General features: G+C 40.2%; 2 protein-coding genes and 1 pseudogene across 4 annotated transcripts; 2 read left to right on the forward strand and 1 right to left on the reverse strand.

The window, feature by feature from the left end:
- Positions 1 to 8,647: 8,647 nt before the first annotated feature.
- LOC308625585 (antigen WC1.1-like) lies at positions 8,648 to 63,109 on the forward strand. The gene is made up of 14 exons (XM_081249965.1): positions 8,648 to 8,748; positions 26,225 to 26,548; positions 38,335 to 38,643; positions 38,737 to 39,045; positions 46,954 to 47,049; positions 47,128 to 47,442; positions 48,526 to 48,840; positions 51,645 to 51,686; positions 51,778 to 52,092; positions 52,699 to 52,731; positions 53,358 to 53,495; positions 53,914 to 54,006; positions 54,904 to 55,050; positions 62,818 to 63,109. The coding sequence occupies exons 1-14, from the start codon at positions 8,676 to 8,678 to the stop codon at positions 62,961 to 62,963; spliced, it is 2,655 nt and encodes an 884-aa protein (XP_081106091.1). The 5' UTR covers positions 8,648 to 8,675; the 3' UTR covers positions 62,964 to 63,109.
- LOC308625151 (pre-B-cell leukemia transcription factor 2-like) lies at positions 18,944 to 19,976 on the forward strand (annotated as a pseudogene). The gene is made up of 2 exons: positions 18,944 to 19,560; positions 19,659 to 19,976. The product of its transcript is annotated as a pre-B-cell leukemia transcription factor 2-like (transcript).
- Positions 63,110 to 82,372: 19,263 nt separating the features above from the next.
- CD163 (CD163 molecule) lies at positions 82,373 to 118,907 on the reverse strand. 2 transcript variants are annotated; one of them, XM_081249178.1, is made up of 17 exons: positions 118,811 to 118,907; positions 117,583 to 117,669; positions 116,601 to 116,921; positions 113,360 to 113,680; positions 111,111 to 111,431; positions 110,272 to 110,592; positions 100,264 to 100,578; positions 99,853 to 100,167; positions 99,249 to 99,341; positions 98,856 to 99,170; positions 97,417 to 97,737; positions 88,807 to 89,115; positions 88,414 to 88,449; positions 88,103 to 88,210; positions 86,766 to 86,861; positions 85,409 to 85,461; positions 82,373 to 82,585 (listed from the first exon to the last, which is right to left on the reverse strand). In XM_081249178.1, exons 1-16 carry the CDS (start codon positions 118,854 to 118,856, stop codon positions 85,439 to 85,441), a joined length of 3,348 nt encoding a protein of 1,115 aa, XP_081105304.1. In that variant the 5' UTR covers positions 118,857 to 118,907; the 3' UTR covers positions 82,373 to 82,585; positions 85,409 to 85,438. The 2 variants fall into 2 exon arrangements, with proteins under 2 accessions (XP_081105304.1, XP_081105305.1); XM_081249179.1 differs by having other exon boundaries at positions 82,573 to 82,585; positions 85,409 to 85,545.
- Positions 118,908 to 144,179: the final 25,272 nt, after the last annotated feature.

Here is a 144,179-nt window from a genome sequence, read left to right on the forward strand (position 1 = left end):
CCTGCATTTGTTTTTATTTATTTATTTATTTATTTATTGCGGTACACGGGCCACTCACTGTTGCGGCCTCTCCTGTTGCGGAGCTCAGCGGCTATGGCTCACGGGCCCAGCCGCTCTGTGGCATGTGGGATCTTCCCGGACCAGGGCACGAACCCGTGTCCCCTGCATCGGCAGGCGGACTCCCAACCACTGCGCCACCAGGGAGGCCCCCAAACTTCCTATATTTGATCATAAGCATCTGTGAAATCCAGAGGATGGAGCAAATCAATTATTAACTTTTCTATAAGGTTGCCTTTGTCTCTGCAGTCTTACTTGGGTGGATGCCTAAAGCCCCTGTTTCTTGGTCCTCTTTCATACTTTCTTTTGATTTCTTTTCTTCCCCTCTCACAGTTAAGGCTACGTCCTGCTACTCTACCTGAGCTAATGTAGTAACATGTTTGTGGATGACAATTTAATGTCATTTTTGTTGTTGTTGTTGTTGTACGTGGGCCTCTCACCGTCGTGGCCTCTCCCGTTGCAGAGCACAGGCTCAGTGGCCATGGCTCACGGGCCCAGCCGCTCCGCGGCATGTGGGATCCTCCCAGACCAGGGCACGAACCCGCGTCCCCTGCATCGGCAGGCGGACTCTCAACCACTGCGCCACCAGGGAAGCCCTAATGTCATTTTTAATGACTAATTTCTTTCTACTTTGGGACAGCAGCTATAACTTACAAATCAGTGAGGACCAGACTTCTTGGGTCACTGAGTCTCCTGGGAACATCCTCCTAGCAATCTGTTAGGACAAACATACCCTGCCTCTGCATCCTGACCCTCCTGCTTTTTTTCTAACTGTTGTGCAGAACCGTTAAGTTGCCCGGGTTCTACAGCATCCTTCGAGATCTGCTTGAGAGGACTCTCCTTTCATAAAGTGAAAGACAAATTAAGCTTTTTTTTTTTTTAAAGCAAAAGAACTCTTTCTGCTCATCTCCTTATGTCATAGCGATGGTGCAGCTGTACTTTTTTAATCGCAAATTTTCTTCCTGTTATATTCCTGTGTGGTTATAATTGAAAGGCTGCCAAATGATAAATCATATATAAATATCCTGTCTCCTCTGTCAGGTCTGATTAAGACTTAATAAGAAGGCTCGTGGCCTCCACCTGTTAGTATGTTGTGGTTTGTCTTCTGTATCTTTTGAGACAGAGATTTGTCGTGTTTGTTGTGACACATTTGTTGGTGATAAGCTGCTTGTTTTTGAAAATCAAAATTGCCTTGTTAATTGCTGAAATCTTATGCCTTTGAAATGAAAATATCAATTGCCTAAATAATGTTCTCAAAAATATTTCTTCTTACTTAAGAGAATTTCTCTTAAATGTCTAGTTCAGTACCACTCAGCCATTCAATAAACATTAGTTGGGCATCTATTAAGTTATAGACAGTGGAAATAGAGACAGTATCCTCAAAACCTAGTCTAGGAGATCGTGTGGCATATATAGAGAGAAATGAGTTTACAATTTCAGGCACTCTGGTAGCAGTATCTGGGAGGTAAAATGGGGTATTAAAGGAGTTATGTCAAGTATAGGCATTATGCCAATCTTGGGCCCTAGCAGGGCCTCAGCAGATGCCTGCAGCCTGCAGGGGCCTTAGTTGGCATACCCAGATGGGGAAAGATTCACTTATAAGGAAAAGAGAAACTGTTCACAGATTTTTTAACTGTTAAAGGCAAGAACAAATTTATTTGTGTTATCAGTGCTCTTTAGGCTGGTCTGCAGGCGGGACTCAGCTGCTACAAAGTTCCAGGTGCAACACACACCAATGTGGGAGCATCAGGCTTTGAACTCTGAGTGTCACTGCAGTGGCACTAACGTTGAGTTTAAATGGTTTAAGAATCACCACCTACAAGAACTCAATAGCTCTGGAGTTGTTAATTACATGAACTCTGAGCAGAGGTGGATTAATCATGACACGAATGAAGCGTCATCTGCATGGCCTCTCATTGCACCAGCCCCTTCCAAGGCCTGAGAGCCTAGCGCTGTGCTCACAAGAGCACAGGTTTTGAATATGTCATTGTCTCGTATTGAAGAAAAGAAGCAATTCAGTGAAATTATTTCTTATCCAATGGCCAAGAAGTTAATTAAGTGCATGGAGCACTAAATCCAGGAATCAGATTTGTTCAGGAAATCAGGAAGAATCTGAAGAGGTTTAGAAAGCACATGCTGCCTTTTCATTAGTACAGGGTTGGTGGAAGGTAAAAATAAATTCAAACACGATGGACTGACTAACCCAGAGGAAAGGAGAGCTGTTTAAGGATGAAAGTCAAGATGCTAAGAGACAAAAGCGGGTAAATGGGAGCATGACCGTCAGCACAGACTGACATAAAGGGAAAAGGAGATGCACCAGGTGCAGGTGCTCTTAAACAGGGCTCTGGATCTAGTTGTTGGCAAATCAGAAATGGTGACTGGGAACCAGCCAAGCGCAACAGAGGAAATAAGGTGAGATCTGAGGGAGCAGCTTGGGATGAAGACACAGAAGGAAGATGAGATCCAGGAAAATATTGCGAAGCACTTTCTTCATGTGACAGATTCTGTCTTCTTTCCAAGTCTTCTTTCTCCTTTGTATCAGTCAGAATAGACTTTGTTCTGCTGCTGAACAGGTGAATCCCCAAATCTCAGTGGTCACACACACACACACAAGCATTTATCATTAACCTACAAATGTACTGTTGTCAGTGGGGGGTTCTGCTCCACATAGTAACTCAGGACCCAGGCTGACTGGGGCTCCACCAGCTTGTACATACACTATTTGGAACATGCAGTTTCTGGGGCAAGAAAGAGAGAGACTAGAGAATCACACCTGGGCTTTTCAGTGCCCCCACTCGGAAGTGACAGAGGTGACACCCACCCACATTTCATTGGCCAGAACTAGTCACTGGGGACTAGAAAAACAAATATTTGATGAGTACTGCTGTCTATGCCACATCCTTCAATAAAATTGTTGATAGCAGTGCTGTGAGTTTTTTCTTGCCTTGGAGAAGCTTCTGAGTTACAGCTTTGTGCAGAAATTAAATGTGATCTGACCCTCCCTAGAGTGGGATTTGAAGGCATTTTCTATTTGATTCCTTTGGCTGGTGTGTCTCTGACTCCTTACATTCACTTTAGCCTGTGCAGAGTGTGATTAGTCAAATTTGTGTGTCCCCTGTCCCCACCTCCCTCCTCCCACCCCTGTACTCACTAACTGCAGGGTTATTTTCAGCCTTTGTTCATGCATTCATTTTTTTAAAATTATCCAATATTGCTTAAGCTCTTACTATGTGCCTTTACTTGGTCCTAAAGAGGTATTGAAGAATAAGACACAATGCTTGCTCTCAAGAAGCTCCCACTTTGGAGACAGTAAGCAAGTTTTTATAGACTAAATAGACACAGCAGTAATTTTGGGCTGGAAGAATCAGAAAGAGAGTCATAGAGGTGACAGGTCTGTGCATTTATAAACATGGGAAAATTTATGAATGATCTATCTGTAGTGGGCTTGAAAATGTGTCCTCTAGAATTCAAGATATGCATAAATGCAGTAGTTTCTGTTTTACAGGCTCCAGTCAAGCTTTGATGTAACAGAGTTTAATTTCACATTCTAGAGTCCTGTGATTCCTGGGATGGGATGGAGAAAGATGCCCTAATAGTACTTCTCTACTACCACTAAGTATTGCCAGTAGCCAGCACTTATCACTTACTAATGCCAACTCACTTAATCCTCACCAAAACTCTGTCATCTAGGCCCCATCATAACCCTCCTTTTATAGACGAGGCAACCAAGATGTAGAGAGTTTAAGAACCCTGTTCAAGGTCACGCACGTGGTATGTGGCTGAGCTGTGAGTCAAGCCAGGGCAGTCTGGCTGCCCAGTCTGTTCTCTTGACCACTGCACTGCACTTTCTCAAGTTCACTATGGGACCCAGCTGGGTTGGTGTCCTCTCTAAAACTTTCTTCCTTTTCAAATCTTTGTTGAGATTGTACACTGATATTTCCTTATGTGGCAAAGACTTACCTTCATCAGAGGATGAGTTGGTCCATGTTGATACTGCACCCCAAGCTCTGGGGTATAGGGTGCTGCTTGGGGAAAGCATGTCAGCTCTGAGTTAGCCCCTCTTTCCAGCCCATCCCTCCCTAGATCAGGGTCTGGAACCCCTAACAGTGTCTTATCTGTGAGATCTCAATCCCGAGGTAAGTGAGACCATGTGTACCTGGTTCTGTAAATGCATCCCTATGTCATCCTGTGGGAAGGGATGACTGGACTCCAGGAAGCACATCCTGTGTTCTAGGTGTCTGGCTAATGGTTTCTGGTGATGGTGTGGAATCCACAGCAGGTAAGGAATATTAAATCTGGGCCACAGAGGGAGTATAGCATCAACTCTAAGTGACTGACCAGACCCTGGTCCTACTCTAGTACCTGAGTTTAAATTCCAGTCCTGATGTTTATAATCAGTGATTATCATTCATGTGTTAAGAGTACAGATATACAAGGAGATGGAGCTCGTGTACATCCATGGGGCTTCAGAGTGAGAGGAACGGATGACAAGTAAGTTATTCTTGTAAAATGAATGGGTGTTAGATTACATATAAGTAATAGATAAGTATATATTACCCTTATACTATAATATATACTTAATTATAGTATAAGGGTAATATATACTTAATTATCTATTAATTATTAATATATAAGTATATTTAGTGAGAGAAATGTATGTGTTCAGTTGTCTTTTCTCCCTTTTCATGTATCCGAGTCTCAAGGAGAAAGAATGGGCATGGCAGGAACAGAGAAGCTGTGTCTGCTCACCTTCATGATGGGGTCCTCTGGTGGGGAACGTGACAGGGCTGTGGACTGACCCGCAGCTGCCCTCAGGGTTGGTCCCACTGAGACCTTCAGGTGTGGGACGGGGAGGGCGTGAACACGTCTCTGAGCTCTGGTGGGGACTCAGGGGCACGTGTGTCACAGAAATCTTCCTTCCCATGTCTGTGTGCTGAAATGTAGAGAGTTAGGGTGAGGGGGCCACAGGGTGGGCTTGTGTGAACTGCAGGGGTGCATCATGGGAACCCTGAGCCTGAGGGGGTGTGAAGAGTGGGGGTAGCATGTTAGTGACCTTGAATTTTGAGGTGAGGGCTCAATCTTGCCTCCCCTACGGCCCCTCTCAGTCTCTCTACTCAACCCAGGGCTACTTTCTGGGGAGCTTCTGTGATCAGTGGAAACCAGAACAAGGCAGCAATGACTAAACCGGGCATAAGTCCCTTCTGCTTTGATCTTTCCCCTCAACCCACCTGGGCTTGCATACCTGCTGCAACCTTTCCTGTTAAATGCAGAACGAAGGAGGAGGGGTCACTGCTGGTTTCAGGCAGCATGTACCCCCATCTCTTTTCTGTTTCTCATGCCTCTTCTTTGTCCCCTTGCCTGCATCCACCCTGTAGCAGAAGACCTTCTATTTCCCCTTTCTGTCTTGGGCAGTTTCCTTAAATTATATTTTGCATCTTCCTTAGTTATGATTTATAATACAATTGTGTTCTAAGTCCTACCAAACCAAACTTTCAGTATATAAAGGGGAAAAATTTGAAGTTTAGAAAAGCTTAGTCTTGGGGCTTCCCTGGTGGCACAGTGGTTGAGAGACCGCCTGCTGATGCAGGGGACACGGGTTCGTGCCCTGGTCCGGGAAGATCCCACATGCCGCGGAGCGGCTGGGCCCGTGAGCCATGGCCGCTGAGCCTGCGCGTCCAGAGCCTGTGCTCCGCAACGGGACAGGCCACAACAGTGAGAGGACTGCGTACCGCAAAAAAAGAAAAAAAAAGAAAAGAAAAGCTTAGTCTTTCAAAACTATTTATTTTCTTCTTGGGATCCGAAAATCCTATTTTGGAGGGCTATAGTTGACTGAGGACTTCCTCCTTCTCTTTATTTCCTGTAACAGCAATCTCTTTCTTTCCTGAAGCCTCATTCGGTGACTAGCTGAAAGGGATATTTCACATAAAATGAAATGCGATAAAGGAAAAGGCGTTTAGTGTGTCTAAAAAGCCCCTTATATATAGCTATTGTGTCTCTGTGTCTATGTATATATCTATCTATCACCATCACCATCATCGTCAATCCATTATCCCATCCATCTAATCTATTTTTTAGTGTCTATTTATATTGCTATTTTAATTAATTTCTTTATAGTCCAAACAATGCCACTCTGGTGTCTTCAACAATAGACCATTCTAAGATGTTTAAATGTGAAAATAACATTCATTGTGATCTTTAAAAAAAAACCAAGCACTTAAATTTGACTTGACTTTAGCTTCCAGGAATTTCTCATTCCCGGCCCTGCCACCTTGTGGCAATCCTATAAACTGCACACCTGCAAAGTGGAACCTGATACTATTAGCCAAGTAGCATCCGTGTAGAAGCTGAAACCTTCATGCGTTGGACAAGTGCACAGATACAGTGAGTGGATTACAATTTGACCTTGGACTTGCACTGTGAAGATCAATCATTTAAATATTTGGAACTCAGAAGTCTAGAACCCATCAGGACTTTGTAAATAGTCCATGTCTACTTGAGCTGAGGGCCGGCAGTAAGACCTGGGAAAGAGCAGGGGTAAAGAGTGGGAGGAATCATCAACACGAAAGTCTCCATTGCCTGGAAACCTCCCCATCCCAGCCACTCCTGGAAGAGATAGTGACCTAGACCTGGAGTGGAATGAGAGAGAGAGGTTTATTGTTTCCTTTTCCTTTTTCAAGAAGGTTGAGTGATTCAGAGGAGAATAGATAGATTTCCAGGTACTATAGAGCAATATGGTAAAAAATTTCTCTCTGATAATGATGGATAAGTTATTACCATTAAGGTAGCTAACTGTTAATATGTTCTTATTTTCAAAAGGATATGAGATGTCTACCGACTGCCACTTTTCATACAACAGTTTAAATTTACATCATAGGAATATGTTTATTAATATACTCTGGGAACTGCAACTGTCAGGTGGGCTGGATATTACCTAAATGTGACCAAAGCATCTTCAAACTGTCCCCTCGGGGAAATCTGAGGCTGGAAGGCGAGGTTAGAGTGTGGCCTTGCGGGGAGAGCCAGCCTGAGGCCTGCCCTCCTCCTCTTCCCATTTCCTCACCTCCCACACAGCCAGGGGCCTGGCCTGTGAGCAGGTGCTGCACCCCAGTCTGGGTGTCTTTGTTCCCTATAAACCGGTACCTTCAAATCTTGATGTGCAGAAGAATACCCTGGGAAGCTTGTGACACACAGAGTCTATTTGCTAGGCCTGGGGTGTGGCCTGAGAACTTTCATTTCTAACAAGCTCCCAGGTCTTGCTGATGCTGCCGGCAGGTGGACCACGCTTTGAGAAGCCCTGGTCTAAACTGCACCCCCATCTCCACAGCAAACAGCAGGCCCCTGGTCACCCTCAGGACCAGGGTTGACCACTCGTTTTCTGCTCTTGGGAGCACGTGTTGGGAAGAGACCCAGGTTGGTTTTGAAGCAGGCTGGGCACCTTTTGGGCAGGGAATTCCTGGTTCTGAGAACCCAGATTGGTCTAGAAGGGGGATGGCATGGACTCCATCTGGCTGTGCATGTCCACTCTGCTCACAGACTCCTCTCCCTCTTGGGGGGCTGGCTGGGGGGCAGCCGGGGCAGTGTCCTGTAAAGTGCAGCATCCAGGGCGGGGCCTCTCTGGACTGAGTCTAAGGGGGGTTCTGCCTGGACACACTCTAATCACTGCACTGAGCCTGTGTTTTGCAGGAAGAAAAATGGTAAAGTGCACCAACCAGGTGGCTCTGTGTCCTGAGCCCCACCCGCCTCTCAGGGCAGGACTGCTGACCCTGGGCAGCTGCCTAGAGTGGAGGAGATCGGGTCTGTAAATATCCTGAAGACCACATCCCCCTCTCATCCTGGAGAAGGGGAATTTAGCCCCAGGTGACCTGTGCCTGCTGGACAGAGTGGACTTAGGGGCTAAGAGAGATCCCTGATGGGGAAACGTTAGGGTCTGTCAAAGCCCCATGTCACTATGAGCCCCTCGGTGCTCCAGGACCCAGTCTCCAGATCATTCTGAGAAGGGGGGAAGACCAACAATCTCAACCCCCCCCAACTTGATGGTTCCTACCTCATGCCTTCCACGTGCACCTGTGAATTCCTGTGCTCCTGGTCCTCATTTTCTGCTGGGCTGATAATTATTCTTGTATTTCAAGCCTCCTTTCAGTTCTCTGCTTTGGCCCTGAGCTCTGTCACAGGGAAGAACAATGCTTGATTCCACCAACGATATTCTCCACGGGCCAACCGATCCCAGCACTCTGACCCTGCGAGATCTCACAGTCTGCAGAGATGAGCTAGGATGATTGGGGGAGAGAAGGCCATTCATGCTTTCTGATGCAACTTTTCTACGCCAGCCCCGGTCATGGGAGCTTGGTTCTCAGGGGCCCACGGAAGCAGGAGGTCAAAGGACCGTGTTGCTTATATAAGGAGATGTTGAAGATTCAGAAGCTAATTGGTGTTTGAGCTTCAGAAAGTGGCAGATGAAGGCTCTGGTAGCATTTGAAATGGTAAAGTGTGTCGCTATTGGCTCTCAGTAGGGAGGATGTCATGAGATGGGTCTATAGAGATCTGTGTTGGTGCCCTGGTGCCTCGTCACAGGGTGATTTTGCAGCTGGGATTGTGACCTTGATGACTTGGGCATCAGGATGGCTCTGAACGGATGCCTCTCCCTTCAGGGACTCAGTTTCCTCCTCCTCAGCACTCTGTTGAGTGGGCAAGGTAAGAGTTGCCCCTCTTTCCTGGGGTCAACAGCAAGGGAGTGGACACCGTGGGAAAGGGAAAGGTCTCTGGAGTTCTGGAGCTGAAGCCTCGGTGTGGACCCTCTGTTTTTGACTAAAAAGGAACCATGCTGACTGTGAATATTGGTTCCTCTCCTGTGGAGGGTCGACTGGCCGTAGCGGCAGGTTTTACAGAGAAATGATGCTTGATCTGGACTGAGGTGGGTCAGCTTCGGTCCCCTCCACTGTCTCCCTTGTTTTCAGGGAGTCTCTATGAGTCCCAGGGGCTCCCAGTGTGTGGAAGATCCAGCGATTGACCTCAGCTGGAACTCTGGGCTGTTCCCCACACACTCCATTTGCCTGCTGTGTAGACACTGCCCCTGGGATTCCCATGTTGTATGCGTTTATGCCCCTTTAGGCTCTGTGCTTGTGTGTGTGTGCTTGTGTGTGTGTGTGTGTGTGTGTGTGGAGAGCGTGAAGCCTGTCTGTGTGAGAGGAACAGGGCTGCTGAGGAGGGATTGAGTCAGTTGGTCTGTGAAGCACACAGGGTGCCCACACGGCTGGGTGTCCTGTCAGCTGCATGTAACCAGATCATAGACACTCGTGCACCTGCCTGCTTCTCTCTGGCGCCTCTCCTCCAGCCCCAGGGCCTCCCCTCCGCTCCTTGCAGTGCTTGCCCAGCACCGGGCTCTGTGAGAGGCTTTGCCTCCTGGCCTCACCTGTTCCCACCAGGTCCCTTGTGAAGCAGAGAAACCTGCAGCCAGGAGCGGGTACCTCTTGTTTATAGAGATGAGCTGATGCACAGCACCAGTTATATAATGTTTCCGAGTCCCTGCCCCAGTCCCTGTGAATTGCCTCCTGCTGTGCTGGGGTCCTGGGATGGTCCTTTCCCCTCCGTAGGATCTGCTGTGAATTCTGTAGGGTGCATTTTCTCTCTCTCATGTCATCTTCTGTCCCTCCCTGGGGGCTGGTTTCCACTGAGTGAGAGGATGACAGGCATCAGGGATGGGCTGCAGAAAATCTAGTCCTCAGCCTGGAGGACGCGGCTCTTTCCGATTTGGGTCTTGGTCTGGCTGAGACTCAGTACAGCCCTGTCTCCTTTCAGTGCTCACTGTTGCCCCCTAGACCTCAGCTTCTAGTCCCACAGCTCTCCGTGGGAAGCCCCCTCCCTCCTAGTCTCTGCTCCTCCAGTGCTGGGCAGATGCTAGTGAAAATTCTCCTCCTGGCGGCTGTGAAGTGCAGACGTGGGTTTTGGTCCTATGAGGGGGAGAGATAATGGATGTTCTGATACAAGGCTCCCTCCGCTTACTAGGAAAACTGTAGGAAACTTCCTCAGTAGTTTTATAAGAAGTAAGAACTTTTCACCAAAGCAAGCACTATTTTCATTTTCCATGAAACAACACTGTTCAGAGTTATCCTACTAAAATTTTATTCTACTTCATACGAGGTTGGACACTTGCTCTTTGTAAAACAGTGGTCTTGGCCTGTGTGAGCATCTGATGATTTCTGAGCTGGGCACACATTACAGCAGTCTCTACCTTGAAATTCATGATGGGCATTGGCATCAAATTATCCCTCAAATGCGATTTATGCCATTATACACAAAAATGTAGACCCTCAAGATTAGATAATTTGGTATATATGATTTTGTAACCTGTTTTTACAATCAATAATATATTTTGGACATTTTTCTATATCATTAACTATGCTTTAACACACTAAAATGTTTTATTGTAGAATTAAAAAGCATAGGATATCACAGGGATAGTACTGATATTTTTAATTGTCTTCAGTTATTTCACTGTATGAATGAAATGCAATATACTCACCTAACCATCAGTATTGGGCATTTAGTTGTTTTCAACGTTTTTGCTATTTTGAAAAAAGTTGTTCTGAACTTCCCTGTATTTAAATGTAAGGATCATCCATGATTGTTTCTCTTAATCACATTTTAAATGTGGAGTTGCTGCTTTATGGGCTATGAGTACCTTTAAGGCTTTGGATACATAGAGACTAATGCCTGCCAGAAATGTTTGCACTGTATTTTAGTTCCACAAATATTGTACGAGAATGTTAGTTTCCACATAGCCTCACCAACTTTGTCTTCTTATGAAGTTTTTAAATCTTAGCCAGTTTTGTAGGCAAAAACTGGCGTATATTAACCACTTTATTCCTTCATTTGTGAATTACTTGCTCATGACATTTGTCCTTTTAAACTTGTGATGTTTGTCATTTTTGTCATGATTTATATTGAAGCTCTTTGTACTACTACTACTTACTATCTACTAAAACTACAGCACCAGATACCTATACTGCATTCACTTATATGAACTCATTTGAGTGCACAGCAATCTTATAAGGAAGAATATATTTTTTACCTCCCAAAACAGATCACTGAGGCAAAGCAAAGTTAAGTCACTTGCCCAAGGTGAGACAGGTGTAAGAAGTAGAGGCAAGAATTGAACCCAAGCAGTTTGGGTGCAAGTCCTTGTCCTTATTGAATTATTCCATTTATAGGCTGAAGATATGTCCTTCAGTTTATTATTTTAATTTTATCTTTCCTTTGTTTTTAGTTTCATGGAAGTTTCTAATAATATTAATTGTCTATTAAAATTTCTCTTTTTTTCTGTTTTTGCTTTCAGAGCCTTAAGAATGTTCTCCACTTCAAGTTTAAATAAATTATTTTATCTTTAATAATTTTATAAATATATTTAAATATATGTCAATATTAAATAACTGTGTAAGTTATTTTATATCCAATATGAAATTCTAATTTTATTTTTTCATATATCATTCTTGTAGCATGTCTTTTTCTTTTCTCACTGATTTGAATGCCACATAAAAAACATGCTAAATTACATCATTTCCATACCTTCTTTTTGGAATTTATGTAGACTTTCATTCCACAATATTTATTGATTTAAAGAGGAGCTTGTGGGGTATGAAATCCATACCCTTTGCAGTTCACCAGATGCTGAGGCACTAATGGTGATGCATGAAGTTCCCTGGCCCATAAAGCTTATAGTCTAGTGAAGCTGGGCACCAGAACAAGAAGTTATAATAAACTCTGATAAGTGCCATCAGTCGGGACACCAGTAGGGTTACTTAATCTGGCTGGGAGAAGCAGAAAACCTGTCCCTAAAGAAATAAATTTTAAGCTGAGACCATGCGTTCTAGAAATGAAGTTATTTAAAGTTTAGAATTTATAGTACTGACAGTAAATCCTAATATATAAACTCTTGTATGCATACATGTCTAGTATATGTCACTTTTATGTAATGTAATTTATTTAAATTGTTTATTTCAAGTATTAAAGCCTGAGAAATATATTCCAAGCTCCCATTACTATTATTCCTCTGTCAGTTTTTCCTTGCATTTGCAAAAGTTTTAGTCTATATACATAGTTTTTTTTTCTAGGTTTATTGGGATATAATTGCCATAAGATATGGTATAAGTGTATGGTGTACAATGTGATGCTTTGAAATACATATATGTATTCTCCAAGGAAGACATACAGATGGCCAAGGAGCACATGAAAAAAATCTAATTATCAACATCACTAATTATCAGAGAAACGCAAATCAAAACTACAATGAGGTAACACCACACATCAGTCAGAATAGCCATCATCAAAAAGTCTACAAACAATAAGTGCTGGAGAGGGTGCGGAGAAAATAGAACCCTCCTATACCGTTGGTGGGAATGTAAATTAGTGCAACCACTATGGAGAACAGTAAGGAGGTTCCTTTAAAAACTAAAATTGGAACTAGCGAATGATCCAGCAATCCCACTCCTGGGCATATATCTGGAGAAAAGCGTAATCTGAAAATATACATGTACCCCAATGTTCATTTCAGCACTATTTACAATAGCCAAGACATGGAAACAACCTTAATGTCCACTGACAGAGGAAAGGATAAAGATATGGTACATATATACAATGGAATATTACTCAGCCATAAAAAAGAATGAAATAATGCCATCTGCAACAACATGGACGGACCTAGAGATTATCATACTAAGTGCAGTAAATCAGACAGATACAGACAAATATCATGTGATATAACTCATATGTGGAATCTAATTCTTAAAGAAAAAGATAAAAATGAACTTATTTACAAAACAGAAACAGACTTACAGATATCAAAAACAAACTTATGGTTACCAACGGGAAAATGTTGGTGGGGGAGGGATAAGTCAGGAGCTTGGGATTAACACACACACACACTGTTATAAATAAGATGGATAACCAACACAGACCTACCGTATAGCACAGGGAACTCTACTCAATATTCTGTGATAACCTATATGAGAAAAGAATCTAAAAAAGAATGAGTATATGTATATGTATAACTGAATCACTTTGCTGTACACCTGAAGCTAACACAACATTGTAAATCAACTATACTCCAACTAAATTAAAATATTAAAAAAGAAATATGTATTATGAAATGATTACCATCATTAAGTCAGTTAACACATATATCACATCACATAGCTACTTTTCATATGTGTGTTATGAGGACTTTTAAGATTGACTTTATTAGTAATGATCAAGTACACAATCCAGTATTATCAACTACAGTCACATGTACATTCCATTCCCAGAGCTTATTCATGTTATAAGTAGAAGTTTGTACCCTTTGACCACCTTCATGCATTCCTCCCACCCCCACCCCTGCCCAGGCAGCCACCAATTTACTCTCTGTTTCTATGAGTTTGGTATTTTAGATTCCACATATAATGAGATCAAACAGTATTTGTTTTTCTCTGTCTTACTTATTTCATTGAGCATAATGTCCTCAAGGTCCATCCATGTTGTCCCAAGAGACAGAATTTCCTACATTTTTATGGCTGAATAATTATTCCACTGTGTGTATCTATATCTACATCCATAATATCTATGCCTGTATGTAGACTTAAACCTACATCTTTATCTATAGATATATCTATAAATCTATGCATCAAATATTTATCACGTTTTCTTTATCCTTATAATTGTCAATGAACACTTAGGCTGTTTCCATGTCTTGGCTCTTGTGAATAATGCTGCAACGTGATAGGAGTGCAGATATCTCTTCAAGATCATGATTTCATTTTTTAAGATAAATACTTGAAGTGGAATTTCTGGATTACATAGTAGCTCTATTTTTAATTTTTTGAGGAACCTCCATATTGTTTTCCATAGAGGTCATACCTATTTAAATTCTCACCAACAGTGTACAAGGTTTCCCTTTTGTCCCCATCTTTGCCAACAATTTTTATCTCTTGTCTTTTTTTGAAATAGCCATTGTAAGCGGTGTGTGTTGATAGCTCATGGTTTTGATTTGCATTTTCTTGATGGTAAGTGATGTTGAGCACCTTTTCATATACTTACTGGTCATCTGTACATCCTCTTTGGAAAAATGTGTATTTACATCCTTTACCCATCTTACAATCATATTGTTTTTGGTTTTTTGTGAGGTTTTTCTTTTGCCATTGATTCATGAGTTTCTCACATATTTTGGATATTAGCCACTTGTCAGATATATGATATGCAAGTATTTTTTCCATTCTGTAGGTTGTCTTTTTATTTTGTGAATTGTTTCTTTTGCTCTACAGGAGCTTTTTAGTTTGATGTAGTCCCACTGTTTATTTTGATTTTGTTGCTTGTGCTTTAGGTGTCATATCCAAAAACTCATTGACAATACCTATGTCAAGGAGCTTCTTTCCTATATTTTTTCCTAGAAGTTTTATGGTTTCAGAGCCTAAAGGAATTTAAGTCTTTAGTGTATTTTGAGTTAATTTTTGTGAGTGGTGTAAGACAGGGGTCTAGTTTCATTCATCTGCATGTAAATATCCAGTTTTCCCAGAGTCATTTATTGGAAAGACTCTCTTTCCCCATTGAGTATTCTTGGCTTCCTAGTCAAACATTAGTTGACTGTATATGCTTGGGTTTATTTCTGAGTTCTCATTCTGCTTTATTGATCTATGTGTCTATTTTCATATCATTTCTCTACGGTTTGGTTACTACAGCTATGTAGTATATTTAGAAATCACAAATCCAGGTCTGTTTTTTTTTTCTTGTTGTTGTTGTTGTTTTTTATTAGTTTCTGCTTTATAACAAAGTGAATCAGTCATACATATACATCTGTTCCCACATCCCTTCCCTCATGCATCTCCCTCCCTCCCACCCTCCCCAGCCCACCCCTCCAGGCGGTCACAAAGCACCGAGCTGATCTCCCTGTGCTCTGCGGCTGCTTCCCACTATCTATCTACCTTACGTTTGGTAGTGTATATATGTCCATGCCTCTCTTTCGCTTTGTCACAGTTTACCCTTCCCCCTCCCCATATCCTCAAGTCCATTCTCAAGTAGGTCTGTGTCTTTATTCCCGTATGCTAACACATATATATGGAATTAAAAAAAAATGTCATGAAGAACCTAGGGGTCTGTTTGTTTTTTCCAAAGATTGCTTTGGCTATTTGAGGTCTTTTGTGGTTTGACACAAATTTTAGTATTTTTTTTTTTCATTACTGTCAAAAATGCCATTGGTCTTGATAGGAATTGACTTGACTCTATAGATAGCTTTGGGTAGTATGGAATTTTAACAGTATTAATTCTTCTAATTCATGGACATTGTAGAGATTTCCATTTATTTGTGTCTTTTTCACTTTCTTTCATCAGTCTTATACTTTTTTTTTTTTTTTTTTTTTTTTTGCGGTATGCGGGCCTCTCACTGTTGTGGCCTCTCCCGTTGCGGAGCACAGGCTCCGGACACGCAGGCTCAGCGGCCACGGCTCACGGGCCCAGCCGCTCCGCGGCATATGGGATCCTCCCAGACCAGGGCACGAACCCGTATCCCCTGCATCGGCAGGCGGACTCTCAACCACTGCGCCACCAGGGAGGCCCCAGTCTTATACTTTTTATAAGATCTTTCACCTCTTTGGTTAAATGTATTCTTAAGTGTTTTATTGTTTTTGATACAATTTTTAAAAATAAATTTATTTACTTATTTTTGGCTGCATTGGGTTTTTGTTGCTGCACACGAGCTTTTCTCTAGTTGTGGTGAGTGGGGGCTAGCTCTTTGTTGTGGTGCATGGGCTTCTCATTGCAGTGGCTTCTCTTGTTGCGGAGCATGGGCCCCCAGGCACACGGGCTTCAGTAGTTGTGGCTCACAGGCTCAGTAGTTGTGGCTTGTGGTCTCTAGAGAGTAGGTTCAGTAGTTGTGGCGCATGGGCTTTGTTGCTCCGCAGCATGTGGAATCTTCCCGGACTGGGGCACAGACCCGTGTCCCCTGCATCTCAACCACTGCGCCACCAGGGAAGCCCTCATTTTTCTTAATGTATGCATTTATCACTATAAATTTCCCTCTTACAACTGCTTTTGCTGCATTCCATACTGTTAGTATGTGTGTTTCCACTTTAGTTTCTCTGAAGATATTTTAAAATTTCTCTTTTGATTTCTCTGTTGATTGATTGGTTGTTCAGTAGCATGTTGTTTAAATTCCACATATTTGTGAATTTTCCAGTTTCTTTCCTGTTGTTTTCTACTTTCCTGTCATTGTGGTCCAAAACATATTTTCACTGGCAGGCGGATTCTCAACCACTGCGCCACCAGGGAAGCCCACCCAAAACATATTTTACATTATTTCTATATTCTTGAATTTGTTGATATGTTTGGTAGTTTAATATATGGTTTATTTTAGAAAATGTGTATTTTTGAGAAATGTGTGTATTTGAGAAAAATTGCTACTCTGTTGCTGTTAGTTGAAAAATTCTGTATATGTCTGTGCAATCAATTTGGTTTACAATGTTGTTCAAATCTGCTGTTTCCTTACTGGTTCCCTGTCTGGATAATGAATCCATTGATCTTAATATATTTAGGCGCTCTGATGTTGGGTACTTATATATTTATAAGTATTATATCCTCTTGATAAATTGACCCCTTAATCAATATTTAATGACCTTTTTTCTCTCTTGCTACAGCTTTTGACTTAAAGTCTACTTTGTCTAATATAATTATAGCGGTCTCTGCTCTCTTTTGGTTTCCAGTTGCCATGGAATATCTTTTTCCATCCTTCACTTTGAGCCTATGTGTGTCCTTCAAGCTGAAGTAGGGCTTCCCTGGTGGCGCAGTGGTTGAGAGTTCACCTGCTGATGCAGGAGACACGGGTTCATGCCCTGGTCTGGGAGGATCCCACATGCCGTGGAGCGGCTAGGCCCGTGAGCCATGGCCGCTGAGCCTGCACGTCCGGAGCCTGTGCTCCGCAATGGGAGAGGCCACAACAGTGAGAGGCCTGCGTACTGCAAAAAAAAAAAAAAAAAAAAATGAAGTGAGTCTCTTGTAGGCAGCTATACTTGGGTCTTGTTTTATTTATCCATGCAGTTAGTCTATGTTTTTTGATTACAGAATTCAATCCATTTACCTTTAGAATAATTATTGATAGGTAAGACTCATTAATGCCATCTTATTAATTGTTTTCTGGCTGTTTTGTACTACTCTTACTCCTTTCTTCTCTCTTGCTGTCTTTACGTATTGCATATTTTCCATTGTGGTATGCTTTGATTCCCTTTTTTTTATTTATTATGGATCTATTGTAGACTTTTGCTTTGTGGTTACCCAGAGTTTTACATAAAACATCATATATATATATATTTCTCAGTGTATTTTATGCTAATACTAATTAACTTTTATTGCATACGAAACTCTACCCTTATCCTCCTCCCCACATACATTTTATGTGTTTGATGTCACAATTTACCTATTTTTGTATTGTGGATTCATTGACAATTGTACCTATAGCTATTTTTAATACTTTTGTCCTTTTACTAGAGTAAAGTATTTAACACACCACTGTATTATAGTATTAGGGGATTCTGAATCTGGCTATATGCTTACCTTTACCTATACCTAGTGTGTGTGTTATATTTTCATATGTTTTATGTTGTAATTAGTTTCCTTTCATTTTGGCTTGGAGACATCTTATCAGAAGTTTTTGTAAAGCAGGTCTAATGGTAATGATCTCCATCAAATTTTGTTTGTTAGGGAAATTCTTTATCTCTCGGTCACTTCTGAATGACAACTTTGTTGAGTAAGGTATTCTTGGTTGGCAGTTTCATTTATTTTTTTCTTTACTTCCCTTCCTTCCTTCCTTCCTTTCTTCACTTTGAATATGTAATCAATCCTCTCCTGGTCTGCAAGGTTTCTTTTGACAAATCTGCTGATCTCCTTATGTGAGTTCTCTTATGTGACAGAATTTTTTTCTTCTCTTTGGACTTTTAAAATCCTCTGTCTTTGATTTTAGACAGTTTATTATGTGTGTCTTGGAGAAGACTTTTGGATTGAAATTTTGGGATGACTTATTAGCCCCATGAACTTGGATGTCCAAATCTTTCCACAGGTTTGGGAAATTCTCAGCCATTACTCCTTTTCTCCCTCACTTCTCCTTCTGTGACTCCATTGCATACATTGTTTCTCTTGATGGTGTCCATCATTCCCACTGGTTTTCTATGTTCCTTTTCATTCTCTTTTCTCTTTTTGCTCCTCTGATTGGATAATTTCAATTGATCTTTATTCTAACTCATTGATTCTTTCTTTTGCTTGGTCAAGTCTGTTGCTGAGCCTCTGTATTGAATTCTTCAGTTCACTCATATTATTCGGCTCCAAAATTTCTGCTTAGCTCTTCTTCTTCTTCTTTTTAAAAAAAATATTTCCTATATCTTTATTGTTCTCATCTTATTTATATTGTTTTCTTGGTATCATTAAATATCTATATATGTTCTCTTGTAGCTCTCTGAGAATCTTTGTTATATTTTTAAATTATTTTGAAATGTTCATACTGTCTCTCTCCACCGCCGGGGGGCTGGGGTCTCCTGTGTTGGGCCCAGATGGTACCCCAGGTCTCCGTTCAGGGCCACGGTGAACCCCGGGGAGAGCCGGGAGGGGGAGGAGACCAGGCAGGGGTTGGGGCGGGGAGAGCAGCAGCCCCAGCGAGTTTGGGGGAGTAGTAACCAGGTGAGGGGGGAGGGGCGGAGCAGGGAGGGGCCTCAGGGCTCCCCCCACCTGTGGACAAGTGGCTGCTGGGGCCGACCCCTCCAGGTGGGGGTTGGGGGGCCTTGGGTTGGGGGGTGGGGAGCCTGGGGGCCCTGCTGAACCTCCCAGTGGCAGAGACCCCAGTGGGGCTGGGGGTGGGGTCCCGGGAGGCTGAGGGAAGCAAGACATGAGGGACATTCTGTAGCAGATAATGACCATCACCGACCAGAGCCTGGATGATGCCCAGGCCAAGAAACATGCCCCAAACCGCCAGCGAATGAAGCCTGCCCTCTTTAGTGTCCTGTGTGAAATCAAGGAGAAAACCGGCCTCAGCACTCGAAGCTCCCAAGAGGAGGAGCCTGTGGACCCACAGCTGATGAGCTTGGACAACATGCTTCTGGCAGAGGGTGAGGCAGGGCCTGAGAAAGGGGGTGGCTCGGCGGCAGCAGCTGCCACCGCTGCAGCCGCCAGGGACGGTGTGTCCCCGACACCTCCATCGAACACTCCGATGATCGCAGCAAAGTTGCCCAGATTTGCCACATTTACCACTCGGAGCTGGACAAGTATCAGCAGGCATGTAACGAATTCACCAGCCACGTCATGAACCTGCTGAGGCAGCGGAGCCGCACGCAGCCCGTGGTACCCAAGGAGGTGGAGCACGCAGTGAGCATCGTCCACCGGAAGTTCAGCGCCATCCCGATGCAACTCAAACAGAGCACCTGCGAGGCCATCAGGATCCTGCGTTCCTGCTTCCTGGAGGCCAGATGAAAAAGCCGTAACTTCAGCAAACAGGCCACTGAGGTCCTGACTGAGTATTTCTACTCCCACCTGAGTAACCCATATCTTAGTGAGGAGGCTAAGGAGGAGCCGCCAAGAAGTACAGAATCACTGTCTCTCAGGTCTCCAACTGGTTTGGCAACAAGCGGATTCGCTATAAGAAAAATATTGGAAAGTTCCAAGAGGAGGCAAACATCTATGCCATCAAGACGGCTGTGTCAGTCACCCAGGGCGGCCACAGCCCCACCAGCTCCCTGACACCCACTTCCTCTGCAGGCTCTGGTGGCTCTTTCAATCTCTCAGGATCCAGTGACATGTTTCTGGGGATGGCGGGCTCACCGGAGATTCCTACCCTGCCTCCCAGGTGGAATCACTTGATGGGGCCGGGGGCTACGGGGATAACCTCGGGGGAGGCCAGATGTATAGCCCTCGGGAAATGAGGGCAAACGGTGGCTGGCCGGAGGCTGTGACCCCATCCTCAATGACATCCCCGACAGAGGGACCAGGGAGCGTTCATTCTGACACTTCCCACTGATCTCGCCCCTCAGGGCCACAGGGGTGGGGGGCTCACAAGGCAACTCTTGAAGAGGACGCAGGCATCCAGAGGACAAAACCCAGACACAGGGGAAGCACAGGATAGAGAAGGGCAAATGGGGTCATCCCCTCCCTGGGCAGACTCTCTCATTGCTGGGGTGGGGGGTGATGACTACATGGCAGGGAAGATGGGGTCCCTTAAGGGGAGAGTGAAGTCTGTCTCCCCTTTTTTCCTTTTTTCATTCTTTTTGTTTCTCCCCCTTTCTCTCTCACACAGAAACACACACACCCAGAATCCTATTTTTCAGATCTTTCCTCTCCTCTCCTTCTCTTTCTCTCATACACACACATACAGCTATTCTGTTTCTTTCTCTCTCTTTCTCTCTCTCTGTCTCTCTCTGGGCTCCTGCACTCGCCCCCGCCACGGCCCCCCCCCCCACTTATATGCTCTGGGATCTGCGGAGATGCCAGCCCTGCCCAACCAGAGATGTCAAAAATGGGGACATGACTTCTGGACAGAGGACATGGGCCACGCCCCCTGTCCCTCCCCAGCCCCTGCCCCTCCACAAGGCTTTATTACCTGATACCAGCTCATCTTAAACCAATAGAATTGTTCTGTGGATGAGAGTGTCTGACTCAGATATCTACCTCAGAGGGAGTTTCTGCTACTTTCGGGAATTGTTGACTGGGCTTTGGGGTTGAAACTTTTTTTTTTTAAGGAAAGAAAAATTAACCCTGGGATCCATCTGTATTTTTAAAATTTTATTTCAGGGTTTTCTGTTGTTCATGGTGGTTCTTAATTTTTAATTTATTTTGGGGAAGTAGATGTTTTTATAAATACGTTGATTTAAAAAAATTTTCTTGTTTTTCCTATATTAGGGGTGATAGCCAAAGGGGTCATGATAAGAGAAAGGGGAACAAATAGAACTGGTGTAGAGGCCTGCTTGGATCCAGTCCTGTCCATCAGGAAGTACATTTAGCAGGGCCCCACGCCTGCCCCCCAAAATCACTTAGGTGCTCTCCTTTGCTAAAGTCACTGAGGTGTTCTTTGCTTGTACAGGCAGCTTTCTGCTGTATTTGGTGTGGAGGGAGTCAGGGCTTGCTCAGCCAGCTTATCCCGCCTCTTCCCACCACCATTGGGCAGGACTAGACTCAATAATTTTGAACAAATGTCACCTTCCCCTGGGAGTGACATGTCTACAATCTTTTTTTTAAACTACCATTTGCAGATTGGAGGGGGAGGAATGGGGAGGGGGTTATTGCCAAATATGTTAAACATGGGTTGGGATGTCTGTGTATGTATCTCCCTCAATCTCCCCAGAAATGATGTATCTGTTAATTTCTCAGTCCAAAATCAAGAAGGTAGGGAGAGAAAGGAGGGAGGCTGCAAAGGGCCAGGTATGAGGGAAGGTAAAATCACCACTGTCCCATCCTCGGCCCTGAATCCTACTGTTTGAACCCCTCAAATATCCTCAGGATTTTACAAGACTGTAATAGTGGGGAACTTCTCCCATCAAAGATCCAGGCAGGACTGGGGAGCAGGTTGGGAGTGTGATGGGTGGGGGTGGGAAGCATGTGCTGGGAGCAGTTCTCTCCTCACTTGTACACTTGTAGTTTCACAGAAAAAAAAAAAAAAGCAGTTTTAAATAAAGAAATTTCTTCCCCCACCCCTGCAAAAAAAGAGGAACAATAGAAATGTGCACACATGTTCAAAACAGCACTGTTTTTCTTTTAATATTTATTTATTTATTTATTCATTTGTTTGGTTGTGTCAAGTCTTTGTTACCATACGTGGGATCTTCCTTGCGGCACTCGGGCTCCTCTAGTTGCAGTGTGCAGGCTTCTCTCTAGTTGTGGCAGGCTGACTCCAGAGTGTTCCGGCTCAGTAGTTGCAGCCCGCGGGCTTAGTTGTCCTGCAGCATGGGGGATCTTAGTTCCCTGACCAGGGATCGAACACACATCCCCTGCATTGAAAGGCGGATTCTTAACCACTGGACCACCAGGGAAGTCCCTGGGAATCTTCAGAAGAGTTATTTTGAATTCTTTGTCAGGCAATTCCTGGACCTCCATTTCTTTGGGGCCAGTTACAGGTGATTTGCTGTATTCCTTTGGTTGAATTTTGTTTCCCTGATTCTTTTTGATATCTTACTCTCTAGTAGATGTCTGCACGTTTAAAGGAGCAGTCACCTCTTCCAGACTCTATGTACTGACTTCAGTAGGGAAAGCCTTTCGCCTCTGGGTAGGGGCACACTGGATTGTACTGCAGGGTGCCAAGTGCAGAGGCATATGGTGGCACTGGGTCTGGGAGGGCATGATGTCTGTTTGGCTCAGGCTGCTGACGTCCACAGCATTGACAACTTTGTGGTCTTTGGCAAGGATTGCAGGGGGTCTGCAGTCACTGGAATGGCTGTTGTTGTCCTCAGCAGTGCCTCTAGTTCCAGTGGCTAGGGACCATAACCGTGAAGCAGGACTTTCATATCATGCTCCCCAAAGGCTAGGGACACTGGTTACTCAGCCTGCTCTCACTATCCTGGTGAGAGGAGCTCTCTTGGCACCCTTGGCATTGAGCAATGCTGGCTTGGAGGATGGAATGATGCCACCACATGACAGTGTCTTGGTGTGATCAAACTTCTTAGAGGACTCCAGATCTTTCCAGAGCTGTTTTTATTCCTGAAAGCTGTCTAATTTTTGGTCTTTGTTGGGGGGATGGCGGCTGCTGTCTCCTACATCAACATTTTGGTGATATCATGTTTGAGGACATTATTCTTTGAGAGAATGGTTTTGAGTATAGAGTTTTAGATTGGCAATTTTTTTCCCTTTTGGCACATCTAAGGGCTTCAGTCTACTCTATACTGGCATCTCTGTTTGTTCTTGGGGACTTAGATGTTGGTATAGATGTTTCTCATTTTTATACACCTGGTCTATATCTTGATATTTTTCTTTTTGTCAGTTTCTGCTGTTTCTTACCATTTTAGGAAGAATAAGCGAAATTATGTTGTAGTACCAAATAACCAAAAGTTTTTCTTACATGACATGTTCTATTCACTTTGGCAGGATTTCTGCTATCATAATTATTCAACTACTCAGGTTGTTGAATGCCCTACCATCTTATTACGCTACCACTTCAACACAAGGCTGCAGTATTTGCTGTGGCAGAAAAATATATTGCCCCCTCTCTCTTTTTTAAAAAATATATTGTCTCCTAAATGCTTCTATGTGGAAGTGACATCATTTGTTCTCACACTTCATTGGATGAGCCAGATCACATGGTTATGCTTCACTTCAAACAGGCAAACAAAGAAGTATTAATATTTCCATGTGCTCAGAAAAAGAGAATTTTAAATGTCATTGAACACTAGTAATGTTTCCATCTATGATGTTTCTACAAATGGATTCCTTTTTATATGTCTTGACTGAGTTCTGTTGGGCTTATTCACTGTAAGGATTGGTATCTTTCATCAGTTCTGGAAAATTCTCACTCAGTATTTTTCAAATATTGCCTCTGCTCAGTACTCTCTCTTTCTGTATTTCTCTGTGTCTGTCTCCCTCTCTTCTTTCCCTTGTTTCATTTTAACTTAATTAAAACCTCACAGTTCCATTTTGTATCTCTGATTTTCTCTTCTGTAATTTTCATCATTTTGTTTCTCTGTGCAGTATTCCAGGTAATTTATTCTAATTATTATTCACCTCACTAATTCACTCTTTACCTGAATTTGATATTATGTAAAAATTTAAATTTCAACAAATATATTTTTCATTCATAGAAGTTAGCTTTAAAATTTTTTGCTATGCATTTAAAAAATTCCTTGCACTTTCTTTAAGAGTGTATTTTTATTTCTTCAAATATAGTACATATGGTAGTTCTATAGCCTGATATCTGATATATCTAATATGAGAAGCCTCTGTGTCTGCTTCAGTAGTTTCTCTTGGTTCTTGTTAATGGAACTTTGTTTCTTTGTGTGTTTGCTTTTTTTTTTTTTTTGAAAACATGCTGGTCACTGTATTTATAAAAATTATTAATAGAGGTAATTTGAACAAGGTACTTTGCTCTAGAAAGGGTTTTATTTTTATTTTTTCATAATTTCCTGCTATTATCAGTAGTGGATCTCCTTAATACAAGTGCAAAAAATGGATACTATCTGGACAGTCTGTACATTTAAACTCTGAATCTAGTTTTATGCAATAGCGTGTCTATTTCAAGTGGTGTCCTGGCTTATTGTGGAGAATGCCTTCTTTTGGATGTCTCATCTGGGTGTGGGTTTGGGATTTGATTTATGGCTCTTCACCATCAAAGGGCAGAAACTCCTCCCCAACCCCAAATAGGCTAATGCCCTCAAGGCAAAAGCACATTCCATGCTCTTGTATCTTAGTGAATTTCCATTTTCCCTTCAGATTTGGCCTTATTTTTTCTTCCTATCTTATCAGGTCTTTAATGCTTTTAAGACAATTTTTAGTAAATTTATTCCACTTTATTTTCAGCAGATGAGATAGCCTCAATAACCAAGCCTACCATCACTGAGATAATCTCTTGGAACTTTTCACAGTACTGAAATCATGTACTTATTTGTTTTGTGTCATCAACTAGGTAAAAGGTACATGAAGGCCTGCTTTCTGCATTTACAGCACTAAGTACAGGACCTGTCTCAAAATAGATAATTTTAGTATTAATAAAAGTAGCTTCCTGTGTGCTTTTAGGATCCCATTTCAATCCTAAAAAGGTCGATGTCAAACTTCTAAAAAAAACCCAAATAAACTTCACAGGATGTCTCACTTCTACTACCTCCTTTGCCTCCTTCCCATTTATCTTTATTTCCTTCCTATAATGAACCCAGGTCTATGGACTGAACTGTGTCCCTCCAAAATTCATATATTAAAGCCTTCACCCCCAGTGTGACTGCATTTGGAGATAGGGTCTTTAGGAGGTAATTAAGGTTAAATAAGGTCACAAGTGTGGAGCCCTAATCCAGTAGGTAGCATTATAAGAAAAGGAAGAGAGGGAGATCTCTCTCTCTTTCTCTCCCTGGGCACGTGCACTAAGGAAAGGCCATGTGAATACCAGGGAGACAGCACTGGCTTGCAGGCCAGGAGAAGAGGTCTCAGAACGAGACCTGCCTTGCTAGCATTGGGATCATCCTGCTGTTTTCTGACGCTGGAGGGAAGCCCTACGTTAGTTATATGTTACTGTGCTACAAATTACTGCCAAACACGGCAGCTTAAAACAACAAACAAACATCTAGCATGACATAATTTCTGTGGGCTAGGAATTGGCATGGTTTACCTGACTCATGATGTCTCACAATATGCAGTCGTCTGAAGCTTCACCCAGGGGTGGGTATCCTTCACACTTACTCACCTGGATGTTGGCAGCATTCAGGCCTTGGTGGACTGTTTAACTGAGAGCCCCAGTCCCTTGCTGGCGGTTGGCTAGAGGCCTTCCTCAGTTCCTTGTCATGAGGCTCTCTCCATAAACAGCTCACAACCTGGTAGCTGGCTTCATCAGAGCAAGAGAGAGAGCAAGAGAGGTCACATGGGAGAAACCAGGGTCGTCTTGAAACCTAATCTCTTAAGTGACATCTCATCACTTTTGCCAAATTCCAGTTGTTAGGTGCGTGTTACTAGATACATTCAAGTGTGGGGATTATACAAGGACATGAATACCAGGTGGCCGGATAATCGGGACATTTGAGTATCTGCTTACCATGGTCCTCTGTTCCTGAGCTAGACGAGAGTGCTCCCTATGGGACAGAGAAGGAGAGGGAAGATTCCTCCCTGGCATCGTGGGCCATGAGCTGTAACTGAGATGGGGAAGCTGAGCCCCTTAGTAGCTTTGGGCACATCTACCCCTTAGTAGCTTTGGACAGCATCCAGAGTTCTCTGAAGGCCTGTCCTTGGTGGTGTCCATGAAAGTGGGTTCTACAGGCTTGTGAGAAATAGTTGGGTACATCCCTCCCCAGCTGCACATTCAGTGATACCACATTGATAGCTGAGAGTTGGCCACAATGGGAATATTTACACCTCAGAAATGAACAAATGCTATACACAGGGAACTTTTCCCCTCAGAGAGCTCATTTTTTAATACTTACCAGCACACCACCACATGGTCTCCTAAAATCTCTCCTGTGTCCCGTGTCCTGTGTCTCTGTCTCTCCTGCAGCTCTGGAGCTGAGGCTGAAGGATGGAGGCCACCGCTGTGAGGGGAGAGTGGAAGTGAAGCATCAAGGAGTATGGGGCATGGTGTATGTGAAGTACTGGTTCGTGGACGATGCAGATGTGGTGTGCCGAGAGCTGGGATGTGGAGCTGCTGTTGATGCTCCCAGAGGGGCTTATTTTGGACCAAGACTTAGCCCCGTTTGGCGTGTCTATTATAAGTGCAAGGAAACAGCATCAAGTTTCAACATCAAAGACTGTTTTTATTCTAATTTTGAAAACTATAATCATACCTACTCTCATGAACAAAGTATTGGAGTAGTCTGCTCAGGTAAGGCCTGTCTGGTCTGGGAGGGGATCCCCAGCAGGAAAAGCTTCAGTCTCATTCCCAGAATAACTATGGGAATACCAGATCACAGAATTTAGAGCATCCTTGGGGGAAGACTCCAGCCACACAGTGATTCCTAGAGCATTAGTTGCTCAAGGGGGTGTAAGGGCTTGCTTGGCCCTGGATATTAAAGTCTCCAGACCTGTGTACAATCAGACCCTTCAGATCTCTGTGGTGTTTCATAAGAGTCAGGGAAGTGAGGTCAAATATTACAAGAGGTACAACTGCTGGGTTGTACTTTTATGAATTAGCTTCATCATGGCAGTTACTTTTTATTCTTTCATGGGATGTTCAGTCAGGTTCGGCCACAAGAGAGGACATAAGAGATGGACAGGCAAACATAGTTTATTATACTCAGAGGTCCTAGAGAGACAGGGCCACCACATACCATAAGGAGGCCACATCGGGGAGGCACCAAGGGAGCAAGCTCAACGAAACATGGGGAGCCATAAGAGGGAGTGAAGACTCATGGACAAGTGACAATATTAGGGGTAAGAGTGGAGTTACACAAGGAAAAGGCATGAGGGGATTTCATTGATGCATTTGAATGTCACTAGGTCACAGTCAGGGGAGGGCAAGAAGGGGAATTTGTGGCTGGGTTTAGTCATCACAGGTGCACGTGGACACCTGATGGGGTGCTCACATCCTGTTTGTGGGGATATTCACGCAGCAGGGAAACATGACGTTTTAACATTTACAACACAGTAAGTGGAGCAAAACAAGTACAAAGGCCAATGAGGCTAAGAGAACCTGAAGTGACTCATAAGAAGTGCTCAGTACTGCCTAAGTGTATTCGACCTGTGTCAAGGTGGATGCAGTAAAGACAGCAGTGAAACTAGAGTGTGAGTGGGTGGTCACAGGATCTGCCAGAGATGTTTCCAGTTGTTCTCACAATGGTGGATGAAATGCCCAGGACATTAATCCCATCAGAACAGCTGGATTGGAGGCAGATTCAGATATCACAGTGAGTTCCTAACGTAGGTGTTTGAGTCTTAGAAAATGGTCAACCATCTGATGGTGGGACAGGGGAAGCCCTGTGAACACCTGCTGTAGGTTTCTGGCAACCCAAAGCCAATCAGCTCTTTTGGGGAAGATGACAGGAAAAGTGATTTTTCCAATCTTACCCTCAGCAGATCTTTGATGATACTAGTTGAGGCCCCTAAGAAAATAATTATTTTCAATTTTAAGCTACTTTATTGAGGTACAATTGACATGCAAAAAGCTGAACTTTTTTTTTTTTTGCAGCAAAGTGAGGGTTTATTTGCATGGTGCCAAGCAAGGGAGTGGGAGACAAGTCTCAGATCCACTCCATCTTGGGCTTTGAGTTAGGGATGTTTCAAAGGGAAAGAACAAAGAAACTGGGGTGAATCATCCTCTTGTGACATTTCTGTGACTTTTCTTAATTGTGGTTTTGGGAGTCAGGAGGCCTCCAGTTTATGATTCTCTGGCCAGACAGTTCCATGGCTTAGGGGTCTGTGAGCTCACCTTGTCCCAGAGAAGCAACTTGAGTTTGTATGTTAATGATGAAATCGGCAACAGCAACTTTAGTGCATTATGTTAGGGACAACAGCAATCTTAGTTGTCTGACTCTGGTTGATCAGTGTTCAGTTAGCACAGGGTTGAGGTCAGAGGGGATAAGAAAGGGAATAAAGTGTTGGATAGAAAAATTAATCATAAACTCAGTAAGGGAACTCAATTTTAGGGGGACTTGGTTTCGGTTATGAGTGTCTACCAGCAAAAAGAGACCAGGAGCACAAAAGTTGAGCAAAACCCGTCTGATTTGGTGACGAGGAGCCACTGGGGACATTTGAGAAGATAGTTTCAGTGGAGTGGTGTGGACTGGAATGAAGTGCCTGCGATTAGGGAGGGACTCATTGGTGAGGAAATGGAAGAGGGGAAGACAGACAACCTTTTAAAAAATGTTGGCAGGGGCTTCCCTGGTGGCGCAGTGGTTGAGAGTCCGCCTGCCGATGCAGGGGACACGGGTTCGTGCCCCGGTCCGGGAAGATCCCACATGCCGCGGAGTGGCTAGGCTCGTGAGCCATGGCAGCTGAGCCTGCGTGTCCGGAGCCTGTGCTCCGCAACGGGAGAGGCCACAACAGTGAGAGGCCCGCGTACTGCAAAAAAAAAAAAAAAAAAAAAAAAAGAACTCCAGGATTAAAGTCAGAGTTACTTACCCTGATGGAACAAACTCCGGAGCTCCGCACTGCTCTGGCCCTCGGATGCTTTGGATTCTATGATATTTGTGATATTTATCACCTTTTTAAAAATGTGCAATTTGTTATGATTTCTCTTATCATTCTAAAGAAATGCTCACTTTTGTACATAATTTTATATTTGTCATTTTGTATATTACGTTATATAAGTTTCTGGTTGCCCAAACTTGGATCTTCTCCAGCAAGGATCCATGTTCATGTAACAGATTCATCAATAAGAGAATTTCTTCTCTCCCATCTTCTTGGGTCCAAGAACAGTTTTGGTAGAGATGAACTCTTCCAGTGAACATGCTAGCGTGGTGGTCATGACTGAGCAGATGCAGCAGTTAACTTATCCTGATTCTGTTATTTTTTAAGTTGGAGTATAGTTGCCTTACAATGTTGTGTTAGTTTCTGCTGTACAGCAAAGTGAATCAGCTATATGTATACATTTATCCCCTCCTTTTTGGATTTCCTTCCCATTTAGGTCACCACAGAGCACTGAGTAGAATTCCCTGTGCTATACAGCAGGTTCTCATTAGTTATCTGTTTTATACACAGTACTGCATATATGCCAATCCCAATCTCCCAGTTCACCGCCCCCTCCTACCGCCTTTCTCCCCGTGGTGTCCATGCGTTTGTTGTCTACATCTGTGTCTCTATTTCTGCTTTGTGAATAAGTTCATCTGAACCATTTTTCTAGATTCCACATATATGCATTAAAATATGATATTTGTTTTTCTCTTTCTGACTTATTTCACTCTGTATGACAGTCTCTAGGTCCGTCCATGTCTCTGCAACTGGCACAATTTCGTTCCTTCTTTTTTTTTTTTTTTTTTTTTTTTTTGGCGGTATGCGGGCCTCTCACTGTTGTGCCCTCTCCCGTTGCGGAGCACAGGCTCCGGACGCGCAGGCCCAGCGGCCATGGCTCACGGGCCCAGCCGCTCCGCGGCATATGGGATCCTCCCAGACCGGGGCACGAACCCGTATCCCCTGCATCGGCAGGCGGACTCTCAACCACCGCGCCACCAGGGAGGCCCTTTTTTTTTTTTTTCGTTCCTTCTTAAGGTTGAGCAATATTCCATTGTATATATGTGCCACATCTTCTTTTTCTGTTCATCTGTTGATGGACACTTAGGTTGCTTCCATGTCCTGGCTATTGTAAATAGTGCTGCAATGAACACTGGGGTGCATGTATCTTTTCGAATTATGGTTTTCTCCAGGTATATGCCCAGGAGTGTGATTTCTGGGTCATATGGTAATTCTATTTTTAGTTTTTTAAGGAACCTCCATACTGTTCTCCATAGTGGCTGTATCAATTTACATTCCCACCAACAGTGTAAAAGGGTTCCCTTTTCTCCACAACCTCTCCAGCATTTCTTTTTTTTTTTTTTAAAGTGAGTGAGTTTTTTTTTTTAATTAATTAATTAATTAATTTTTGGCTGTGTTGGGTCCTCGTTTCTGTGCGAGGGCCTTCTCCAGTTGTGGCCAGCGGGGGCCACTCCTCATCGTGGTGTGCGGGCCTCTCACTGCCGCGGCCTCTCCCGTTGCAGAGCACAGGCTCCGGACGTGCAGGCTCAGTGGCCATGGCTCACGGGCCTAGCGCTCCGCGGCATGTGGGATCTTCACGGACCGGGGCACGAACCCGTGTCCCCTGCATCAACAGGCGGACTCTCAACGACTGCGCCACCAGGGAAGCCCATCCAGCATTTCTTGTTTGGAGATTTTTTTGATGATGGCCACGCTGACCAGTGTGAGGTGATACCTCATTGTATTTCTTTTTTAAATAAATGTATTTATTTGTTTTTGGCTGCATTGCGTCTTCGTTGCTGCATACGGGCTTTCTCTAGTTGTGTTGAGCTGGGGCTACTCCTCATTGTGGTGACTTCTCTTGTTGTGGAGTGCGGGCTCTAGGTGCATGGTCTCTAGAGCGCAGGCTCAGCAGTTGTGGCGTACGGGCTTAGTTGCTCCACGGCATGTGGGATCTTCCCGGACCAGGGCTCGAACACGTGCCCCCTGCATTGGCAGGCGGATTCTTTTTTTTTTTTTTTTTTTTTTTTTTTTTTGCGGTATGTGGGCCTCTCACTGTTGTGGCCTCTCCCATTGCGGAGCACAGGCTCCGGACGCGCAGGCTCAACGGCCATGGCTCACGGGCCCAGCTGCTCCGCAGCATGTGGGATCTTCCCGGACTGGGGCACGAACCTGTGTCCCCTGCATTGGCAGGCGGACTCTCAACAACTGCGCCACCAGGGAAGCCCTCTTTTTTTTTTTTAAACATCTTTATTGGAGTATAATTGTTTTACAATGGTGTGTTAGTTTCTGCTTTATAACAAAATGAATCAGCTATATATATACATATATCCCCATATTTCCTCCCTCTTGCATCTCGCTCCCACCCTCCCTATCCCACCCTTCTAGGTGGTCACAAAGCACCAAGCTGATCTCCCTGTGCTATGTGGCTGCTTCCCACTAGCTATTTATTTTACGTTTGGTAGTGTATATATGTCCATGCCACTCTCTCACTTCATCCCAGGTTACCCTTCCCCCTCCCCGTGTCCTCAAGTCCATTCTCTACGTCTGCATCTTTATTCCTGTCCTGCCCCTAGGTTCTTCAGAACCTTTTTTTTTTTTTTTAGATTCCATATATATGTGTTAGCATACGGTATTTGTTCTTCTCTTTCTGACTTACTTCACTCTGTATGACAGACTCTAGGTCCATCCACCTCACTACAAATAACTCAATTTCATTTCTTTTTATGGCTAATATTCCATTGTATATATGTGCCACATCTTCTTTATCCATTCATCTGTCGATGGTCACTTGGGTTGCTTCCATGTCCTGGCTATTGTAAATAGAGCTGGCAGGTGGATTCTTAACCACTGCACCACCAGGGAAATCCCCTCATTGTAGTTTTGATTTGCATTTCTCTAATAATTAGTGATGTTGAGCAGCTTTTCATGTGCTTCCTGGCCTTCTCTATGTCTTCTTTGGAGAAATGCCTGTTTAGGTCTTCCACCCATTTTTTTTTTTTTTTTTTTTTTTTTTTTTTTTTTTTTGTTACGTGGGCCTCTCACTGTTGTGGCCTCTCCCCTTGCGGAGCACAGGCTCCGGACGCACAGGCTCAGCGGCCATGGCTCACGGGCCCAGCCGCTCCGCGGCATGTGGGATCTTCCCAGACCGGGGCACGAACCCGTGTCCCCTGCATCGGCAGGCGGACTCTCAACCACTGCGCCACCAGGGAAGCCCCCTTCCACCCATTTTTTGATTGGGTTTGTTTTTTTTTTTTTTGATACTGAGCTGCATGAGCTGTTTATATATTTTGGAGATTAATCCTTTGTCTGTTGATTCATTTGCAAACATTTTCTCCCATCCTGAGGGTTGTCTTTTCATCTTGTTTGTGGTTTCCTGTGTTGTGCAAAAACTTTTCAGTTTCATTAGGTCCCATTTGTTTATTTTTATTTTCATTACTTTAGGGGTGGATCAAAAAAGATCTTGCTGTGATTTGTGTCAAAGAATGTTCTTCCTATGTTTTCCTCTAAGAGTTTTATAGTGTCCAGTCTTACATTTAGGTCTCTAATCCAATTTGAGTTTATGTTTGCGTATGGTGTTAGGGAGTGTTCTAATTGCATTCTTTAACATGTAGATGTCCAGTTTTCCCAGCACCACTTATTGAAGAGGCTGTCTTTTCTCCATTGTATATCCTTGCCTCCTTTGTCATAGATTAGTTGACCATAGTTGCCTGGTTTTATCTCTGGGCTTTCTATCCTGTTCCATTGATCTGTATTTCTGTTTTTGTGCCAGTACCATACTGTCTTGATTACTGTAGCTTTGTAGTATATTCTGAAGTCAGGGAGCCTGATTCCTCCAGCTCCGTTTTTTTTCCCCTCAAGACCACTTTGGCTATTCGGGGCCTTTTGTGTCTCCATACAAATTTTAAGATTTTTTATTCTAGTTCTGTAAAAAATGCCATTGGTAATTTGATAGGGATTGCATTGAATCTGTAGATTGCTTTGGGTAGTATAGTCATTTCCACAATATTGATTCTTCCAATCCAAGAACATGGTATATCTCTCCATCTGTTTGTATCATACTTGATTTCTTTCATCAGGGTCTTATAGTTTTCTGCATACAGGTCTTTCATCTCCCTAGGTAGGTTTATTCCTAGGTATTTTATTCTTTTTGTTGCAATGGTAAAAGGAAGTGTTTCCTTAGTTTCTCTTTCAGATTTTTCATCATTAGTGTATAGGAATGCAAGAGATTTCTGTGCATTAATTTTGTACCCTGCAACTTTACCAAATTCATTGATTAGCTCTAGTAGTTTTCTGGTAACATCTTTAGGATTCTGTACGTATAGTATCATGTCATCTGCAAACAGTGACAGTTTTACTTCTTCTTTTCCAATTTGTATTCCATTTATTTCTTTTTCTTCTCTGAGTGCTGTGGCTAAGACTCCCAAAACTATGTTGAATAATAGTGGTGAGAGTGGACATCCTTCTCTTCTTCCTGATCTTAGAGGAAATGCTTTCAGTTTTTCAACATTGAGAATGATATTTGCTGTGGGTTTGTCATATATGGCCTTTATTATGTTGAGGTAGGTTCCCTCTATGCTTATTTTCTGGAGAGTTTTTGTCATAAATGGGTGTTGAATTTTGTCAAAAGCTTTTTCTGGATCTATTGAGATTATCATATGGTTTTTCTCCTTCAATTTGTTAATATGGTGTATCACATTGATTGATTTGCATATATTGAAGAATCCTTGCATCCCTGGAATAAATCCCCCTTGATCATGGTGTATGATCCTTTTAATGTGTTGTTGGATTCTGTTTGCTAGTATTTTGTTGAGGATTTTTGCATCCATATTCATCAGTGATATTGGTCTGTAATTTTCTTTTTTTGTAGTATCTTTGATTTTGGTAACAGTGTGATGGTGACCTCATAGAATGAGCTTGGGAGTGTTCCTTCCTCTGCATTTTTTTGGAAGAGTTTGAGAAGGATGGGTGTTAGGTCTTCTCTAAATGTTTGATGGAATTCACCTGTAAAGCCATCTGGTCCTGGATTTTTGTTTGTTGGAAGATTTTTTTTTTTTTTTTTTTTGCGCTACGTGGGCCTCTCTGTTGTGGCCTCTCCCGTTGCGGAGCACAGGTCCAGACGCTCAGGCTCAGTGGCCATGGCTCACTGGCCCAGCCACTCCGCGGCATGCGGGATCCTCCCAGACTGGGACAGAAACCCACGTCCCCTGCTTCAGCAGGTGGACTCTCAACCCACTGCGCCACCAGGGAAGCCCCCTGTTGGAAGATTTTTAATCACAGTTTCAATTTCATTACTTGTGATTGGTCTGTTCATATTTTCTATTTCTTCCTGGTTGTCCATTTTATTGGCATAGAGTTGCTTGTAGTAGTATCTTAGGATGCTTTGTATTTCTGCGGTGTCTGTTGTAACTTCTCCTTTTTCATTTCTAATTTTATTGGCTTGAGTCCTCTCCCACTGTTTTTTGATGAGTCTGGCTAATGGTTTATCAATTTTGTTTACCTTCTCAAAGAACCAGCTTTTAGTTTTATTCAACTTTGCCAGTGTTTTCTTTGTTTCTATTTCACTTATTTCTGCTCTGATCTTTATGATTTCTTTCCTTCTATTAACTTTGGGTTTTGTTTGTTCTTCTTTCTCTAGTTCCTTTAGGTGTAAGGAAAGGAGTTTCTGCTGAAAGATCAGCTGTTAACCTTATGGTCCCACCTCAGAGGCTCAGGCCTGACACCATGCCAGAGCACCAAGACCCTTTCAGCCACATGGCTAATGCTTTCATTGATTTTTGCTGAACTCTTGCATCACCAGCTAATCTATGCCTGTTATTCCGTCATGATTTAGCAGTATCAGACTCAGTTTTGACATAATTGACTCTTGAGGCCACCATGAGAGACCGAAGTCTTCTACTATTGTATTGCTTCTATTTCTCCCTTAAGCTCTGTCACTTGCTCTGTATATTTAGGTGCTTTACTGTTGGGTGTATATGTATATATATATATATATGTATATGTAATTATATGTATTATATCTTCTTGTTGAACTATTTTATCATTATGTCTCTTGTGACAGTTTTTGACTTAAAGTCTGTTTTGCTTGACTTTCCTCTCTTTTGTTTACTATTTGCATGGGATCTCTTTCTGCACCTCTTCACTCTCAGCCTATGTGTGTCATGAAATCTAAAGTGTATAGTTGGGTCTTGTTTTTTAATCCATTAAGGCACTCAATGTTTTTTGATTGGAAAGTTTAGTACATTTACATTTAAAATCATTATTGAAAGGTCAGGACTTACTGTTGCCCATTATGTTAATTGTTTTCTGTCATTTTGTAGTTCTCTTGTTCTTCTCTTCTGTTGCTGTCTTTGTGAAGTGACTCTTTTCTCCTATCTTGTGTCTGTACTATACTTTAATTGTGGTTACCTGGGAACTTGCATCAAACATTTGATAGTTATAGCAGTCTATAACTGAAGTTAAGTACAATTAAGGTAACAACTTTAATAGCACACAGAAACTCTACATTTTACTATTCCCCCACACTTTATGTAATTGCTGTCAGATTTTATTTCTTTACATATTGTATTTCCATCAGCAAATTGTTGTGGTTATAGTTATACTATGTTTGACTTTTGATTTGTAAACTAAAGTTAAAAGCAAGTTATGTGCCATGATTACAGTATTTCAATATTCTGTATTTCTCTTCATATTTATCTTTACCAATGAAAGGCAAGTCTAGTTGTGGTGAAACCCCTAAGTTATTGTTTGTTTGTTTGTTTGTTTTTAATTTTTTAAAATCTCTCCTTCATTCTTAAAGGACAGTTTGCCAGGTAAAATGTTGATAATTGGCAGGTTTTTTTCTCTAAATACTTTGGATATGTTATCCTGCTCTCTTCTGGCTTGCAAGGTTTCTGCTGAGAAATCTGCTATTAGTCTTATAAGGGCTCCCTTGTATGTGACAAGTCACTTTTCTCTTGATGCTTTCAAAATTATCTTTGTCTTTGAATTTTGCTAATTTAATTATAGTGTGTCTTGGCGTAGACCTCTTTGGATTCTACCTATTTATGAACTTTTGGGCTTCATGAACCAAGATGTCTTTTTGTCTCCCTAGATTTGGGAAGTCCTCAGTCATTATTTCTTTAAATAATCTTTCTGCCCTTTTCTCTTTGTCTTTTCCTACTGGGACTTTCATAATGCATATATAATTTTGCTGTATGGTTTCCCATATATCATGTATGTATAATTTACTCTTTTTTCTTTTTGTTCCTGTAATCATATAATTTGAAATAATCTGTCTTTAAGTTTGCTGATTCTTTGTTTTGCATCATACAGTTTGCTTGGAGTGCACTATTGAATTTTTCAGTTCAGTTGTTGTATACTTGAGTTCCAGAATTTTGTCTGGTCTCTTTTTGTGTTTTCTATTTTTAAATTAAACTTCTCATTTTGTTCATGTACTATGTTCCTGATGGTGTTTAGTTGTCTGTTTGTGTTCAGTTGTCTGTTTGTATTCTCTTGCAGTCACTGAGTTCAAAACAATTTTCTCGAATTTTTTGTCAAGGAGTTCATAAATCTTCACTTCTTCAGGGTAGGTTACTGGAGATTTACTGGTTTCCTTAAGTGGTATCATATTTTCCAGATTCTTCATGATATGTGTAAGCTTGCATTGGTGAATATGCACTTGAAGGAGAAGACACTGCTTCCAGACTTTACAGACTGTTTTTGACAAATAAAGATCTTTTCTGCCAGGTCCCTGAGCAGGTAGGACAGCTCTGGTCTAGCAAAGCTGGATTCAGGTTATGTGGCTGCTGCTGGGTGGTTTTTGTGTCTGGTCAGTGGGCCTGTTGGCAGGGGCATGGATGGGTGTGGCTTCCTCTGGGTGCCTAGGTGGGCAGGATTGCCTCCCTACTGTGGTAGAGTGGGGCTGAGCCTAGGTCACAGGGCTGCATTAGACTCTGTACTCACTCTCATGTCCACAGTTGGCAATCCTGTTACCAGGGATGCCAAATGGTGTGGCTCCTTCTGTACCTCTGGGAAGGCAGGACTTCCTCTAGGACCATGGTGGTGCAGGGTTGGAGCCACATCGTGAAGCAGCTTCGGGGTTCACATTTGTGTCTGAATAACAACATGGCAGGCATGTTGCTGAGGGCACACTGTTTCTGTGGGAGAATGAGGGTTGGAGAACCTCCTTTTCTGTCATCTCATTGACATCGGATATGAATACAGAATTAGCACAATGGTAGAATTAAAATCAATTCATATCACCCCTGAGCATTTTCTATGACTCATGTCTCAGAAGAAAAACCTCTTCTAGGAACTGTTTGGCAACCTCTGTCTTGTACACTTCCACTCAGAACTCACTCTGGTTCATTGACAAATCCTGAGTTTTCAAGAGAAATGTCTAGGACCATCCCTTCTCCCTCCTGTGACTCTCTGAGCTTACTTAACATAACAGACTCATTTTTAAAAATTTTTACTTATTTATTTATTTATGGCTGTGTTGGGTTTCCGTTTCTGTGCGAGGGCTTTCTCTAGTTGTGGCAAGCGGGGGCCACTCTTCATCGTGGTACACGGGCCTCTCACTATCACAGCCTCTCTTGTTGCAGAGCACAGGCTCCAGACGCGCAGGCTCAGTAGTTGTGGCTCACGGGCCCAGTTGCTCCACGGCATGTGGGATCCTCCCAGACCAGGGCTCGAACCCATGTCCGCTGCATTGGCAGGCAGATTCTCAACCACTGCGCCACCAGGGAAGCCCCCGGACTCATCTCTTTTTCCCCATTTAGGTCACCTAAGAACCTCTTGGAATTTTTTGCCATCAAAAATTGTCAGAAAATAAAATTTGGTACCATAAAAGTGGATTAGTTATAATGTCTATATTTCTTCTCTTGAACCATCATCCATCTACAGTTGGCATGCCCTCATGGATCCAGCCTTTATGATTTTCTCTACCCCAAGTCACTTGAGGATTGGCTCCTGGGTCATAAAACTGATCAGACTATGAACCCCACAAGTCTCAGGAAAGCTTTATAACTTTGTCTGGATGATAGGTCTCTGCTCTCTCATAGCCATTTCACTCTGGTTTGTTCTGTTCTTCATACCTCTATACTCAAGTTTGAGTGCCCACACAATATGCATTATTTCCTTGGGCTCTGGAAGTCCCAGGCTCCTAAAAGAGAAACTTACTTCTCCAACAAATGCTAAAATATATGTTCCTGGTATTCAGCCATTCCTGATGATCTGTCTTGGGCCCTGTAGTTTCCTGGCCCCTAGATAAAGAATTCACATTTCTAACCAATCTCAAAGTATTTGTTGCTGGGATTCAGTCATTCCTAACTGACCCTGCAAATACTTCTGGGTTTCTCTTCAGAAACTTGCTCATGAAAATGCAACTCTGACACTGTCAAATTCTCTCTCCATGTCCCACTCCTGGAAAAGAAAAGCTTTCACACCATTGCCTATTATATATTGTTTTCAATTGTCAAGCCAAGATCATGAACACTCACTGGCTTTGTTTGTTTCTCTTAGCACGTGTGCGTCTGGTTGGAGGGGATGGACCCTGCTCAGGGCAAGTAGAAGTGCGTTCTGGACAAGACTGGACCCCAGTGTCTGATGGGAACTTTACATTCCCCACAGCCCAGGTCATCTGTGCAGAGATGGGATGTGGCAAGGCTGTGTCTGTCCTGGGACACGTGCCCTTCAGAGCATTAGATGGCCGGGTCTGGGCTGAAGAGTTCAGATGTGAGGGCGAGGAGTCTGAGCTCTGGTTCTGCCCCAGAGTGCCCTGTCCAGGGGGGACTTGTCACCACAGTGGAGCTGTTCAAGTTGTCTGTTCAGGTGAGATGCAGATCAGGATATTAACCTCCCTGCATACTCTGTTCAGGTCAGAAAAACATGAGATTTTGCTAAAATTCTATCTTTTCCAACCAGCATACACAGAAGTCCGGCTCATGAGAAATGGCACTGCTCAGTGTGAGGGGCAAGTGGAGATGAATATTTCTGGAAGATGGAGAGGGCTCTGTGCCTCCCACTGGACTAGGGCCAATGCCAATGTTGTCTGTCGTCAGCTTGGCTGTGGAGTTGCCATCTCCATTCCAAAAGGAGCAGAAGGAGGTGATCAAATCTGGGAAGCCCGATTTCACTGCTTGGGGGCTGAATCTTTCTTGTGGAATTGCCCTGTGACTGCCCTGGGTGTTCCTGACTGTACCCATGGAAACACGGCCTATGTGATCTGCTCAGGTAAGAGAGAAGGAAGGGCTAACTTGTACTCAAGATGCTCCTTGAGTGAAACGTCCCCAAGAGCAGAGAGTGAGGGAAAACTGACCTCAAAACTTAGATATTGCATGGTGAAATATGGTTTTTGTCATTGTTCATTTTGCAGAGCAGGGCAAGAAGCATTAAGGGGAATAATATTTTTTAAAATAAACATAGGTATTTAAGTATAATCATAGAGAACAATGTATTAGCAGTAAGTATATTCCTCAGTCAGCGTTTTTCCCCACTGAACCATGTGAGAATTACTATACCCATCAGATTCCTTTACTAGGTAACTCAGCATGTATTTCTTAAGTGCAAAGACATTCATTCAAATTCAGGAAATTTTAATTTCACACAGTATTATTAACTGTTTATTTGAAATACATGAGAACCTGAAGTTGTTTGTTTTTTATTTGGTTTTGTTGTTATAGTAGAAACGTTTAATTATAAATTCAATATTTTTAATAAATCAGGATTATTCAGATTTTCTATTTGTTCCTGTGTCACTTCAACTGGTGCTTTTCAAAGAATTTCTCCACTTTAGCTAAATGTTTAAAAGTCTTGGGAAAGGGGGAGTGACATCAGCATCATGGTAGTGTAAGATGTCCCTCCTTTTTGTCTCTCTTTTTAACAACTAATGATCAAAAGTGCCTCTGTGAAAGTTGTGGGATCCAACATCCTATACCAAGGGACCAGGAAGATGATCACCCACCTGGGCATCCAGTAATAGGCAGATAGACATTGGTACAGATTGCGGACCCAACAGGAGTTAGTGAAACTGTCCCAGCCCCCTGAGCCATGGTCAAGGAAAACCTGGAGAAAGTTGGCAAGTGCTGATTTGGTCAGACACTTATGAAAATTGTTAGAAGTCCAGGATTCCTGGGAGGAGATTTCAGTACTCTGTTGGAGCCAGAAAAAAAAAGCTTGAATGATTGGAGAGGATTAAAGAATTTTGTTAGTGCTGCCCCTCACCCCAAGGTGACACAGCATAAGTCTGAACTAGCCAGTGGTGCCTCTCCCATGGGGGAAAAGGAGAGCAGTGAGTTAGTGTCCACTCAATACTGCTGGAGAAGCCAGTTTCTCTCCAGTAGCACCCAGAGTTCTGGGGCCAGACCTCCATGACTACGGGGAGAGAAGAGATATGAAAGAAACCATTTCCACTAAGATCAGGAACAAGACAAGGCTGCCCCCTCTCACCACTCTTATTCAACCTAGTTTTGGAAGTTTTAGCCACAGCAATCAGAGAAGAAAAGGAAATAAAAGGAATCCAAATTGGAAAAGAAGAAGTAAAGCTGTCACTGTTTGCAGATGACATGATACTATACATAGAGAATCCTAAAGATGCTACCAGAAAACTCCTAGAGCTAATCAATAATTTGGTAAAGTAGCAGAATACAAAATTAATGCACAGAAATCTCTTGCATTCCTGTACACTAATGATGAAAAATCTGAAAATGAAATCAAGAAAACACTCCCATTTACCACTGCAACAAAAAGAATAAAATATCTAGGAATAAACCTACCTAAGGAGACAAAAGACCTGTATGCAGAAAATTATAAGACACTGATGAAAGAAATTAAAGATGATACAAATAGATGAAGAGATATACCATGCTCCTGGATTGGAAGAATCAACATTGTGAAAATGACTCTACAGAGCAATCTACAGATTCAATGCAATCCCTATCAAACTACCATTGGCATTTTTCACAGAACTAGAACAAAAAATTTCAAAATTTGTTTGGAAAAACAAAAGACCCCGAATAGCCAAAACAATCTTGAGGATGAAAAACGGAGCTGGAGGAATCAGGCTCCCTGACTTCAGACTATACTACAAAGCTACAGTAATCAAGACAGTGTGGTACTGGCACAAAAACAGAAAGATAGATCAATGGAACAGGATAGAAAGCCCAGAGATAAACCCATGCACATATGGTCACCTTATCTTTGATAAAGGAGGCAGGAATGTACAGTGGAGAAAGGACGGCCTCTTCAATAAGTGGTGCTGGGAAAACTGGACAGGGACATGTAAAAGTATGAGATTAGAACACTCCCTAACACCATACACAAAAATAAGCTCAAAATGGATTAAAGACCTAAATGTAAGGCCAGAAACTATCAAACTCTTAGAGGAAAATATAGGCAGAACACTCTATGACATAAATCAGAGCAAGATCCTTTTGGACCCACCTCCTAGAGAAATGGAAATAAAAACAAAGATAAACAAATGGGGCCTAATGAAACTTGAAAGCTTTTGCACAGCAAAGGAAACCATAAACAAGACCAAAAGACAACCCTCCGAATGGGAGAAAATATTTGCAAATGAAGCAAATGACAAAGGATTAATCTCCAAAATTTACAAGCAGCTCATGCAGCTCAATAGCAAAAAAACAAACAACCCAATCCAAAAATGGGCAGAAGACTTAAATAGGCATTTCTCCAAAGAAGATATACAGACTGCCAACAAACACATGAAAGAATGCTCAACATCATTAATCATTAGAGAAATGCAAATCAAAACTACAATGAGATATCATCTCACACCAGTCAGAATGGCCATCATCAAGAAATCTAGAAACAATAAATGCTGGAGAGGGTGTGGAGAAAAGGGAACACTCTTGCACTGCTGGTGGGAATGTGAATTGGTACAGCCACTATGGAGAACAGTATGGAGGTTCCTTAAAAAACTAAAAATAGAACTACCATATGACCCAGCAATCCCACTACTAGGCATATACCCTGAGAAAACCATAATTCAAAAAGAGACATGTACCAAAATGTTCATTGCAGCTCTATTCACAATAGCCCGGAGCTGGAAACAACCTAAGTGTCCATCATCGGATGAATGGATAAAGAAGATGAGGCACATATATACAATGGAATATTACTCAGCCATAAAAAGAAACGCAACTGAGCTATTTATAATGAGGTGGATAGACCTAGAGTCTGTCATACAGAGTGAAGTAAGTCAGAAAGAGAAAGGCAAATACCGTATGCTAACACATATGTATGGAATTAAAAAAAAATGTCATGAAGAACCTAGGGGTAAAACGGGAATCAAGACACAGACCTACTTGAGAATGGACTTGAGGATATGGGGAGGGGGAAGGGTAAGCTGTGACAAAGTGAAAGAGAGACATGGACATATATACAGTACCAAATGTAAGGTAGATAGATAGTGGGAAGCAGCCGCAGAGCACAGGGAGATCAGCTCGGTGCTTTATGACTGCCTGGAGGGGTGGGATGGGGAGGGTGGGAGGGAGGGAGATGCATGAGGGAAGGGATGTGGGAACAGATGTATATGTATGACTGATTCACTTTGTTATAAAGCAGAAAGTAATTTAAAAAAAAGAATGTCAAAGGGCGTAAAAGGGATGCAATTCATGTTGACTGTGCTCAGAGCTTCAGCAGGAAGCCCATCCATAATCCTCTGGGAGAATGTCACCCAAAGATCTCCCTCCCTGGGCCTGTGGGCACCTCCAATTCCCCGAGTACTTAACTCACACGTACTGCCACTCTCCTGACAGCTGCTTTTGTGTGTTCCCAAGTGTGGAGGTGAAAGCAAGCTCCAGTAAATGGAGTGATCTCAAAAAAACAGACTAGGGTCTGTGGGCAAGGAGGTAACCACAGACTTGAGCTGTAGCACAACATGCTGCAAAACAGGAGTGGCTTCCAGCAGCCTGGTGAGTTGTAAGAACCAGAGGAGACATAAAAGCTTAAGATTTCTGCTGCAAGAAGGAGCAAGAAATGTGGAGCAAGTGAGTCTATACAAGGTCCGAGAAGATTATATACCACCTGAATGTAATTAGTAAAGATTTGATGCGGTGTCTGTTACATCTAAAGCAAAAGCAGCAACGCAAAATTGTGAGGAACTTGAAGAATCAAGGAAAGTAGTTATCACCAAAGGGTCAAAATAACCTTCCAAAACTGACAAAAGACACATGTTGATGATGTGGAATTTTGTGATCTAGCTTATAAAGGATCCAACATAGCTGTTCTGAGGAAACTGAATGAGGTACAAGAAAACACAGAAAGACGACTCGATGAAATCAAGAAAACAATAGATGAACAAAATGAGAAATTTAACAAAGAGAAGTTATAAAAAGAACCAAACAGAAATTCTGCTGCTGAAGAATTTAATAAATGAACTGAAAAAAATATGCAATAGAGAGCATCTCTAATAGAGTAGATCAAATTCAAGATAGATTCAGTGACTACTGGATCCAATCTTTGAAATAATCAGTCAGTGGAGAACCAAAGGAATAAGTAAAAAGGAACAAGGATATCCTATGTCATCTATGGGTCTCCATCTAACACACAAATATTAGAGTAATTAGGGTTCTATGAGAAGAGAAGGAGATGCTGAGAGAAAGTTTATTTAAATGAATAATAGCTGTGAACTTTTCAAACTTGGGGAGAGGCTTGAAAATTAACACTGATGAAGCTAATAGATCACCTTATGATCTGAATGCAAAAAGACCTTCTCCCAGAAACACTATAATTAAACGTAAAAATCAAAGACAAAGAAAGAATCATAAAAGTAGCAGAAAAAATATTGAATAAAGTGGAATAACTAAATGATTATAATGTGCTGTTTAAAATTTGAAACTCTACTGGTAACATCCAGGACCAGCTTGTTCACGTTGTTTAGGGTTGCAGATTGATGACTTACATATAGTTTGTCCAGGTATGCAGATTGTCTTTCTAATGATCAATGAGGTGTAATCAAATATAAGTGATATTTCTTTACTAGCAAAAACTAGGGAAAAATTGGAAAAATTCCATTATTATAGTGTCAAGACTGTTAAATATGTAGGAAGAAACTAAACAAAATATTTCAAGGTCTTTACTTTGAAAGTCACAGAACATCTAAAAAATATATATATATATATATATACCATGTTAATGGATTAGAAAACTCAATAGAGTTGTCAATTCTCCTCACTTGATCTACACAATCAATTTAATCCTAATCAAAATATCAGCAATATTTTTATGGAACTTTCTAAGCCAATTATAAATTTAAATGGAAAGGAACTGGAATGGACAAAACAGTTTTGAAAAAGAAGGACAAAAATGGAAGTAACCTAACTTCAAGTTTCCTACAAAGTATCCAAAGTAACGTGGACATTGAATAAGGATAGATAAATAGATCAATGGAACGTAATAAAGTTCAGTAATAGATCCAAACCCATGTATAATAAGTTGATTTTCTACAAAGGCATAAAGATATTTCAAAGGAAAATATAATCTCTTCAAAAAATGATTGGCTAACTGAATATCTGCATGGGAAAAAAATGAACCACAATCCTTACTTCACACCATAAGCCCCATTTCCCCCATCCTCACCCTGCAGAAAACCCCTCAATCCATCAAAATATCTCAAATAAATGATCAGTCTCATGTAAAATTTAATTATAAAACTTGAAGAAGAAAACTAAGAAAAATTATCATGACCCTGGAGTAGGCAAACATTTCCTAAGGCACATAAGGCATTAACCATTAAAAAAGTGAGAAGTGATTTTCATCAAAATTAAAACATTTGCTTTTTGAAAGAAAACGTTAAGCAAATGAAAAGGTACTCAACTGATAGGGAGAAATTAATTGCAATCCGTATATCTAACAAAGGACTTGTAACCAGAATAAGATAAGAATTTATAACAGAAAAATAAGAAAAGAAATACCCAGTTTAAACATGGGCAAAAGATTAAGAAAGACAGTTCCCCAAAGATGATATACAAATGGCCAATAAGTAAATGAAAAGATACTCAATATCATTAGTTATTAAGGAAATTCAAATTAAAGTATAAGGAGATATAAATTCACAAGCTAGAATGGCTAGAGTTAAAGAGACTGACAATTCCAAGTTCTGGGGAAGCATATTGATTTACTAGAACCCTCATACACTGCTGATAGTAATGTGAAAGAAGACAACTCTTTTGGAAAAATCAAGTTTTTAAAGGTAGACATACACTTACCATGTTACCCAAAATTTCTGTTACCCAAGAGGAATGAAAAGATTCGTCCGCAAAAAATTTAGGCAAGACAAGTCATAGCATCTTTACTTAAAAGAGCAAAAATTATAAACTACTCCAATTTTCTTTAGCAAAAGAATGGAAAACAAATTATGGCATATTCATACACTGTAAGCCTTTAACAATAGAAAGAATAAACTACTCATAAATCCAACTACACAGATAAATCTCAAAGCATGCTGAGTGAAAGAAGCCATGTAAAAGGATTATATTTTATATGATTTTATTAAATTCTAGAAAAACACAACTAATCTATTGTTATAGAAGACAGATCAGTATTTGCCTGGGGCTGGGGTTGTGGGGCTTTTATTGGTTGCAAAAAGCATATAGGAACTTTTGGGGTAATCTTATATATTCTGAATTTTAATTGTGGTAGTGGATACACTGGCACAAACAATCGTCAAAACTTATGAAAACATACTCAAAATAAGGGTATTTTATTGCATGAAAGTTATACCTCACTACAGATGGTTTACTATTTGTCTTTTGTTTTTAGCTTAATTCTACTTCAGTAAAATACCATATTTTTAATGATTTTAGCCCTTTGAAAACTTTTGGATCTCATTTTTGTATAACATGATCAGCCTTGGTAAATGACCCATCAGCCCTCGGAATAAGGTGTGTTCTGTGGTTTTTTTTTTTTTTTTTTTTTTTTTTTGCGGTACGCGGGCCTCTCACCGCTGTGGCCTCTCCCGTTGCGGAGCACAGGCTCCGGACGCACAGGCTCAGCGGTCATGGCTCAAGGGCCCAGCCGCTCCGCGGCATGCGGGATCCTCCCGGACCGGGGCACGAACCCACGTCCCCTGCACCGGCAGGCGAACTCCCAACCACTGCGCCACCAGGGAAGCCCTGTTCTGTTGTTCTGAGAAGCATGTTTGTTAAGTGATACCATTCAAATATTCAAAATATTTACTGACTGGTTTTGTCGGTTTGCTCTATCAGTTACTGAGGCTGATAGAAGGTGGTTTCTGGTTACTGCTGCTGCATAACAAATTATTTCAAAATCTAGTCACTTAAAGCAACCGTTTTAGTTTGCATAACACAGATTACTGTGTATTTTTTCTCCAGCTCCCAATCACATTTTCCTCACTTGCTTTAAGTCCTCATTGACAGCATTGCCCAAGCTCATTAGGCTTCTGCTAATAAGCTCCTCTCCCACTTTTAGCTTCTGCCTCTTACTTTGTTCCAAAAGCAATGTCACATGTTTTAGGTGGCATCCCAAATTTGAGCCCTTATGGATACAGATGCTATGTATATGCATATACAAGTCCTTTTGAAGACAAACACTTCATTTGTCTTCAGTAAATACTTAGTAATATGGTGAGTATAAGTGTTTGGTTACTATTGCTACATAACAAAATTTCCCTTAAAACTCCTTTTTATTTTTGCCCGTGATTTGCTGGAATTTGGGAAGTGCTCAGATTGGCAGTTCTGTCTTGGGGTCTCATCAGGTTGCAGTCAGATATCAGCTGGGGCTGAAGTCATCTGAGGATCCAACTGAGTTGGGGATCCAGGATGGTTCATGAACAAGCCTGGCAAGGTGGAAGTTCAGCTGGGTTGAACTGAGTGACCAGAGACCTGCACATGACAGTCTCTGCAGGACGAGAGTCTCAAGAGGGTAGACTTGCCTATGATTTCACAGGAGGCTGCGTGACTTTTCAGACCTAGTGCTGAAAGTCAAGCAATGCTACCTTTACTTCCTTCTCTTGCTTTCTAGGGACTCACGAAGGTCAGCAGATATTCAAAGGGAGGAGGCATAGACCTCACTTCTCAGTGGAGGCAACATCAAAGATTCTGTGGATATGTTTAAAAACCACCAACCCTACCAACCCTCTGATCATTACCGTTTCTGCAGGAAACCAGAGCCAGGTGCTGCCCCAGTGCAACGACTCCGTGCCTGAACTAGCTGGCTTTGAAGCCTCAGAGGAGAGCGCTGCTGCCAACTGCTCAGGTGAGGGGTCCCACTAGACCAGAAGATCCTTCTCAGTCCCTGTGTCAATGCCCCATTGTCCCATTCCTCTCTCCTCAGACAGCAGACAGCTCCGCCTGGTGGACGGGCATGGTCACTGCGCCGGGAGAGTGGAGATCTTTCACCAGGGCTCCTGGGGCACCGTCTGTGATGACGGCTGGGACCTGGACGATGCCCACGTGGTGTGCAGGCAGCTGGGCTGTGGAGAAGCCCTCAACGCCACGGTGTCGGCTCGCTTCGGGGCGGGATCAGGGCCCATCTGGCTGGACGACCTGAACTGCACAGGAAAGGAGTCCCATGTGTGGAGGTGTCCTTCCCGGGGCTGGGGGCGGCACAACTGCAGACACAAGGAGGACGCGGGAGTCATCTGCTCAGGTCTGCGCTGCACATTGTCCCCAGGCTGGAGGAGGGGGTGGGGAGCCTGGAGGACGGGGGTCTGAGCCCTGAGGAAGAGTTCCTGAAAGGGCCAGAGAAGGAACTTCCTCCCACGGAGCCCGTCCTTCCAGCAGACGTGAAGATGAGGTGCTTTCCCTTCCTCCTGCAGCTGCTGAGGTTCTGGTCCTTTCTTCTCAGCAATAGCTCCTGGCAGAGCTGTTTCTTACAGTTTCCACTTGAAAGCAGGGCTCACTCTTCCGTTACCTTTGGTAGTAAAATCTCGAGATCCTGTTGCTATTGTGATGAAACCACATACTGAGTAGTTAAAAAACCACGAATTTATTATTTTACAATTCTGTATGTTAGAAGTCTGACAAGGGTCTCAGAGGGCTAACATCCAGGTGTCCACAGGGCTGCATTCTTCCTGGAGGCTCTGGGGAGGACTCCTTTTCCCCAGCCTTTTCTAATTTCTAATGGTGGCCTGCGTTCCTTGGCTTGGAGCTCCCTTATTCTACAGACAGCATTCCCTCTTCTGACCATTCTTCCATGTCTCATCTCCTTCTATCCAGTCAGGAAGAGTATTCCAGTTTTACGGATAGTGGGTCTTAGGATGTGATTAGATTGGATTTACTTTGTTAATTCATAATGTTGCAGGTTAATCTCACCATCCCAAGGTCCTAGTCTTAATAATTTCTATAAGGTCCCTTTTGAAATATGAGGTATTCACAGGTTTCAGAGATTAGGATGTGGACTTCTCTGGGGTCCATTATTCTATCACCTCACTGTCCACGTCCCTTTCACATACTGTCTTAGAGGCTTTTTTCAGGAAGCAGGATTCACCTCCCCGCTGCTGCAGGTGCCCAGGTTGGTTTTCCTCTCTGTTCATATCCACTACATCATTTTGGTAGAAATAGAAAGACAGACACAAATGGACAAAAAAGGAGAAAGATTTCAGTCTTGTCACCTGGCGGGTATTTCCTCAGCTGGGTCAGGGATGAGTGGTCACTATTTCTGGAAGAGAGGAAAACCCAGAGCACTGAGTAGGGTGCTTACTGTGTCCTGTTTCCTCCCTTTCAATTCTAGAGTTCCTGGCCCTCAGGATGGTGAGCGAGGACCAGGAGTGTGCTGGGTGGCTGGAAGTTTTCTACAACGGGACCTGGGGCAGTGTCTGCCGCAGCCCCATGGGAGACATCACCTTGTCCATCATCTGCAGTCAGCTTGGCTGTGGGGACAGTGGAACTCTCAACTCTTCTGTTGCCCTTAGGGAAGGTTCTAGACCCCGGTGGGTAGATGAAATCCACTGTCGGAAAACTGATACCTCTCTCTGGCAATGTCCTTCTGACCCTTGGAAATATAGTTCATGCTCTCCAAAGGAGGAAGCCTATATCTCGTGTGCAGGTGACTTACTGTCTGTTTCTGTGTGTCGGTGCCAACCTTGTAGGTCATTGTTAGTGAGATTTTGTATTTTCAGATCTAAGTGATGAGTTTAAGCTGAGTCTACAAAATGAATTTTGGATCAAGATTATTTAGTCCACATGTTCCAACATTGTTTCAAAGGGAAAAGTAAAGAAATCTGTGCTGACATCAGTTTATGTGAAAAATACCACAGAGATTAGGTGCATGTGTTCCAAGTGCAAAAACAACTGGAAACCATGTCACAGGGAGTCTATAATCAGGCTAATTAGCAGGAATGCCAGAGTAGATGCAGCCTAATTGTTGACCTCAGAGTTTGAAGGACTTTCCCGTGGAAGAGGGAGGAGATTCACCAGAGCTGCTCCAGGGGGCAGGACACTGATGATGGATGGAGATTTCAGGGAGGCAGGTTTGGGTTCACCCTCAGTACAAGCACTGTAGGGGAATCTCACCCCTGTGATGATACCCCAGGGAAAGAACAATACTACCAGGTCAAAGAACACTGGAGGCCCAAAGGAAGGCCAGCCCTCCTTCCCTTATGTCTCCTATTGCCTGTCTCTGTGTCTCTTCCCTGAATCAGCCACATTTGCTACTGCTGGACTTGTAGCATGCTTGGCACTAGGGAATTTGTGTCCTTTCCACTGGTTTGTTTTATGCCTAAAGAAAGACCAGTTCCTTTCTCTTTCATCTACATTACAGAGACATTACTTATTTACTGTAAACAGAGAAGACATATAAAATGTAAAAAGAGGGCTTCCCTGGTGGCGCACTGGTTGGGAGTCCGCCTGCCGATGCGGGGGACTCGGGTTCGTGCCCCGGTCCGAGAGGATCCCACGTGCCGCGGAGCGGCTGGGCCCGTGAGCCATGGCTTCTGGGCCTGCGTGTCCGGAGCCTGTGCTCCGCGGCGGGAGAGGCCACAACAGTGAGAGGCCCGCGTACCGCAAAAAAAAAAAAAAAAAAAAAAAAAAGATGTAAAAAGATAAATGAATCACATCCCATGACCTCTTGTCCATTCTTATCCTCCTGATGTAAACAAGATTAACGGACTGATATATGTTATTTTTCAAATTCCTCCATTATCATATTTATATCCAAACACATATACCCATAAAAGAGTTGATGTTGATGGTGTAGTGTTATTTATTTTTACAAGATTGGGATTCTACCATACACATTATCGTTAAATTTGTTTCTTATCACTTAATAATATATCATGGATATTCCTTCGGGTAGCTCTAACTCTTTTGTAAAACAATGGCATAATATTTCATTATGAGAGGTTGGTACTCCAGTTCATATTACCATTTGCCTGTTTACTGGTAGTTCAATTGTTTTAAAATTATTCCCCTCAACAAACAATTTTGCGGTAAGCATTTTGTACATGCATCTCTATATATTGCTGAGTTTATTACTTAGGATTACTCCCAATGTTGATATTATTAGATCAAAGGGTATATATATATATATATATATATATATATATATATATATATATATATATATATATATATATATTAACACACACAGTGTGTTACACTAAATTGTTGTGAGTTTGTTATTGTAGGTCTTTTCCTTCTCTTGTGTTTGCTGCCCAGAGAAGTTCCTTTAGCATTTGTTGTAAAGCTGGTTTGGTGGTGCTGAATTCTGTTAGCTTTTGCTTGTCTGTAAAGCTTTTAATTTCTCTGTCGAATCTGAATGAGATCCTTGCTGGGTAGAGTAATCTTGGTTGTATGTTTTTCCCTTTTATCACTTTAAATATGTCCTGCCACTCCCTTCTGGCTTGCAGAGTTTCTGCTGAAAGATCAGCTGTTAACCTTCTGGGGATTCCCTTGTATGTTATTTGTTGCTTTTCCTCTGCTGCTTTTAATATTTTTTCTTTGTATTTAATTTTTGATAGTTTGATTAATATGTGTCTTGGCGTGTATGTCTATTTTCTTTGTCTTCAATACTTTTATGTGCTTTTTTTTTTTTTTTGGTTCTGTGGTTTTTATCTCTGCGTCCTCTTAATATAGTTTTTTTCTCAGTATATTTATTTGTGTCTCCTGGACACTTACTACCCAGCTGTTTTTCTACTTATCTATCTTTCTCTAAATTCTACTTGTTCTATTCCTTTAAAAAAAATGTCCTCTCCTTATAGTAATCTCTTTGCTTGTCCATATGTCATACTGAAAAATGGATAAGAAAAGTTTAGAATCTGTTATATAATTTCATTTTTAAAAGTATAAATGTAATATTGAATACAAATTACTTCTGTGATTCTGGACTTATTATTTTTAAAATATCTCTTCTCTATTACTGTAAATCATTAATTTTAATTTGTATATCCTTTATTGTTTTACTTATTAGCAAGAATTCAAAACAATTGTATTTCTTCTATTCATTCACTCATTAAATATCAAGCCCTTATCGCAGTATTCAGAGAAAGTTCTCCATACATCCTTGTTGAATGAATGCATACAATGTGCAAGGCACTGTCTTAATAGCCAAAAAATGAGTAATATATGCAAGGTCTTTCCTCTAGTGGAGCTTTCATTCAGGAGTGTGCTTGTGTGTGTGTGGATGTCTGTGTATGTATTTGTTGTGGGATGTGGAGAGTGATAAACAGGTAAAAACGTAAAGTTATTTCAGCTGGTGATAAGATCCAGTGAATGCCTCATCCCATTAGATTATGAAGCATGTGTTTTCACTTGTCATTTGGACTGAGGCAAGGACCTTAGACAATTTTGTGTGGGGACAAGACCACCCCCAGCTGTCCCTGATCCAGCACTTCCCATTGTTTGCTTCTGCAGGAAGGAGACCTAAGAGCTGTCCAACTGCTGCCCCCTGCACAGGTACGTCAGCCCCTCCCTCATCCCCTGTGGCTCCCAGGGGCTCCTTCCTTCCCACCAGGGGCAGTAACAGGAGGGGCTGCTGTCTTTTCAGACAAAGAGAAGCTCCAGCTCAGGGGAGGAGACACCGTGTGCTCAGGGCGGGTGGAGGTCTGGCACAGCGACTCCTGGGGCACAGTGTGTGATGACTCCTGGAGCCTGGCAGAGGCCGAGGTGGTGTGTCAGCAGCTGGGCTGTGGCCATGCCCTAGAAGCCGTGCGGGGTGCAGCATTTGGCCCTGGAAATGGGAGCATCTGGCTGGACGAGGTGCAGTGCGGGGGCCGGGAGTCCTCCTTGTGGGACTGTGCTGCGGAGCCCTGGGGGCAGAACGACTGCAAGCACGAGGAGGATGCTGGAGTGAGGTGCTCTGGTCAGTGGAGGGGCTTGGCTTCCACGCTGCTTGAGCTGGGGCAGTGCTGGAGCAGTGCGCTGGGCTGCGGTGTGCTGGGGAGTTTTTGTTTTTTGTTTTTTGTTTTTAATTTTTTAGATGTTGGGGGTAGGAGTTTATTAACTAATTTATTTATTTTTGGCTGTGTTGGGTCTTCGTTTCTGTGCGAGGGCCTTCTCTAGTTGTGGCAAGCGGGGGCCACTCTTAATCGCGGTGCGCGGGCCTCTCACTGTCGTGGCCTCTCTTGTTGCGGAGCACAGGCTCCAGACGCGCAGGCTCAGTAGTTGTGGCTCACGGGCCCAGTTGCTCCGCGGCATGTGGGATCCTCCCAGACCAGGGCTCGAACCCGTGTCCCCTGCATTAGCAGGCAGACTCTCATCCACTGCGCCACCAGGGAAGCCCGCTGTGGAGTTTTTGTATTCAGATAGCATCCAGGTACTGTAGCTATGACCTAGGAAGGGGGAGCTGGGAAGATTCAACACTGATGCTGTGGTGACTGAGCGGTGATTTCAGGGCTCAGGAGGGAGAAGTGGGCTCCCATACATTCTTGCCAATTCCTGTGCTCCAAACTCCTGTTTTTCTCTTTAGGTGGAAGAACAACATTGCCCCCCACTACAGCAGGTACTGTGCTACAATCCCTGGGTAGGGGAGAATATTCAGAGTCTTGGGACCTGTTCTGTGGACTCTCTGGCAGAATTAGCCAACTCAGGAGAGGAAAGATCCTGAGAAGCCACTGGCTGGTAGGGAGGAACCAGAGCATTTTCCTCGGAAAACATCCCGTGCCTTGGTTCACGGTGCCAGAAAGTTCTCATGCCCGAGGCCCAAGGGACGCTGGTTCTTGTGTTGCAGAATCTAACTTTTTCCTACCTGCCCTTGAGTGTTGAGTGTTTCCTACCTGCCCTTGAGTGTTGAGTGTTTCCTACCTTCCCTAGGTGCCAGTCCCAGGACTTGTTTGATGCTCTGGTCTCATAAAGCCCAAGGGGAAGGGATGCAATTGTAAGCTGGGTACTCAGAGGCTGGGTCCTCAGCAGGGAAGCTCCTTACTAATCCCCAGCTCTCCCTTGGGCCACACTGGCTGGAGTGGTGTTGAATTATCCCAGGGCAAGACCTAGGGGAGCCCAGTCATTGTCAGTCCAGTTGTGTCTCAGGCTGGGACTTTACTGTCCAGTGCTCCCTGGAAACGTTGGCATAGGGAGTTTCTCTGTACCCATGACCTTCTCCAAACCCTCTTGCCTTGTTATCCTTAGGGACGCGACCAGGCTCATATCCTATCCCTGGCATCTTCTCCCTGCCTGGGATCCTCTGCCTCATCTTGGGGGCCCTTCTCTTCCTGGTCCTCATCATCCTGGTGACTCAGCTGCTCAGATGGAGAGCAGAGCGCACAGGTGGGCTGCAGGGGGTACTGGGTACCATGGAAAGTGCGTGGAGGCAGGAAGTGGGGCCAGGTGGGAGGAGGGGAAACTTGGGCCAGGTCTTTGTTCTTTCCCCCTTTAGTCTGCAGAACTCCATCTGCTTCATGTTAAACTCTAAAGGCTGAATACACAGAGGTTCTTAGGACTGAGGTGTGAACACTCATAAGTCATGGCCTCTTCTGTGAGACCAGAAAGAGCTGGGGCTGAGCTGCGGACTCAGAGTCAGACAAAGGCAGAAGGTGCAGACGTGGTACCTGGGGTGGGAGACTCTACAGAGGTCCTGGCAGCCCTGAGGGCTTTTCCACATGTGAGCATCGGGGAAATGAAGGGTTAGCTTGGGGGCTCCTGGTGTCTAGGGTGGCAATCTCTGACCTGCTGGTGGTTTTCTCAGCCGTATCCGGTTTTGAAGATGCTCTTGCTGAGGCCATGTATGAGGAGCTTGATTACCTTGTGACACCGAAGGAAGATCTTCTGGGCAGGCCAGGTGGGTATCTCTGCCTTGTCCTCCTGGGACCTCTGGTTGTCAGCCCCCCACTGGCTGTGAGCCATATTCTCAGCATCCACAGACCCCACATCTGCTCCAGGCTCACAGAGGCAGCCCCTCCAAAGGTGGCAGGCTGGCCGCTCCAGAGCCCCTGTGAGTTTCCAGCGTCCCTCTAAACTGCAGAAGTCAAGCCTGTCCCTGCATTTCTTCTCAGGCTCACACAGGTCCCATGGGTGTGGGGAGGGTCGTTCTGTTTTTTGTGTGATGGTTTTCTCCACATTAGGGTTTCTGTCAGATGACTCTTTGACCAAACTGCCATATGACACTGGGGATGGCGAGGACAATAGTGACTACAAGTCCACTCCAGGTAGTAGAGGTGGACCTGCCTCAGATGGGTATTGAGGGTTAGGGAGAATTTCCCTTATAGAAATGAGATGCAAAGGGAACAGTCTTCCTTTGACTGGGACTAGAGGGATCCCTTGAGTCCAGATGGGGCCCGTCCTCCCCCTTCCCTGGCTGATCTGCAATGTCTCAGGTTGGGGCTGGGCTCTCTGTGTCCAGAATCACACTCATTCGGTCACAACAGGCACACATTGTTTTAAAAATTAATATCTGGAAAGCATAATTTGTTGGAATATTTTAGTAATGCTCATTGGTGTAAAGTTGCTTTGAGATATGTAGTTTTAAACAAGAAATATTGAGATTTTGAACGTCATTTTTTTGGTTTATGGGCACATCAAAATGAAATATGGCCTTAGAAAAAATCTGTTGAAACAAGGAGTGACTGGTGCCTCTATTTCGCAGCTCAGAAACTTTGGGTCAGAAGGGATCTTCTGAGGTATTTCCCAGGCCAACCCTTTTATTGTGGTTTTATCTGACCCCCTTTTCTGCCCCTAGAACCACCAGAGCAGAAGACTGATGACGCTGGTGAGGGTTATGATGATGCTGAAGAGGTGCCAGTGCCTGGGGCTCCTCCTGCCTCTCGGAGGAGCGAGGGGGAAGTGCCCCCAGAGAAGGAGAATGGGGTGAGGGTCTCTCAGACAGGTGAGTGGGGTTAGCTGATCTCCTGTAATCTTTGGTCTCTGTCCTGGAAAGGGTGAATTTGAGCTCCTCAACGCCCATCCTTCCTGGAGATTCAAAATTTGGATGAGTTCATGTGTTTGATAGGATCACCACTAACACATGTCATCTTTAATGCTGTCAGACTACTTGGGAGGGAGGAATCACTCTGTGTTCTTGGGATGTATGTCTCCAAATTGTTCAACCTAAATTTATTACTTTATGAGTGATGAGCCTGCATTAAGACTTATAGATTAGGTAATTTCCTGGCTGTCCGGTGGTTAGGACTCTGCTCTTTCACTGCTGGGGCCTGGGTTCAATCCCTGCAGGCGAACTAAGATCCTGCAAGTGGTGCAGTGCAGCCAAAAAGAAAAAAAGGCTTATCGATTAATTGACCATATTTACTGAATCCAAAAACGGAACAACTGTTTTGATTACATCTTCGTGCTGTCTCATACATGAAAGGTAGTTCGAGATTTTAAAAAAGATATTGCAGTACTGGAATTTGTGAAGCATTTTGATAATTTAAGATGCACTGTGGTGTTTTTAAACTAGAGTCCTGTAGCTTAGTTACACCTGTGCAGAACGGGTGATTACCACACCTACCACAACTTTTCCCCAAATCACCTTTCCCCAAGATCCCCGTGCTCCCCACAATTCCCACTCCTCAGACAACCCTGCTGTGTTATTCTTTATCCCATAAATACCCCACCCCCTTGTCTTCTGGGAGCCAGATCTGAGATTTGTTCTCCTGTCTTCTCTTTGGCTGCTTTGTGAATCAGCCCTGTCTTTGCTGCAAACCTCGGATGTCTCAGCGTTTTAGCTTGCTGTGTTTCTGACAAAGGGAACCTGGCTCGGATAAATCACCCAGCAAAGAAAAATCCAACACACCAGTCAGACTTTTACCACAGTTGTCTATGCCACGTAGCTGACAGGGTCTTGGTGATCCGGGTGGGTGTCAGGCCTGAGCCTCTTGAGGTGGGAGAGCCAAGTTCAGGACATAGCTCCACCAGAGACCTCCTGGACCCACATAATATCAATCGGCGAGTGCTCTCCCAGAGATCTCCATCTCAACGCTAGGACCCAGCTCCACGCAATGATCAGTAAGCCCCGGTGCTGGACACCCCATGCCAAACAACTAATAAGACAGGAACACAACCCCACCCATTAGCAGAGAGGCTGCCTAAAATCAAAATAAGGTCACAGACACCCCAAAACACACCACCAGACAAGGTCCTGCCCACCAGAAAGACAAGTTTGAGCCTCATCCACCAGAACACAGGCACCAGTCCCCTCCACCAGGAAACCTACACAAGCCACTGAAGCAACCTTACCCACTGGAGGTAGACACCAAAAACAATGGGAACTACGAACCTGCAGCCAGCGAAAAGGAGACCCCAGACACAGTAACTTAAACAAAATGAGAAGACAGAGAAACAGATGAAGGAGCAAGGTAAAAACCCACCAGACCAAACAAATGAAGAGGAAATAGGCAGTCTACCTGAAAAATAATTCAGAATAATGAGAGTAAAGATGATCCAAAATCTTGGAAATAGACTGGAGAAAATATAAGAAATGTTTAACAAGGACCTAGAAGAACTAAAGAGCAAACGAACAATGGTGAACAACACAATAAATGAAATAAAAAATTCTCTAGAAGGAATCAATAGCAGAATAACTGAGGCAGAAGAACAGATAAGTGATCTGGAAAATAAAAGAGTGGAAATAACTACTGCAGATCAGAATAAAGAAAAAAGAATGAAAAGAATTGAGGACAGTCTCAGAGACCTCTGGAAGAACATTAAACACACCAACATTCGAATTATAGGGGTCCCAGAAGAAGAAGAGAGAAAAAAAAAAGAGACTGAGAAAATATTTGAAGAGATTATAGTTGAAAATTTCCCTAATATGGGAAAGGAGATAGTCAATCAAGTCCAGAAAGTGGAGAGAGTCCCATACAGGATAAATCCAAGGAGAAACATGCCAAGACACATAATCCTCAAACTATCAAAAATTAAATAGTAAGAAAAAATATTAAAAGCAAGGGAAAAGCAACAAAAAACATACAAGGGAATGTTCAGAAGGTTAACAGCATATCTTTCAGCAGAAACTCTGCAAGCCAGAAGGGAGTAGAAGGACATATTTAAAGTTATGAAAGGGAAAAACCTATAACCAAGATTATTCTACCCAGCAAGGACCTCATTCAGATTCGATGGAGAAATTAAAACCTATACAGACAAGCAAAAGCTAAGAGATTTCAGCACCACCAAACCAGCTAAAGGAACTTCTCTAGGCAGGAAACACAAGAGAAGGAAAAGACCTACAATAACAAACCCACAACAATTAAGAAAATGGTAATAGGAACATACATATCGATAATTACCTTAAATGTAAATGGATTAAATGCTCCAACCAAAAGACATAGACTGGCTGAATGGATACAAAAAGACCCATATATATGCTGTCTACAAGAGACACACTTCAGACCTAGGGACACATAAAGACTGAAAGTGAGGGGATGGAAAAATATTCCATGCAAATGGAAATGAAAAGAAAGCTGGAGTAGCAATTCTCATATCAGGCAAAATAGACTTTAAAATAAAGACTACTAGAAGAGACAAAGAAGGACACTACATGATGATCAAGGGATCGATCCAAGAAGAAGATATAACAATTGTAAATATGTACGCACCCAACATAGGAGCACCTCAATACAAAAGGCAAATGCTAACAGCCATAAAGGGGGAAATGACAGTAACACAATCAGAGTAGGGGACTTTAACACCCCACTTTCACCAATGGACAGATCACCCAAAATGAAAATAAATAAGGAAACACAAGCTTTAAATGAAACATTAAACAAAATAGGCTTAATAGATATTTATAGGACAATCCATCCAAAAACAACAGAATACAGTTCTCAAGTGCTCATGGAACATCCTCCAGGACAGCTCATACCTTGGGTCACAAATCAAGCCTTGGTAAATTTAAGAAAATTGAAACCCTATCAAGTATCTTTTCCTACCACAACGCTATGAGACTAGATATCAATTACAAGAAAAAAACTGTAAAAAATGCAAACACAGAGAGGTTAAATAATATGCTACTAAATAACCAAGAGATCACTGAAGAAATTAAAGAGAAAATCAAAAAATACCTAGAAACAAATGATGATGAAGATGACAGCCCAAAAACTATGGGATGCAGCAAAAGCAGCTCTTGAGGGAAGTTTACAGCAGTACAATCCTACTTCAAGAAACAAGGAAAATTTCAAATAAACAACCTAACTTTACACCTAAAGCAATTAGAGAAAGAAGAACAAAAAATCCCAAAGTTACCAGAAGGAAAGAAATCATAAAGATCAGATCAGAAATAAATGAAAAAGAAATGAGGGAAACAATAGCAAAGATCAATAAAACTAAAAGCTGGTTCTTTGAGAAGGTAAACAAAATTGATAAACCATTAGCCAGACTCATCAAGAAAAAAAGGGAGAAGACTCAAATCAATAGAATTAGAAATGAAAAAGGAGAAGTAACAACTGACACTGCAGAAATACAAAGGATCATGAGGGATTACTACAAGCAACTATATGCCAATAAAATAGACAACCTGGAAGAAATGGACAAATTCTTAGAAATGCACAACCTTCCGAGACTGAACCAGGAAGAAATAGAAAATATAAACAGACCAATCACAAGCACTGAAATTGAAACTGTAATTAAAAATCTTCCAACAAACAAAAGCCCAAGACCAGAAGGCTTCACAGGCGAATTCTATCAAACATTTAGAGAAGAGCTAACACCTATCCTTCTCAAACTCTCCCAAAATATAGCAGAGGGAGAAACAGTCCCAAACTCATTCTACAAGGCCACCATCACCCTGATACCAAAATCAGACAAAGATGTTACAAAAAAAGAAAACACCAGACCAATATCACTGATGAACATAGATGCAAAAATCCTTAACAAAATACTAGCAAACAGAATCCAGCAGTACATTAAAAGGATCTTATACCATGATCAAATGGGGTTTATCCCAGGAATGCAAGGAATCTTCAATATACACAAATCAATCAATGTGATACACCATATTAACAAATTGAAGGATGAAAACCATATGATCATCTGAACAGATGCAGAAAAAACTTTCAACAAAATTCGACACCAGTTTATGATAAAAACTCTCCAAAAAGTAGACATAAAGGGAACTTACATCAACATAATAAAGGCCATGTATGAAAAACCCACAGCCAACATCATTCTCAACAGTGAAAAACTGAAACCATTCCACTAATATCAGGAACAAGACAAGGTTGCCCACTCTCACCACTATTTTTCAACATTGTTTTGGAAATTTTAGCCACAGTAATCACAGAAGAAAAAGAAACAAAAGGAATCCAAATCGGAAGAGAATTAGTGAAGCTGTCACTGTTTGCAGATGACATGATACTATACATAGAGAATCCTAAAGATGCTACCAGAAAACTACTAGCACTAATCAATGAATTTGGTAATGTAGCAGGATGCAAAATTAATGCACAGAAATCTCTTGCATTCCTATACACTAATAATGAAATCTGAGAGACAAATTCAGGAAACACTCCCATTTACCACAGCAACAAAAAGAATAAAATACATACGATAAACCTACCTAAGGAGCCAGAAGTCCTGTATGCAGAAAACTATAAGACACTGATGAAAGAAAGTAAAGATGTTAGAAATAGATGGAGAGCTATACCATGTTCTTGGATTGGAAGAATCAACATTGTGAAAATGACTCTACTACCCAAAGCAATCTACAGATTCAATGCAATCCCTGTCAAATATCAATGGCATTTTTCACAGAAGTAGAACAAAAATTTCTCAGTTTGCAGGGAAACACAAAAGACCCCGAATAGCCAAAGCAATCTTGAGAATGAAAAACGGAGCTGGAGGAATCAGGTTCCCTGACTTCAGACTATACTACAAAGCTACAGTAATCAAGACAGTGTGGTACTGGCACAAAAACAGAAAGATAGATCAATGGAACAGGATAGAAAGCCCAGAGATAAACCCACGCACATATGGTCACCTTATCTTTGATAAAGGAGGCAAGAATATACAATGGAGAGAAGGCAGCCTCTTCAATAAGTGGTGCTGGGAAAACTGGACAGCTACATGTAAAAGCATGAAATTAGAACACTCCCTAACACCATACACCAAAGTAAACTCAAAATGGATTAAAGACCTAAATGTAAGGCCAGACACTATCAAACTCTTAGAGGAAAACATAGGCAGAACACTCTATGACATAAATCACAGCAAGATCCTTTTTGACCCACCTCCTAGGGAAATGGAAATAAAATAAACAAGTGGACCTACTGCAACTTAAAAGCTGTTGTACAACAAAGGAAACCATAAGCAAGACGATAAGACAACCCTCAGAGTGGGAGAAATATTTGCAAATGAAGCAACTGACAAAGGATTAATCTCCAAAATATACAAGCAGCTCATGCAACTCAATATCAAAAGAACAAAGAACCCAATCCAAAATGGGCAGAAGACCTAAACAGACATTTCTCCCGAGAAGATATACAGATTGCCAATGAACACGTGAAAGGATGCTCATCATCACTAATCATTAGAGAAATGCAAAACAAAACTACAATGATGTATCACCTCACATGGGTCAGAATGGCCATCATCAAAAAATCTACAAACAATAAATACTGGAGAGGGTGTGGAGAAAAGGGAACCCTCTTGCCCTGTTGGTGGGAATGTAAATTGATACAGCCACTATGGAGAACAGTATGGAGGTTCCTTAAAAAACTAAAAATAGAATTACCATACGACCCAGCAATCCCACTCCTGACCATATACCCTGAGAAAACCATAATTCAAAAAAATTCATGTACCTAAATGTTCATTGCAGCACTATTTACAATAACCAGGACGTGGAAGCAACCTAAGTGTCCATGGACAGAGGAATGGATAAAGATGTGGCACATATATACAATGGAATATTACTCAGCCAAGAAAAGAAATGAAATTTAGTTATTTGTAGTGAGGTGGATGGACCTAGAGTCTGTCATACAGAGTGAAGTAAGTCAGAAAGAGAAAGACAAATACCATATGCTAACCCATATATATGGAATCTAAGGAAAAAAATGAAGAACCTAGGGTTAAGACTGGAATACAGACACAGACCTACTAGAGAATGGACTTGAGGATATGGGGAGGGGGAAGGGTAAGCTGTGAAAAAGTGAGAGAGTGGTATGGACATATATACACTACCAAACGTAAAATAGATAGCTAGTGAGAAGCAGCCGCATAGCACAGGGAGATCAGCTCGGTGCTTTGTGACCACCTAGAGGGGTGGGATAGGGAGGGTCGGTGGGAGGAAGACGCAGGAGGGAAGAGATATGGGGATATATGTATATGTATAACTGATTCACTTTGTTATAAAGCAGAAACTAACACACCATTGTAAAGCAATTATACTCCAATAAAGACGTCAAAAAAAAAGAAGAAGAAGATGTGGCACACATATACAATGGAATATTACTCAGCCAAAAAAAGAAATGAAATTGAGTTATTTGTAGTGAGGTGGATGGACCTAGAGTCTGTCATACCGAGTGAAGTAAGTCAGAAAGAGAAAAACAAATACCGTATGCTAACACATATATATATGAAATCTAAAAATAAAATTGGTTCTGAAGAATCTAGTGGCAGGACAGGAATAAAGACGGAGATGTGGAGAATGGACTTGAGGACACAGGGAGGGGGAAGGGTAAGCTGGGACGAAGTGAGAGAGTGGCATGGACATATATACACTACCAAATGTAAAACGGATGGCTAGTGGGAAGCAGCTGCATAGCACAGGGAGATCAGCTCGGTGCTTTGTGACCATTTAGAGGGGTGGGATAGGGAGGGTGGGAGGGAGACACAAGAGGGAGGGGATATGGGGGTATATGTATACGTATAGCTGATTCACTTTTTTATACGGCAGCAACTAACACAACAATGTAAAGCAATTATATCTCAATAAAGATATTAAAAAAAGAGGCACTGTGTTCATATGTTGCACTAACATGTACAGTGTCTGTGATATATGGTGGCCTTAAAATTAAGCCATGGTGGTAGATCACAGACTGAGAATTTGTGGGCAGCTAAGGGCTAATCTGCTCCAGACATTTCAGTGGCCAGGAGAAGATACTCATTCTCCAGAAAAGAGTATTTCTCCATGTGAGGGCCCATGTGGTTCCTGGGGAGGGGCCAGCTGTGGATGCAGCCTGTGACAGTGTTTGTGGGCATTTGCAAACACAAGTCAAGGCAACTAAGGGCAGAGTTGGGTTGTCAGTGAGGAACTCCGATTTCTCCAGTCTCTGGTCTCCCTCTCATTGTGAATTCACATCTGTCAGTTGTGCAAGTAGAAGACTTTAAATTCATTGTTATGATTCTTACCATTCTTGGGTTATCTCCCTGCAGCTGGGGTCAGCCAGGAAGCAGGGCTTCACAGAGCTCCTGTGTTGGGCACAGACATTTTAAGATCCCACGTTTTCCAGAAGAGCTGAAGCCCCAGACCCACACGGACTGGATCCTGCTAGGATAGCCCTGATATAGCCTTACTGTAACTAATGTGAAACAGTCTGAGCCTCCCGTTGTGCTCCCCAGTGATGCTTTGTCATGAACACTTACTTGACTTCTTTCCACCACAGGGCACTGTCCTGTCCCTTTGTCTCAGTTCTAATTAAACTTCTCTTTACCATTTCAGGCTCTTCTCTGAACTTCTTTAGAGAGGCGGCTGATCCTGGGAAAGGAGAAGAGAGCCCCTGGCTGCTCCAGGTGGAAAAAGGGGACCCTGGGTATGATGACGTTGAACTAAGTGTCCCTGGAACATCCACAGTGGCTTTCCCATGATGTTATACTAAATATGAGATGAAACCTCAGATATTCTAATTGCCTGTATTTCAGTAGAGTAGTGCTGACCTATAATTGTGTTATATGGAAATTGCTGAAAATGAAATATTCTGAATAAAGTAATTTTTTGCTTTGTTGATAATTTAGCAAGTTGCACATCAAATGCTCTTAGAGGATTGGTCTCTTCAATTTCAGTTTCCCTCAAAGGAAATGCAAGGTGAGTGAATTGACTTGTTTTCTCACCTCCCCCAAAGGCTAATGTAGGCATGACTTTGCCCAGGCTCAGAAATGCTCCAGGTCACTCTTACTTAGACAAGGGACTCTAAACTTGGTCCACACTCACACCCTCATTCCTAGCAAGATGAACTCATTGAAAAAACCAGTCCTGAACATTTATGTATGCTTTTCCCCGAGATGTCATATCATCTGTTTTTAAATATTCCCAGGCACCAGACTTGGGTGTGAGTTTCAAAGTTTAGCCTGGGAGGTTGGCTGGTGGGAGAGAATGGATACAGCCTTACTTATCCTGTCTAAAATGTCACGGCCAGTTAAAAATCTAACTCTACATAACTACGTCTTCCTTTTTCTTCTCTAATTTCCTCAGTTACTCTTTTCACGTATTACTCAAGCGCATACAGACTCATCCTCCGTCTTCTCCCATACCTCATTGGTTATCAAATCCTTTTAAATCCAGTCTTCCCTCTCCAGCACTTCTTCCTATTTCTTCAGGACGCTGTCATTTCTTGTCTGTCCAAATCTCTAGCCTTCTAAGTGAATTTTATCAGCTCATATCTCTCTTCACTGCAAGTTGATGGAGGGAAAATTGGTGCTCACCCCCATCCTGTATCCAACTGGGCCAAGAGGGCAAGAAAGTGGAGACCTAGGCAGAGGGAAACTGTAAGAAGGAATGTAGACAGAAAGATCAGGAACTTTTGGCTACTTGAGTTTTACAGTTGTGGATGGAGGGGTCTGCTATGACTGAACTCTTAGGGGAAGAATTTCAGACCAGTGGGCTTCTCTGAAAACATATTGTTTCAAGATTGCTTTGCTCTTGTAACTATTCAAAATGTAAATATAATCCTGCTGTGATTCTTCAGGAAAGAACAAGTTGTCTTGTAGGAGTGGCCAAGTAAGGATTACATTTCCAAAATATCCTATTACATTATAAACATGTGGAGAGGCTGCTGAACTAATATAAGAATTGGGAGTGGTGGCCTGTGTATGAGCTGAGCCCAACTTGTTACTTGGTTGCTCTGCATGGTGTCCAGGGGTCCAACCTACACTCATGTTTGCAATCTTCATAATTTTTGGCTGGGCATGGGGTTTGGAAGATGCCCAGGGCTTCTCCCAGTGCAGCTCACATGGCCATTTGCCACTGGGAAGTGATGAAATAAATGACTGAGTAAAGTATACCCACCAAGAATCTTATATTTTATTTCTGATGCATGGTGTCAACGAAGCCAAAATAGCTGGTTACTACATTTTTTAATGATAAAAATCATACAAAATTGGGCTTCCCTGGTGGCGCAGTGGTTGAGAGTCCACCTGCCGATGCAGGGGACATGGGTTCGTGCCCCAGTCCGGGAAAATCCCACATGCCGCGGAGCGGCTGGGCCCGTGAGCCATGGCCGCTGAGCCTGCACGTCCGGAGCCTGTGCTCTGCAATGGGAGAGGCCACAACAGTGAGAGGCCCACGTACCGCAAAAAAAAAAAAAAAAAAAAAAAAAAAAATCATACAAAATTAAGGGAGAGGTGAGTATGACAAGATTCACCAGCCAGATTTGGGAGAGTTCCAGCATAATGCTGTTATGGATTTGGGTGCTCAACAAGCAGCCAGGAATTGGTGAACAGACTTTCAGAGTGCTTAGACCAGGGAGATCAGGGCAATCATTCCAAGTGATCCATGTCCCCTGTGAAGGTGACTTTTGTGAGGGGTGTTTTTGGAGGGTTTTTCATTCCAGGGCCTGCCACAAAAGCCAGAAAGCTTCTCTGTATAGTAGTAACTATGACAAGGCATCCAGAATGTCATGTGGGGAAAGAATTTATAGAAAATTCTTTCCTATCAACAGTGTAGTTCACATATTAAGCTTGGAGGCCTGTGCCATGTTATCTGGGAGGACCCACTGGAAGTCCCTAGGTTTCCCTGAAACTTCCCAGGCAGCTAACACCTATAAATACTTTACTCTGGGCAGAGTGGAGTAAGTTACAAATACATGAAAATGTCAGGGATTAGGTTACATGGCAACTTCCAATGTAATAACCTAGTGTGGCAGGTAATGATATGATTTCTACAGAGAAAAAAAAAAGCTGCAGGTTTCATTATGGCAGCATTTCTAAGCATCACCATCAGAGAGCAAGTCAAACCCTGCATAGAATTGGTCACTTCATCAATATCTAGAGTAAGAAGTGAGGCTAAGAGGATTTTATAATTGTACAGAGGAGGTGTTCAATACAAGTAAATTTCAAAGTCAGAACTCGATGATAAAACTTGGCACAGCCAGATATTATCAATCTATAGCCCCAGTTTTTGGCTTGGGTGATACGGCTTAAATGAAGTCATTTCTTGACCCAAAGTGGTAAATCTGCAGTTGTTGAGTCTTCAAGCTTAGTGCATTCCTGACTTTATGTGAACTTCTAAGACAGTAGTACCACAGAGCTTGAATTATTAAACAAGGGTCAAATGCATCAAATGAATCATAGAACTTAACAACGCCAAGATTTACTGAAAAGGCAGGCACAAGTGGAGAATCGGTCTTTAGAGGGACATCAAACAGGTAGATGTAGCTTCCTTATAACCCTTTCTCACGTCGGGATTCAGATGAGCTTTATGTGGGTGGTACAAGTTAGGTCAGAAGAATTCATTTAGATTTGAGGTTTCTTAGTTTTTACACATTGTTAATTAGTAGGTAGTTAAAGTGATCAACTTCCATTGTCTGGTCGGCTACATTCCATAAATCAATCCAGGCTTATTTTTTATCACTGATCTTAATTGAGTGCTTATATGCTGATAAAATATTTTTAGAGAAAAATTTCCTTGTGTATCTTCCAGCTAGCGAATCCCATCAGAAGATTTTTAAGGAGGTCTATCTGAGGTCCACACTGCCCTGATGTCCTGGAACAGGGAATCAGACAATTTACAGACCCGTCATTAACTCTTTCCTTGCCAGAGGCATATGGATTTAGGTCAATGATGCCTAAAGAAATAACAGATATACTATGGAGCTGTTCACACTGCCCTGATGTCCTGGAACAGGGAATCAGACAATTTACAGACCCGTCATTAACTCTTTCCTTGCCAGAGGCATGTGGATTTAGGTCAATGATGCCTAAAGAAATAACAGATATACTATGGAGCTGTTCACACTGCCCTGATGTCCTGGAACAGGGAATCAGACAATTTACAGACCCGTCATTAACTCTTTCCTTGCCAGAGGCATGTGGGTTTAGGTCAATGATGCCTAAAGAAATAACAGATATACTATGGAGCTGTTCACACTGCCCTGATGTCCTGGAACAGGGAATCAGACAATTTACAGACCCGTCATTAACTCTTTCCTTGCCAGAGGCATATGGATTTAGGTCAATGATGCCTAAAGAAATAACAGATATACTATGGAGCCGAAAGCACGCAATCGTGGTTTTTCATTTCTTGTTTTGTATTTTGATCGTATTCATATATCAACTTTATTACGGAGTCAAAAGCTGAATAGGGCTTCTTGCCAAAATCGCTAGTATTCTCTTCTGCCTTCTCTGAACACTCACCAAGAATGTCAAACACTTTAAAACACATTTTGTTGGTTTTTTGCTATGTTCCTCAATGTATTTATGTAATATCTTTTTTTTCTATTTAATCAGCTTATTTTTGGCCTTTCTGCTATGGAAAATGAGGATTTAACACACTTTCATTCAACTTTCACCTTCTCTAACTCCCAATACCTTCTCTGCCTGCACAATTAAACCCTTCCCATATTCCCAGCCTCCAAAATAGTTATAATATAATTTTGGTGGATTAACATTCATCATTTACATTATTATGATTATACACTCTATTTCCAGTTTTCAAGTAGTATATAATTAATACTTTTTCTGCAGTTTTAATTTCCTTTTAAATATTCTTTTCTATTTGATTTGTTGACACCTTAAACACTGATTTTACCCCCAAATCTATGTTAATTCTTTAAGTTACTTTACAAGCTATTCAGACAGTTATATGTTCTATCAATTTGATCTTTAAAAATCTTTCCCAGATCCTACTATAATATCATGCACAGCTGTCATTCTGGGATTCTTTTATGCTTGTTCATCCAATGTCCTTGATCTGATCTATACCCTTAATACTCTTAGTTTCTGAGTTTTTAATGAAATAGAATGAGGGTCATATTTAAATTTGGAGTAGCCTTTGTGGTTTGGCTCAACTAGCGTGTCTCTCTGGACATAAGACCCCCTTCTTATATGAAGGATGGAATATATTGAGTTTAATAAGCATAGTCTTTTATCAGAAAGTGTAAAATTTGTTTAAAACTTGTCTTTAGAAGAAGAGCCATGTTCTCAGTATAGACATTTGTATGGCTGATGAGTTACTGTTAATCATAGTCTTCATCAAACTGTTCAGTGATTCTCAGTGGGTCTTAGTGTTCTCTGTCCAGCAATGTTAATGGTCATTAAGTGGAGGGTTTTGACTTAATTGACTGATCTCTTTAGTGTGTCCAGAATTGGGAATCTCAGTTTTGCATACTTTTTCCTCTCAGTTTTTTAGAAGGATGAATCAAGTTTTTGTGAAGCTGAAAGATGCAACTGTTGCCACCTTTATTTAAATGTTCAGGATATAAGTAAGTGAGAACCTCCAGACTTTACTGAATGCTAACGCTTTTCATTGTTTGGTGCTGAAGTTTTGAGAGAGCAATTTAATCTTCAGGATCATCGATTTTAAATCATTTTTGGGAATTCTGGAAAAGGCAGAGTAATTTAGTTTAGACTAACCCTGACAAAGATAACAACTATGAACTATGAGAGGAAATATAAATCCAACTATTTGAAGATATTGGAGAGTAACCTAATTTAGGTAGAAGTTGGAGGAGACTGTGATAAGATAATGGTGCATGTTCCAATGTAAAGATGTACAGCTAAAAAGCCAGTATTGCATATGTTCAATTAACTTAAAATAAGGTAGAAAAAGAATAAAAGAGTAATAGTACAAATAGAAAAAATATAGAGAGCAAATTGGTAAAACTAAATCCAACTATATTATAATTACATTAGATGTAAATGGACCAAGCCCTCTAATTAAAAGGCATATCTGGACTACAACACACCAATTAGAGCAGCTGAAATAAACAATAGTGATCATACCAAATGCTAATGAAGATGAAGAGAAACTGGATCTCTCACATATTGCTGGTAGGAATATAGCCACTCTGGAAAACACGTTGGCAATTTCTTCAAAACAAAACATGCACTTACCATATGACGCATCCATTATACTCTTGGGCATTTATCACAGAGGAATGAAAACTTATGTTCACATAAAAACTACACAAAAGTGTTGTTAGCAGTTTCATTGTAATAAAAAATACTGGAAACAGCCTACATGTCTTCAATGTGTGAATGGTTGAACAAACCTGGTACATCCATACAATGGAACACGTCTCAGCAATAAAAAGGAATGAACTACTTATACATACAACAGTCTGAATGGACCTCAAGAATACTATACTTAGAAAAAAAAAGTAATTGCAAAAGGTTACATCCAATATGATTCCATTTATATAACATTACCAAAATGACAAAAACTATAGAGATGGAAACCAGAGTAGCAGCTGCCTGATGACAGGGAGGGGGAGGGTTGAGGTGGGAGGTTGGTGTGAATACAAAGAGATATCATGAAGGAGTTCTTTCCTTGTGATTGACTAGTTCTATATCTTGATTTTGGTTGTGATTACATAAATATATACATGAGATAAAATTGCATAGAACTAAACATGTGTACAGATGCATGCACACGTGCACACACTCACATGCACACACAAATGCAATTTCACCTTCCTCCTGCGTTGACACCTAGGGTGCAGGATCAGCACAGTTTCAGAAATGAGACTAAAGGTCACTTTAGAAATCTCTTTCATTTTGTATAATTTTTCAGGTTTCACTCTTTCATGTAAGCATGAACTCAGTACTTTGCTTCTTTTTTTTTTCTTTCGGTACGCGGGCCTCTCACTGTTGTGGCCTCTCCCGTTGCAGAGCACAAGCTCTGGACGTGCAGGCTCAGCGGCCATGGCTCACGGGCCCAGCCGCTCCGCGGCATGTGGGATCTTCCCGGACCGGGGCACGAACCCGTGTCCCCTGCATCGGCAGGCGGACTCTCAACCACTGCACCACCAGAGAAGCCCAGTACTTTGCTTTTATTAATAGAGGAGATGACTTGGTAGTAAAACATAATATTAAACTTCCCTATTGTTTATATCTAGAAATGTACATAAACATTTCTTTCTTCTTTGCTTGTTTCTTCAACCTCTTACTGATTCCATAGTGGTGAGTATATTTTCTACCCTATTTACATAATCTTTCTCATTTCTCAATGGATATGAGTTATTTATCCTAACTTTTGGGCACCCACAAATAATTAACCCATTTGTAGTCAATAAGAAACCCAAATCAACACTCAATTTAACAAGCTACATTTCTTTAGTCTTTCTACCCTTTTTACCCTATCACATATTATGTTCTATCACATAATTTTCATAGCATCTTGTGAAAACTGCTAGACGTTTATTCCTGTATGGTTCTTTTCTCGACTGATAGAGGGTAGAGGTACAAGAATTTTATCCTACAGATCTCCACTTCATTTTCTTTGATTTAGTTTGGATATTGATTTAGATTTGTAAATTATATATATATTTTTTTTTTTTTTTTTTTTTTTTTGCGGTACGCGGGCCTCTCACTGTTGTGGCCTCTCCCGTTGCGGAGCACAGGCTCCGGATGCGCAGGCTCAGCGGCCATGGCTCACGGGCCCAGCCGCTCCGTGGCATATGGGATCCTCCCAGACCGGGGCACGAACCCGTATCCCCTGCATCGGCAGGCGGACTCTCAACCACTGCGCCACCAGGGAGGCCCTGTAAATTATATTTTTGACCTTATACCTAAATAGAGAAAATGAATGTGGTTTTCTCTATGTTTCCCATTGTCCTAGATTGATCTACCTGACTGTGGCACAGAGATGACTATGGGATCAATGGGTTGGTTTAGACCTAGGTTGGAGGAGATAGTGACAGGAAAAGAGTCCTCACACAGAAGGTGATGCAAAGTCATTCTTTCAAACTCTCTTCAGAGCAGAAGGATCTTCTGGATCACAATCAAACGGTTTCTCTTTGCTTTATGCTGCAGAGAGTCTGATCCTCATTTAGTAAATAGGTCTTCCTTCTCATTTAATCTTATTGCCTCTCATTGGCAACTGAGTGTTCTCTAACCTGGGTCACTTTTCTGTATAATGTAATTAGGGCAACTGCCAAGGGAATAAAACTTAGATCTGGTCCAGAGAATTATTACTACTTGGAGAGATCCAGGCAAACTTTTCTGGCAGGATATACAAAAAGGTAAAAATTGATGTGCAAAAAGACCGGGCTCATCAATTAATGAATTTGTCTTAGTGCTTATTTGATGGTTGAATGACATTAGAGATTCCAAAAGCTTTGTGTTGGTTAGCTGGAGAGAATGTTGCTTCTGTCTCTCTCTTGTATTTGATATATGTGGTGCACAGGACAGAATCAACTCTAGTTTTACCATTTCTGGAAAAAGTAATTGTGATAGCAAGATCAGATAACATTCATTCAAGCCATGCACCTATTAAAAGAGGTAGTAAAAACAAATATACTCTTTCAAATAAGAAATTTATTCATTTTTAAATTTAATTATTTTAAGCAGTGCAAAGTCAATAATACATAGATATTTTCTAGTAGGATTCTACCTCATTAAATATCTGATAAGTACACCAACCAAGTTTAACTTATTGAATTGATAATTGATGTGAGTGAAAATACTACAACTTATTCAACGTTGAGAGAAGTGAGGGAGAAAAAGGTAAGAACTGGGGAGTAAGGAGGGCCATTACAGAGATAAGAACCATGTATAAAACACAAAATTGCAAAAGAATCTGATGTGTTTAGGGAATGCTGATCAGGTCAATATTGCTTGTTCCTAAAATGACTGTAAGGAAATAGTGGGGCTGAAGAAAGAAAGTATTTAAAATTCCAAACATGGAGCTTCATAAACTGAGTTAAGGGCTTTGAGTTTCCTAATGTAGCTTATTGTTTCCCAAATTTTGATTTAAGGTAGAGCATGGGCAGTTTTAAAAAATAACTGTACAGATTGTTTAGAAAAATTTCCATTTTTTCATGGATATCTTTGGTAGCAATGTATGATTTATTTTTGAACAAAATAAGTTAAAAAGGTAGTAAATGTAAAGAAAATATTGGTTAAATGATTATACAGTTAGAATAAAGGTGTGGAGACGTTCATTATGCAGTAATGCAAATAACTGAATTTTGGAAAATTTACTGTAGCTAATTATGAGCCAGTAATGTTTTTTATGCAGGAGAATGGCATTGTTTGGCTTACCTGCCCCTGTCTCCCCAGCTGTCTCTCTCTTTTGATTCAACTCCAGTAAACGTGTGAGGATGGTTTATGATGGGAAAGAAAATAAGGGCATCTAAATGTGAAAGGAAGAGGCAAAACTGACACTACATAAAACCCTAAAGACTTCACCAAAAAATTGTTAGAATAATAAACTCAGTAAAGTTGCAGGATATAAAATCTATATACAAAAATCAGTTGCATTTCTACACACTGACAACAAACTGCCATAAGGAGAAATTAAGAAAACAAATCTATTTACAATTGCACCAAAAGAATAAAATATCTAGGAATAAATTTAACCAAGGAGATGAAAGACCTGTACATTGAAAACTCTAAGATATTGATGAAAGATATTGAAGAAGACACAAATAAATGGAAAGATATTCAGTGCTCATGGATTGGAAGATCTAATATTATTAACATGTCAATACTACCCAAAGCAGTTGCAGATTCACTGCAATCCTTATGAAAACTCCAATGGAAATTTTCACAGATACAGAATAAACAATCCTAAAATTTGCATGAAACCACAAAAGACCCTGAATAACCAAAGCAATCTTGAGGAAGAATAACAAAGCTGGAGGTGTCATTCTTCCTGATTTCAAACTATATTACAGAGCCATATTAATAAAAACAGTATGGCATTGATATAAAAATGGACACAGAGATCAATGGAACAGAATAGACAGCCCAGAAATAAACCTAAATTTGCATGGTCAATTAGTTTTTGACAAAGGAGCCAAGAATATACAATGGGGAAAGGACAGTCTTTTCAATTAATGGTGTTGAGAAAACTGGACAGCTACATGCAAAAGAATGAAACTGGACTACTATCTTACACTTCAGGGACATTCTGAATATGTGTAGTAAAATCTACCCTCAGAGGGCCTGGGGCTGGCCTGGGGCTGAAGCTCACATTACGTTTTGGGCATTCACAGAGAGCCCTAAATCAGGAAGCTTTAGGGAAAGAGATGTGCTCTCCTGGGAGTGCAGAGACGGGAGACCCAGGGTTCCTCTAAATCTTAGGTCTACTCTTGCCATCCCAGCAGCCCCTACTGCCCAGCTAAGCAGAGGAAAGTGAGTCCTCTACTTAGGGGTGGCCTCGAGGCTAGAGAGGCACAGGGTGAAAGCAGCATGTGGCTTATCTGGGGTCAGTGCTGAGGTATCCAAATATGGGCCCCAGCAGTGGAAGTAACTACTGAGTGGTCAGCTATCAGGCCTGCCAGCCTCTCACTACCAGCCCTAGGAGAGCCCTGACCCCAGACCCAGGAGAGAAGCAGTTCTCCTTGAAAGAATGAAAAAATGAAAACTAGCAACAGAAGGGCTGGGTGACAAATGAGCTGGGCATGGCTGAGGGAGAGAATGAGGAGTTGAGATCAGTGCCAGGCAAGAGCACAGGCCCGGGCAGGCAGCAAGGCAGGCAGCACTGTGGGCACTAGAAAAGGCCTGGAGCTGGGACTCAGCAGGCCAGCTTTCAGTGCCACATCAGCTGCTCACTGAGCTGTTTGACCTTGGGCAAGCTAATCTGATTGTCTAATATTTTTGGTTCAGTGGAGCTGTGGTGGAAGTGAAATTCCCTGAGATTACTTGTTTCTATCTAGCAGTTATAGGATGAGGCTTGGCCAATTGCCATCCAGATCTTCATGATTCCTATTGTGCCTGAAGCTGTGACCTCATCACCCTTATCACCTAGGAGACGAGAGAGCTGCGGCAGAGAATTCCGTGTCCTCAGATCTCGATGGCAGAAGTTGTACCAGGGGCCAGTTTATTACCAAATGGTGTTCCTTGGCTCTATGCCTTGTTTGCTATGCTCTTCGTATTTTTTCTCTTTGTCATGTTTTCTTCCTTTTTACTTGAGATAGACCAACATGTAAAGAAATGTAAGTGCCATGGTGGGCTTTAGGACACAGGCCAACTATAATGAGGGAATGTGTGTATGGAGTGAGGAGAAGGTGTTATTATTATATGTTACATTATATTTTATATAATAAATAACATATATAATATGTTATATATATGTTATATTATATATAATATGTTATATATGTTATATTATATATGTATAATATATTATATATGTTATATATAATATGTTAAAATGCGGGGAACACGAGGAAAAATGTCTACTCTTCTCTGATCTCCAAGGTCTCAATGACCCAGGGCTAAAGGTCTTAGAATTATAATCTTATATGTGATAGAAGTACTTGGGTAACACAGGTCAGGACTGGGCTAAGTCCATTCCTGGTGTACCTGTGGAGTATGAGCAAGTATCAGGGGCCCTGCCTGAGCCTACATCATGCCCAGGCTTAAGGATATAAGGAACCCTGTGGGACCTGGGAATATATGGAGTTTCCAGATGATGATCTCTGACCCAGTGTGCTTTGTCTTAGTCTTGCTCAGATGCAGGTATTCTCTGCATAATGCTGTCCGTAAGGATAAAGAAAACAATGACATAAAGATGGATCATCTGGGAAGACCAGGTGTGTATTCTTTGCCCTTCACCTTTGGGTTCATATGGCCATAAGCTGACAGCTCTAGTTACTCTCACAGCTCACGTGCTAGATATCTGAGAATCCCAAACTCAAATCTGGTCTCAGTGAGACATCCCCCTCATGTTCTGTTTAGCCTAAGACTTCTGAGTCTTCTCTCTAGGGAGAACATTTTTCAAGCAGATGTCTTGTTCTGAGCTCTCATTAACTCCTCATTACCTTCATAATAAACATAGGTTTATGATTTAGGGGCTCCTGTATGTGGAAAGGTTTCTCTTTCTCATCTATACTTGTGATGTTCCTCTTCTTATCAAAGTTCCCTCTCAAGTGACTCAGTGATTAAGCTACCTTTTTTTTTTTTCATGCTAGACAGTGAAAAACAAAGTGTCTCTTCTCCAGGCACTTGTTATAAAGTTGTCATTGTGATAGGGATAAGTGATGGGATAGATCATCATACAAACACCCTGGGGAGACTGAAAGTCCGTTTTTCTAGGGGACATTCTGACCACCTGTTGGCCATAATTCCCGCAGATTGTGTATGTCAGGTGACTTGCCTCTCCAGGTAAGGGCAGTTCCTTTCTTCTTCGTGCTGTTCTATGGCTCTCTTGTGACATCACTGGGAGAGGACTCCTTCGGTTCTCTGAATCAACCATATCACTCCTTCAATATGAACGTCAGATGTCCTACACATAGTCTGACCAGGTTTCCCTCACACAAAATTAAAATGCCTGGTCTGTAAAAGGTTATTGGATTTCTCTGAGGTAAAATAAAGTAGAACATGCTTTTAACTGTAAGCAACCAGAGCATCTAACCCCACACTGCCATTATATAAATGAGAATACATACTTTATTGTTGTAGTTGGAAAAGTTTAAGTCAATTGCCCCAAACTTCACATGAAGTCACTGTAACTCACAATCATCTGTATAAATGTCTCCATTTCCCTATTTCATGTTGCACTTCACTTCTGCCACTGTCCTTGAGACCCTTGTCTGCCTTAGAGTCCGAAGTCAGAACACAATTCCCCAAGTGATGATTTCAAAGAAGTCAAATTAGTGTTCCTTTTCCAGCAATGAGTGAAGTGGGTATCTCCTTCGTGGAAGGGTACAGGTTTGTCACCTAGGCCTCTCTAAGTGACCAAGGAAAGTACAGCTATCCTTTCTGAGAGTAGAAAATCTGAGTGGGTTCCTATCTCTCTCATACATCAACTTTGCCCTTTTCAAGACATTTCTGTCATTTCTGTGTCCTCACAGAGGCTGGCTAGATCTCGGTTTCTGTGGTTACACCTCCCTTCCACCCCTGTTCTCAGTCACTGATGCTGTGCTTCTATGACCATACTTCTCAAACTTGAATATTAGTTCCATGCACTGTCAAATGATTTTTGCACTAATTCTGCATGTGAACCAAAGTATAGCGTGTCTGGTGAAATGCCAGAATATGAACATTTTGTGACATTTCTTACATTACGAGGGCCATTGTCCCTAATATACTAGATTGACCTTCCTTACAGATATATAGTTTCTTGGGTTATATGGGGGAGAACATTAATCCAGATTTCTTTAGAAACCCATAGGACCTTAGAGATAGAAGCATGAGAGCTCGTGTAGAAAATATCAGCCATAATATTTTTAAATTAGCAGATTAGAAAGCTGTTGTTTTCTTTTTTCTGTATAAGGTGAAAAGTTGTAAGCCTTCTGGTGAAGACTGGAGTATTTTATAGCTCATGTAGCAACTCCCGTTATATAACAAGCATTATAAAGTTTGGGATTATCTGCATAGATATTTCAGAAATCAGGACACGTCACAAAGAAAAGGTTGGTCTGTCACTGAGGACTGACTATTTTGGAGCTGTGTTTTCCTCCTTCCCATTTCTTGTGTATTCACCTTGAGAAATAGTAGTCTCTTGTTACAAGTTTTCCCCAGACTATGGGCCAAGAGTCATAAAGTCCTGTCGTGACAGGATGGTTCTAAGTGTCTGATGATGTACAGAAATTTTTACAGTCTGCGTCTCTTCCATTACTTCTGCTCTCTAAAATGAGTGTTATCATTCTTCTGGGTCACAGGTAGAATCAAACACTTTTCTTCGTGTTTCAGGCTGTCCCCTGGAGTCACCAAGGACCGAAGATCTTGGAGGGCAGGAAGATGAGATGAGAGAAGATCCCCCACTATTCGTGAGGGTAACAAGAGAGCCCAGGGATTCTGAGGCTGAGATCTGTGCCCCTGGGCCATCAGTTTGAGGGTGGCTAAGCCTGCAAGGAGTCCTGTGACATCCTATCTCAGATGGGGGAGGTCTTTTGAGACCCTCATTATCTGTGTTTATACTGGAAAAAAAGATAATAAATATGTTGAGACTCTCAGAAAAGTTCTGTGCTACAGGAATTTTTTGTTGAACTGATAGCTTCTTACACTTAACTGTTTTTACTCAACTTAAATCTCAAGAGAATTTCCTATTTCCAGGTGAAATCCTAGGCGAGTGACTTACATTATCTTATTCTCCTAAAGCAACATATATAGTCATTCTTGCAGGGGAAGAAAAACTCATGGTCCTTAAAAGACCAAGCAGTCACTTAATCCAGGACCATAGCTGAGACATTGCTCTCTCCATCTAAGATGATCTTGTAGCAAACTCATCTGAACATTCTGAAATATTCTGTCCACATTGCACTGTTTTCTTATATCAGCGCCATGCTTCTCTCCCATCTTGGAATGGAACATGGTTTCACAGAGACAGATGCCCAGAGAAGGAATTTCTATAGATTTTATTTTTCTACCCAAAGCTTCATGGCCCCCAAACATTTCTTTTTTATTATCAAGTGAAACTAATTTTTATCACTCCTCTCCCACATCAGGTTTTCTTTTCATGTAAGTTCCTAGAATAATTCTCCCTCAGCTTTACCTATCATGTTTACCTGTTTACCTCTGTTCACCTCTCTTAACCAAGTGCAATATGTTCATCCAGATGGGTCATTAAGGCATCTACTTGGAATCTCTAGTTGGAGAAGCATATAAGGAACTGGAGGGGGGTGGGGAGAGAGGGAGGCGGAAAGAGAAAGACAGGAAGAGAGAGACACAGAGGAAGCGAAGGGGGCGGGGGAAGGATGGACAAGAGAAGAAAGAGGAGGAGGGGGAGGGAGACAAAGAAAGAAGGAGTTGGGGGAAGGGAAGGAGGGGAGGATAGAGGAGTGGAGGGGCGAAGAGGAGAGAGATACCTGGACTGGAGACATGAAATAGATTGTTTTGAGGTGAAACAAACTGTCAGTAGAAATATTAAAGAAAAATCTGGTGCTACCTTTCAGAACTGTTAGGTGAGGAATTTCCACATTGAGTGGGAAGTTAAAATAGTCTGGGAAAGTCCCTTCATTGTCTAATAATTATAATAATTTGTGATAAAGAGCTGTTGAAATCACAATTCATTTTGGTGTTTGTAAAACTGTGTGGATGTCTATTAAGGTGATATTCAAAATGTCCGTGGGATGTTGGTCTTTTCTGTCTGCATCTGTTTCTCTGGGGGGGGGGGTGTCACTTTCTATGTTTGTATATTCTTTTTCTCTTCATAGTGCTCCTGCAGTTTCTGGGGACACCTTTCTTCTTTTTTATTTTCCATTTTATTTTTATTGTACTTTTAAAAATATGTTATTTATTAATTTTTTAAAATAAATTTATTTATTTATTTCTTGGTTGCGTTGGGTCTTCATCACTTCATGTGGGCTTTCTCTAGTTGCAGAGAGTGGGAGTTACTCTTTTTTTCGGTGCGCGGGCTTCTCACTGCGGTGGCTTCTCTTGTTGTAGAGCACGGGCTCTAGGCACGTGGGCTTCAATAGTTGTAGCACATGGGCTCAGTAGTTGTGGCTTGTGGGCTCTAGAGTGCAGGCTCAGTAGTTGTGGCGCACGGGCTTAGTTGCTCCACGGCATTGGGATCTTCCCAGACCAGGGATTGAACCGGTGTCCCCTGCATTGGCAGGCAGATTCTTAACCACTGCGCCACCAGGGAAGTCCCTATTTATTAAATTTTATTGATTTTTCTTAATAGCTTGATTGTTTCAAAAGTTTTATTTTTTGTTTTCTTCATCTCTAGGCTTGTGCATTTCTTTTGTAGTTTTGTTTCTTAAGTTTCTGATTATTTCTTTTTGAGTATAATTTCTTTTACTCTGTCTCTCTCTCTGTCTCTCTCTGTCTCTGTCTCTCTGTCTGTCTGTCTGTCTCTCTCATTGGTCTACCTGCCCAACAAATTCTTTGTAAATGTTGTTTTATTCTTCATCTTTCACTACTTTGGAGTGAGAGGATACAACTCTAAAGCCAGATTGTCCTGCTCCTGAAATGTAATTTTTCTAAGGGTTAAGTGAATTCAAGGAGACCTGAGGTTCTAAAATCAGACATCAGACAAAAAGCCCTGTAGGTATTTAAAGCAGGAAGTGGTTTACTACAGGAAATCAAGTGCTTACAAAATCATCATCAGAAAGTTTCAAATACCCCAGGAAACCACTTCTGAAGGATGCACAAACACCAAGGCTAGCAATTTTCAGACAAGTGCAAAGGCCCCTGCAAAACTAAATCTCCCCTAAATAGGAGAACCTATCATTGGTGGAATTTACCTCAGCTTCTTCCTGCAAGTGATTGTGGGAAATTGTAAGTCTTCCAGCCCCCACCAGTTAGAGCATAAAAGGAGACAGAAGCAGTGAGGAACTGATGAGAGGAAATGCAGCTCTGTTGCCTATGTAGTGCAAAGGGGAGCGCTCTGTTTACCTTCAGCAGAAAACCTAGTGATCACACCACAGGACTCCTCTAGCTACTTCTATTTCTTTTCTTCACAGGGATTCTTCAGGGTGCTGGGTCAGGAGGGTTAAACATTGGTCACATACTATAATGAGTTCATTCTTCTAGAAATTAATTCCAAGAATGGAAACTATCCTCTTAACTTTCTAAAAGTATACTACCATCACAATAGTTTTTCATTCATTGCCTTCAAATCTTGCTTACTTCAACTTACATATCTTCATATGTGGGGCACCAACATTCTAGCCTTAATTTCCTGCCCAGGAAACCATTGCTCTTCAAAGATGCTCCTTGGCAAGGAATATGCCTAATATATTTATTTTAAAATACACATTGCTGGTCTTCCCTGGTGGCGCAGTGGTTGAGAGTCCACCTGCCGATGCAGGGGACACGGGTTCGTGCCCTGGTCCGGGAGGATCCCACATGCTGCAGAGCAGCTGGGCCCGTGAGCCATGGCCGCTGGGCCTGTGCGTCCGGAGCCTGTGCTTCACAACAGGAGAGGCCACAGCAGTGAGAGGCCCGCGTACCACAAAACAAAAACAAAAACAAAAACAAAAAAACCCCACATTGCTACCCAATCTCTGGGACATAAATTGAAATTCAAGATAGCCTTGAATAGATAGTTTTCTTCATGGACAGTGGTTGGTTACTTCCCTTATACTTGTATAAAAAATTTCCGAAGTCAAAAGGAGTTGTTTCTTATGCTAAGGATGTTATGGACTAAAACTTCCAGAAACCCCTCAGTTGCCACTCCCTTGATAAAATAATGCGCAGTATAAAAATAAAAAATGGATGGTTCCATTGTACTATTAATGTCTTTCCCTGTGATCTTCATATATCATTTAAAATCAACAAACCCACATATTACTCCTTTAGCTATTTATATTAGTATTTTGAGTCATTAATCTTAAAATTTCAAACATCATTTTTAAATGGAAAGGCAAATATTTATATACTTTAAAAATATCTCACTCATGATTATTTAAATGCTATCTTCCCCTGATGTTCATACAAGGAGAAATAAACAGACTTTATATGAAAAAGGATAAAAATATTTGAACAGAGTTCTGCATAAGGAGGAAAGGGCTATTTTGGAGGAGGAAGATGTGCTGGAGTTAAGGAACCATTGAGGCTTTCATAGAAATGAAGCTATCTGATTTTACTAAACATTTCCTTTATGATATATATAGGATAAGGCCTGGCTAATTCAACGGAGACATTCATTATTCCCATTGTTTCTGTGGCTTCATCATCCTGATAACTCAGAAGGTGACACAACTGGGGCAGAGAATTCCTTTAACCTTATTTGCATCTTCATGTGTGAGTTTGAATCAGGCACCAGTGTACCCTTAAATGTGGCCTTTTGGCTATATGTCCTATCTGCAATGACCATCCTTTTCAATGTATTTTTCTTATTTTCCCCCCTTTTCAGTGAGGTTAATGAACACATTATCTCAATGTGGAGCCTAGAAAATATATATATACAGATACGGAAGGGAGGGGTTCCATTAACATGTGAGGTACTGAAAAATATGTTCCTTACTACATGGTCTGGGGAAACAATTCCTCTTCTCTGTGCTTTAGAGACTTTTCAATGACCCTGGGCTAAGAGTTCTTAAAACTCGCACTTTCACGTATGATAGAAATACCTGGGGGACACAGGTCAGGACTGGGCTAGGAAGTCCATTCCTGGTATACCTGTGAGCCTGAGGAAGTATTTGGGGCCCTAACAGAGCTGAGGTTAATGCCTAGGTATAAGGATATGGGAAACCCTATAGAATCTGAGGATCTGTGAAAGAGTTTCCAGATATTTGTCTCTGACCCAGAGAACTTTATCTTAGTCTTGCTCAGATACAGATATTCTCTGTGCTGTATATAAGGATAAAGATGACAGTATTATAAAGATGGGCCATCTAGGAAGGCCAGGTGAGTATTCTCTACCCTTCACCTTTGGGTTTTTCTGCCCATAAGCTGGCAGCTCTCGTCAGGTCCACAGTCCATGCACTAGATAGTTTGAGACATCATACACAAATGTGGTCCCAGTGGGACAGCCCCCTCATGTTCTGCATGACACCTCCCCTTCCTCTCAGCGAAGTCTCTGAGCTTTCTCTCTGGGGAGAACATATATCAAACTTATGTTTCATTCTGAGCACTCATTAGTTCCTGTAGGTGGAAATGTTTCTCCTTTTTGTCTATTTCTGTGATGTTCCTCTTTCAACTGACTCAGGGATGAAGTCCTCACATTACGTGCTCAACAGTAAAAGGAAAGGTGACGCTGAATCTTTTCCAGTCAGTCGTTATAAATTTGATTTTGAAATAGGATTAAGGATAAAAGAACCCAAGCACGTGTAGAGATGGGACAGAGCAATACACAGTTAGTAGAAACTGTACTTCTAGTTTTGAACTTTGATCTTTTCCCGGGCTAGTGACATGCTGCTGGATACTCTCGTGATGCTGGGCAGTGGTGGCAGCGAGACACAGCTCCCAATGTCACACCATCACAAAGGCGAACAACCGTTCTGTACCTGGATGACAATTCCGTTTTTCATTCTCAGCGTAGCATTCAATGAATTATGTGAGGTATCCAACATTATAAAACAAGCTTTGTATTAGATGATTTTGCCCAACTGTAGGCTAATGTAAGCGTTCTGAGCCCATTTAAGGTAGGCTAGGCTAAGCTGTCTTGTTCGGGAGGTTAAGAGTATTAAAAGTATTTCGATTTAGGATAGTTTCAATTTACCACGGGTTTATCAGGAGGCAACCCTATTGTAAGTCGAGGAAGATCTGTCTTTGAAATTGACAAGAGGTGCAAAAGAAAAGGGAAATGGGCCAAATGTCATGTTTCTACATGATACCTGCTTTGAAGCCCTAAGTGCTAGAAAAGGGTGCATGCAGTACTCAGATAGTGAAAAAGGATTAGAAATCGAGTTGCACTTGGATAGTCAACAAGTCAATAAACTCTAAACAGTCTTGAATTACTATATATCTTTCTTTAAATGTTAACCTTTCCTTATATTAATATGTTACATGGATAAGTGATTTTTAGTAAAATATAAACTTTCACCATAAGAGGTATATTTATATAGAAAAGACATAATTTATGCATTCATTTCAGCTTTAGTTATGCTGCCCTAAGAAACGAGGGAGTGAGCCATTGAGTCTTTGTACCTTTAGCAGGCTTTGCTGTGCATTTTTTGTCAGTGATCAGAATTACAGTGACAGAAAGAAGTGAAAGAACCCAAGAGCGTTATGCGTTGTAGAGATAACCATGTTATTAATAAAACCTTCAAAAATCATTAACTTTCCCTTCATTAAAAAAAGTATAGGAAAAATAAGTTTGATTTGGTAATAAGAAGAAAATTATTATTTAAACCAAACTAGAAAAAGATACATGCAAATGAAAACATTGTCAAATAAAAATACATATTTATAAAATCCTAAAAAAGTCAGAAAGCCCATTCAGAAATTCATAACATCAAGAACAAGAAGTGAAGACAAATTCAAATCAGCAATATTCCTTTTTATTTATTTATTAAAAGGGTATTCCTTTTAATACCCTTGAAAGTCTTACATACAATTTTTAGTAGTCACATTCACCAATTTAATTTTTAGAAATTCATCAGCAGTCTTTGGAACACTAAGAGACAAAGGACTGTACTGTAATCTTCAGTATACAAGTAGATTCTAGCTCATTCAATAGTCCAGGTCTTCATCAAGGTATCTTAAATGCTGAACTAAAGACATAAATAGAAAAAGTGTTACTTTTCTCTTCATACGCACATGCTAGAAGAATTACATTATAATGTAATATAATGTATTACATTACATCTGTCCCTCTGTCTCTTTCTCTCTCTCTCTCTCTCACAGACACACAGACACACACACACACACACACATGCTTGCTCACTCACATATATTAAAAATCATACTACTTTCCTGAACAGAAAACTTAAATGCAAATATTTTCAAACCTCAGTGTGCGTAAGAATTATTTCTATTCCAGAGAACTACAGTGCAGAAATGCCATTTTGAAAAGCACCCCCATGTGATTCTGAAGCAGTGGCTCAGTAGTGATTACTCTTTAAGGAAAAGGTAGTTTAATCATTATTTATTACATCAGAATAATATTCATATATTTGAGATTATCAATCAAAACTACTCAATGCTCTGTGGTGACCTAAATGGGAAGGAAATCCAAAAAAGAGGGGATATATGTATATGTATAGCTGATTCACTTTGCTGTACAGTAGAAACTAACATAACATTGTAAAGCAACTATACTCCAATAAAAATTTTTTAAAAAGTCATTCACAGTCCTTAGTTTACAAACTGTTAGAATTTTTAAATGTTTCTTTACATGTATACACAGGATAATTTTATAGATGTAAATATTATGTTTAATTGTATGCAATAACATGAACACAAAATTGGAATCATATTATTAAATTTTGTGCATGATTTTTCCTTTTTTAGTTGGCTGCACTATAATTTTTCCAGCCACTACCCCACTGATTGGCATTCATTTTGTTTCCAACTTTTGGGCAGTACTAACAAGGCTGCAAAAAGGAACCCTTGTATATTTGTTCTTACATACTAATAGCTTTATCTGTATGGAAGAACTTTTTAGGGGTAGAATTGTTGGATCAAAGGATCTGTGAAGTACTTTTTTTAAAATTAATAGAAGTTTCCAAATTGCTTTCTCCAAAGGCTACCACACTTCTCATTTCTAACAGCAATGTTTGAAATTACATTTTTCTCTGTATTCCCACCAACAAGAAATATTGGTGCTGTTTTAAATTTTTGTTTGTCTGATTTATATAAAGCAATATCTCATTGTTAATCATAATTTGAATTTCCCAGACATACTGTGAACCTGAGCATTTACAAAAAAAATTTAGTAGTCATTTAAAATTCATTTTTTTGTGAACTGTTTTTCATAACTTTGCCCAATTATTTATTACATGTTGTCTTTGTCTTAACAATTGGTTTTATGTATATATATATATATATATAATACTATATATGTTTTGTATACATACATTAACACTTTATCCTGTATACAATTTATAACAGCTCTATGTGTATGTGTATATAAATATGATATTACACTTTACATTTATATACTTTTAAGAATTCCAAATTTTTTCTGTCTCAATCTGTATTTCTTATATGTCATGTAAAATATCCCTACAAAAACCCCCATACTTTTGCCATATATCATTTCCAAATGTGTAGTCCTCCCAAACTCGTTTTAAAAAATAGAAAATGTGGGGCTTCCCTTGTGGCACAGTGGTTAAGGATCCACCTGCCAATGCAGGGGACACGGGTTCGAGCCCTGGTCCAGGAACATACCACATGCTGTGGAGCAAGAAAGCCCGCGAGCCATAACTACTGAGCCCGTGTGCCACAACTACTGAAGCCCGTGTACCTAGAGCCCGTGCTCAGCAACGAGAGAAGACACCGCAGTGAGAAGCCCGCTCACCGCAATGAAGAGTGGCCCCGGCTCACCGCAGCTAAAGAAAGCCTGCGTGGAGCAACAAAGACCCAGTGCAACCAAAAATAAATAAATAATTAATTAATTTTTAAAAATAGAGATGTACCCACTAACTCATTTCACCATCTTTTATTTTTGATGTATAACTTAAATTTTTTGCCTTATTCACTTTTTTTTACACTTTCCTCATGAAAGCAAATTATAAAATGCAAATCTGATCATATCTTGCCCCAGCTTTATCTTCCAAAGCCCACCATCTCCCCAACAGTCCCTAAAATAAAGTATGAACATGAAATACAACAGATAAGACCATTTGTCATTGGGCTCTACCCAGACTTCCCCGCCTAGATTCTCATCACTCCCCTCCCTCCACATAGCCTCTCCACACTCCCACACAAAGACTGTGAGATCTTTCATTAAACAATCATGTCATTGTCAATAGCATCTTTTATATCTGTATCTTCAGGGCTCAGGACACCACTTGTCACCACAAATATGTTCAATATTTTTTTTAACATAATATATTTTTGAATGAAACACTTACTGTTCCCCAAAGGTGTGATTCTCTTCTATGCCACATTTTGTACATGCTATGTCCTTTCCCTAGAATGGTCTATCTTTCAGACATCTGATGTTTATCTTGAACATCACATCTTCACAGTCTCTCCAAACTGTCTCAGGCAAGCTTTCTATACTCCTATAGTATCTTATACTATCTTTACCCTAGCAGGCATTATGCAACTGTAGATATGTCTCATCTCTTTTCTGAAATGACTCCTATAATATCTTTAGAAAAGTTATTCATATTTACTTACGCAGCTTCTCCTTAGCAACATGATGTACAATTGCTATTGCTTAAAATATATGTAACTAAGGGATGGACAAGAGTCATACTTATAAAAAGTTGTTGCATATTCTGAGTATGGATATACATACAAACATAAACAGATAGATGGAAATATATGTGTATATACATTCTTTCTTTCTTTTTAATACCAGAGGTGTTCTCAATCCTCAAAAGGAATCTGTTTTGAACAATGATGAATAAATTCTTCTCACCCACCTCACTGGGTTATAATTCCCATTTTCCTTTTCATTGTACCTCAGAGTAGTCTCCTTTTTTTCATCCAGAAATAGGAAGAGATTTAGACACAGAAATTAGTCCAGCATCATTAAAACCATCTTACTCATTGGAATTTTCTGAAAAGAAGAAAATAATTACTGGGAAATAAATCAGACCTCCCCTCAAGTGCCTTAGAAGCTCTTTGTGACCACCTAGAGGGGTGGGATAGGGAGGGTGGGAGGGAGACGCAAGAGGGAGGAGATATGGGGATATATATATATATATATATGTATAGCTGATTCACTTTGTTATACAGCAGAAACTAACACACCATTGTAAAGCAATTGTACTCCAATAAAGATGTTAAAAATGAAACAAAACAATGTTCACAATTAGGAAGACAAACAGTGTGATTTAAGAGGCACAGAAAGTCTTTCCTATGCCTTATATATATTTCCCTGCGTTAGTTTTGGCAAATACCAAATCCCTTGGATTGAAGAAGTGAGGCAGGTGCCTCTCAGAAGGTAAGGACTATTGAGAAGGCACTGAGCCTTCATAGAGTAAGTGACTGTTGCGATATTTCTTACAACCCAGCAGAGTTACGCTTCCTAGAGGTAGAATTGGTGCTAAATAGAAGTCAGAGGACAAAGAAAGAATTATTATGTAATGGGAAATAAGGCTAGTCCTGTGACTAGGGATGGCTTCTGATGGGATGAAGACATAGAAAGTTTAAATTTTTAGAAAAATATAATAAATATAAGTTAGAGAAAGGAAAGTAGCAGGGAGTGGGAATGGAAGAAACTATGAAAGAGATATGAAAAGTTTAACTTTTAGAAGATTAATTTCTGTTTTAATAAAAAGAGGTCCGGGCTTCCCTGGTGGCGCAGTGGTTGAGAGTCCGCCTGCCGATGCAGGGGACACGGGTTCGTGCCCCGGTCTGGGAAGATCCCACATGCCGCGGAGCGGCTGGGCCCGTGAGCCATGGCCGCTGAGCCTGCGCAGCCGGAGCCTGTGCTCCGCAACGGGAGAGGCCACAACAGTGAGAGGCCCACGTACAGCAAAAAAAATAAAAATAAATAAAAATAAAAAGAGGTCCAAGTCATAATATTCTACTACATGTTTCCTCTGTCAGAAATAATCATGGACCTCTTACCCAAAGGTCTCCTCATGACTGCAATTTTTAAGTTCTCTAAGAATAATTTTTAGTTCATTCCTGCTTTTCTTCCTTTTGTACATCACAGACTTCCTATTATGTCTGAGATTTCTTTCCACTACTATGTAAAGTAGAATGCCTCAGCCTCAACTGCAGCTACTGGTCTGAACCCCAGGGCTACAGACTCTCAAAGAACTCACAGACCTGAGGAATTCTGTAGGTCCAGGTCATCTGCCTTCAGGCAAGAATTCATCTCCCGGTATTGAATTTGGTGGACAGAATTCTCTCCTCTCGAGAAAACTGGCAACAGAGGTTGTAGTTTAGGGATCAGAAGGCCATAATAAAACTTTCCTTCCCTATGTGTGCTTTTTCCCAGCAGTGCAAACACAGCTAATCATTACCCATGCCCTAGTCTTGTTTCCATTCCATTCTACTACCAAGCTTTACCCTCATGATGCCACAAACTCAAACATAATAGGGTGAGGCTAAACCGTGTCCCCAGTTGCCATCTTATAACAACCCAGTTTCTTCCCCCAAGGCAGCCAGCAGTCTTCTGTAATTCACTGGAGATTTATGTAGCATCTTTATAAAATTTATCCTTTCCCTTTCATTCTCACTATAAAGTCCTTTTTATCTTTCATCTCAACAATTTCAAAATCCTATCCTTGTCAGTAATGTGGTTTTCTTTCAACCCCTCAGACATCCCGTTGCCAAACAGAACTTTGTAAGAGCCTCTGCCTGACTACTTTGCTCCCCTACACTGTACTCCTTAATGACGATTAGCCTTCTTACTGGGCAATACAGAACTTCATTACTTGTTTCTTCCCTCTTCTTCAGCCTTATCAGGAGCTTCTCTCCTTGAACTCAACTTTTACTTCCCCCCAAAACAATAAACGTTCCATCCTTTAAGCTTCTCTACACTTGTACATTTTTTTCTCTTTCCCTGGAATGCACTTTACCCAGTTCTTTGATCTCTATCTTCAAAATTTGTCTCGGAACCTCCTAGAAGCCTCCAATACTCCCCTTCCCCTTTCAGTAAATTATTCTCTGTGTCCCTTTGTTCCTTATTCATACTACTGTACAATAATGCATTGCAATTTATTTGTTTAAATATATATCTTTTCCACTAGACTGGAAATTCCACGAAGACAAAAACATTTGATTATCTGAGTCTGAACCATCTTCAGAACCTAGCACATTTCTTGACAGAACAGTGAAATTAGTAATAAGTATATAGTAGGAGCAAATAAATGTTTGGGCAGTAAAGGAGTCATCCTGAACCATACAAGCATACTCATTCTAAACTATCAAATCTATAATGTCCCAATTATACATGTAGATAATGTATAGCAATCATCAATACAAGCAGTGCCCCTTTTCTTCTGTGAATTCTTGTCCCCTCTTTTGGGAAACTGCTTAGAGCTCTACTAGGTTTCTTCCTTCTGGCCATTTGATACCTGAATCTAATTTTTTTTGTTTTATTATCCCAAGAAACTTCTTATCCCATTGAAATGTTAGAGACAACATAATTTGGCTCAGACCTGTAAGCCGCTGTCTCTGTCTTCGCTTCTGAATCCACAAGAGGAGTACGGTGAGAGAGGCGAACAGAATCACCCCAAGGATCCCAAATGCAACAACGGATGAGTGACCTGAGCACAGGTAAACATCACAAGAGGTAATCACGTCTTAGCTAAAAGACCTGGGTCACCAGTTACTATCCCCCTCTTAAGTCAGATACAGGATTGCTGAAGTAAATTTCAAATCCTCAGAACTTCTGACCCAAAGCCTCTTAATAAGAGGGATTCTAAATAATGCAGACAATTCGTCCCATGCTCATAAACCCCTTGTATACCTGTGGCATTTAGTGATCCTTCATTCTTTGCAATTTCTGTAGGAGAAAAGAGAAGAGACTCAGTTCTGGGAGTGATATATGGAACCCCTGTGTCTGTTTACTGTCTGAGGCTTTAGCCTCTCAACCAAGAAAATTACTCTTTCCCACCCAAAACTAGAGGCGCCTAGTTTTTCGTCTCTCTGCACACGGATACATGTAAGTTACGTGCTTGTCCTCGGTGAAGGCCAATGTATAACAACACATGTTTTCATCATTCTTCAGACTGAAACATCATGATTATTTCCCCACTAGATCCCTGGGTTGGTACTTCCAGTCCTTCCATAATGCACGTCACCGCCCACCCTCTCTTTGTTGCCAGAGATTCCAAGCTCAATCCAGACTCCCTGCACTCACCTGAGCACTTCACAGAAGCATCCTCCTTGTGGCCGCAGTCACTGTGGCCCCAGGACAGGGCAGGACAATCCCACAGGGAGGACTCATTCCCCTTGCACTTCACTTCATTGAGCCATATGGGCCCCGTCCCCTGGCCAAACGCCGCCTCTTTTCCTGCCTCCAAAGCTAAGCCACAGCCCAGCTGTTGACACACCACCTGAGCATCGTCAAGGTCCCAGGAGTCATCACATACTGTGCCCCAGGAACCTCCGTGCCAGACCTCCACACGTCCAGAACAATTAGTGGTTCCTTCCTGAAGTCTTATTTTGTCTGAAAAGCCAGAGAGAGACACCTAGATCATTTCTGAGAAGATAAAACTCCCAGGAGGTCACAGGGGAAAAGAGAGGTTTGAAACCCTTTTTAAAATCTCTGTGTTAGTAAGCTGGGATGAAGTAAGAGAGTGGCATAGACATATATACACTACCAAATGTAAAATAGATAGCTAGTGGGAAGCAGCCGTATAGCACAGGGAGATCAGCTCAGTGCTTTGTGGCCGCCTAGAGGGGTGGGATAGGGAGGGTGGGAGGGAGGCTCAAGAGGGAGGAGATATGGGAACATATGTATATGTATAGCTGATTCACTCTGTTATAAAGCAGAAACTAACACATCACTGTAAAGCAATTATACTCCAATAAAGGAGAGACCTTCAAGATGGCGGAGGAGTAAGACGTGGAGATCACCTTCTTCCCCACAGATACATCAGAAATACATCTACATGTGGAACAACTCCTACAGAACACCTATCGAATGCAGGCAGAAGACCTCAGACTTCCCAAAAGGCAAGAAACTCCCCCACGTACCTGGGTACAGCAAAAGAAAAAAGAATAAACAGAGACAAAAGAATAGGGACGGGACCTGCACCTCTGGGAGGGAGCCGTGAAGGAGGAAAGGTTTCCACACACTAGGAAGCCCCTTCGTGGGTGGAGACGGTGGGTGGGCAGGGGAAGCTTCGGAGCTACGGAGGAGAGCGCAGCAACAGGGGTGCAAAGGGCAAAGCAGAGAGATTCCAGCACAGAGGATCGGTGCCGACCAGCACTCACCAGCCCGAGAGGCTTGTCTGCTCCCCCGCTGGGGCGGGCGGGGGTGGGGGGGCTGGGAGCTGAGGCTCGGGGCTTCCGAGGTCAGATCCCAGGGAGAGCACTGGGGTTGGCAGCGTGAACACAGCCTGAAGGGGGTTAGTGCGCCACAGCTGGCCGGGAGGGAGTACAGGAAAAAGTCTGGACCTTCCTAAAAGGCAAGAGACCATTGTTTCGGGGTGCGTGAGGAGAGGGGATTCAGAGCACCACCTAAACGAGCTCCAGAGACGGGTGTGAGACGCAGCTATCAGCGCAGACACCAGAGACGGGCATGAGATGCTAAGGCTGCTGCTGCCGCCACCAAGAAGCCTGTGTGCAAGCACAAGTCACTAGCCACACCTCCCCTCTCAGGAGCCTGTGCAGCCCGCCACTGCCAGGGTCCCGTGACCCAGGGACAACTTCCGCAGGAGAACACACGGTGCACCTCAGGCTGGTGCAATGTCACGCCGGCCTCTGCTGCCACAGGCTTGCCCCTCACTCCGTACCCCTCCCTCCCCCTGGCCTGAGTGAGCCAGAGCCCCTGAATCAGCTGCTACTCTAACTCCGTCCTGTCTGAGCAAAGAACAGACGCCTTCAGGTGACCTACACGCAGAGGTGGGTCCTAATACAGAGCTGAACCCCAGGAGCTGTGCAAACAAAGAAGAGAAAGGGAAATTTTCTCCCAGCAGCCTCAGGAGCAGTGGATTAAAACTTCACAATCAACTTGATGTACCCTGCATCTCTGGAATACTTGAATAGACAAATAATCATCCCAAAATAGAGGCGGTGGACTTTGGGAGCAACTGTAGATTTGGGGTTTCCTTTCTGCATCTAATTTGTTTCTGGTTTTATGTTTACCTTAGTTTAGTATTTAGAGTTTATTATCATTGGTAGATTTGTTTATTGATTTGGTTGCTTTATTCCTTTTTCTTTATATATAGATATACATTGTTTTTTCCTTTTTCTCTTTTTGTGAGTGTGTATATGTATGCTTCTTTGTGTGATTTTATGTGTATAGCTTTACTTTTACCGTTTGTCCTAGGGTTCTGCTTTCTGTCTTTTTTGTTTGTTTGTTTTTAGCATAGTTTTTAGCACTTGTTATCAGAGGCGGATTTCTTTATTGGTTTGGTTGCTCTCTTCTTTCTTTCTTTCATGACTTTAATTTTTTAATTTTTAATGATATTTTATTTATTTTAATAACTTTAATTTATTTTATTATATTTTTCTTTCTTCTTCTTTTTCTCCCTTTTCATCTGAGCCATGTGGAGGACAGGCCCTTGGTGCTCCAGCCAGGAGTCAGGCCTGTGCCTATGAGGTGGGAGAGCTGAATTCAGGACATGGTCCACCAGAGATCTCCCGGCTCCATGTAATATCAAACGGTGAAAGCTCTACCAGAGATCTCCATCTCAACACTAAGATCCAGCTCCACTCAACAACCAGCAAGCTACAGTGCTGGACACCCTATGCCAAACAACTAGCAAGACAGGAACACAACCCCACCCATTAGCAGAGAGGCTGCCTAAAATCAGAATAAGATTGCAGACACCCTAAAACACACCACTGGATATGGTCCTGCCCACCACAAAGACAAGATTCAGTCTCATCCACCAGAACACAGGCACCAGTTCCCTCCACCAGGAAGCCTACACAATCCACTGAAACAACCTTACCCACTGGGGGCAGACACCACATAAAACGGGAACTACGAGCCTGCAGCCTGCAAAAAGGAAACCTAAAACACAGTAAGTTAAGCAAAATGAGAAGACAGAGAAATACGCAGCAGATGAAGGAGCAAGGTAAAAACCCACCAGACCTAACAAATGAAAAGGAAATAGGTAGTCTACCTATAAAGAATTCAGAGTAATGATAGTAAAGATGATCCAAAATCTTGGCAATAGAATGGAGAAAATACAAGAAACGTTTAACAAGGACATAGAACAACTAAAGAGCAAACAAACAATGATGAAAAACACAATAAATGAAACTCAAAATTCTCTAGACGGAATCAATAGCAGAATAACTGAGGCAGAAGAACAGATAAGTGACATGGAAGATAAAATAGTGGAAATTAACCACCGCAGAGCAGAATAAGGAAAAAAGAATGAAAAGAATTGAGGACAGTCTCAGAGACCTCGGGGACAACATTAAATGCACCAACATATGAATTATAGGCGTCCCAGAGAAAGAAGAGAAAATATTTGAAGAGACTATAGTTGAAATCCTCCCTAATATGGGAAAGGAAACAGTCAATCAAGTCTAGGAAGCACAGAGAGTCCCATACAAGATAAATCCAAGGAGAAACATGACAAGACTCATATTAAGCAAACTTTCAAAAATTAAATACAAAGAAATAATATTAAAAGCAGCAAGGGGGCTTCCCTGGTGGCGCGGTGGTTGAGAGTCCGCCTGCCGATGCAGGGGACACGGGTTCGTGCCCCGGTCCGGGAAGATCCCACGTGCCGCGGAGCGGCTGGGCCCGTGAGCCATGGCCGCTGAGCCTGCGCGTCCGGAGCCTGTGCTCCGCAACGGGAGAGGCCACAACAGTGAGAGGCCCGCGTACCGCAAAAAAAAAAAAAAAAAAAAAAAAGCAGCAAGGGAAAAACAACAAATAACATAAAAGGGAATCCCCATAAGGTTAACAGCTAATCTTTCAGCAGAAACTCTGCAAGCCAGAAGGGACTGGCAGGACACATTTAAAGTGATGAAAGGGAAAAACCTACAACCAACATTACTCTACCAAGCAAGGATCTCATTCAGATTTGACAGAGAAATTAAAACCTTTACAGACAAGCAAAAGCTAAGAGAATTCAGCACCACCAAACCAGCTATACAACAAATGCTAAAGAAACTTCTCTAGGTCTTCCCTGGTGGCACAGTGGTTGAGAGTCTGCCTGCCAATGCAGGGGACACAGGTTCGAGCCCTGGTCTGGGTGGATCCCACATGCCACAGAGCAACTAGGCCCGTGAGCCACAACTACTGAGCCTGCACGTCTGGAGCTTGTGCTCCGCAACAAGAAAGGCCACGATAGTGAGAGGCCTGCACACCGTGATGAAGAGTGGTCCCCACTTGCCACGACTAGGGGAAGCCCTCGCACAGAAACGAAGACCCAACACAGCAAAAATAAATAAAAAATTAATTAATAAACTCTTACCCCCAACATCTTCTTTAAAAAAAAAAAGAAAAGAAAAGAAACTTCTCTAGGCAGGAAACACAAGAGAAGGAAAAGACCTACAATACCAAACCCAAATCAATTAAGAAAATGGTAATAGGAATGTACATATTGATAACTATCTTAAATGTAAATGGATTAAATGCTGCAACCAAAAGACATAGACTGGCTGAATGGATACAAAAACAAGACCCATACATATGCTGTCTACAAGAGGCCCACTTCAGACCTAGGGACACATACAGACTGAAAGTGAGGGGATGGAAAAAGATATTCCATGCAAATGGAAATCAAAAGAAAGCTGGAGTAAATTCTCATATCAGACAAAATAGACTTTGAAATAAAGACTATTACAAGAGACAAAGAAGGACACTATATAATGATCAAGGGATCAATCCAAGAAGAAGATATAACAATTGTAAATATTTATGCACCCAACATAGGAGTACCTCAATACATAAGGCAAATGCTAACAGCTATAAAAGGGGAAATTGACAGTAACACAATAATAGTAGGGGACTTTAACATGCCACGTTCACCAATGGACAGATCATCCAAAATGAAAATAAATAAGGAAACACAAGCTTTAAATGATACATTAAACAAGATGGACTTAATTAATATTTATAGGACATTCCATCCAAAAACAACAGGATACACTCTCTTCTCAAGTGCTCATGTAACATTCTTCAGGATAGGTCATATCTTGGGACACAAATCAAGCCCTGGTAAATTTGAGAAAATTGAAATCGTATCAAGTATCTTTTCTGACCAAAACGCTATGAGAGGGCTTCCTTGGTGGTGCACTGGTCTGGAGCCTGTGCTCCACAATGGGAGAGGCCACAACAGTGAGAGGCCCGCGGACCACACACACACACACACAAATCCTCAACAAAATACTAGCAAACAGAATCCAACAGCACATTAAAAGAATCATACATGATGATCAAGGGGGTTTATCCGAGGAATGCAAAGATTCTTCAATATATGCGAACCAATAAATGTGATACACCATATTAACAAACTGAAGGATAAAAACCATATGGTCATCTCAATAGATGCAGAGAAAGCTTTTGACAAAATTCAAAACCCATTTATGATAAAAACCCTCCAGAAAGTAGGCAAAGAGGGAACTTACCTCAACATAATAAAAGTCATATATGACAAACCCACGCCAACATCGTTCTCAATGGTGAAAAACTGAAACCATTTCCACTAAGATCAGGAACAAGACAAGGCTGTCCACTCTCACCACTATTATTCAATAAAGTTTTGGAAATTTTAGCCACAGCAATCAGAGAAGAAAATGAAATAAAAGGAATCCAAATCAGAAAAGAATAAGTAAAGCTGTCACTGTTTGCAGATGACATGATACTATACATAGAGAATCCTAAACATGCTACCAGAAAACTACTAGAGCTAATCAATGAATTTGGAAAAGTATCAGGATACAATATTAATGCACAGAAATCTCTTGTACTGCTATACACTAATGACGAAAAATCTGAAAGTGAAATTAAGAAAACACTTCCAATTACCAATGCAAAAAAAAAAGAATAAAATACCTAGGAATAAACCTACCGAAGGAGACAAAAGACCTGTATGCAGAAAACTATACGACACTGATGAAAGAAATTAAAGATATATAGGTGGAGAGATATACCATGTTCTTGGATTGGAAAAATCAACATTGTGAAAATGACTGTACTACCCAAAGCAGTCTACAGAGTCAATGCAATCCCTAACAAACTACCACTGGCATTTTTCATAGAACTAGAACAAAAAATTTCACAATGTATATGGAAACACAAAAGGCCCCGAAGAGCCAAAGCAATCTTGAGAAAGAAATATGGAGCTGGAGGAATCAGGCTCCCTGACTTCAGACTATACTACAAAGCTACAGTAATCAAGAGAGTATGGTACTGGCACAAAAACAGAAATATAGATCAATGGAACAGGATAGAAAGCCCAGAGATAAACCCACGCATATATGGTCACCTTATTTTGATAAAGGAGGGAAGAATATACAATGGAGAAAAGACAGCCTCTTCAATAAGTGGTGCTGGGAAAACTGGACAGGTACATGTAAAAGAATGAAATTAGAACACTCCCTAACACCATACACAAAAATAAACTCAAAGTGGATTAAAGACCTAAACGTAAGGCTAGACACCATCAAACTCTTAGAGGAAAACATAGGCAGAACACTCTATGACATAAATCACAGCAAAATCCTTTTTGACCCACCTCCTAGAGAAATGAAAATAAAAATAAAGATAAACAAATGGGACCTAATGAAACCTAAAAGCTTTTGCACAGCAAAGGAAAACATAAACAAGATGAAAAGACAACCCTCAGAATGGGAGAAAATATTTGCAAATGAAGCAACTGACAAAGGATTAATCTCCAAAATTTACAAGCAGCTCATGCAGCTCAATATTAAAAAAACAAACAACCCAATCCCAAAATGGGCAGAAGACCTAAACAGACATTTCTCCAAAGAAGATATACAGATGGCCAACAAACACATGAAAGAATGCTCAACATCACTAATCATTAGAGAAATGCAATGAGGTATCACCTCACACCAGTCAGAATGGCCATCATCAAAAAATCTACAAACAATTAATGCTGGAGCAGGTGTGGAGAAAAGGGAACCCTCTTGCACTGTTGGTGGGAATGTAAATTGATACAGCCACTATGGAGAACAGTATGGAGTTTCCTTAAAAACGAAAAATAGAACTTCCATATGACCCAGCAATCCCAGTACTTGGCATATACCCTGGGAAAACCATAATTCAAAAAGAGTCATGTACTACCATGTTCATTGCAGTTCTATTTACAGTAGCCAGGATGTGGAAGCAACCTAAGTGTCCATTGACAGATGAATGGATAAAGAAGATGTGGCACATATATAGAATGGAATATTACTCAGCCATAAAAAGAAACGAAATTGAAATATTTGTAGTGAGGTGGTTGGACCTAGAGTCTGTCATACAGAGTGAAGTAAGTCAGAAAGAGAAAAACAAATACCATATGCTAACATATATATGTGGAATAAAAAAATAAAATGGTTCTGAAGAACCTAGGGGCAGGACAGGAATAAAGACACAGACGTAGAGAATGGACTTTAGGACACAGGGAGGGGGAAGGGTATGCTGGGATGAAGTGAGAGAGTGTCATGGACATATATACACTACCAAATGTAAAATAGAGAGCTAGTGGGAAGCAGCCGCAGAGCACAGGGAGATCAGCTTGGTGCTTTGTGTCCACCTAGAGGGGTGGGATAGGGAGGGTGGGAGGGAGACGCAAGAGGGAGGAGATATGGGGATTTATGTATATGTATAGCTGATGCACTTTGTTATAAAGCAGAAACTAACACACCATTGTAAAGCAATTATACTCCAATAAAGATGTTTAAAAATAAAAGGATTACAATGTTAAAAAATCTGTTTTAAAACTTTGCTTATTTAATGTGTATTTTAAATTTTACTTTTTTTTTTTTTTTTTTGCCGTACGCGGGCCTCTCAATGTTGTGGCCTCTCCCTTTGCGGAGCACAGGCTCCGGACGTGCAGGGTCAGCGGCCATGACTCACGGGCCCAGTCGCTCCACGGTATGTGGGATCTTCCCGGACCGGGGCACGAACCCGTGTCCCCTGCATCGGCAGGCGGACTCTCAACCACTGCGCCACCAGGGAAGCCCTAAATTTTACATTTTTACAAAATTCATCTTTTATGAAAGCATATGTCCCTCCAGCAAACTGTGTGTATTTCATCCTGGACATAAGAATATTAGTGTGACACGTGAAACTAACACAACATTGTAAATCAACTATACTCCAATAAAATTTTTTTAAAAAGAATGTTAGTGTGACTTAGGAAATGTCAAATAGATAAAGTTAACATTGTAAATATATCATGTTAAATTCTCTCAAACTGCCAGGTAGATAGAAATCTTCTTCCAGTTTAAAAAGGTGTAGAATGGGAAAATAATTCAGGATTCATCTTTCTGACTGCTTCTCTCTTTATATTAAGTGTAATGAGACACTATTTGAAAGAAAAATGGGGCGATTCAATAGTCAAATGCTGAATTACATATTCTCTTCTCCTCATTTGTTCACAGAGATAGCAACTGAATAAAACTTTGAGGAGACCATCAGAGTATGATAGTTTTGGGGGAAATGATCACTGACCCTGAGTACCTACAGGCCAAATTAAATACAACCCATTACATTATCCAGGTAGAATAAAGATTAACCAAAGTTTACTCATTCTTGCTTAGTTAGATCAGGAGATGCTAGTGGAGCTACAGAATGGAAGTTTCATATAGTCCGACGGATACTCACTGGCACACGTGATCCAGGTCTCCTCCGAGGGGCTGGCCAGTCTCTTCTTCCATGGAGATGATGGGCACTGCCATAAGGTGTCAGGCCCTTTAGGACACTGAACATTGTCCACCCACATGTGTCTGGACATCGTGTTGTCTGAAGATGCAGGGATGATGCTCCCTTTGTCTGCACAGCCCAGCTGCCTGCATACCACTCCCACCGTGGCTGCAGACATGTTACTCTTGCCAACGCTGCCCCAAGCTCCATTGTAAAAAACTTCCAGGTGTCCTGCACAGGTTTCTCTGCTGGTTTCACTGATGAGTCTCAGAGACATGAACTCTGGGGTGAAATAGAGAGTTAGCAGTTTTAAATCTTTTCTGAAGATTCAGAGGACTCTCTCCCTTTACTCTGATGTGAGAATGGATTTAAAAATAGTCATGATACACTAGTAATTTCATTACTAGTAATTCTTCAGAAACTTCTGGATATTTGGTAGATTTTGTTAAAATATAGTATTTGTTCTATAAATATTTCTGGTTTTCTAGTCTTGGATTTTGTAATTAGAGACCTCTTTAAAATGCCAACAGTGATTCTAAGTTGACTTCTAAATCTTAATCAAAGGCTCAGAGCCTTTTATGAATTATGTAGTTTGGAATTTTTTCTCCCTAAATTACTGTAATTTTAGCTTTCTAACCCTATTCTGTTCATGTTTTGGCAGTTGTCCTTGATAGTTAAAATTTATTGAGATACTCAGCCACTAAAACCAATGTTTTATATACATTTCCTTAAAATGAAATATTTCCCTTTCTGACACTTCACAGTTTTGTTTTTGTATGTCCTCTACCAGATTTATGTCACTGAATGTGAGTGGTAGCAAAATCTCTTCTGGCATACAGAATTTTTCACTTCCCTAAGTCATAGCACTCTTTTTCCCCATACATTACAACTGAGTACATTTCTGTACTTCACAATGCTTTCTAAAATCTTACCATGTATACAAAACAAGAGCAGTGTCCTATTATGGTAATTTATCTGTCATTAAAAATTACTTGGGCATGGTGATTATCTTTTTCTCTGTAGAATGTAGCACCAAATGTATTTCTGCTGTCCTTTTTAATCTACTTTATTAATACAGCTATCATCAAGTGGTGCACTAAATCCTTATCCAATATCCAGCTCCACATATGTTTATAAAAGAACTTATGATTAGTTTTGCTGTCATTTTCATGATATGCAAACTCACTTCTGAATTTTTCTCTTTCTGATATTATACTACCTTGCACATGAGGTAGTACTAATTCATCAAATCCACACTTCTGGCAGCCTGAATCTCACAAGTGTTCCCTCTGAACCTGTATTTTAGGGAATTTGCTCAGATTAATATCCTTCACTACCCTTTACCCCACCTCAGTCCTTTCTTATATAATTATAATCAATTGTAATTATGCAGAACTTACCTGAGCAGATAACTCCTGCGTCCTCCTTATGTCTGCAGTTGTGCCGCCCCCAGCCATGGGAATGGCATTGCCAAATACGAGATTCTTTTCCATTACAGTTCACCTCATCCAGCCAGATGGGCCCTGTTCCTTCCCCAAAATGAGCAGAACCAACGGCATTAATGGCCCCTCCACAGCCCAGCTGTTTGCACACCACGTGGGCATCATTCAGGTCCCAGCTGTCATCACAGATGGTGCCCCAGGAGCCCTCATGATAGATCTCTATTCTCCCAGCACAACGCCCGCCTCCATTTACCAGGCGAAGTTGACCACTCCCTGCAAAGAGAAAATAAAATATAAATGCATTTCTAAGGATTTTGAGATCATTTTCATAGACTGGTCACTGATTCTTACCTATGCAGGGAACACCACTTTCTTCTGAAAAAATAGAGCTTGTTGGGTCCGAGGATGATGAATTGCACGGGGGTAGCGTCTGACTCTGGTTTCCTGCAAACACCAAACGTCATCAATCACAAGAGATACAAAAAGTTGGAGTGAAGAAAGGAGGTCAGCTGGAGTGTTAAATAGGTGAGCTAGGACAAACATAGCTTTAGAGAAAGGTGGATGGGTCAACCAGGCTGGGAATGAATCAGGTACTCTGAGAATATATATATATATATATATATATATATATATATATGTATATATATATATATATATATATGTATATATATATATATATATATATATATATATATATGTATATATATATATATATAGTATATATATATATATATATATATATATATATGGTAAGCATTAAATAATTATGAGGTCCATGCAAATTAAGTTTACTTTCCCTCTAAAAAGATAAATGAAGTTAATATTCTGGCACACTTCTCATGATCCCTCAAAATGGATCATTCCCTTTTGCTTCTGTTCTTCACTATAGTTACACCCTCTCTTAAGGCACACCACCATGGGAGAGATTCATCGTTGGCTGCTCTTTTTCTCTTACCTGAGCAGATTACAGAGGCCACTTGCCCCAAAGAACATAGCGATGCGCCCAGAGCAGTCATGGGACAATCTCCCATGTGCCGCTCAGTCCCAGTGCAGTGAAACATGTGCCTCCAGACCTGCCCACTTCCTTTCCCAAAAGGTGCTCCTCTTGGGGTAGAAAGGGCTACTCCACATTTAAGCTGCTGGCAGAAAACATGAGCATCTTCCATGTCCCAGTGAGAGTTGCAGAGAGATCCCCAGGTCCCAAGAATCTTGAGCTCCACTCTTCCTTCACATGGGGACTTGCCATTAACCAAGCGAACTTCTGTATATCCTGAAAGGAGACAGGGCTTTAAAAAGATGTCTGTGACTACCTAACCCTACCCTCTTCACAGTATGGGAACAATTGAACTTGTACTCTGGGTCTCACTTGAGCAGACTACTCCAACATCCCTGCTGTGTCTACAAGTCCCGTCTGGGCGGGGTGCTACTGGGCAGAGTGAAAGATGGGACTCGTGCCCCTCACACTGGAATTCTTCAGCCCAGATCTGTCCGTTTCCTTCTCCAAAGTGAGCTCCCCCCAGGATAGAGATGACTGTGCCGCATTGTAATTCCCTGCATAGCACACTGGCCGCTTCCAGAGAGAAGTCAGAATCACAGACGGTGCCCCAGGTGTCGCCATGTCTCACTTCAACACGACCAGAGCAGGGAATGTCCCCTCCGACTAGTCTGGGTTCCCTGTGGGCTGAAAAATAATATTTCAGTGAGAGAGAACATGATTCCAAGATTTTCCTTCATGATGAGAGTGAGGCAGGGAGTGAAAAGTGAGAAAGGGAAGTTATTCTTTCCTCTTGGCTTTTCTGCCTGGAGTCCAGACCTCCCCATCCTTCATTGGACCACTTCATCGGAGACAATTCTGGAACTTTGCCTCCTGGAACCTGTAATTCCTGGACCATGATTACTCTTTCCTTTCAGTATTTTGCCTATATTGTGCATCACATTGGAGACCACAGATAATGGGTGTCCATTCTCTCTACTTTTTAGCCCTATATGCAGTCCTTCACCCAAGTGGTCTGCCCCAACCATTTCAAATGGTTCTAGGTAAGGATTTTTAATATATCAATACTTCCTGTTTCCAAAATGAACAGCAGACCTCTTCTCCCCTATCACACTTGACAGGAGACGCTCCTTTTCTCCTGTTCTCTCCTCCTTTATCAGAACCTTTCACGTGTTCCCCAACCAAAGTTCTATCCTCCTTTCTCATCTTCTCAATGGACAGCTTCTCTTAACTGCCAATAAATATGTTTTCATCTATACATTTCTCTTTAAATTTATATTTATAAACAGATCTACTTGGACATCTGGAACTTAAGGTGTTCAAAACTGAATGAATTATGTACTGACAAGCCCATGGTATTCCTTACTCAATTAATGGTATCCAGGACCAAATTAGAATCACCTGAAATTGAACCCCCTTTTTATCTCCCCATAAATAATGGTAATAATGATAGTAGTGAATATTAAAGTGATCACTTATTTATATATATATATATATATATATATATATATATATATATATATATATATATATGGCATTTTAGTAAGTATTTAACAAACGTTATTTCACCCGTACAATTGCCTTAGGATATAACTATTAATAACATTCCAGTTTTACAGACAAGGAAACTAAAACAGAGAGAACTGTAGTAATTTGCTAAGGTCGCACAGCAAATTAGTGAACGGCCAGGATTTGAAGCCAGGCAGTATACTACTAGAGAGCCTAGAATCTTGGTCCCCTACAATACACTGCACATGTAGAAGCCACCAGTATGTGTCAGTCCTCCAGCATATTTTTCCTCCATATTTATAGTTACTTTGATGTAATTTGTCATCATATGTCATGTAGACTTTTTATTTATTTATTTAATTTATTTATTTTTGGCTGTGTTGGGTCTTCGTTGCTGCACGCGGGCTTTTCTCTAGTCGCGGTGAGTGGGGGCAACTCTTCGTTGTGGTGCATGGGCTTCTCACTGCAGTGGCTTCTCTTGCTGTGGAGCACAGGCTCTAGGTACGCGGTATTCAGTAGTTGTGGCTCATGGGCTCTAGAGCGCAGGCTCAGTAGTTGTGGCGCACGGGCATAGCTGCCCCGCAGCATGTGGGATCTTAGTTCCCTGACCAGGGATCGAACCCGTGTCCCCTGCATTGGCAGGCGGATTCTTAACCACTGTACCACCAGGGAAGCCCTGTCATGTAGACTTCTGCAATAGCTTCCTAAGTGGTCTCCTAGCTTCTAAATCCTCTTTCCAATAAATCTACACCATGACCATGAGTGTCTTATTAAAGTTCAAGTATTTTCACGTAATTTCTTTGTCTTCAAGGTAAGTCAGTGTTTCTTTACTACTTATATAATAATTTATTTTTTTTAACAAATATTATTAAGAACCTACAATATTTTAGGCATTTGGATGGGCACAGAGTTCAGTCTATCAGTGAGGATAGATAATTCTAATACTACTAATAGTAATCATAACCAAAGTAGCTAACATGTATTGATCACTTGCTGTGTAATTCCCATGAGGGAGTAGATATTATTATTATCACCATTTTTTTCTTTTGAGCAAATTGCAGCACAGAGAGCTTTGGCAGCTTCCCCAATATCACCCATCTATTCAAATTAAGGGGGGATAATAAGCACTGTTTTCTTAGCATACTTGAAAATACTCTATGATGTCACCTGAAAAGCCTTAACATCTATTACTCTACCAATCATACCTGATACCTCAGCCTAAATATGCTTTCTCAAGCTTCTGTACCTCTGCAGACACTTTTCTCTCTACTTATTATGTATTTCCCAGCCTTATGTACCTGGGAAAAAATTACTTCTTTTCAAGGCTGCTCAGTTTCTCATTAATTGCTCTCTCCTTCAAGAACACATAATTTAGTAGAAGATACACATGTTCAAATAATAATTTGAGTCCAAAACTAGATACATATTTTAGATACAAAACTAACAAATGAAGGAGTCATCAGCTCTATTAAACCTGAACTGAGTCTGATAAAAAGATGAGGAGTTTGCCAAGTAAATAATGTGTGATACGGCATTTAAAGAATACAGTCATGAAATAGCATGATGTAATTGAGAAATTATAGATAATTTACCATGGTTGGAATTTAAAACGTAAAGAAAAGACACACCAGAAATAAAGCTGAAGAAATGGGGCTCAGGTTTTAAGGACATTCTTTGCCAGGTTGAGAGCACACTCATCAAGATAAGTGTGAGTTTCTTCTAACATACTCAGCGGTAATTCAAGTTACGTGCGAGATACAAACTATTTCTTTAATTCATCTTAAAAGAGAGGGAAGAAAGGAAATGCATATGAAATTGGACCTTCTAAAAGGCATAAGTTTTTTAGAGATGCCTGCTGTTAAATATCACTAATTTTTACGATCCCTCAACATTACTATCAGCATGACACAGATATACTATCAGCCTTCGCCAATTTCCTAAAGTGTTCTAGATCTGACTATATTCTCCATTATAGAAGCATAGAATAACTCAGCATGCAAAAATTTCACCACTTATCCATTAAATATGTACAAAGCAAGTTCCATCCTAATTTGAGTTGAAGAACACGTTGCTTTCTAAACACAGCTAAGACTTTAAAGCAAATAATGCCTCTACAACACAAACAGTGAAAGATTCTTGAGTCAAGTCCTTGATTTAATCTTGTTGAATCATTATTTGAGCATGAAATTCCTCCACGATATCATTAGCTAATATTCATATAATCCTATTCCACTTTTGGACAGACCTAAACCTTTGAATAAAAACAGTTTCTTAGATTCAGCCAAATTCGGCTTTCTTTTAACCTCTTGCTCTCTCATCTAGATCAATCTCAAACAAAATAAAACGCAACAGGTGAAAAAACAACCTCCCCCCAACCAAAAGAAAGCAAAAACAAATAACTTTCTCTTTAATGGTGAAAACTTGTGAAGCACTTGAAAACAAGTCCCTTCTGTAAGTATCCTCTTATTTCCTTTGTCATAAAATATTTGAGTCCAGGGCAAAAGAGAAATTCTTCCACCCAGAAATGCCTTGGAGACTGTATCCTCAGCCTTTATTCCATGAATCTGCTTGTAACACATTAATCTGTACCACAGATTGGCTTCCTTATACCATTTACCCTGTGCACATGGTTAGAATATTGGTAATTTACCCCTTTAAGGGATTTTTTTTCCTGTTAAACCTATGAGTGCATTTTAACATAAAAGCCATTAATTGAATTTTTGTGCCTGGATTTAGCTCCTTTAATCAATAAGTTAAACTTTCCCTGACATCAATAACTAAATCTGTATTCATTTCTTTCTGTAGAACTGAAGAAATGAAGAAATGGAGAAATGAAGAACAAATATAAGAAATAATTAATTAGAGTTTCTTCCTTTAGTTTAGTCATAGATAAAATATACAATATGCTTTAAAGGAGCATTGATACATTTTCATCATTTATTCCTTTCCAGACTCTGAAGAAGTATAAATCATTCTAGTCTCAAAATTATTTTTTAGACTTTAGTAAAATAAAACACAACTCAAATGAACCATTTCTTAGGTTCAGATGTCCTCTACAGCAAATATAGTCTTCACAAACAAAATGTCTGGGATTCAAAGCAATTTTGTGGCCAAAATTCATAGACTTCTTTGTAGCTGGCTTATCTAAACTAAGTGTCAGGGATAAATTGTTACTTTGTCTTTCTAGTCTTCCAGGTTTACTGAGTTCTGGCCCCTATCAGCCATAAAGCCTTGTGCTTTATAAAAGTCTAAGAATTTGAACAGATTATGGAATTCGTAATTTGAACTTGACAGGCACAGAGACAGTATTTCTGTAATTTTTTTCCTGGAAATCTTCTGAAAGTATCAAGTAAATCAAAAAATAAAATTACAAACTCTATTTCTAGAAAAACAAGGAGAGAGCTAAAATCTAGGCCCCCAAATAAGTATCAATAGAAGAGCTTCCAAAAAGCTACAGAAATATAGTAAGAGAGTTTACAAAAGGAAGCAAAGTGCACATATGGCAGATAACAAACAAAAATATAATTTTGTAAAGAGAGGGGCCCACCTTAAGTTGCAGATTTATGCTATTTGCGATTTCTATTATAGGCAGCTTAATAGAATCCTAAATAATTCAGAATGTGTTATCATAAGTGAGGTACTCTAGTAATAAAACCTAAATTTTGGATGTGGTTGAATGGAATTCATGGGCAGAATATACTAATGACTCAGATATTGTAGGCTGGAAAGCTAATAAGTCATGTTATCCATGGTAAGATATTTGGACAAATGTCACCTTGAAAAGAAAACCATGTGCTTACTAAAGCTGGAAAATTTGAGAACATATTGGGAAAAGTGTAAAAAAAGAAAAGTATACTTTTATCAAGGTATAAAAAAAGAAAAATATCAGAATGTTGACATGGCATGAATCCTCCTTGCCACTTTTAACACTTAAGAGAGAGAGAAGCTCAGACTAGAAGAAGCTAGACTGCAAGAAGAAATGGAAGGATAAATACTAATTTCGTGAGGGAGACATCTTCTGCCTGCAGCTACTATATAGGTAGTTAATTGAGAGTCCTATAATTTGGAACTTAACAGGATTGAAGAAGAAAAGCCCCTACGTATGCTGTCCCCTAAATTAAGGTGGTGATAAAACTGCGGATTTAGCAGAAAATAAAATTGATGCTCTGCATACAAAGACAATGAGCTTACCAGCAGAGACAGGATTTAGGTCTTGCCTTTCCAAACACAGGGTTTCAAGTGACCTTAGGGCAGTGGCCAATAAATTAAGAGGAAGGGCCTGGTCACAGGATAGATCAAAGTACGTAATTTATTCTTTTTTGTTACTTTCACATGGCATTGGATTAAAGCAAACAGACTACTAAGTGTCCATCATCGGATGAATGGATAAAGAAGACGTGGCACATATATACAATGGAATATTACTCAGCCATAAAAAGAAATGAAATTGAGCTATTTGTGATGAGGTGGATAGACCTGGAGTCTGTCATACAGAGTGAAGTAAGTCAGAAAGAGAAAGACAAATACCGTATGCTAACACATATATATGGAATTTAAGAAAGGAAAAAAAGTCATGAAGAACCTAGGGGTAAAACAGGAATAAAGACAGACCTACTTGAGAATGGACTTGAGGATATGGGGAGGGGGAAGGGTAAGCTGTGACAAAGCGAGAGAGAGGCATGGACATATATACACTACCAAACATAAGGTAGATAGCTAGTGGGAAGCAGCCGCATAGCACAGGGAGATCAGCTCCGTGCTTTGTGACTGCCTGGAGGGGTGGGATAGGGAGGGTGGGAGGGAGGGAGATGCAAGAGGGAAGGGATATGGGAACAGATGTATATGTATAACTGATTCACTTTGTTATAAAGCAGAAACTAACACACCATTGTAAAGCAATTATACTCCAATAAAGTTGTAAAAAAAAAAAAAAAAGCAAACAGACTAGAAGCCTACCAAGTTTGGAGAGAATGTTTTGCTGACTTTGAGGACAGCCGACATCAGCTAATGATTACTCAACCCTAAAAGCAATCCAAGGGTCTCTAAATCAGTATCAGCAGAAAGTGGGTTGTGAAAGCTGTGCAGCCCCTGGACAGGTATACTCTCCAAACTGAACTTAGAATTGACTATGAGAAAAATGCACTAGGAAGTACTGCCCTGAGAAGAGCACCTGGACTCATGAAGGACAGTGCGCAGACAGCAGCTTCTCAGAGGGCAGAACCTGGTCTATCAAACTGGCTCACCAACACATTTCATCACTTGCAGGGCAACTCATTATCCTTGTCCAGTAGGATTTGATAATTACTGCAGAAGAACAACTCGAGGTGTTTCTTGGTGACCACAGCACCACCCAGACAGCCTTAAACTTCTTACCTATTTGACTTATTTTAAATGAGGAAAAAAAATTTTTTTTTCTTTAGCCACTCAGGTGGCTTTTCTTGTAGTTGCAGCTGAACTTCAAACTAATTAAATAAAATAAATTAATAGGAAAATAGACAACCCTTTCTAAATTTAGAAGGAAATTATCAGACATACAAATATGCTTATACAGTCCCAAACACATGCAAAGGCCCCATAAAGGTCATAGAGTGAAATATGTTTTCAGTTGTAGCATATTACACGACAATAAATATTATGTATATATAATATGACAACATAATAATGCATAATATGACTAAGTTAAGGTCAAATACATCTCCCATTCCAAAAAAGTAACTCTATCAGAGTCCTTTTCAACATAAATCCCAATTCTATTATGAGTACAAGTGATGCACCTGGAACAAAATTATTTGTAAAGATTGAAAGTAAGAGAATAGAAAATAAAGCAACAGGTGAGATATTAATATCAGACAAATTTGATTCAGAATGAAAATTTTTGGGGAACTTCCTGGCAGTCCAGTGGTTAGGACTCCTCGCTTTCATTGCCGAGGGCGCGGGTTCAATCCCTGGTTGGAGAACTAAGATCCCACAAGCTGTGTGGCACAGCCAGAAAAAAAAATTGTACAACCATAAAAGATGGAAACCTTATAATACTAAAAAGAGCAATTCACAGTGACCCCATAATAGTCATAGGAAGTTCTGTGTCCCAGATTCACAGAGCATCAATTCATCAATTATACGATACAGCTACTGGTACACTCAGTGGAAAACCTATAACCTCAAATGGTTATATTAATAAACAGGAAAGAATCAAAATTAATTAAGCATCCAACTTGAGAAGTTAAGTCTCATATCGGGCTCCCCAGCCCAGGGATCCTGCACCAGGAAGACAAGCGCAGGGGTCCTGCACCCCCAGAACTTTTGGGTTTGAAGGCCAGCAGGGCTTACTTTTGGGAGAGCTGAGGGTTGTGGGAAATAGAGACTCCACTCATCAAGGACACACAAAATCTCACCCTCTCCGGGACCCAGGGCAGAAGCAGTAATTTGAAAGGAACCTGGGTCAGATGCACCTGCTGATCTTGGAGAGCCCCCCGAAGAGGCAGGTGACTGCAGTTCACCCTGAGAACACAGACACTGGCAGCAGTCATTTGGGGGAGCTCATTCTACCACAAGGATACTGGTGTTAGAAAAAGTCATTTTTGGAATCCTCTTTTTAGCTTATTAGCACCAGGACCCAGACCCACTCACCAGCCTGTCAGCACCAGTACTGAGACACCTGAGACCAACCAATTTATCAGGCAGTGACGCCCCTCGCCCACTACGGACCCTACCAGCAGGCAGGCTTCCTTGAGACATCCTGAGCCCACAGCTACCCTGGAACATGGCCCTGCCCACCAGAGGGCCCAGGAGCCAGCCCCACACAACAGTGGGCAGGCACCATCCCCAGGAATCCCTGGGCTCCAGCCCTGCCCATCAGAGGGCTGACATACCAACCCTGAGATCCCCAGGGCCCTGCAGCCAGAGCCCCTGGGACCCGGCTCCACCCAGCAGTGAGCTGACACTAGCCTGGGGACACCCTGGGCCTTGGCCCTGCCTACCAGCAGGCCAACATCAGCTCCTGGACCCCTGGGCCCTGCAGCCAGAGACCCTGGGACCCAGCCCCACCCACCAGAGGGCTGGTATTAGCTCTGGGACAAGCCTTATCCCCCAGTGGACAGACCCCAGCCCTAGGACCACCGTAGCCCCACAACCTGCCTTGTCAGGACACAGCCCACCCACCAGGAGGCCAGTACCAGCACCTCTGGGACTCTGGCCCTGTCCATCAGCAGGCCAACACCAGCTCTGGGATTCCTGGGCCCTATAGCTGGGACCCCAGGACCTGTCTGCCTTCCAGTGGCTGGCATTAGCCCCAGGACATGGCTTCATTCACCAGTAGGTGGGCACCAGCTCCAGGATCCCTTGGACATTGGTCCCACTGATAAGCAGGTGGACACCAACCCTGAGACATATTGGACCCCTCAGCCATCTGCCCCAGTAACCAGCTCCACTCACCAGCAGGCCAACACTAGCTTTGGGACATCCCGGAACCCACAGCCAGCTATGTCAGGAAAAAGCTCCACCCACCAGCAGTATGACACTCGATCTGAGAACCCTGGCTCTGCAATCACCCATTGTAGAACCTGGCTCAACCCACAGTGAAACAGCACTAGTCCTGGGACACCCCTGGTCTCTGCAGCCAGCTACCCCATGCCAAACACATCAGAAGGACTTGTGCAGTCAACATGGGGGGCACCCCTAGAGCATATAGCTCTGGTGACCAGAGGGGAGTGTGCTGCTGAAAGCATAGGACATTTCCCACAAAAGTCCATTTCTCTAAGTTTGGGAAATGTAACCAATCTACCAGATATGTAGAACTGAAAACAGCAAGTTAGGCAAAATGAGGCAACAGAGGAACATGTTGCAAACAAAGGAACAAGATAAAACCCCAGAATAAGAACTAAGTGAAGTGTAGATAGGCAATCTACCTGATATCAAACGCAATGGTGAAAAGCTGAAAGCATTTCCTCTAGGATCAGGAACAAAGGCAAGGATGCCCACTCTTGCCATTTTTATTCAACATAGTATCTAAAGTTCTAGGAACAGCAATCAGACAAGAGAAAGAAATAGAAGGAATCTAAACTGGAAAGGAAGAAGTAATACTGTCACTGTTTGCAGATGACATGATACTGTATATAGAAAGTCCTAAAGACGCCACCAAAAAACTACTAGAACTCATCAACGAATTCAGTAAAGTTACAGGATACAAAATTAATATACAGAAATCTGTTGCATTTCTATGCACTAACAATGAACTATCAGAAAGAGAAATTAAGGAAACAATCCCATTTACCATCACATAAAAAAGAATAAAATACCTAGGAATAAACCTACCTAAGGAAGCAAAAGACCTGTACTCAGAAAACTATAAGACACTGATGAAAGAAATTGAAGATGACTCAAACAGGTGGAAAGATATACTGTGTTTCTGGACTGGAAGAATCAATATGGTTAAAATGATCATACTACCCAAAGCAATCTACAAATTTAATGCAATCCCTATCAAATTACCAAAGGCATTTTTTCACAGAACTAAACAATAAATTTAAAATTTGTATGGAAACACAGAAGACCCCAAATAGCCAAAAACAATCTTGAGAAAGAAGAACGGAGCTGGAGGAATCAGGATCCTTGACTGCAGGCTATACTACAAAGCTACAGTCAACAAGAGTATGGTACTGGCACGAAAACAGACACATAGATCAATAGAACAGGATAGAGAGCCCAGAAATAAATCCACACACCTATGATCATCTAATCTATGACTGAGGAGGCAAGAACATACAATGGAGAAAAGACAGTCTCTTCAATAAGTGGCGCTGGGAAAACTGGACAGCTACATGTAAAAGAATAAAATTGGAATGCAACTTCTTAACACATTGATTGAAGTCTTACCTGAGCAGGTAACTTTGGCTTCATCATAGTGATCACAACTAAGTCCACCCCACTGCCAATTCTTGCAGTCCCAAAGAGAAGTTTCATTTCCATTACAGCTGCTTAAAAACAGCCATGTGTTTGTTGGCTTAATTTTGGAATAAACTTGATAGGATGTTTTGAGTGCAGATCCACATCCCAGCTGCGTGCAAACCACATCAGCTTCTTTCAGTCCCCAGCCTCTGTCACATACTTTCCCTATCAATTTCTGAATTTCCACCTCCACTGTCCCAGCACAGTGGCTGCCTCCACCTTTGAGTCTCAGTTCCAGATCTGATCCATCTGCAAAAGAAACATAAACTTAGGCCATAGATACATATGGAGGTTAGCTCCGAAAGGGTATTTTTAAAATCTTGTTCCTTCCCAGATACTGAGACACTGGAAATTCTGGCTTACCCATCTCCTGGCCTTTTGAAGAGTCAGTATAGACCATGAATTTGGTTAGAAATGGAATTACAGTTTCAAAACTTAATAAAACTTGTCAGTGACTTAAAAAACACAAGCAAATCAGATATAAAGAAAAGACCTATATCATTTTGTCTTTTGGAGCTCCAGGTAGATTTAGAATTTGAAGTGTGGTCCCTAACAGCAGTCAGAAAAATTATTATAGAAAATAGAGTCAGACAACCCACCAAACTAGTCATATAAAGAATGTGTTAAAGATTCCTCACAACTGTAAAAGAATTCCCAACAAGGAAATTATTAGATATTTCTCTCTGTCACGTCTCACACCTATTCCTACTCCTAAAGAACACAGGTCCTTCCTCCTCTGTTTTTCTTTTTGTTTTGTTTTAACTTACCAGAACATGTCACACCAGCATCTTCATTATGATTGCAATAATGCTTTCCCCATTCTTGGTGTTTACATTGCCAGAGAGCAGACTCATGTCCATGGCAGGAAACACTGTCAAGCCAAATGTGTCCAATTCCTTCACTGGCGTTGACTCGACCAATGGCAGTGACAGCAGTTGGACATCCCAGTTGCTTACATGCCACAGAAGCATCGTTACTATCCCAGCCATCATCACACACTGTCCCCCATTCTCCTTGGAATTTCACTTCTAATCTTCCTGAACATTCAGTGACTCCATCTACCAGTCTCAGGCTCAGGTCTGCTCCCTCTGTAAGAGGGAAACAAAACAAGTCAGTGATAAAGAAACAAGAATGAAGGCACTCTAAACAGCTGTACCTGAGATGAGTTAAGGGGGGAGATATAAGGAGAGATAGAGAAAACAGTGATATATTACGACTGAAAATCGTTAAAGATGGAAGGAGGAGTGGATCAGGCAAGAAGATAGGACTTTTTACGGATTGGAAGTTTGGGACTAGCAGATGCAAACTATTATATATAGAACGGATAAACAACAAGGTCCTATTGTATAGCACAGAGAACTATATTCAATACCTTGTAATAAGCCATAATGGAAAAGATCAATCAATCAATCAATCAATCAAAATTAAAAAACAAAAAAGAAGACATGGCTTTTCACTATGGAGAGCATGCATTATAGGAAGAGTTCCTAACAGGAGGCCCAGGGACTGAAATTTATCTAGAGATCTGCTTGTTTGATCACCACAGATTTTTTGTTGGAATTGTTTGGGTTTTTTCCCTTTTAAATATATATATTTGCAGGTGTCTAGGTGGGACCTAAACACTCCTGTTTGCCTCAATACTCACCTTTGCCTCTGACTTCATTGCCTACCCAGACTACCTTGTTTGTATTACATGCCTGACCCCTTTCTGACCACTTCTGTAGTTTAAAAGCAAAGCAAAGAGAAAAGGGACCTCACCATTACTACTTTCAACTTCCCCCAATCAATATTCCTCAAAGAACAGAACTTGATTCTAAGTAATATCCTATAATAAATAAATTGTTTCTTTCCTCAGGCAGTTTTGGTTTTTGTTGTCACAATGCTGTTTATTGTGATTACTCAGCATGTATAAAACACACTGAGAAGAAACATGCTGATTGGGGACCTAGAAAGATTTTGATGGGTAAAGGGAAACAGAAGGTACATACTGTGTTTTTTCTACGCCAAATCCCTTTCACTTTCTTCAGCTAACAGAATCCATCTTTTCTGTAGGAATCCCATTCTTTGTGGTTTAGACTATAGATGGTCACATTATTCAACAAGAAAAAAGCCAATTTGGGAATTCCCTGGCTGTCCAGTGGTTAGGACTCCATGCTTTCACTGCTGTGACCGAGCCTTAAACCCTGGTCGGGGAACTAAGATCCTGCAAGCCGCACAGTGCTTGGATGGAGCCAACTGTACCTCCTGGATTTCCCAGTTTTCTGAGCCAGTATTCTCTCATTTTAAAGTTAGTTTGAATTGAATTTCATTCATTTGAAAAAAAATACCTGGTGAATACAGGGACATTTTTACCCTAGTTATAGTTTCCTAAGTATTTCCTGGGGTTCAAGACTTACTAGGTCTTCTTCAAACTCGGCACTCAAGTGAAGAAAGGAGAGTGACAGTCTTGTACACACAAAGCCATGTCCCTGTCCCGTAATCAAGTGTGAAACATGAAAGTTTCCAGACAGACACAGTGTGCCTGCTCACAACATAGCACTAGTATGAATGAAGTTTTAATAGGAAACCAATTTTTTTAATCATTTGATTCTGTGAATTTAAGAAAAGGTGGGTTTAAGAAAGGGTGGGTCAAAATGGCTAAAGAGGAGACTTTTGTAGGTAGAGGGTGATAAGGGGGGTGCTTCAAAACATTCAGAAAGCAAAATTTTAACCTGTTTTTAACAGTTAACTTTTTTTCCTTTTTTTGGAGGGATGGGGGGAGTGGACTATTCTCTAAACACTTCCTTCTACCCTCATGACTTGGATCTCAATTTCACTGTCATCATTCCCCCCTAACCTATTTATCCTAATTACAGTTAAGGTAAAAATTCCACAGGTATCAGAACTGCATCCTGAAATTAGGTAATAATAAGGCGATAAAAGAAGCAGACTTCATTAGGAGTTCAGCCTTTTGAGACTTTTATCCCCTTTTTTTGTCCTCTCATGGAGAACAAAAAAAACACAGGCCAGTCCTTACCTAAGCAAATCACTGCAGCATCCTCAGCATGATCGCAATTATGCTTTCCCCATCCTTCATGTTTGCAGTTCCAGAGAGCTGACTCATTTCCATTGCATACAAGATCATCAAACCAGATTGGTCCAGAACCTTCTCCAAAATTAGCTGAACCAGAGAAACTGACAGCACTTCCACATTCAAGTTGTTTACAAACCACAGAAGCATGATCTATGTTGAAGTTATCGTCACACACAGTTCCCCACTGTCCTTGGAATTTGACCTCTACCCTTCCTGAGCACCGGTTTCCTCCATTCATCAGCCTCATCTCCAAATCAGATCCATCTAGAGTGGAGAAAAGACCAGAATTCAGGAGTAATATTTATTCAGAAGTGATTTTAGAAAATAATATTCCTCTAGTCACTTGAGATTTGATCTTATCCTTAAAAATGACGCTTCATTTTGGATGCTGCCCCTGTTCACATTTTGGAGAACTTTAATCTTTTGAAAACCAACCAACGATTAATCTGTAAAAAAATCTTTTACAGATTAAACTTTACTTTGTGTTTTGTTTTATTTCCTTCCATTGCTGAGGCATAATAAACACTTCTATGTAGAAATAGATACGTTTGTCTCAAAGTATTTATTTAAAAAGCTTGAAAAAATAAAATTTGTTCATACTAAAAAGAAGCAAAAATGAAAAACCAGTCATTTGTTGAACGGTTAAAATTTTTATTTTAATCTTTTTTTATGACCATCAGTTTAGAGCATGAATGATTGCTTGAAGTTGAATTTGAAATTAGAAAACAGGAAAAAGCAAAAAAAAATGCATAAGCATGCATGATAGTTTGCAAAATGGTATACAAAAACATTAAACATTAGGACTTCTCTAGTAGCACAGTTGTTAAGAACCCGCCTGCCAATGCAGGGGACACAGGTTTGAGCTCTGGTCCGGGAAGATTCCACATGCTGCGGAGCAACTAAGCCCGTGAGCCACAACTACTGAAGCTGTGTGCCACAGCTACTGAAGCCCACGTGCCTAGAGCCTGTGCTCCATAGTAAGAGAAGCCACTGCAATGAGAAGCCCGCGCACTGCAACAAAGAGTAGCCCCTGCTCGCCCCAAGTAGAGAAAAGCCCATGCACAGCAATGAAGACCCAATGCAGCCAAAAATAAATAAATAAATAACAAAATTTTTTTAAAACATTAAAAATTGGGGGAAAAATTAATCAAGATAATTTATTTCTTACCAATTTTTTTCTGAATCAAAGCTTTCTTTCCCCCCCCCCGAAGCACCTGTTATCATTTTTAGCAAAGAATGGCTTTTTCATAAAGAAAATTCTCTCTGTATGCCATCCTTAGATTTTCTATGATGACTAAAATACCTGAGAAAAAGAGACTTGGGATGAAATTTTGGGACACCTAAAAACCAGAAACTGTTTGTGGTTGAATAAAATGCTTAGAAGTTCTTTTTTGAAAAAGTAATTCAATTTTAAAAGCACTGAACTCCAGACAAGGACCTCCACTCAACAAGATTTTGTATCATGAATAATAATAATAGCTTACAATCAAAATGTGCATATGCTGTTCCAAATGTATTACATATGCTATCTTCAGTCTTCACAACAACATTAAGCATTATGTGTCATTACCACTATCTCTACTTCACAGATAAGCAAACTGAGGTTAAATAATTGACACAGGATCAAACACCCAGAAAACAGTAGAGACAATGTAAAAAAACCCAAACAAACAAAAAAACAATCTAGCACCAGAGTCTATCCTCTTTACTATTATGCATGTGATAATAATAGAATTTCCCAATAATAGAATTTCCCAAGTAGATGCTCTGAGGATTGAGCATTGACCAGGGTAGAGAATCTCAGAAATACAGACTCTGAAACCCCAGAAATATGAATTCAGAAACCTCATGAAAATCATGAGTCCCTGAGTGGCTACACATCCCTTTCTATTATTACACACCAGTTGGAGGTTTAGGTGTATAAACTTCAAAAACCAAGTTTGATTAATGTCATCCTTATATAAAGGATCCTTATGTAAAGGTATGAAAAACAGAACACGAGTTAAAAGTACTACACTGATGTCTTAGCTTAAACAGTCAACTCTATAGACAGCAATAGTTACAGTAAGAGCCTGGCAAGATTTATTATCATTTTTAACTTTGCTGTAGATGTTACAATTGTTATTTCTTATCTTTCCCTGCAAAATGATTAACAATAAAAGACAAGAAGAAGAGAAGAAGGGGGAAGAGGAGAAGAATGGAGGAAGAGAAGGAAGAAGAAAGAGAAATGAGTTGTCTAGGTAATGAGAAGCAGTGAGCCACGAGGAAACTAATGTTAATTTTTAACACCTATTACCTACCAGTGTACCAGCAGCTTTACATGTATTATATCATTGGGTGCTCAGAAACTGGAGTTTAGAAAGATTTAGCAACTTGCTCAAAATAATAGCTTTAATGAGCAGCTGAGCAATTTTCTAGATACTAGCCTGTGTTGCTCCCATTACACCACCATGCCTGGATAGAGATTAGTCCTTTCTAAAATCAGTCCTATGGAGGAGATGATCTCTAATAGAAAGGCTGGGTGGTGATAAAGTTGCATAAAGGTCAATGACATGAGCAAAGAGAAATTGGAAGCCCAGGAATCTGAACTGGGTCAGAAACATGACCTTGGGATTTGTCAGCAGAAAGGTCTGGGCTATTGTAAGGACAAGTGAGATGAAACTTATAAAATGTTTTATAAATTAAAACTACCTTGTAAGAGTAAATGAATAGCATTGTACAATGGAAGAAGCAATTCTACTTTGGAAAACATCCTTCCTCCAACAAAAAAGGATTAGTGCTAAGAATATTTATTTCCTGATAGAGTAAGTTGATTATCAATTAATGGGCAAAAGGGTCATGATTTATGGGCCAATGCATGAAAGCATCATTTTATGGGGAAAGGGGATAAGGAATTAACTTAGATATCATGATATTTTTATGTAGAAGTAGAAAGTTATAGTAGGATTACTTAATATGAAATTGAAGCTAGTCACTTCCTCATTGATTGTAGTATTCAAAATCTCTTTTGATTTTTTTTTAAATATGGGCCTTGTCATGTGTTTTCTGGTCTTTTAGCAATGGATTGGGTAATTTTATACATGGACTAGATTACTTACAGAAAACTGGCTCCTTTTAATTTTTAACCCATAGATTTTTTTTCACAAAGCATTTCATGTTAAGGCTTGACTTATGCAAGTCTTACCTGAGCAGGTGATTCCAACATCCTGTTGGTGAGTACAGTTATGCTTTCCCCACCCATCATGTTTGCAGTCCCAGAGAGTTGATTCATTCCCTCGACAAGAAACATGATCCATCCAAATGCGTCCAGAGCCTGCACTGGAATTAGCCCATCCAGTGGCTTTGATAACAGTTGGACATCCCAGCTGCCTACAAACAACGGAGACTGCAGCCAAGTCCCAGCCATTATTACACACAGTTCCCCACTCCTCCTGGACTTTCACCTCCACTCGCCCAGAACACTTGTTTTCACCAGCTGTCAGCCTCAGCTCCTTGTCTGTTCCTCCTGTAACAATAGGTAAAGGCAGCAATTGGTCAAGATCCAAAGAGCAAGTAGAAAACTATTAGTCTTTAGATTACTTATTTATTTTTCAAAGCCAGATTCAAGAAATATTTCTGGACCTATCCATGGTAAAATAGGAGAATGTTATTTCATAGAAATTAAAAAAAATATATCAGTATCACAGGCTTCAAATTAAGCAATGACATAAAACCAGTAAATCTGGGTAATCCAATACTGTATGATATCTTTATTTAATGGCTGATATTCTTTATAATGTCAATTTATATATTCTCATGGATAGTTTACTATAAAAAAAGATATTACAAAATTTTATAGGGATAAGCTATGTAGGTTTCTCCAGAATCCTAAGATCAGTAGAAAGAAGGCTGAGGGTGAGGATGAAAAGAGCAGCTGTAAGGCACTTAGTGCCTATTTCACACATATATGGGAAATACCATGAATTTTAAAAATGCTAGTTAAAAATCTGACTGAAACTTATTGACTCAAATGGAAAGTGAAATGGAGGTATTTTCCTATTATCTTCTACTTTGAAACCATGAAGCATGTTTTTAGATGCTATTTAGCCTTCAGGAGAATTATTTGCTTTTTAGTGACTCTTGCCACAGTGGGCTAAGGTTGTGAGTAAATCTGACCATGTACTCACCAAGGGAACTGGTGACCAAACAGGCACTGAGAACTGAGACCACAGCAATAGTGAAGGGACTTAGGTGGGCAGAACATCTTCTAAATTCTGTGAAAAGACAAAAGAGAGCAAAAGTAGAGTCTTCCCAAAAAGAGGCTTTGGAGGAGACAGATGGTTTCAGAGGTTTGAGGTTAACAAAGAAGATCAAACCAAGACAGAATCTCCTTCCCCCTAAATGGCAAGGCAGACAGGAAAAATTCATACCCAGGATCATACAGCCTCAGTGAAATAGCTTAGAAAACGTTCATGTTTATAGGCAATCTAGGGGTGAGGAATTAGAAGAGAGTTGGGGATGGAAAAAGCATTGCAAGATTGAGCCTTAAAACCTGGAAAACGGAAAAGGCATTGATGAAACTTAGAAGCGGGCAGTTCTCCCTTCAGGCACAGAGCAATATTCAACCACTGACACCCTCATCTCCAAGCCTACCGGATCCACATTATTAGATGACAAGTTCCATGAGGGAATGAATTATATCCATCATGTTCACCAGTTTCACCAGTACCAGGCACAGTGCCTGCTAAATAGTAGTTGAACCATACATTGGAGGAAAAAGCGACAAAGGTCATATTTGAAAACCCCACTATTGGGCCTTATCTCCAAAAATAGCATAAAATGCTCTATCACTCAATTCTCCTTCTTACTCTCACCCAACAGTAATTTAAAAGTAAAAATGCTATGATAGTCACCTCTGCGATAACTCACTGAACTGTGCATTGATGACCTATGCTTTCATGTGGTATGTTATACCTCAGTCTAAACGCTTGAAAAAAAAAAGAGTAAGAATGCTAAATAAGTTTAATGCATCCACATAGGTTACGAAGTAGATTTCAACACTCAGGTGTGTTATTCTAAATGTCCTCTAGGGAGTCAACTTTCAATCAATATGCATTCCTACTTGTTCTATTTTTCTAACGACTGTTAGTTTCAAACTCAATACAATTCAGTTAATTTTAGTTCCTTACTTAATTGCACCTCAGCAGTTTTACAGACTTGATGCCAAATCTAATCCTTATCTCACATCTTCAATTTCGAATCTATGGAAGATAAAACGTACTGCCTTATAGGCTTATTGCCCTTTTCCTATAACTTACCCTCCTGATGCCCATCACTATAAAATCAGATCCACTGACTGCCAGAATATTGCTATACTCCATTAAAGGGTAAATAGAACAAATGAGAAGCTTTTACCAGCACATCCAGAGTTTTCATGTAGCACCATTCTGAGTTTGTCCATTCCAAAGTTTTATGATACTTAAATCTTCTTGTATTATTCCCTAGGAATGGTCTCCTAAAGAAGAGGACCACTAAGAATTCTAAAAATCATTTCACATCCACAAAAAAACAGAAAGACTTCATAATGGAGGTGGAGTCAACCAGAAAAGGGAAGTAATTAAAAGAGGGATGTTCTCTTTCGTGCTGGTGTTTTCTTCCATTTGGGACATGAAACAACCAAAGAAAACTGAGAAACATTCACTACAGATTTATAAAAATTAAAGGGGAAATATTGACTCATATACTGTTGTTATTGGATTGAATATTTTAAATTTCTGCACTTTGTTTTGGACTAATATATTAGAAGCATAAAATAGCTATTGTTTTGTAGTTAAATTATGTCAAAATTAAAGTAAAATAGGCAAAATATAATTAAATCACTAAAGCTTGATTGTTATAACAACTTTTAATATTATTTGCATAATCAAATGTGTCTAATGAATAATTTTGTGCAGATTACCTACAGACAGCACTTGCATTTCTTTTCTTTTTCAAAATTTTTATTGGAGTATAGTTGACTTACAATGTTGTGTTAGTTTCAGGTGTACAGCAAAGTGAATAAGTTATAAATATGCATATGTCCACTCTTTTTTAGTCTTTTCCTGTATAAGTCATTATGGAGTATTGAGAAAAGTTCCCTGTGCTCTACAGTAGGTCCTTATTTGTTATCTATTTTTTATATAAGTGTATATATGTCAATCCCAATCTCCCAGTTTGTCCTTCCGCCTCCCCCCACCCCCACTTTCCCCCCTGGTAACCATAAGTTTGTTTTCTACATCTGTGACTCTATTCTGTTTTGTAAATAAGTTCATTTGTACCATTTTTTTAGACTCCACAAATAAGCGATATCATATGATATTTGTCTTTCTCTATCTGACTTACTTCACTCAGTATGACAATCTCTAGGTCCATCCATGTTGCTGCAAATGGCATTAATTCATTCTTTTTTATGGCTGAGTAATATTCCATCGTATATAAGTACCACATCTTCTTTATCCATTCATCTGTTGGTGGACATTTAGGTTGCTTCCATGTCTTGGCTATTGTAAACAGTATTGCAATGAATATTGGGGTGCATGTATCCTTTGGAACCATGGTTTTCTCCAGATATATGCCCAGGAGTGGGATTGCTGGATCATGGTGGCTCTATTTTTTTAAGGAACCTCTATACTGTTCTCCATAGTGGCTGTACCAATTTACATTCCCACCAACAGCGTAGGAGGGTTCCCTTTCTCCACACCCTCTTCAGCATTTATTGTCTGTAGACTTTTTGATGATGGCCATTCTGACTGGTGTGAGGTGATATTTCACTGTGGTTTTAATTTGCATTTCTCTAATAATTAGTGAAGTTGAGCATCTTTTCATGTGCCTGTTGGCCATCTGTATTTCTTCTTTGGAGAAATGTCTATTTAGGTCTTCTGCCCATTTTTAAATAAGGGGCTTTTTTTGTTTTTTTTTTTTATGTTGAGCTGCATGAGCTGTTTATATATTTTGGATATTAACCCCTTGTTGGTCATATTATTTGCAAATATTTTCTCCCATTCAGTAGGTTGCCTTTTTGTTTTGTTGATGGTTTCCTTGGCTATGCAAAAGCTTTTAAATTTAATTAGGTCCCATTAGTTTATTTATGTTCTTATTTCCATTACTTTAGGAGATGGAACAAAGAAGATATTGCTGTGATTTATATCAAAGAGTGTTCTGCCTACATTTTTCTCTAAGAATTTTATAGTATTCAGTCTTACATGTAGGTCTTTAATCAATTTTGAATTTATTTTTTATATATGGTGTTAGAGAGTGTTCTAATTTTATTCTTTTACAAGAAGTTACCTGCTCAGGTAAGACTTTCAATCAATGTGTTAAGAAGTTGCATTCCAATTTTATTCTTTTACATGTAGCTGTCCAGTTTTCCCAGCACCACTTATTAAAGAGACTGTCTTTTCTCCATTGTATAATCTTGCCTCCTTTGTCATAGATTACTTGATCATAGGTGTGTGGGTTTATTTCTGGGCTTTCTGTCCTGTTCCATTGATCTACATTTCTTGTTTTTGTACCAGTACCATACTGTTTTGATTACAGTAGCTTTATAGTATAGTCTGAAGTCAGGGAGCCTGATTCCTCCAGCTGCATTTTTCTTTCTCAAGATTGCTTTTGCTATTTGGGGGTCTTTTGTGTTTCCATACAAATTTTAAGATTTTTTGTTTCACTTTAAAAGGCTGAAATAATTCATCACCAGTAGACCCACACCACAAGAAATGTTAATGGAAGTCTTTCAGGCAGAATAAAAACGGCATTAGATAGAAATATGGTTCAACACAAGGAATGTAGAGCACCAGAAATGGTAACTACATAGGTAAATATGTGGTTTTTATCATTATTATTTTTAAAATAATTGATTGTTTAAACAAGAATAACAGCTATACAAGGTGAGCTTATAACATGTAAAAGGAAAATGTATGAAAATAACACAAAGGGTGAAAACACAAATGAAAGAATATTATTATAAAGTTTATTTACTCTATGTAAAGTAGTCAAAGGCAGACTATGGTGAGCTAAAATCGTATACTATAAACCTAAAGCAGCCACTAAGATAATAAAACAAAGAGTTACAGCTAATAAGCCAATAAAGTAGATAATATGAGATCATAAAAAGTATTTAATTAATCCACAAGAAGGCATAAAAGGAAGGAAGGAAAATGAACAAAGAATAGATTGGAGAAGTAGAAAATAAAGAGCAAGATAGTAGATTTGTACCCAACTGTATCTATAATCACATTAAATGTAAATAGAGCACACCCAATTAAAAAGCTGAAATTGGCAGACTGGATTAAAAATCAAAATTCAACTATATAATGTCTAAGTAATATAAAGAAAAAGTAGAATAAAAGTAAAAGGTTGGAAAAAGACATGCCATGCTAACACCAATTTAAAGGAAGACAGAGTAACTAGGTTAAAATTAGCACAAAGTGATTTCAGAGAATAAACATGTCCAGAAATAAAGAAAATCATTTCATAATGATAAATGGTGCATTTATCAAGAGTGCGTATCAATCCTAAACGTTTGTGAAATTAACGTCAGAGCTTCAAAATCCATGAAGCAAAAACTTATAAAACTGCAAGGAGAAATAGCAAATCCAGAATTATAGTAGGAGATTTCAAAATGTCTCTCAACAATTTGTAAAACAAGTAGGAAGAAAATCAGTAGGAATAGAACTGAACAACACTATCAATCAACATAACCTGAACAACATATATAGAATATTTCTTCCTATAACAACAGAACTTACATTCTTTTCAAGTGCATATGGAACACTTCCTAAGATAATGTTTTGGAGCATAAATGAATTCTCAACAAATTAAAGTAATTCAAATCATACAAAATATCTTCTCTGATCACATGGGAGTAGAAATCAATAACAGTAATATCTTTGGAAAACCTCAAATATTTGGAAGCCAAAATAACTCACTTTTAATAATCCAGTGGTCAAAGAAGAAATCCATTTTGAGTTTATTTTTGTGTATGGTGTTAGGGAGTGTTCTGATTTCATTCTTTTACATGTAGCTGTCCAGTTTTCCCAGCACCACTTATTGAAGAGGCTGTCTTTTCTCCATTGTATATTCTTGCCTCCCTTATCAAAAATAAGGTGACCATAGGTGCATGGGTTTATCTCTGGGCTTTCTATCCTGTTCCATTGATCTACATTTCTGTTTTTGTTCCAGTACCATACTCTCTTGATTACTGTAGCTTTTTAGTATAGCCTGAAATCAGGAAGCATGATTCCTCCAGCTCCATTTTTCTTTCTCAAGATTGCTTTGGCTATTCGGTGTCTTTTGTTTTCCTATACAAATTGTGAAATTTTTTGTTCTAGTTCTGTGAAAAATGCCAGTGGTAGATTGATAGGGATTGCATTGAATCTGTAGACTGCTTTGGGTAGTATAGTCATTTTCACAATGTTGATTTTTCCAATCCAAGAACATGGTATATCTCTCCATCTATTTGTATCATCTTTGATTTCTTTCATCAGTGTCTTATAGTTTTCTGCATACAGGTCTTTTGTCTCCTTAAGTAGGTTTATTCCTAGGTATTTTATTCTTTTTGTTGCAGTGGTAAATGGGAGTGTTTCCTTCATTTCTCTTTCAGATTTTTCATCATTAGTGTATAGGAATACAAGAGATTTCTGTGCATTAATTTTTTATCCTGCTACTTTTCCAAATTCATTGATTAGCTCTAGTAGTTTTCTGGTAGCATCTTTAGGATTCTTTATGTATAGTATCATGTAATCTGCAAATAGGGACTGCTTTACTTCTTCTTTTCTGATTTGGATTCCTTTTATTTCATTTTCTTCTCTGATTGCTGTGGCTAAAATTTCCAAAACTATGTTGAATAACAGTGGTGAGAGTGGACAACCTTGTCTTGTTCCTGATCTTAGTGGAAATGGTTTCAGTTTTTCACCATTGAGAACAATGTTGGCTGTGGGTTTGTCATATGTGACATTTATTATGTTGAGGTAAGTTCCCTCTATGCCTACTTTCTGGTCGGTTTTTATCATAAATCAGTGCTGAACTTTGTCAAAAGCTTTTTCTGCATCTATTGAGATGATCTTATGGTTTTTATTCTTCAGTTTGTTAATATGGTGTATCACATTGATTGATTTGTGTATATTGGAGAATCCTTGCATCCCTGGGATAAACCCCACTTGATCATGGTGTATGATCCTTTTAATGTGCTGTTGGGTTCAAAAAGAAAAAATCAAAAAAGAAATTTAAAAATATTTAGGAATGAATAATAATGAAAATACAACACATCAAAATTTGTGGGATGTCACTAAAACAGTACTTAAGGGGAAATTTATGACACCAAACACCTACATTAAAAAAGAAGAAAGGTCTCAATTAATGGCATCAATTTAAGAAACTAGAAAAGGAAGAGAAAATTCAACCCAGTAAGTAGAAGTTAGAAATTACTAAAGATCAAAGCTGAAATCAATGAAATAAAGAACAGAAAAATAGAGAATATAAATGAAACCCAAACCTGGTTCTCTGAGAATGCAAATAAAATGGTTAAAACTAAAACTAGCCTGATTAGGAAAAAGACAGGCATAAATTGCCAATATTAAGAATAATAGTGAACTAGGTACATAAAGGGCACCTATGAAAAACTTACAGCTAAAATCATACTTAATGCTGAAAGACTGAATGCTTTCTCCTTAAGATCAAAAGACAAAAATGTTCATTTTAATCATTTCTATTCAACATGGTACTGGAGATACTAACCAGTACAATCAGTCAAGGTAAAGAAATAAAAGCATCCATATTGAAAAGGAAGTAAAACAGTCTTGTTTTGCAGATGACACAATCGTCTGTGTAGGATGATTACAATCTAATAGAATAGAATCTAATAGAATCTACAAAAAGACCACTAGAACTAGTAATTGAGTTTAGCAGGGTTGCAGGATACATGATCAATATACAAAAAGCAAGCAACAAAAAAATCAGAAATTAAAATTGAAAAAATAAATTCCATTTGTAGTAGTATCAAAATTATACAAAATATTTAGGAATAAATTTGACCAAAAATGTGAAAGTCCTATACACTCTAAACTACACAATATTCCTGAAAGAAATTAAAGAAGACTTAAATAATTTGAGAGGTATACTGCATTCTTGGGTTAGAAGATATTATTAAGATTTCAATGCTTCAGAATTTGATTTCTAAATTCAATGTAACCAGAACCAATATCCCAGTGGGCATTTTTTCATAAAAACTGGAAAATTGATTTTAAATTTTATTTGGAACTGCAAAGGGTCTAGAATAGCCATAACAAATTTGAAAGTGATGAACACATTGGAGGATTAACACTAGCCTATTTTGAGACTTATTTATAGAGCTGTCATAATAAAGACACTGTTGTATTAGCATAACCATGACTGATTTTTGACAAAGTATATAATATTGTCAACAAATGGTGCTGAACAATTGGCTATCCATATGCAGTAATGTAAATTTCAATCCTTAAGCCATATACAAAAATTAACTTAAAAGGGATCATAGACATAAATATGAAACCTAAAACTACACAACTTTTAAAAGAAAACAGAGGAGAAAATCTTCGTGAACTTAGGCTAGGCAAAGGCTTCCTAGATACTACAGTCTTAATGGAATTTAAATGATGTAAGCACTTTCAAAAATAATTTGGCAATTATTTTTTGAACACTAAACAAACTTCTAAGGTTTTACTTAAGAAAAATGGTAACATATATCCATTTAGTGACTTGTACATGAATGTTTGCACCACTTTTATTTGTAATGGACAAAAACTAGAAACAAACCAAATGTCCTTCAACTGGTGAATGGGTAAACGAACAGTGGGACTACTACTTAGCATTACAAAGGAATGAACTGTTGATACGTGTTATGACAGCAATGAATCTTATACTTTGTGATCTTATTTATATAGAATTCTGGAAAATGCAAACTAATCTATTGTGACTGGAAGGAGTGGTTGCTTAGGGATAGATTAGGAAGGGTGAAAAGGAGGGATTACACCAAGGGGTAAAAATGACACAACTTTCAGAGGGTAATTGATATGTTCATTGTCTTGATTGTGTTGATAGTTTCACAGGTACACACTTGTTTATCAAAAATAAAAAACTGAACACTTTAAATATGTGCAGAGTAGTGTATATCAATTTTACCTCAATAAAGCTGTTTAGAAAAACTTAGTGAGCTTTTTTAAAAAAATAAACTTATTTGTTTGTTTATTTATTTATTTTTGGCTGCATTGGGTCTTTGTTGCGGTGCGCGGGCTTCTCATTGTGGTGGCTTCTCTCGTTGTGGAGCATGGGCTCTAGGCGCGCAGCCTTCAGTAGTTGCAGCACACAGGCTTAGTTGTTCTGCAAGAGGCACTCAGGCTTCAGTAGTTGTGGCGCACGGGATTAGTTGCTTTGTGGCATGTGTGATCTTCCCGGACCAGTGCTCGGACCCACGTCACCTGCATTGGCAGGCGGATTCTTAACCACTACACCAACAGAGAAGTCGCAGTGAATGCTTTTTGATGGAGGATAAAGAAAAGGAAAACTCTAGCATTAGCCCCATCTTTCAGGTTTACAGCAATACATGGTGCAAGGCAAACCCTTCAATGAGAACCATTTTGGGGAAAACTGAAGATGTGAACATTTTTGAGTGGACCTGAAAGTTAGAAGATAATTTGGTAGGAAAACTTTTATATTTTTATATGGGCTTGTGCATGGCAAAAGGAAGAAGGAACAGGAATAGAGAAAGAGGTGGTACCAGATTTTGGAACTCATTTTGGATTTTGGAACAGATTTTGGGCTTGTTAGCAAAGTCCTTGTGTCCTTTCTCCCATTTATTCCTTCTCTAAATGAAGTCATTAGCTTTGTTAGAATCACCTAGTGTTTTTACAATGAAATAAACTTCTGTATTGCTGTTTAAAAAAATCTCTACATACAAATTACAAATTTATAGTATTATTATACAAATCATGGAACACACCCATGCCTTACTCAGCTTTCCACCACCCAATTGTTGAGAATATCTGTGTTCTCTTTCTAATTTGCCTGAGTTATAGTTTCTTTGTAATGCTTATCAATTTTTCCTTTTTTAGGCACTACCAATAACTGAATAAACAGTCCATTAATTACCTAGTCTTCTGTTGCAGTTCATGGAGAATGGTCATCTAGACCTAACTATCCTTTGTGATAGAGTGCCAGGACTCCCTTGGTTTCAAATTCTTCAGCTATTATTTTTCAACTTTTCTTGAAAGTTCTTTGCCCCTCATATCTGATTTTTTCCCCTAAAAACCCCAGAGTGCAATGTGTTCTGACTCCTTTGTGCTCTTCACCTTAATTAACTCAATATTGTCCTTTTTCTCATATTATTTTCCCTAATATTCTAGCACATTGAGTACAAATTTAAGCTTCACACTTGTAAACTCATCATTTACATTGAACATATAAAGTGTGGATGTTGGCATAATGTGATGCTTGTTGTGTACAAATAGTTCATTACAGGCTGCTTATTGACTAATAGTTGGCTTTGATTCCATCATACATCGGTTTTCTTTTCCCCTAATTCTAGTAAATGGACTTCTGCTATTGTTCATGCTTTGTGATAGTTTTTGTCATGTACCAATTCCAGTAATTGGTTCCAAATGATCCACTTATGCTTCACTTACTATCTTGATTTCCTCTCCAAATCAATGAGTGCTTCAAAACTGGGGGTCCTGCCTTCCAACAGATATTTATGAGATAAAAGCAATATGTTGTCTTTGTACCATTTTATCACCAGCCACAGACTGCTTATCTTTCTCTCTACTCCATCCAACAATTGCCATGGCTAACCTACCTAATATCACACTTTTGTGGTTTACAGCTGGCCTAGATTACACCCATATTGAGTATAAATTATTTTTCTCTACCAAATTATGTTATGGATGCCCCTCCATGTTCACTATCCCCTTGAAAATTATCATTTGCTTAGCCTTGCATTTGTTCTTTAAGCTAGTCAAACACAACTACACTTTTTGTACACAGCAATTATTGAATATGTTACGGATAATCTGACACTGACCTTTCTTCTTGTTCTCAATCTTTGCTTGCTCTTTTCCCACCACACATCCTGTAATATAAACTCTTTGCTTTAACTCTAGACTCTGATCTATTCCTGGTAGCTGAGATTTCATGTTCGTACTTGACATTCCTCAGCATTTGATATTTGAGTTTCCCAATATCCTTCAGCAAAGACTTGCAACTCCAGCTTTTCCTTTTTAAGAGTTCTTTGTGAGAAGGCAGTTTTTGTTCACAATTTGCTTTTCCTTTCACCCAGCTAAACTCAATACAATATGGTTTCCACTCCATATTTTATATTTTTGCATTTAATAAACAAATATATTTAAATGTCTACTTGTATTAAATACTGTTAGCTTCTTGGGATACAGTAGGAATTCATTCATTCAAGGCCTCTCATTTTATTGAGCATATAGTCTAGGAGGGATGATAGACATAAACATAAGCAAATAAATTGTTCTACGTGATATAGAGGGCAAGAACATAGCAAGTGGACTTAACCTCTTACAACCAATTCTAGAGGGTTTGTATGACAACCTAGGGAAAGCGTCCTATAAGGTGAGCTCTGAAGGATGAGTTATATAGCTACCGTAAGAGAACAGAACGTTCTCCAGGCAGAAGGGAAAGCATGTTTCTAGTTCATGAGGTAAGAAATAGACTGTTTCACTGAAGGAGTTACAAATGCAGTATGGCTGCAACATAGAAACTGAGGATGAGATTGGCATTTGATGAGTTTAGAGGCAGAGCAGGGACAGATCTCACAGAACACTCAAAGCCATGTTAAGAACTTTTTATTAAGGGCATAAAGAAGATCCTGATTGGTAGCCAACAAGATAGTAATACGGTCAAATTTCTATTTTCAACAATTACTCTGGCTACATTATAAAAAGAGCTTGCAAAAGGGCAAAAGTAGATGTAATAATGCAAGATAGGAGGCTTTAATGATGCTCAGTAATAAATGACATGTGGTATGGATGTTGGATGTAGTGGTGGGTTCAACAGCATTTCATTATTCCTAGAAATAAACAACTGACTGACTAAATAAATAAGGTGTACACATGTACGGATAATGACAATGTGCCATAGCTCAAGGATATCAGTGATTCTATTACGTCTTCTTGAGATCCAAGAATAGAGGGAGAAAAAAACATGTGGATATGGGCAAAATACATTCTGGTAGTCTAAAAGATAAACTTTGATGATTGATGGTGAAGGGGTGAAAGAATTCAAGCTTATGGATTGCACAACAGATAAGGTTATCATTAACTATGATAAAGACACTGGATGGAAAAAGGGCAGATTTGGAATGAAAGGTAGCAAGTTCAAAATGGCGCGTGTGACATTTGAAATCTCTTTGAAAAATCCAAGAGGAGGCAATGAGTAAACAATACATGTGCAATTAAGAATCATGGAGGAGAAATCTGGACTGGAGATGTAAGCTTGGGAGTATGCAGATGGCAACTGAAGACACAGAAATCAAAGAGGTCACTTACCACGAGAGTATGGGTAATGATGAACATACAAGAAACTCCAGTATAGAGTGGTTAAATAAAGCAGGAAAAGTTTTCAAAAAAAAAAAGAGGGCTTCCCTGGTGGCGCAGTGGTTGAGAGTCCGCCTGCCGATGCAGGGGACACGGGTTCGTGCCCCTATCCCGGAAGATCCCACATGCCGCGGAGCGGCTGGGCCCGCGAGCCATGGCCGCGGAGCCTGTGTGTCCGGAGCCTGTGCTCCGCAACGGGAGAGGCCACAGCAGTGAGAGGCCCGCGTACAGCAAAAAAAAAAAAAAAAAAAAAAAAGAGAGGAGAAATGCTCAGGTATATACGAGAAAATCCTGGAGAATGAAACATTATACTCAAGAAAATAAAATATTAGAAACAAACAAACAAAAAGAAAATAGTCCATGTGTCAAATAATGTTGACATATCAAATAAAATGAGGACTGGCAAGAGGTTTTTGATTTGTGATGTAGAGGGCGATAAGGAATTTGGTGAGAAGCACTTCAGTGAAGTGATTTTTTTTTCCTGTGAAATATGAGAAAGTGACATAGCACAGATTGTGGTAGAATGAGCCTACTGACAGAACTGAGGGCCCAGGTGAGGACTGAGATCATTTAAAATGGTTCCTATCTGTTCATTTTGTTTTCAGCAATGATCACTGTCAGGGGAGATAAGCTAGAGCAGAACAAAATCCAACGACAATGTCTCTCTGGGTCACCCACTCAGAACTTCCCCACCATTGTGTAACAATTCATCATTCTTACTAATCTCAGAAGCAATTACACTGCAATCCTACAAGAAAGGGGCCACTTCCCGTTATTCCCATCCCACTTTTTTTTTTCACCAGACTATTGTGTAAATATTTTCTTCTAGCCCCTGTGAAAATGTCCTAAAGAAATGTGATAGATGACACTTCTCTTATCCTGCAACTGGCCACTGCCATTTCTAGTAACAGATACAGTAAAAGTTTGACTGAAAGGAGAGTTAAAGGTTAGTGGTTTCAAAAACAGGAATAATATGTATCTTGAAGGAACATAAAAAAGTTCAAATTGTAATGTCTTAGAAATTAGACAAGAAAGATAATTTTTTACTTAACTTGACACTAGACAAGTGAAGAGAAAAAAAACAGCAATGTAGAGCAGATGAAAGCCCTACAGGGTTGTTAATTTCAGTACTCTATTGACATAGCCCATGCATATATGGCTCCAAGAAACAAGAAACAATTTATGAATTTAACCAATCTCCTTTTCTGAGAAGTAAAGGGAATCACCGTCAACATGAGTTTGAATTCAGGACCTTCTCGGTTGAACTGATAAGAGGAGAAAGGAGAAGTGTGAGCCCTGCTATCCTGCTACAGTACCTGAAAGTTCATTCAAGTTTCTTGCATCTTAAAAAACACCTTTTTAAATCTTCCTGCATATTTGAGGTTTATACTTGGCACTGCAACACTGTAAATCTTAGTTCTCAGTATGTGAGAAACATATTCTAGAATGTTTTGACTGTTTACTTTTATTTTTAATTTAGAAAAATAGTTCCACTGATTTTTATTTGCTTTTTCTCTGATTTCAGCCCCTTTCAAAAGTTTCCAATCATATATGAATTTTTACCTTCTAGTCACTTTTTGCCAAAGCATTTCCTACAATTTACTTTATGACTATGTAAGAAATACATTTCAACAGTTTTTACTAGAATTACTTTCAGATGTTGAAAATTTCACCTTTGGGTGAGAAGATATTTATAAAATTTAACCATCTGGATCAAATGATTATTGAAATATGTATCAAAATTTACTTCTTCAAACATAAGAGTAAAATATGTATGCACAGAAAGCAATTTGACATAGGGGAAAACTATATCTGAATTATGAACTATTATGGTGAAAAAACTGAATGAGATGATTCTTAGACAAAAACGCAAACATCATATCAGAGAGTAATTGCATATGAGCTCATTAAGATCTGTTAATAATCAATCTAGCAGAAATTTCTTTACCAAATAAATAGGTAATAGCATGTGGAACTCCCAGGAAAGGTAAAGGAAAACATAGTTCTAAAAATGTCAAGATTTGGGAATGAAATACTAGGTAAAACTGTGTCATTAAGGCCCATAAGGAAAATTGCGAGACATAGAAAAATATCAATAGACATGTAGAACATGAATCTTAGGATAAATTATCAAAAACAAAGTTTAGTTTAACAAAACAAGTCACAGGATAAAGCTAAAAACCACTCCAGTGTAAGTAATTTTTTTGAGCCTGGCACATAATACTGGGCATGAAATGAAAATATGTTTACTGAGTAAATGAATAAAAGAATATATTGCAGTTTCAAAATATTTTGTTCAAAAGTTTTTTTTTATACAGTCTCTCATTTGAGTCTTGTTCTAAGATAATGTCTGAGTATACCATGCAGAAAATTTTCATTTAATGGATCTATTAGTCCACGTAATTTAGTTAATGCAGCTCAGTGTATGCCAGAATCTGTCATAAGTGTAAAATGAAAATAAATATGATCCCTGCCCTCGAAGAATTTACTATCTAATTTAGAACTTAGAGAGTTACCAAAAAAAGTTTTATAAGAGCATTAAAAAAGCAGAACTTATTAACTCTGTTCTTGGTACTCTACTTGGAGGTTCAAAACAAATTCCAGTCCAATAATGTAAGATAACCCTATTTTAAATAATTATATGAGTACATAAGTAATAAAATGGAAAAAATGGAAAATATTTATGCTGAAGATATTATTATATTAGAAGTTGACCCCAGAGACCCTCCCAGATAGTAGAATTTCACTGCATTTCTAAAGTGTCTTCTGAGCTGGATGCTTTGGCTTTCACAGCTGGATTATTTTGTGGTCAAGTTGCACACAATAATAAACTCAGGCATATACGATTTAAATTTAAAAGAATAAAAAAGCAGGATATAAAAGTAGGTCATTTAAAAATTAGGTCCAATAAATAGTGAAGGTATAAGAATGATCAAAGTGGGGAATAAAAGCAGGCTGACCAAATGAGAGAGGATTAGGACACAGGACAGAGCAAGCGTTCCCTTGAGTATTAAAAACAGAAACATAGGATATGAGGCAGGAGTAGAGTCCAGTTGTAGCCATTAGGCAAGAATGCAGGAAAGAGGGCACTTCCTTTGGTTTATTAAATTTTGCTGGTGCTGTTATACATGCACAAAATAGCAGGATTGCCAGTATGAGGGGGCTACAGAATAGGATATCCAGAACAGAAAGCAGACATTGCAGAAGTATTTTTCCTTTCTGCAAAATCATAAGGTCTGGGAAATGGGTATCAAAATTGGAAAGAATTAGACTTCTTCTTTTAAAATTAAGGAAAAGTTACCCTAAAAACCAGGTATTGAACATGAGGAAGGAAAACCTATTCCCAGGGACAAAGAGGAATACTAAATACTGAATTCTGACATCAAAAGATCAAAGAGAAGGAAACTAAGGCTTTTGTGAAAGGCAAGCTAATCTCGTCTACTAACAGTCGCAAACGACTCATTCTTTACTCAGGTAATGTGCTGTACATTTCATTTACTCTTGCCCGCTACCTTGTGAAATAATTAATAATTTCTTCATCTTGAAGATAAGAATACTGAGGCTTAAATAAGTTAAATGGTTTACCCAACATTGTTTATTATGTAGAAGAACAAGGATTGACACAGTGACATTTTTACTCCATGCCCACTTTCCTTTCCATTTAAGCATATCCTACTTCAGAGGTAGAAAACTCTTTGAACTCTTTATCAAGAGATCCCAGAAATCCTTAAGGGAAAGCAAATCATACAATGCCTTTCCATCATGAAGAACATAAACCCAGAGGTCAGAAACTTGCATTTCGGATGAAGAAATTGGAAAGAAGGGAAAATTTGAATTTCAAGCAAAACTTAAATCCTTAATAAAGTGCCAGTACAAGTGGGCAAATATAACTTGGTGGGGTTCTGAGATCTCTGTATCTTTTTTTATTGTTAATATTCCCTGTGTAAGGATGTTGTCACTTATTTATGGTTAAAAGAATCATTTCTCTTATTCTTTCTAGAAAAAAAAAAGAGTAGTAAGTTAGGTGACAACCAAAATTATTCTTCCTGTTGAATTCCAAAAGTGGTATGTGAGCTAAGTTCATTCTGGTAAAATTGCTTTATATTTTGTCAGCATAGAGATGAATGTTTTCATAAATGGATTCTTTTCGGAAGAGTGTAATGTTCTTCCCTTTTTGAAAGCAGCTGTTGCAAAAACCAGGAACATCACACCCAGTTACTTGCAGAAAACCTCAGCCTTTTATATCCGTAAGAAGGGTACAAAATGTACACAGCACAGACTTTCCCCCGTGTTTACTATTAAACACTTAAGTCCAAGATATTTACGAATTCACTCATAGGCATAGATGCAGAGGAAACAAGTGGACAAGTATGCAAATGTAAATATGCATAGTCATTTAGGATAGTGAAAGTTTTCAAATAAGCATATGTCTAACAAGAGACAATTGTCAATAAAATTTAGAACATCCATTCAATGGAATTGTATGTAGCTGTTAAAAATAAAAATTCACTTTCTATGTACTGACTGGGAAAATCCATACTATTTTATAAGTGAGGGAAGCAGGAATATTATGATACAATATGATAAAATTTTACAAATATCTGAAAATACTTGTATTTGTACACATACATCTATGCATATACTTAAAGCTCTGAAGTGATAAAACAAAAATTGAAGTGTATTTAATTTATGACTGATCTATACTAAATATTTTATTTTTATATTAAAAAGATGAGGTTTTTTTTTTTTTTTTTTTTTTTGTGGTACGCGGGCCTCTCACTGTTGTGGCCTCTCCCGTTGCAGAGCACAGGCTCCGGATGCGCAGGCTCAGTGGACATGGCTCACGAGCTTAGCCTCTCCACGGCATGTGGGATCTTCCCGGACTGGGGCATGAACCCGTGTCCCCTGCATCGGCAGGTGGACTCTCAACCACTATGACACCAGGGAAGCCCACATGACTCTTTTTGAATTATGGTTTTCTCAGGGTATATGCCCAGTAGTGGGATTGCTGGGTCATATGGTAGTTTTGTTTTTAGTTTTTGAAGGAACCTCCATACTGCTTTCCATAGTGGTTGTATCAATTTACATTCCTACCAACAGTGCAGGAGGGTTCCCTTTTCACCACACCCTCTCCAGCATTTATTGTCTAGATTTTTTGATAATGGCCATTCTGACCAGTGTGAGATGATACCTCATTGTAGTTTTGATTTTCATTTCTCTAACAATTAGTGATGTTGAGCAGATTTTCATATGCCTCTTGCCCATCTGTATGTCTTCTTTGGTGAAATGTTTATTTAGGTCTTGTGCCCATTTTTTAATTGGGTTGTTTGTTGCTTTGATATTGAGCTCCATGAGCTGTTTGTATATTTTGGAGATTAATCCTTTGTCAGTTCCTTTGTTGGCAAATATTTTCTCCCATTCTGAGGGTTGTCTTTTCATCTTGTTTATGGTTTCCTTTGTTATGCAAAAGATTTTAAGTTTCATTAGGTGCCATTTGTTTATTTTTGTTATTATTTTCATTACTCTAGGAGGTGGGTCAAAAAAGAGCTGTGGTTTATGTCAAAGAGTGTTTTTCCTGTTTTCCTCTAAGAGTTTTATAGTATCCAGTCTCACATTTAGGTCTTTAATCCACTTGGAGTTTATTTTTGTGTATGGTGTTAGGGAGTGTTCTAATTTCATTCTTTTACATGTAGCTGTCCAGTTTTCCCAGCACCACTTATTGAAGAGGCTGTCTTTTCTCCATTGTATGTTCTTGCCTCCTTTGTCATAAATTAGGTGACCATATGTGTGTGGGTTTATCTCTGGGCATTCTATCCTGTACCATTGATCTATATTTCTGTTTTTGTGCCAGTGCCATACTGTCTTGATTACTGTAGCTTTGTATTATAGTTTGAAGTTGGGGAGCCTGATTCCTCCAGCTCCATTTTTCATTCTCAAGATGGCTTTGGCTATTTGGGGTCTTTTGTGTTTCCATACAAATTGTAAAATTTTTTGTTCTAATTCTCTGAAGAATGCCATTGGTGGTTTAATAGGGATTGCATTGGATTTGTAGATTGCTTTGGGTAGTATAGTCATTTTCACAATATTGATTCTGCAATCCAAGGACATGGTATATTTCTCCATCTGTTTATGTCACCTTTGATTTCTTTCATCAGTGCTTTATAGTTTTCTGAGTACAAGTCTTTCACCAAAAATATGGAATGCTTCACAAATTTGTGTGTCATCCTTGTGCAGGGGCCATGCTAATCTTCTCTGTTTCGTTCCAATTTTAGTATATGTTCTGCCAAAGCAAGCACTCACTGTCACAGTAAAGATATTTGATGGAAACACCACTAACTTTCAGTTCTTCTGACAAAAATTCTTGAAGTCATCCTTGTTTCCTCTCTTTCTCCCATATCTTATACCCAGTTCTTTGGGGATTCCTATTTGCATTAGTTTAGAAATATATCTCCATCTGTTACAATGACCCTGGTCAGAGTCATCATTATCTGATGCCTAGAATCCTGCCTCAGCCTTCTAACTCTCTTTACCCCTCCCTAGTATCTATTCTAAACAAGATAACTAGAGTAAATCTTTTACAGTTTAAATCAGAATGTGTCATTCATTTACTTGAAATTCTCCAAATGCTCTCTATCTCACTCAGAGTAAAAGTTGAACTACTTAAAGTGGTCTGCAGGGCGCTGACCAGCTCCCACCACCACCACCCTCCTTAGTCCTCTGAATCTACTTCTATTCCTTCTCCACTCATTAATCTTCACCCACCTTGTTATTCCTCAAGCACACCAAACATAGTCTTTTCTTGGGACCACTGTACTAGCTGTTTCCTTTGTCTTGAACATTAATTCCCTCACCCTCTTCAAATCGCAACTCAGTCAGCTTCTCAGCGAGTCTTTCCCATAATTATTTAAAAAATAGTTTTCCATCCTTATATTTCCACTGCTGGATTCACTTTGCTTTTAATCTATATAACTTTCACTTCCTAACATACAGTATAATTTACTTATTTATTTGGCATATTTTTTCCTGGCTGTCAGTATCTCCCTTCCCCCACTTGCCACATCTGAATATATGCTCCATAATGAGGAGAGAATTTGTTCTCTGATATATTCCCGGCACTTAGAAAGCTACTTGAGCAGAAGGAGGGATAAATTAGGAGTTTGGGATTAACAGATATACATTACTATATACAAAATAGATAAACAAGGACCTACTGTATAGCACAGAAAACTATATTCAATATCTTGTAATAACCTATAATGGAAAAGAATCTGAAAACAAATGTATATATATAACTGAATCACTTTGCTGTACACATTAAACTAACACAGAATTGGAAATCAACTACACTTCAACAAAGAAAAAAGAAAACTGCTTGGTACATTTTCTGAGTAGACTAATGAGATTCAATTATAACTTTTTCTTAATAGGTTAGTGCCAAATATTCTAATTAGTATTGTTCATAACAGTCTGCCCAGTATACAAAACAACTGATGCTGTTCATTGTTATTATCACTTGGTTGGGAGTGATGGGGAGATTCATGTAACATTGCACCTTACTTCATTTTTGGAACATTATCAATTAATTAATTAATTTTTATAGGTAAGAAGTGGATTTATTTAGAGAGACACACATTCCATAGACAGAATGCAGTCCGTCTCAAAAGGTAAGAGAGGCCCTGGGAGAAACACACTCCACAGAGTATTGACCATCTCAGAAGGCAAGAGGCCCTGAAATATGTGGTGGTTAGTTTTTATGGGCTGGATAATTTCATAGGTAATAAGTTGGAGGATTATTCCAACTGTTTTGGAGAAGGGGTCAAGATTTCCAGGAATTGGGCCACTGCCCACTTTTTGGCCTTTTATGGTCAGCCTTGGAAACGTCACAGCGCTGGTGGGTGTGAATGTCATTATTTTCATTTTATTAGTAGTAATATCCCTTGGAACTTTCTTCCAAAAATATTTATCTAGAGACATTGTCACTAGTCAATACATTTTAGGCCCTGTACCCTTACGTTCTCTACATAGTTAACAAACATTTCACTAATGGATGAAATATGAATTCAATGAAGAGTTGATTCTATAAGAGTGAATCATCTTGGAAAAGTGAGTGACTAAAAAGATGTTATTGGATTAAATGTGAATAGGAATTGAAAAAGATTAACAAAAAACCTAAAAATCTATACAGACCCTACATACAGATTGCTTGAAAAATGTGTTTAAGCTCTGACTCTATTTGAAAGAATCTAAAACTGGTTATCTTAGACTGTATAGATGTAAGAGTATTCCAGAATAAGGAGGCATAACTATAGTCAGTGAAACCAATAAAAAAGGAATAGCCTTGGCCCTCTATCAAAAAATTGGAGAATGAATGTACATTTACATGTTTTCAGTTGGGTATATATATTCTCACACATTTTATTTTCTCAGTCATCTGAAAGTGAAGTAGAAAACATGCTGTTCATTTTCTCCTAAATATCTCCATAAAACAGAGAAGTATTTCCTGTTTTGTGTGTGTGTGTGTTTTCTAAAAATAATAACATTCTCTTTCACAACCACAGTACAATTGTGAAAATCAAGAGAAATGTACAAAATCATGAGATTAACATGGGTACAGTTCTCTTATTTAATCTACAAACCTTAATCATATTTTGCTAATTTTCTCAATAATATCTTCTGTAGCAAAAGAAAATCCCAGACCAGGTGTTGCTTTGATCACTTGGTTAAGTGATGTCTCCCAGGTTTCTCCACTGTGTACTTAAGTAATTTGTGAAAAGATGCTTGGAGAATATGTAAATATTCTCTTCATCCACTCCACTACCACCGGGTCTATTATGCAATGTCATTTTATTTAGTTGCAATGTCTGTTTAGTCTCCTTTAATCTGAAGTAGTTCTGCCATCTTTGTCTTTGAGTATATTATTTTTTTCTTATTAGTCATCTATTTTATACATATTAGTGTATACATGTCAATCCCAATCTCCAGTTCATCCCACCACCACCACCCCCCACCCCCACTTTCCCCCTTCGGTGTCCATACATTTGTTCTCTACACCTGTGTCTCTATTTCTGCCTTGCACACCAGTTCATCTGTATGATTTTTCTAGATTCCACATATATGTGTTAATATATGATATTTGTTTTTCTCTTTCTGACTTACTTCACTCTGTATGACAATCTCTAGGTCCATCCATGTCTCTACAAATGACCCAATTTCATTCCTTTTAATGGCTGAGAAATATTCCATTGTATATATGTAGTACCACATCTTCTTTATCCACTGTCTTTCGATGGGCATTTAGGTTGCTTCCATGACCTGGTTATTATAAATAGTGCTACAATGAATATTCGGGTGCATGTGTCTTTTTGAATTACGGTTTTCTCAGGGTATATGCCCAGTAGTGGGATTGTTGGGTCCTATGGTAGTTTTGTTTTTAGTCTTTTAAGGAACCTCCAAACTGTTCTCCATAGTGGCTGTATCAACTTACATTCCCACCAACGGGGCAAGACGGTTCCCTTTTGTCCACACCCTCTTCAGCATTTGTTGTTTGTAGATTTTCTGATGATGCCCATTCTAACCAGTGTGAGGTGATACCTCATTGTAGGTTTTTTTTTTTAAGTATTATTAGAGTATAATTGCTTTACATTGTCGTGTTAGTTTCTGCTGTATAACAAGGTGAATCAGCTTTACGTATACATATATCCCCATATACCCTCCCTCTTGCATCTCCCTCCTACCCTCCCATTCCACCCCTCTAGGTGGGCACAAAGCACTGAGTTGATCTCCCTGTGCTATGTGGCTGCTTCCCACTAGCTATCTATTTTACATTTGGTAGTGTATATATGTCAATGCCACTCTCTCACTTCGTCCCAGCTTACCCTTACCTTTCCCCGTATCCTCAAGTCCATTCTCTATGTCTGCATCTTTATTCCTGTCTGCCACTAGGTTCTTCAGAACAATTTGTTTGTTTGTTTGTTTTTAGATTCCATATATATGTGTTAGCATACAGTATTTGCTTTTCTCTTTCTGACTTACTTCACTCTGTATGACAGACTCTAGGTCCATCCACCTCACTACAAATAACTCAATTTCATTTCTTTTTATGGCTGAGTAATATTCCATTGCATATAGGTGCGACATCTTCTTTATCCACTCATCTGTCGATGGATACTTAGGTTACTTCCATGTCCTGGCTATTGTAAAGAGTGCTGCAGTGAACTTTGCGGTACATGACTCTTTTTGAATTATGGATTTCTCAGGGAATATGCCCAGTAGTGGGGTTCCTGGGTCATACGGTAGTTCTGTTTTTAGTTGTTTAAGGAACCTCCATACTGTTCTCCGTAGTGGCTGTATCAATTTTCATTCCCACCAAAAGTGCAAGAGGGTTCTCTTTTCTCCACACTCCAGCATTTATTCTTTGCAGATTTTTTTTTGTGTGTGTGGTACGTGGGCCTCTCACTGCTGTGGCCTCTCCCATTGCAGAGCACATGCTCGGGACACACAAGCCCAGTGGCCATGGCTCACGGGCCCAGCCGCTCTGCGGCATGTGGGATCCTCCTGGACCGGGGTATGAACCCGTGTCCCCTGCATCAGCAGGTGGACTCTTAACCCCTGCGCCACCAGGGAAGCCCGCTTTGTAGATTTTTTGATGATGGCCATTCTGACTGGTGTGAAGTGATGCCTCATTATAGTTTTGATTTGGATTTCTCTAATGATTAGTGATATTGAGCATCCTTTCATGTGTTTGTGGGCAATCTGTTTATTTTCTTTGGAGAAATGTCTATTTAGGTCTTCTGCCCATTTTTGGATTGGGTTGTTTGTTCTTTTGATATTGAGCTGCATGAGCTGCTTGCATATTTCGGAGATTAATCCTTTGTCAGTTGCTTCATTTACAAATATTTTCTCCCATTCTGAGGGTTGTCTTTTCATCTTGTTTATGGTTTCCTTTGCTGTGCAAAAGCTTTTAAGTTTCATTAGGTCCCATTTGTTTATTTTTAATTTTATTTCCATTTCTCTAGGAGGTAGGTCAAAAAGGATCTTGCTGTGGTTTATGTCATAGAGTGTTCTGCCTATGTGGTTCTCTAAGAGTTTCATAGTGTCTGGCCTTATATTTAGATCTTTAATCCATTTTGAGTTTTTTTTGTGTATGGTGTTAGGGAGTTTTTTAATTTCAATCTTTTACATGTAGCTGTCCAGATTTTCCAGCACCACTTATTGAAGAGGCCGTCTTTTCTCCATTGTATATTCTTGCCTCCTTTATCAAAGGTAAGCTGACCATATGTGTGTGGGTTTACCTCTGGGCTTTCTATCCTGTTCCATTGATCTATATTTCTGTTTTTTGTGCCAGTACCATATTGTCTTGATTACTGTAGCTTTGTAGTATAGTCTGAAGTCAGGGAGCCTGATTCCTCCAGATCTGTTTTTCTTTCTCAAGATTGCTTTGGCTATTCAGGGTCTTTTGTGTTTCCATAAAAATTTTGAAATTCTTTGCTCTAGTTCTGTGAAAAATGCCATTGGTAGTTTGTTAGGGACTGCACTGAATCTGTAGATTGCTTTGGGTAGTATAGTCATTTTCATAATGTTGATTCTTCCAATACAAGAACATGGTACATCTCTCCATCTGTTTGTATCATCTTTGATTCCTTTCATCAGTGTCTTATAGTTTTCTGCATACAGGTCTTTTGTCTCCTTATGTAAGTTTATTCCTAGGTATTTTATTCTTTTGTTGCAATGGTAAATGGGAGTGTTTCCTTAATTTCTCTTTCAGATTTTTCATCATTAGTGTATAGGTATGCAAGAGATTTCTGTGCATTAATTTTGCATCCTGCTACTTTAACAAATTCATTGATTCGCTCTAGTAGTTTTCTGGTAGCATCTCTAGGATTCTCTATGTATAGTATCATGTCATCTGCAAACAGTGAGTTTTACTTCTTCTTTTCCGATTTGGATTCCTTTTATTTCTTTTTCTTCTCTGATTGTTGTGGCTAAAACTTCCAAAACTATGTTGAATAATAGTGGTGAGAGTGGGCAACCTTGTCTTGTTCCTGATCTTAGTGGAAATGGTTTCAGTTTTTCACCATCGAGAACGATGTTGCCTGTAGGTTTGTCATATATGGTCTTTATTATGTTAAGTTCCCTCTATGCCTACTTTCTGGAGAGTTTTTATCATAAATGGGTGTTGAATTTTGTCGAAAGCTTTTCCTGCATCTATTGAGATTATCATATGGTTTTTCTCTTTCAATTTGTTAATATGGTGTATCACATTGATTGATTTGCATATATTGAAGAATCCTTGCATCCCTGGGATATATCTCACTTAATCATGGTGTATGCTTCTTTTAATATGTTGTTAGATTCTTTCTGTTAGTATTTTGCTGAGGATTTTTGCATCTATATTCATCAGTGATATTGGTCTGTAATTTTCTTTTTTTGTAGTACCTTTGTCTAGATTTGGTATCAGGGTGATGGTGACCTCGTAGAATGAGTTTGGGAGTGCTCCTCCTCTGCAATTTTTTGGAAGGGTTTGAGAAGGATGGGTGATAGTTCTTCTCCAAATATTTGATAGAATTCTCTGTGAAGCAATCTGGTCCTGGACTTCTGTTGTTGGAAGATTTTTAATCACAGTTTCAATTTCATTACTTTTGATTGGTCTGTTCATATTTTCTATTTCTTCCTGATTCAGTCTCAGAAGGTTTTACCTTTCTAAGAATTTGTTCATTTTTTCCAGGTTGTCCATTTTATTGGCATAGAGGTGTTTGCAGTTGTGTCTTTTGATGATTTGTATTTCTGCAATGTACGTTGTAACTTCTCCTTTTTCATTTCTAACTCTATTGATTTGAGTTTCCTTCCTCTTTTTTTGATGAGTCTGGCTAAAGGTTTATCAATTCTGTTTATCTTCTCAAAGAACCAGTTTTTAGTTTTATTGATCTTTTCTATTGCTTTTTTGTTTCTATTTCATTTATTTCTGATCTGATCTTTATGATTTCTTTCCTTCTACTAACTTTGGGTTTTGTTTATTCTTCCTTCTCTAGTTCCTTTAGGTGTAAGGTTAGATTGATTATTTGAGATTTTTCTTGTTTCTTGAGGTAGAATTGTATTGTGATAAACTTCCCTTTTAGAACTGCTTTTGCTGTATCCCATAGGTTTTAGATCATCGTGTTTTCATTGTCATTTGTCTCTAGGTATTTTTTGATTTCCTCTTTGATTTCTTCAGTTACCTCTTGGTTATTTAGTAACGTATTGTTTAGCCTCCATGTGTTTGTACTTTTTATGTTTTTTTCCCTGTAATTTATTTCTAATCTCATAGTGCTGTGGTCAGAAAAGATTCTTGATATATTTTCAATTTTCTTAAATTTACTAAGGCTTGATTTGTTACCTTAGATGTGATCTATCCTGAAGAATGTTCCGTGTGCACTTGAGGAGAAAGTGTAATCTGCTATTTTCTGATGGAATGTCCTATAAATATCAAATAAGTCTATCTTGTCTATTGTGTCATTTAAAGCTTGTGTTTCCTTATTAATTTTCTATCTGGAGGATCAGTCCATTGGTGTAAGTGAGGTGTTAAAGTCCCCCACTATTATTGCGTTACTGTCGATTTCTTCTTTTATAGCTGTTAGCATTTGCCTTATGTATTGAGGTGCTTCTATGTTGGGTGCATATATATTTATAATTGTTATATCTTCTTCTTGGATTGATCCCTTGATCATTATGTAGTGTCCTTCCTTGTCTCTTGTAACATTCTTTATTTTTAAAGTCTATTTTATCTGATATGAGTATTGCTACTCCAGCTTTCTTTTGATTCCCATTTGCATGGAATATCTTTTTCCATCCCCTCACCTTCAGTTTGTATGTGTCCCTAGGCCTGAAGTGGGTCTCTTGTAGACAGCATATATATGGGTCTTGTTTCTGTATCCATTCAGTGAGCCTGTGTCTTTTGGTTGGAGCATTTAATCCATTCACATTTAAGGTAATTATCGATATGTATGTTCCTATTACCATTTTCTTAATTGTTTTGTGTTTGTTTCTGTAGGTCTTTTTTTCTCTTGTGTTTTCTGCCTAGAGAAGTTCCTTTAGCATTTGTTGTAGAGCTGGTTAGAGCCATTAAAGTGAACCCTGGGATACTGAATTGGATTTGGAAGTATCAGTATGAATTCATAGATTTTAATAGACAGATAAATAGAGACATGGAGACATAGATGTGTGTGTGTGTGTGTGTGTGTGTGTGTGTAAGTGGCTCTGACTGATTTGAGAACCTAAAAGTAATGACACCCCAGAAGCAGTAAACTCATTTAATGCTGAGATATTAGTTTCTAAATACCATTCTCTACAAAAAGAACCAGGATTCCTTAGATAAATGGCTGATTCCAGCCTGGAAGAGAAAAGCCTATAACTTTTTTCGTTCATTTCCATTTAAAATTTTATTTTACCTCAATTTTTAATTCTAAATAAAAATTCTGGGGGCTTCCCTGGTGGCGCAGTTGTTGAGAGTCCACCTGCCGATGCAGGGGACATGGGTTCGTGCCCCGGTCCAGGAGGATCCCACGTGCTGCGGAGCGGCTGGGCCCGTGAGCCATGGCCGCTGAGCCTGCGCGTCCGGAGCCTGTGCTCTGCAATGGGAGAGGCCACAATGGTGAGAGGCCCGGGTACCGCAAAAAAAAAAAAAAAAAAAAAAAATTCTTCTGCATTTAGTTGTGATTACATTTTTTTAACACAGAAACAATCAAAACAACATAATTGTACTGAAATGTCAGTGTATAATTATTAAACATTAAAATACAAATTTATTGGAAAAGCCTCTCTTAATTAAATAAATTAGTTTGAAAAATTGTAGCATGTAACACATATATGTTGAATCTAAAATGAAAAAAAAAAGGTCATGAAGAACCTAGGGGCAGGACAGCCATAAAGATGCAGACCTACTAGAGAATGGACTTGAGGACATGGGGAGAGGGAAGGGTAAGCTGGGACAAAGTGAGAGACTGGCATGGACATATATACACTACCAAACGTAAAATAGATAGCTAGTGGGAAGCAGCCGCATAGCACAGGGAGATCAGCTCCGTGCTTTGTGACCACCTGGAGGGGTGGGATAGGGAGGGTGGGAGGGAGGGAGACACAAGAGGGGAGAGATATGGGGACATATGTATATGTATAGCTGATTCACT

Source organism: Mesoplodon bidens (genome assembly GCF_964165515.1).
Source record: "Mesoplodon bidens genome assembly, chromosome: 11".
Classification (NCBI taxonomy): domain Eukaryota; kingdom Metazoa; phylum Chordata; class Mammalia; order Artiodactyla; family Ziphiidae; genus Mesoplodon; species Mesoplodon bidens.

Excerpts from the sequence above, each read along its gene's own strand:
- LOC308625585 (XM_081249965.1), top strand. The coding sequence starts at position 8,676 with ATGGCTCTGAACGGATGCCTCTCCCTTCAGGGACTCAGTTTCCTCCTC. Across the intron at positions 8,749-26,224 it reads CACTCTGTTGAGTGGGCAAG|CTCTGGAGCTGAGGCTGAAG; the intron begins GTAAGAGTTGCC and ends TCTCTCCTGCAG. Across the intron at positions 39,046-46,953 it reads GGCCTATGTGATCTGCTCAG|GAAACCAGAGCCAGGTGCTG; the intron begins GTAAGAGAGAAG and ends CCGTTTCTGCAG.
- CD163 (XM_081249178.1), bottom strand. The coding sequence starts at position 118,856 with ATGGACAAACTCAGAATGGTGCTACATGAAAACTCTGGATGTGCTG. Across the intron at positions 100,579-110,271 it reads AGCCAAAGTTACCTGCTCAG|CCCACAGGGAACCCAGACTA; the intron begins GTAAGACTTCAA and ends ATTATTTTTCAG. Across the intron at positions 99,342-99,852 it reads GGCCTCTGTAATCTGCTCAG|GAAACCAGAGTCAGACGCTA; the intron begins GTAAGAGAAAAA and ends TGGTGTTTGCAG.